Genomic DNA, 144,179 nt, shown 5'->3' with positions numbered 1-144,179 from the left:
GACATTGCTGTTCAGACAATGTCCTGACTGTTGCAGTCATTTTAAGTTTTTTTTTCCTGTATTTTTTTAAGTTTTAAAGAAGATCATGTCATATTATGTAGGTTCCGTTTTCAAACTTCCTGAAGACTTTTTTCCACCCTTTAAATTCCAAAATGATTCTGTGGTTTTTAAAGGCTCTTTTTTTTTTTTTTCCCCCCAAGAGACACAGCCACATTGTAGCCTTTCTTCTGAGGTATTTGCAGCCAAACGCTAAAATAACCGATATGCCTAGCAGCAAAATCTAACGTCTGCCCCTGAGGGCATAGAGCACAGATGTGGCTTCTTTTGGGGACACAAAGAGTTTCTTATCCAGGACATCAAACAGCTGGCTTCACTCTATGCTGCTCATGCTTCAGTGCAGCAGGACTGGCTTTAACAGTTGCTCCAGATAGCATGGCTCAGGCAAAATCCTATTTATTTGACGACAGTGGTGCCGTTAGTAATCCCCAAATAATCCAAACCTGACCAAACACTCGGGTGTTAAAACTGTGCCTTTTCTCTAGGCATAGTTTCAACACCCGAGGCTTTCCTGTGCTGTGTGTTGCTGTCCTGTTTCCTTGGGACACTCACTTCTACTCTGGGAGAGTGCTCGTGGGACTGCGGCATCTTTGACTCAGTCTCTTTAAAGCACAGAGGATGAAAAGCAAAGCTGTGTGTATCTGCGGATATTCTCCATTGCCAGACACATATTTTCCATCACCAAATACGCCATGGACAGAGTCCTGCTGCTTTAAGGGTTTTGAAAGTCATTCAGACAAATTCACTGGGAGACCATTCAGGAAAAATGTGGCTGTATGTTTGTCTTGTCATATTTTCCCTGAAGTCACCACTGTCAACTATAATACTGGGCTAGATGGTCATCGTGTAGTCATTTTTATGTTGTTTTGTACAAATAAATACAACACTCGTGTTTGTCCTCTCTGGCTCCAGCCCACAGTGCACAAGATGAGCGCAAGAGTGGGATGAGAGAGGGCCAGTCCAATGCCATCCCTGAAGTTAGGGGAGGCAAATGTGTAAGAACACAATGAGCACAAAAGCAGATGTACAGGATCAGGCCAACGGTCCACATAGACCATTGCCAGCAGTGACCATTCAGAATACGTGAGCCTTCTCCCAGGATGCCCTGCCAGGGATCTGAGCTTGGCAGTCAGGGAAAAGTATTGCCAATGACATGCCCAGCAGGAGCCCATCCTGGGTCCTGGTGTTTGCTAAGTCATGCTGAAGTCTGCTGCAGCATCCTTGTGTTGTCACCCAAACTGATGTAGCCAGAGGCTTGGACACATCAGTCCATGCTGCAGCCTCCTGCTTCCTTTGCAATGGAGATAGAGGTGGTGAGACTGAGGTACACACAAATACTCATGGGAAGGGCTCAGCTTGGCGGGGAAGCAGGTTATTTCTGCCCTGTGTCTTTGGCTTGGTCTGAGCAGCTTGGAAAGTGAGGACGAACAGAACAGCTCTGGACATAGCTGGTGGCTGTTCTGAATCCTGTTTCTTCTGCACCAGGTCCCAGCCGCTCAGTGGGAAGCGCTTAACTATCAGCAAGGAAACCATGCAAAAATTCATGGGCACTTGCAGTATGTCGAGCAATTGGTGATGAGGCTGTTGTATCCACATTGGGCACTGGAGTTGATAAATCAGGAGGGCTGAGAGGGCTCAGGACAGGGCGCAGGTTTCCCTCTGAAGAGGTGCTTCCATCACCTCTGAGCCCAGGCCCAGAAACAGTGGGAGCATCAGGGAGAGGGGCTCCAACCTGCATCCATGAGCAGAACAGCATCTCCTTAGCGGGGACAGAAGGGCAGCAGGTGCTGCTGACCCATGGCCAGACCTGGTCAATAAACCTGTCCAGAGCAGCACCAGCCCTGGAAGAAAAGCCAGGAGACTTCCTGCCCTGAAAATCTGATATCAGCCAAAATCTCCTGTCCGAATCCAAACGCTAAGCACGATTTCCCCACATGGACCTGCCTGCTTTTATCCCACAACTCCAAATTTCCTCTTATTAAAAAAAAATAAAAATTAAAAAATTGTCCCTTTGCATAAGAGCATTATTTCTACCTTTTATGAGACGGGTGGAAGTTTTCACAGAGAAATAACTCTGGACGGAGTTATTAAAAGATTAAAAAACACACCCATAAAAAAATTAAATCCAGGCTGAAAAAACAAATATCCTTACCAGAAGTCAGGGGCGTTTTTCATAACTTCTTGCTTATGCTATGAAGTCTGATTTTTTTTTTTTCTTTTTTAAAGGGATGAGGTAGACTCAATTACTTTGCTGAGATTAGTATGACCTGCTGATAAACCAGATTAAAAGCCTCCTGCTGTAACATTGTATGGTGCTGTGAGAATCTCTCTAGCTCTGTAATCTCGTTGATTCCTGTACCGATGGGAGAGGCATTGCCTTGCTTGTGTTTTTGATGGGCTTGTGCCTTATTCTCATGATAGCTCATAATTCATGCTCTGTGTGGGTGTGAGCACATGTTATCAGGGGCATGGCAGGTCCCTGGGGCTCGTGACTCATGGTGCCACTGCATCACAGCCCCACTTGCAATGGGCAGGTGATCACCTTGTCCTGGAAAGAAAAGGTGGTGGGGTTACAAGTGGCTCTGTTGAAATCTGGCCAAAGAACTGAGATTTCAGGGCAGGAAAACCGAAAACCATGGGAAAAAAAAAAGTTAAAACGCGAAAAACCTCTTAAAGACTATAGAAGAGCTGTGATTTCAAGTAAATCTCAGTGGAAACTGAGAATCTGTAAGAGGATGAAGGATTTTAGATGACCTGTGTTTGGGCTGGTGCAAAATTTGCCGTGCTGAGACCCGCTGTAAACAGCATCAAGACCAACGTGCTGCAACAGTGCTGGCTTCGACTTGCTCCTGTAGGATGGGATAAATGCTTCTTTTTAAAGGAAAAAGTGAACGTACAGCATCAGGCAGGGAAAGCAGATGTATTCATACAGTTACTAATGTTTGCTTGAGCCGGCAGATGCTAGGCATGTCTCAAATACCTTTACTGTTTCTTTTTTACTTTTTTTTTTTTTTTTTGAGTTGCTGAGTCTCATGGAGCTGAAGTCATTCTCAGAGGTGACTTCAGGACACTCAAATCACCTCGAAGCTCTGCTGGACTTTCGCCTTATGTCTATACCAGGTGTTTTGCAGCACAGTTTGCTTTATGCATACTTCTGTCTCTTGAAATACCTGGCACCAAAACAAAGCGCGGTCTCCCACTTTCTCTCCTTTGGGCATGAAAACCATACTGATTCCTTCTAGCAGGCATGCTGCAGCTCAGGTCCAAATATGGATTTAGAGGAAACTCAACATCCTTGCTCTAAAAAAAGCCAAAAAGCCCTCCCCGCCTCCCCCATAATTACAGTTTGACATAATGAGTGAGTGGTATTTATTAATTTCAGCTCTCAGAGCTGATGTCACAGCAGAGTCGGGGTCCGGGAAATCTCTGAGTCACATGGAGATGCAAAGCCAGGAAATATAAGCAGAAGAAAAAGAAGTAAATAGTAAGGTGAAAGAGGCTGGGAGCTGGTGGCAGCTTCCTGAAAGAAGCCATGAGAACCCGGTCGGTGCAAAGAGCTAACCTTGACCTTGGGTTAAATGTCAATATTCAGCTTGGTTGACAAATGAAGGCAGAACGCCTCCCTGTTGTGATCGCCCGGTTATCTAAAAGAGGAAGGAGGCGACAGGCTCGAATATGACCCAGGGTCCTGGAATGCAAACTGTCCTCTTCCTTCACGGCTTCAGCTAATTGAGAAAGCAACCAGTGCCTCCACGGGGGAGGGGAGACTGTGTCCCATTTCCATCTCCACTCAGTTTCCTACCAGATCCAGTCTTGCAACATATGGATTAGGATCGGAGGATGCTGAGGGCTTTGATCTCCCTGTGAATTCAAAGGCTGCGGGCTTGGGTTGGGAGGGTGCTCTCGGCATAAAGAAGAGCTTCAGATAGCCACAAGCTCCCTGTGGATCCTGACTGAATTCAGCAAATGCCTGAAGGTGAAAAAAAGTTTGGAAACATCATTTTTTGAAAAGCTAAGATTCAGGCATTATTAAGTAGTTGCTGCCTGCTAAAATTCATGCAATTTTTAATTTTTCTTCCTAATTTTTAACCATGGTATTGGTGGGAGGTTTTTCATCACTAGCTAAGTAGAAGAATGGGGAAAATCTTTTGGGGGAGAAGAGAAACCAAGGACCTACAAGACCCCACTGCTCTGCATTGAGTATAAATTCAGGCTGAGCTGCTTGTGCTCCAGGTGGCTTGGTGGGGTGTCTGAAGCCACATGGGGCTAAGGCAGACCATGACTTCTGAAAAAGTAGACACTGCCCCTCCTCAAAACCAAACCAACAACAAAACCTCAAGCTTGTTTTTTTCTTTTGTTTTTTTTTAATTTTTTTCCTGCTATTTTAAATTCCAGGTTTTCCTGATGAGATCATCATCAGTGATGCAGACAAGCAGAGGACTGGGTAAACAGAGAAGATTTCTCCTCTCCTGCATCGGCGAAGAGAAAATGTCTGCCTGATCATTTCAAGTGAAGTTGGCATGGTTTTGCCTGATGTGCTGAAGACATTCAAGTTTCACTTCACTGTGGGAACTTTGCCTGTGGTCTGAGTGTGCTGTCGCTTGCAACATCACGTATTTTTTGATACAAAGCTTTTGCTTGCCTGCGATGAAGTGTCACAAAATTTAATTTGTTTTTTTTTTTCTTCTGCAGCTGCAGCCCTGACTGGAGAAGCGGAGGGTGTGAGCACTGGGGGACCAGGACTTTGGTTTCAACACTGGATGTGCCTGGCTGGGGAGCAGAAAGGACACATTCTCACCTTTCTCTCTCAACTCCTTGTATGTGGGAGCACATTGCAGCCAGCAGCAGGGAGGAAGCTGCTGGTTTAGGTTTCCTTTCAGGTGCACCCTTTTGCAGCATGACTCATTTTGTGTTCATCTTTGCCACATACATGATTTTTTTTAACCTCTCTTTGGTCTGAAATAAAAACCCTCTTTAGCCTTGAAGAACATCTTTTGCCCCTGAGGGATGTGTATGTGAAACAAAGAGAGATGGTGGGGAGGTACGTGAGCCAATTTAAGAGGAATGTCCCGATGCCAGAAATGTCCTGTGCCAGAAATCATGAACCTTTTCTCCAGTTTTCCCAAAATCATTGAGAGAGGCTTTTCATAATCTTCAGACTCTGAGAAATCCCAGACTTAGTGATGTGGTTTGGTGAGAATCTCGGCTGCATTTCTTCTAAACTGAACTTTCTGGTGGGTAAAGTACAACTTTACCGAGATGCCTAGTGATGACATCTGTCCTATTGAAATTATTAGTGTTATTTTACAGAGCCCAAAAGTAAGCAGTTACTTCTAAAGACAGGAGTGGCCTTAGGAGAGGTGTGGTGCCCATGCCAAAGACCCTAGGATCACATCCACAGCAGCATCTGGGCCCTGGTGATGCTGTGGACATGTGCTCCTCACTGCAAGGCGAAGCAGGCCAGCGAAGAGGTCATGCTGAGGACAATAATGCTCTGTCCTCTCTTACTTTTGGCTTCAGACCCCACCAGCATTTCCTAAAATTAGGTGTTTATGCTGTTCCTTGGATGAAGTCACCAAACATTTTTTGCCTTCCAGAAACAGAGGTGCCCTGACTGTTGCTTTAGCAGTGCAGGGCTTGGAGAAATGGGAGATCTTCAGCTTGAGGAATACAGGCTTATCTCTGCCCTCTCTTCCCCCTTCTCACTGGAGAAAGCACAGCCCAGTGGGCTAGGGCTGTGGGACCCTCTCTGACCTCTTAGTGAAGCTGTGGGACCTGATGTCAATTGCAAAACCTGCCCAAGAAGCTGAGGAAACACTTGGTTAATGTCCTGCGGACTCCACAGAGCCACAGCTACTCCAAGCCAGCGGTGCCTAAGCCGTGTACTAAATCCTTATTTCCAGTCAGTGTGGTTATGCCTAAACTGCACGTCACCTAGGCTGAAGGCATGATCCATGCCGCAAATGCCAGGCAGAGCCACAGACAGATTTGGCAATGAATTGCAGGATTACAAAATGCAGACACTGGAATTTTGGTGCATCAGTAGCATGGTATCTTCTATGGCCACTGGCAGTCACAGGACTGGGGACCTCATGGCACAGGGACCGCTTCACTGTTTGACATCCCACTGGACAGGTAAGAACAAACCTTCATCCCAGAGCAATCACAGCCCCAAGCACAAGAGACAAAAATGTGCCCAAAGATGCAGAGGGACCCAGAAGCCTGGATGTAATTGGGTTTAGGTGGTCTGGAGCTGCAGTCGCTGTTATCAGGCCATGCTGTCCCCTTTTCTCCTGCTGCCCTTCCTCCTATCATGCCTGGCTTCTTCTCCCATTGACTCCTACAGCTGCACAGTCTAGACAACTTACCCTTTCACGAGGTTTAAAGCGAGTGGATACAGCTGCATCTCACATGCGCTGCATCTCACATGCCTTTCTGTTCATCTCATGCATTTACATTGTATCATAGGTCCTTCTTGCCTTTTGTTCTTGTTTTGCTCTTCTGAACTCTTTCTGACCTCTTACGAGGCTTATCGCTGCCTCATGCCACTTCTGATACGCTCTGGGAAGCCTGTTTCTCTAACAGCTGACTCTGGATACGACAGTGAAGGTTGGCAGAGTATCTTGTAAGCGCATGTGGAAAAAAACCCCTTTGAATAAAATAAGGAAAATTCAGGTGTTTGCAATTTCCTTTTCTGGCTAACTCTGAAGGAATCTTTGGCTTGTTTTGAAGGACCATGAAAACCAGGAGAAGTGCTGGTTCTCTGTAGTTCACCGTATTTGATATAATGACAGTAATTTTAAAATCACTCCCAAAGGGCTTTGCTCCCCAAAAGGCTGGGATCAAAGCCTTTTGCAGAGTAATTCCTTCGAGACTCAGATTAACGCTATCTACAAGATGATTAATGATTAAGGGACAAGTTTAGCATTAAGCTCTGTGGTTCATTAATGCCACATGACTTGAGGTCGCTCCAATAGTCTGGTCACCCTGCAGTCCCAGTCTTATCTTTCATTGCCATAGCACAGCTGAAAAAACCAAAACCCATGGGAGATAGCAGCATTTCTGGTTGCTCTCTCTAGGAGAGAGCCAAACACGTGGCACACCATCTATTGCTATATGGTGGAAAGGTGAAAGCTGATCACAGCTGGTCATCTGCCCTCCTAAAAGGATCAGTCACCCACAAGGGGCTTTGCAGTGGTTTTATTTAGCCCACAGGACATGTGTATTTCTCAACATATGAATCTGAAGTAAAACCAGCACCCGTAAAAGTGTGCTTTGTGCAAAAACAGAGGAAGAAAAAGCACTGAAGGCTGGACTTCCCTCCAGCCCCACCAGCTCTTCACATCTTGAAGTGGTGGTACATCATCCACTGATCTTCTGCACTGATCCACATGTAATTCCTGTTGAACTTTTCCCCCTTGTTTTTTTTCAGTTATGGGATGTGTCAGCTACCTAAATCCAGTGTCTGTTTTAAGGAAGTGTTTGAGTGAAGACATGCCAGGAAGGGAACAGGGTGACCTGAGGGAGGAATTGGAATGAGGATGGAGGTATGCAGTGGCTTTATTCTTGAGGGAAAGGCTGTGGGGATGGGAAAGGGTAAGAAATCAGAGTGGATGTGTAATCCTGCCATGACTGGAATGGAAGGATGAGAAATGTGAACTTGATGTAGAAGGTAAGTGGGAGCCAAAAAGTCAGAAAAAAGTGGGTATTATCTGCTGTGTTTTGAGTGGAGAAGTATGGGGGAACAGGCAGGAAAAGCAGTGGGAGCTCACATTTCTTTTAGTTCTGATGTCTAGGACCTAAGTGTCTGCTATAGAGCTACTTGCATATTTTGGGGTGTGTTTCTGATCTTTTATAGATATTTGCTCCAAAATGGGATGAATTGTGTCCTGAAAGAGCCTATTTTCTCCATTGGTTTCCAAAGGGGTATAGACAGTATTTCAGGTCTCATACCTACAGTCTATGGTGGGATTCAACTCCAGAGTCAGAGACCTCCCTTTTCATACTTAGAACATTGGTGTCCTCATGTGATTCTGATGTCTGAGCTCCTAAATACTCATTGGAGATCTAGGGCAGCTTTCTGCCTAGATGTAGATGCCTGCTGCCACTTTATTCACTGTGATATCTCCTGTCTGGTCTTCAGTAGCCAGGTGGGGGTCAGCCTCTTCTCCCAAGTAACAAGTGACAGGATGAGAGGAAATAGCCTCAGGTTGCACCAGGGGAGGTTTGGGTTGGCTGTTAGGAAAGATTTCTTTTTCATTGGAACAGGCTGCCCAGGGAGGTGCTGGAGTCACCAACCCTGGAGTTATTTAAAAGACGTGTAGATGTGACACTTAGGGACATGGTTTAGTGGTGGACTTAGCAGTGTTCGGTTTATGGTTGGACTCGGTTATCTTAAAGGCCTTGTCCAACCTAAATGATTCTATGCTTCTATGATTCTATGTCCTCTGTGGTCTTGTGCCATACCTGTCGGTTTGGGGCAAATGTCTTTGATACCCTTGGGTGCTGCAATTATTTCTAGACCCAAATGTTTAAGCAACTCTATCCTGCCCTTCGTATATGCAATGGGATCCAGAAAGCTAATCCCACTCATGAATATCTAGGGTCACTTGAGCTGTACCCTGTGTGGCTTCCCTCCTTCTTCAGCTGCTCCTGGCCTCCCACAGGTGCTATGTCACATCTGAAAGTCCTTTGCAGATATTTCAGGCACCCAAGGGTGTCTCAAATGGCCCTAGATGCTTCTATATTGTTGAAACAACCGAATCGAGCTCCTGCATTTGGCCACAGCCAACTCTGCAAGGCAGAGTTGACCGTAAGTGGGAATTTTATGTCTACTTGGAACAGCTGATTAGTGGGATCTGGATGTGCAAAGGTAGGAAGACTCAAGGCAGCAAGTGAATGTAACTATTGGAGAGAGCAGAAATGAAGGGCAGCAGGGAAGCGGTTTGGCAGTAAACCAAAGATATCTTTACACTTGTCCTGTGGTTCCTTCCTCATTTGACCTGTTTCCTGTTTCAAGCACTGGTGCTGGTAGCACTGTGGACCGTGCAGAAAACTGGGCAGTTTGGCCATACATTTTGTGCTGCAGTTGCGAGCTTCCTTCCTGCCAGTCTAAGAAAATGTGTAGAAAACACCATCAACACATGGACACCTTGCCCACTTATCAAAGAGTCATCCTCACTATTTAATGGTTTTGCAAAACTCTGGAGGGCTGCACTAAAGCGTAAGTTATAGACGTGATATTTAGAGACAGATACGTTATGCAATAGCTGTAGTTTGAAGGCTGTGAAATAGGGCCTGCTGGGCAGAAAAGTTGAAATCTCAGGCTTGGAGGACACAGAAATGTGAAGTAGAGATGAGTCTGGGTAAGTCTGCAGCTTGCAACACATCCCGCTCTGACTGGGAATTGAGCTTTTCCATCACTGAGAGGCTTTAGGTTTGGAGGTGGCAATTGTCTCACCCCACTTCAGGACCTTGATTCATGTGCTTAAACTCGCCCCAGGTGAAGACATCCACGAGTAGCTGGTGGATAATGACTTGGCAATTGGAGGGCAGACAGGTCATGTTGATTGACTCTGGGTACCTGCTTCTTCAAGGGTTTTCTATACTGTGAGGGTGGTGAGTGGAAATCTAAGGGCTGGATCCTCAGTGCTAACAAGGTGTAGGACCTTCATTAGAACTCAGTCACCCACGGGTCTTTATGGAGGCTTTTTCTAACTCACCTTCCCACAGGGAGAAGTGACTGCTCCAGCTAAAGCTGAGAGACTCTGTCAGAAGATTATTATGAACTTGCCCTGAAAGCCCCATGGACGGTGAGCAGATTAGAAACGCAGTGTGAAAAGTCAGCCTCTTCTCTGAATTGCTGTGCATGGGTCTTGAACATCAGCTTTGAAGAATGAGGATCCTGACCTCTCTCTCAAGCACCCCGTGAATTTAAAAAAAAGAAAGAAAGCTACAGCTGTAATTTAACAAAGTAAAACTCCCTTCCTCCTCGCTTTTTTTTCACTCCGAGTTAAATTGCTTTCCTTATTCATCTCAGTTTTCCCGGACATTTCAATGCAGCAGCCAAGAGTAATTTTTATATTGACCTGTTTCCACCGACGGTACCTTGCTGCCAGTAAAATCACAGCACATTCCCTTTGTTTTCAGACTCATAGACAATCACATTTATTTGTTCACTGCCCTTCAATAGCAGGCAGGCTCTAATGGATTTCTGTATGAGGACCGTACCCCCTACCCACTAATTGAAATTCAGTGCACAGAGTCACATCAGTGCAGTGTGGTGGTGGAGAATATCAATGCACAAAGCCAAGCCAGGAGGGGGAATGGGTAGAGAGAAGTTTCAAATTTTCAGAGCCTTGCAGCAAAAGCAGCTGGGACTTCTTTGTGCATTGAAGCAGTGTAACGTGGTCATGTGCTCCAAACCTCCCTCTGAAGGTCCCAAAAGATTAATAAGATGGACATCTGCCCTCCAGTAGGTTCAGGTAGGGACTTACATAAACTGGATGTTGGAAACTTCACTAATTTTCAACCTACAGTTACGGGAAAAAGAGCAGCCTTGAGCCAGCAGCTGGACTCTCCTAGCTTCTATGCTGGATGTGAGGTTCTGAGGCTGGGATGCACCATTTCACCTTGTGGTTAGAGCCCTGGGTCGATGGTGAAGAGAGCTGGGTTTTGTTCCCAGCTATGCCTTCTGGATGGCCACAGGCATCTCAGCTCACCTCTCTGTACCATACTTCTGTTACCGACGAGATAGCTCGTTTTCCTTTGAAAAGTCATTTGGGCTGCTGCTGAAAAGCAGTCACAAGAACAGATGAGCTCATTTTTTATTATTATTTTTATTTTTAATAACAAGACTCAATATAAGAAAGAAATTAAATATTTTGAAGACCCAACAGGGAAGGGTATACTGGATGGCTGGGATTTAGCTCAGAGATGAGGGACATGATTCAGTTTCCCAGCACAGGTACTTGGTGCCGTACATGAGGCCCTACAGTACCTCCCAGCATTCATCTGCCACTGCAAAAGGAATTAAGTTTCCTGAAGGTCTTATGTCTTACCTATTTATGCTGCTTAGATGTTTCAGGTAAGCCAGAGCATCTCAACTGGCTCAAAGTACCTGCAAGTGGGCACTTCGGTAGAGCCCTTGGTCTCTGCTGACTGTCACAGCAGGTCAAATGTCCACCTCACAGGGACATACCTGCACACAGAGAAGAATCTTTTGCTTCAACAGAGGTGTCTGTTGTCACTTGAGATGTTCCAACACGGGGCAGGCAGATACAAGAGACGTTTATGAGAGATCCGTGCCCTTGGAGAGCAGCAGCTGGAGACCTGTTTGGAAACTGTGGGGTGAAGAAAATGATGCACAATGTTTAGTCAATTGAGTCTTGTCCCTGTGTCCTTTTAGGCAGTCATACTTACACCCTGCTGCTCTGGTGCCCTAGAAAACAGACACCTATTTTAAAATCATCTCTAAAAGCACAAACTTGTCTGCAGTTTAGGGGCTGTGACGGGCATGGAGTCAAGACCCTACTGTGCTGTGAGCATCCCTTAGGAGACCAGGCCAACTGGATGACCTTAGTGCATCTTGCCTTGAAAGCTTGACTTTAAGACATGGGTTCTCCTGGGTCAGGTAGCCAAGCCACTGGCTTCTGTAATCAAACCTCCTGTCACCAAGCTCCAGTTCAGGAGAAACTGGGTTTCTGCCCTTCTGAACTAGAAAGGCTGAGCTTAGGGAGATCTTCCTGTAGGTTTTGGGGTAAATTGCATCATCTCACTGAACCTCAGAAGGTGATGACAAGATTTCACTCTTTCCACCTCTTGTCTACTAGGAGAGAAAACTCCTCAATAAGAGGAGCTAATCTCTCATACGGACGGTTCAGGCTGCACTTAGCATAGCATTCTTGTATACTCTGAAGTCAACTCTGCTTGTACACACAAGGCAACCTTGCTGTTACTAAAAAAGAATATTTTTTAACAGCTTTGTTTATTTTTGTCCTGGGAGAAGGGTCTGCCTCTTACAGTATTTGCAGACAGCCCTTGCTAAAAGGAGATCTGATCTCAGGCATGGTCTCCAACCAGAACTATAATTCCAGCGGTGATAACAATAATAAACATGGCAATAACCATGCCCAAATATAGCACTTGGCACTGTTTTTCCTGTTCAAACATCAGTTCCTACGACTGTCATTCTTTGCACACTTCCAAATGCTGGCATTTAGAAATGGCAGCCGCTTCCAACAAGGCCTTTTGTCCAGAAGATATTATTTCCAGTAGACTGCACTGCAAAATGCGATGTTGCACTTCATCCCTCCAAGGTAGAGATGGGGACAGCGTGTGACTCATGCCTCTCATATGATCCTGAAAAGAGAATGCATCACTGGTGCAGGCTTCAGCTGTGCACACTAAATTCAACTTACACTTTCCCCCTTTGTACAAAAAGAAATGCACTCCCATTATTTCCTCTTTTGGCTATAGAAGTTCTTCCGAGATCTTTTTTCCCCATTTTTCTTGCAGTCCTTCCCTCAGACTTGCTTCATCTCTTGCACCCACCAGGACAGGAGCCAGCCTCTACAAAACCTGGGAGAAGTGTGTTTCTTGTGAAAGATGTGGCTTGCTCAGTTCCTGGAAGGTGCTGAGACTGCTGGATGTAGGGCTGCGTTACAGCTAGTTGAAACAAGAACTGTGGACCCGGACAAATGTCATTGTTTTCTTCCCAAATAATTCAAAACCAGATTGAACTATTAACATTTCCAGAATAGCTATCCATCCCCTAAAACATATCTCTGGAAAGACCTCATTTTGGTATTTCTAGTCCAAAGGAAATATTTTAAAATTCCTGAATTTAATAAATTTTCTCTTCGGTTAGAGTTGGGTTGTTTTGGTTGGATTTTTTTTTTTTTTTTTTTTTAGGGGGGGATATTTTTTTTTCCATAACAATTAACTTGAATCTTTCTGAGCTGTCAGAGACCATCTGTGTTTAGGTTTAATTGTATCAGGCTCTCATCTACCCCTGGCCAGGCACTTCATTCACATCTTTCACTGCATGAACATGGGCATGGTGGGAGTCAAGGTCTAGGGGTGTACCATGGAAAATGTTGTCCATACTGTGTTGCCTCACAGCTGAATAAAAAGATCCAAGACAGTGGAAGGCACTTTTATGAAGTCCCTGTGTAATGAAAACAGGCAGAGCATAAGGTCAGCATGACCCAGGCAAAATGCTTCCTTTCTGCTGAAGAAAACAAAACAAATGGATGCTGGTGAACTTCAGCAGAAATGAAGTTGTTTGTTTTCATTTTCCCCAAGGGAAAAGCGTAAAACTCCACGTGTGCATGGGCTTTCAAATTCATAGGCAAACTACAGGAACTGTCAGTTATACAGAAACTGCATTTTCCATGAAGAGAGTGCACAGAACTGGGTAGACAATCCTCAGGCTGATGGAGTGATGGGATTGCTCAGACATGCTTGATTTCATGAGCATTCAAGAGAAATGAATGAAAATTACAAAGAAATTTCAGGTAAACCTCTTTGTTCAGCAAGAAGAGCAGATTCTCAGCTTCACTCAACCTAGAAAGCAGTAAGAGGAAATGAGACAACATCAATAAACCTCCTAGATGAACAGGAATGTGGGGCACTGAGGACAGCATGAAGAGGGAGAGGACTCTCCAGGAGGCTGAAGGAAGAAATGGGAGGGCATGAACCCAGAGGCAACAATTTTATCACTGAATTGGTTCAGATAGGATTTACCAGAGAGGTGGAAAGGGGTGGGCAATGCTAAGGATGCTTTCATGTCTTCTTCCTCACCGTGCTGTAACTGTCTACCCTGGAGACACACTCGCACAGCCCTCTCACAAATCTAGAAGGCCTTCCTAAAGAGTGCAACAGCAACCCTCTTCAGCCCTGTGGTAACCAGCATCACCCAGCCCTGCCCAGGTGTGCTCAGCAGCTGTTTGCTGGGAAGCATCCCATCGGGTTCTAGGCCTGGGTTGACTGCTGTTGAGATAAGCCCACATCTCAGGCTAGATCTATACACCCCGTACCCAAGACAGGAGCTGCCTCAGCCAGACTTGGAGAAATACCCAGAAGAAGTTGTGCCTGGAAAAGCCCTCCTGCAGCCTGGAGTCACCCGCTGTGGGCTGGGTGGAGGCAACTCATGTCCTTCCAGGGCTCACAGCCATGAATCCCTTTTGGTGTTACACCACTGGAATGCCTTGACTTTGCTGCAAGGCAGAAGGCAAGATAATACTTTATCCTTTAAAGGCAAGAAATAACACTTTTGCCACATCCAATGCAGTTATGACTGCCAGGATTCATAGCCTCCCTTATCAATCTGAGCATTTCCCAGTGCCTAAAACCAATGGTCAGGTTCTGGGTACAATGCTGTGATTACAATCGCCCTGTCTCCTACTTAGATCAAGGAAAGACAATGGTTTCTTTTTTATCATTGTAATTGATATCCTGGATGACAGTGGAATGGGTCAGGTGCGGACACGTGTTTGCACATCAGCACTGAAAGACAGACCTATCGATTAACAGGTGACTGTGGAAGGTGTGGGCTGCATGCCCCCCCGCTTTGGAGTGCTGTTTTTTTAAATAATCACAGACAGCTTTGCAAGCCAGAGAGGAGCACCGTGATAACCTAATCTGGCCTTCACGCCTATCAGAAGCCAAATGATTTCACCCTGTATTTTCAGTACCACAGCAAGGTCTTTGGGTCAGCTCTCCTTTGGGTTGCAGTTGAACCTATACCGTAGAAGAGGAAAGCCCCTCTCTTCCCAGGCGCGGAGGGATCAGGGAAGAGATTTGAAAGCAGTACCTGGTCCCTAACCTGGTATGTTCCCCTTCCCAGGAGGTGAGAAGGTATTCTGGACTATAAAAACTGTTTTGAAATAGGAAGCAAAGGGACAGAGGTCTGCTTTTCCTTCTCTTGTAATCCTACTGCATCCAAGTGGTTCATGTCCCTACCCAATACAAGGGATCTCCACTGAAAAGCCAATGCTGACCGCACCTGCCCTGTTGGTTGCACTCGTGGGAAGGCTATGTCCTTATGTGCTGTCCTTGGTGAGGGAGGCCAAGGGATGGTGAGCAGCTGGCTGCAGGCAGGGCCGCACTGGACCTGCCTTCTGAAATCTGTGGAGCTGGGGGAATCCAGCAGGGCAGCGTCTGAAACCCAGCTCTCCAGCTCCCAGCCTGTGTTTCCTTCCAACTGTCCAGTGTTCCCAGCAAACACTTGACCTTCCTGCAATCCCCACAAACCCACACACTTCTGGAACATGACATGTGAAACTGGAGGGACAACCTTTAAATGACTTGTCTTCCTCAGATGCCAGTGTTTAGGCAGCTAAATTGTGCTCTTGAAGTTAATTGTTCAAATGTCACATCCAAGCTACCCACTGACAGTTCCCCTCAGTCCCTGGAGAATCTCAAGCACTTGAAAGTGTGATTCATTTGCCCTGTTTAGGTTAAATAACCCACAAACAGGACATGGCTGGTTTTCTGCATTGACAAAGGAAACAACTACCTCAGATGCTGATAGATCCGTCTGTGAGTTGCTGAGTCTCATCCTTAAATCAAGCTGGATGTTTTCCTACAAAGTGGTCCAGCTCAATCAAGACAGCAGGGCTGAGTCACCGCCAGCCTGATGAGATGGTCACAATGACACCCGACGGGCTCCAACCTTTGCATCTGAGAATAATCACTGCCGAGTGGCAAAACCACTGTCTTAATGAGATTCAGAGTGGTTTGCTTGTCTCGGATCCTAAAGGCCAGCTGCCATTGTGCATTACATCCACCCTGAGTTGAAGCTGGACTGGGGAGTTGCAGGGCTGGGTGATACACACCAACAGTGGCAAGATCTCCTCCTCATTTGTACCTGCTATGTCAGACAGTAACTGTACATATTACATACAGGGAGGGGGGGAAACCCTCCCATTCTAAGATTTTTACCTCTTGGGTTTTTTTTTGTTTTGTTTTTGTTTTGTGTATGTGGTTATTTTATTCCTGCTGTCAGCTTTTCTACACTGGGAAATTTCTTCAGAAAACCTCTTCTTGTCTTATATGTGCTGTGGGGTGTTTGGTGATGCTGTGTCCATAATCATGAACAGTGCAGGCTCCAGCAAATGCTGCTGGATTTAGCTGCCCCTTCGGTAATATCCTGGATCTGACAGCACCTGATGTTATATACTTCTGTGTAAGATCAAACAAAAACCTTTCATCTCTTTTGCCCACTTAGCCCTTTCTGCCCCCTTTCCCTGGCCACTCTATTAAAGGTTCAGGTCCCATATAAGCAGATCAACTGTGTTGCTTTTCATTGTCCCAATAAAATACAACACTTGAAATTATCCCAGCTCTAAACTTGTTTATCACTTCTGCAGGCATGTTTCCAGTTTCCACAGGCTACGATTCCCACATGTTTTGTTGTACAATTTTTTTCTTTTTTTTTTTCTTTTCTCCGCCCCCGCCCCCCTCCCCCAACACACACACAACCTTATGAGGTGGGAATGGTTATTCCTCTGCAAAAGAAGCCACTGTCAGGAAGAGCAATATCTGAAAGCTCAGAGATATTCAGGTGAATTGCTTCTCTGGATTTTAGCAAGGAAATCTGGAAGCTACTCCTGGTAGCTGCGAGTGCTGGATGACTGGTTTGCTGACACTCAAAAAAAAAATCTCTGTTAGAGCAAGATGGACAGCTGTTACAACGACAGGAGAGAAGACAATGATAGTAAAAATGATATCTGAAGAGGCAGAAAAGGGAAATGAAGCTTTTTCCTGCTAATTTTATTTTGGAGGCTGCTACAGCTCCACTTCAAATTAAATTTAACCTTTACTTTCAGAGACAGCTGAGGAAATCCATTCTCAGTTGAAAAACAGGCGGTTGCTCTCTGAGACAGACTTCCCCTTTGGGGCTGCCAAATCTCAACGCAACTCTCAGCACTGTCCTCACTTAACCTCTCCCAGAGCCAAAAAATATCCAAATAACTGGCTGCTTCATGCCCTGGCCATTAACTTGGCCAACACCGATCAAGCAAATTAGTTCCAGTAAATTTAAACGGAACCCTCTTGTGGCTGTCAGACAGCTAGTTAAGTCTTCCAGTCTACTGGAAAGAAAGTGGAAAAGGTAAATAAGTCAAATCAAAAGTCCTTTCCAACCATGTGAGTGCAGCTGTCCTGGTAGCCCCCTGCAGTGTGGAGGTGGAGGTCCTACAAGCAGGGGGACAGGGGGGACCTTGTTGCCTTGGAGGAACATTGCAGCAGTATGTTCCCACCACGCTGACCCTGCCTGTGCCAAGATGTCCCAAGACACACCTGGATTTCCATGCTGTACCCAGGAACTCTCTCCTGAAGTGCTGTAGCTGAATTCACAATCATTGGTGAATTAACACAGAGAAGAAGGCCTTTTCTCCCATCGTATCAAGGATGGGGAGGGAAGGAGCTACAGATTTATATCTGATGTAAGGTGGCTCCTTCTGAAGAAGAGCAGGCTGGGCTCATCTATGGCATTTTAACAGAATTCCTAACTATCCCTTGGGGCACAGGGCCTCATGAAAGCAAATAGCCCAGCTGCTTGGTGGCGGCTGATGGGACAAGGCAAGAGGGTCTGTCTTACTGTGGGAGACTCGGTGTCTGGTGGTTCAATGCCGCTGAAGGTACGGTATGAAAGGCAGGCAGCCTGGCAGCCTAGCCCCACACTGCGATCCCAACATCAGGCAGAAGCAGATTCGCTCCCTGATTTCAAGTACACTGTTTGCAGACAGGCTTCTTCATATCCCTTCAACCTAAAAAAGGGATAAGAGGATAACTTTCCTTGGAAGCACTTTGCGACCTGCTGACTAACAGGGCTGTGTGTAAGCTGACCTAAGGCTTCTTAATCATTGCAGTTATCAATGTTAATACATGTGCGATCACGACATGAGGCTTTCAGAAAATTGTGTCAATGTGTGACATCTCTTTGGTAGATACAAGTGTTAAAAAACATTTGTGTTGTATCTACATGTTGCGCACAGAGTGGGAAGATGAATGCAGGAATCCCCAAAGGGCTTATAGGCAAGTGCTAGGGCAAATCCCAGTTAGCCCTCATCTGCTTGATATAAATAAAGAAAATCTCCTGAAAAACGCATAGAGGTACACAGACACATCCATATACACACACACACATATACAGCCCCCCAATATATATGTGTGTGTGTATAAATATGATAGGGTATGGGTAAATATGGTAATATATTAAACTTTTAACCTATCTATAAGGTCAGATTCATCTTTTCAGCCCTGGTGCAGTGAACTTAGCTTCAGTGCACTGGATTCCTAAAGAAACTTGCATTTTGTGTAAGCACCTCCTGCAGACTGATGTCTGGTGTGACCCCAGGCAGCATTCAGCACACACATCTCATCGAGCCTTTTTAAGGAAGAGGAGGCACTGCACCGCGACTTAAAATGAGGACCAGCTGTGGAGAAACACTGGTTCTACATTTTTCAGCAGATACTGCAAAATCGACAGCTTCCTCAGCAGGAGGTGGACAGTGAGTACAGAATGGCATGTGTGTGCTTTTTGTGGTCCTGGGGCAGAAAGAGCTCTTTTAGACATATTAAAGTGGGAGAGGTAAGGTATAACTGACACAAATAAGGTGGGAGAACTTTCTCAGGCCTTTGGCACTGCTCTGGGGAAAGGCCACATACAGCCTGGGTTTGGGATCTTCACAAGGACTACATTACCACAATGGCTGAGGAAAATAGGCACTGTTGTCACCAAGGAGAATGGATATATTGTCATTGGTGGCCCAGCTCCTCCAACACCTCACCTCAAGCTGTGATTGTAATGGCCAACTCCAGCGCACTTCTCCCTTGGCTTTGCTTGGTGTGCTGTCTGCTCGGATGTCACTGCCTGCCCCTGGGACAGAAACTCTGGCAGGGTTGGGCAAGTTTCTGCACCAATCCAACACCCCTTAGTGAAACAAAGCTGTGCAACAGCACTGTGTCATCTGCAACAGATGGGCACAAACACGTTATTGCTCCTAGTGTAGGTCCAGCTCCCTCCCAAGGATGCTCTGTGGGAGTGTCAGGCTGTTTGGGATGTTACCTTCTGTCCATTCATCTGCTGATCTAGCACTGACTGAGTTACCCCAGTTCAGAATAAACTGCGTTGTGCTTTGTCCTCTGGAGAGCCAAGATTGGCACCCATAGAACTGTGGGAGAAGTTAAAGCTCCAAGCAGATGGTCTTCAAGGCTAAAGGTAGCTCTGCCTCTTCCCTCAGTTCTCTTCTGATTTGATTTCCTACTGTTTTCTCCAATCCTTCTAACTCATTGATGCCATCACCTACAGCTGGAGCCACCCTGGCTCACAGTTTTTGGAGCTATCATGGCTTGGAGGAAAGAAGCAACATGAGTTGTCTTCATGTTCTCCAAGATGCTGTGTGTCTTGGGTAAGGCATAAGACTTCAGGGCCAAGGACATGTCCTAATCACCAGGGCAGGGGGTTCTGGGACAGCTTCTCAGCAACTTGGGGAGTGGGGAAATTGCCACATGAACATGCCACTTTTTAAAAGGATGCTGTATAAACTTAATGTGGGAATCAGATTATGGGGTGACTGTGGAATGGACCCTGGAAGTCCTTTCTAGAGACATGTTTCTGGAGACATTGAATTTAGGGGGTTAACTGAGTGAAGGCAGGAACTGAGTGTGTGTAAATCAGGAAAACTGGTTATTTGGGCATGCTGGGGCCATACTGCGGCCTGAACGGGTTAAATCTGTCCAGCAGGAATTAGCGGTTACTGGATGTCTTTGCTTCTGTTTCCCAGCTGCTTTCATAAAGGGTTTGTTGCTGTCTGAGTCTGCCCCAGCCCGACTGTCTGCAGCAAAGTCAACACCCCGAGTGGGCTCTGGCCAAAGTGTCCCTGCTGAGGGGAGTGACAGGCGCTGTGGTACCTGCCCTGGGCAATGCGGGGTGAAATCCTCTCCTGCCTTTGCACCCCAGCTCCAGACTCTGACAAGTAACCTGAAGTCACATAGCTGTGCTAAAGTCCTTTGACAGGGTCAGGCTGCAATGGTAGATTTTTTTAATGAATGTGGGTGCTTTGAATGATCTTGCAATGTTTTGCTAATTTTATTCCCCTTCTTGCTGCCTGATAACATGAAAAAAGGGATGGATCATGTATTGTTGCCTAAATATGAATAAAACCACTGCAAATTTCACAAGATGTACATAACATAATCAGACTCAAAGGGTCCTTTCTAGCAGATGCCTGAAGCCAAAAGCAGCTAAAAATTTTTAGCAGCATCTGATTTATGGTCTGACTTGACAAGTATTCATATGGGTGTGAAAAAGCTTCTGAAGATGTGCCACAGAGCATTGAATCCCTTGTCATCTTCCTCACTGCTTGCTCCGTCTCAAATTAGATTTGGTATTTCAAGTGGTTTCAGCTTCAGGCTGATTTTTCTTGCCTCAGTTAAAACTCAGATTTCAAGCTGAAGATGTTTCACCCATGGGAGGCTGGCACCTGTTATCTAAGGGTCCAGCAACACTGACCATGATTGAGTTTGGACCTAACTGTACACTGGAATAAATCAGCATTATTGATTGAGAGGATTTTTGCTGGGCTGTTTTACACCAGACCAGTTTTACTCTCAGCAGGATTAATAACTGGCAATTTTCTAATAAGCCCATAAAATTCTGCCTTGGTATAATATGAGATCTTTGCCCTTTGCTTCCTTTAAAACCTTCTGTATGTCTGTGACTCCAAATGCCAGGGGCAACAGAACACAATCTTAGTTTTAATTGCCTAATAAGCATGCAGAAGCCATGCAAAAGGCTGGGTGCAGAGCACAGGCACCCGAAGACAGGGGAAGAGGCAAAGGCAAAGGAAATGTATGGTTATATAGCAATATGGAAGAAAGTAATGCAAAGACATTTCATGCACACACAAGGCATCTTTGCTACCGCAAGTAATATCCAAAAGGATGTCAATTATTTCTGAGTATTTTCTGGAGTGTTTTTTGTTTGGTTTGGTTTGGGTTTTGTTTTCCGTTTTTTGCCTGAGACAATGAGCGTTTCACTATTTCATTATGTTTTGAAACAAATATGGAGCAAGGCAGTGCTCACAGTCTCTCATGCACTCGTATGTTTCTCTAACAGTAATAACAGTGGCTGAAACTGTTTCCCTAAGAAAAACACAGGAAACTTGGGTAGCAGGTGGAGATAAAAGAAAAGCAGAATTCTTGCTTGATGGCTTGTTTTCCTTGCATGACTAACAGTGTCTGCGCATAGATTGTTTTTCTATAGAGCTGGGGGAATGTCTTAAAGCCAAACGTCTTTGAAAGACCCAGTTCTCTTGTTTGTGTAGGTAAATAATAATAATGTTGCCATGGTTTTATCTAGTGTTTTCATCCCTTGATCTCAAAGATCTTTACAAAGCAAGGGAAGGCCAAGGTGAGGAACCAGGTCTGCATTTTGCAGATGGGGAAACAGAGGCACAGAGAAGTAAAATGTCTTCTCAAGTTCATCCTGAAGGTCCCCTGCAGCTGAGGAAACATCAGCCTTGTTCCTGTACTACCTGCTCTGGCCATGCTGCTTCTAGCAAAGACATGTTTTTTCAAAGCACCAGAAGAGCGTGAGTTATCCAGACCCCTCTGACCTGACTGAACTGGTGTTTTTAATCTCACTTCCAGCCTAAATGAGTTTGTTTAGAGAAGTAGAAATTTTGTGCCTACTCTAGGCAAGAGTGCCTGAAGGAGCGCAGACCCAATGGAAAACATAGACTCATTTGATACTTTCATCTTAAATGTTGTTAGTGGCACACACATTTTACCAGAAATGTCTAATGAAAATTTTCAGATAGACGACTGCCGTGAGTTTGTGACAGCTCACACAGAGTTGGTTTTGGAAACACATACAAGCAACAAGCCAAGACAGACAGTCTGCAAGAGGGAAGGCCAGGAGTGGGTCACTGGGACACCGGGTGCTAGAGCTGGAGCACAAAATCAATCGATGAATGACTTCTCAGGACTTGCAGGAGTGTGTGGATACAGACTCTTTTTTTTATCCACTGCTGTCCATGTCCTACCAGGGAACACCAAAACAATAAAAAAAAAACCAATCCTCTGAGCACACAAACCTTCACAGAAGCCATTGCCACCTATTTTTGTCTCTGTTTAGTTGTATTATGACATGGTCTGAATTTCCTGAGACACACCAGCTTTGTTTGAGTTTTTCTCCAGCCAGAGTTACCAATCCCCTTTGTGGTTTGGGATAGGAAGTGTTTAAAATGGGCAAGGTCAAATCTCTGTGGAACGTCCGCTGGCTTCGGAAACCAGACTTTCCCAAATGCACCTGTTGGATGCAGGAAACAAGGGGATCAGTAATAACAAGAGGAATAAGGGACAGAAGAGCAGCCAGCATATGCATTGTGCAGTTTTCTCTGTTGACATTTGCTCCTACACCTGCTGAATCAGCATTTTTCTCCTGCCAGCATATAAAGAAGAGACTAAAGAGGCTGGTAACATTGGCCAAATCAGCCTATTCCACTGTTCTGGAACTCCTTGGATCAAGTAGAAAGCCTTTGTCAATCTCAGGGCACAAAGCCCAGGCAGTCCTCCTGGGGTGCCTAGCTATTGGCAAAATGCTTTCCAAGCATGCAGGGCTAAGCCCTCTAAGTCCCTCAAGAAGGGGCGTCAAGCCAGAATTTAACAGAAGCTGCCATAGCCTCATGGCAGTAAAGGTTGCATCTCAATACAAAAGAGAAAAGCAGAGGCGTAAGAGAAAAGGGTGTTTCTAGGCAAGAGAGGTCTTGGAGGAAAAGTTCCTTCTAACTTCACCCTGAAGTAAAATGCACCAACTTGCAGAACTGAGACTTCTTGGTTCCCTGCCACCGAGGGCTGGAAACAGCTTGTTTTCTCTGAGTTCAGATGTTAAGTAGACCTGGACCTGCTCAATGCTTGCACATGAAGACTTCACAAGCTTAACTGAGAAAGTCAGGATCAGACATTAGACTCCAGAAAATGCTGAGCTGAATAAACAGAACCCACCCAATAACAACAACAACAACAATGTTTTTTTAAGCAGCTTTGAGCTCTAAGCGGGGAAATGAGGAGAACTTTGCCATGCTGACTCACAGGGTGCAAGGTGCGTGTTGTTGACTTTGCTCTTGGTTTGCAGGGATTTCCCTTCGATCAGCGAAGGAGCAGCTGGGCCTGAGCAAAAAGGAAAACCAGATACTTTTGTCACATGCCGGTGGTAAAGACAGGCTTCACAATGAGCTACTTGCTTCTTGCACTGAACAAGGAACTTCAGTCAGAGAGAAAACAATATCACCTGAAAAACTGTTTCCTCTGTCGGCAGAGGCTATCAAGGGTCAGGCTGGATGGGAAATGCCTGGACAGAATTACTTGTAACTCCAAAATCTTAGATCAAATGTTTCTAGACCATGGTGACCTTGAGGTGCTGGAGGATGAAAAGGGACGTGGATTTATTATAACCTCTGTGTGACATACGGTCTTGCCATATGCCACTAAATTCCCAGAGGTTTTCGAAGTGCGTGGCATTGATTCTCATGCCTCAGAGCAGAGGGAAAACTCAGCAGACTGATGTTGCTAAGCAGGAACACAAGAAATGATGGAGTTCTTTCTATTTTGGGGGTGAGAAAAGTAATTTCAGGAGACAGGAAGCTGTGTGAGCTGCCCTATAAAAGCCCCTGGAAAAGCTGACTTTGCAAAAAATGTGAGCAGCCGTGGGCACACAAGAAGGGAAGCTGCTCTCTGCTGTCTTACTCCCAGCTCGCCCCCAACCCCCCACTTCCCCATGGAGTCAGGGAGCCATGTGGCCCCCAACATAGTTTTCCTGGCTCCTTTGTAACCTACACGGTGGGCAAGAACTGGTGCCTGCCTAAGTAGCCTTTCCATGGATGTGTCATCAGGACTCTACATTAGCCAAAGCTTCTCCCCTTGTAAAACTTCCCCCTGTTTAATTGATGACACACCGTTAGCTGAACCTGTTTAGGCCTCTTTATGTTTCTGCAAAACTGGTAACACTAAACAGGGCTTAACGTTCCCAGTAAGAGGCCAATTCCTCCTCCCTCCCTGGATTCTTTTGGAGTAGGGGATATATCCGTGTGTGTATCAACTGCAGTTCATGACCGATCTGCAGTTGATTCAGCCCATTGCTCAGGCTCCAGGGCTGATGTGTTTGGCAGCCTCTTGAACTTGCTCCTTCACCAAGAGGGCACAGAGGATGTGTCGGGGCTGGGGGGAGCTTTCACATGCTCCAGGCCCTCCAGGCTCCACGAAAGCAGCACTGCATTCTGTCACAGCCAATTTGTGGGACACCTCATCAAGAGGCAGACAGCAGACAGCCACCCACAGGCTGTTTCCAGCGATGGTTTTGAATAGCTGAGGGCTCAAGAGAAGTGGGCAGACACCTTTTTATAGTTGAGAGATAATCTCCTGGCTGGAAGTAATGAGCAAGTCAATCTTTTGGAGCAGATCTTAAGAGCAAAGCTCTATGGCTCAGTAATGACCTCCAGTGGTAGCCTCATGGGGTCTTCTACTGTTCATGGTCCAGCCTAAGCCCTCAAAAGCCATAACACAGTCAAGTCTTAGCCCGGTGGAGAAACTGGGTGCCCTGATATCCTGGTCATGGATGTGTGTGTCGCTGTGCTACAGTGAACTTTGTGGGTGGCTGGCAGATCCATTTCTTTGGAGAGGCCTGGTCCGTGTCAAGGGACAGAGAGGTCACCTCCTGGTGTTTGTGCTCCTGGGGTTCAGCTGGGGCCCTACGGACGTGTTTGCTCGTGCCCCCATCTAGTGGCTGTCCCCAAGCCTGCAACATGTCCCCTCTTCCTCTGGTGCCATTCAGCTCAGTGGGGAGGACTTTGACTCTGCTGTTGATGTTTGTGGGGTGCTACCTGGCTTGGGACTGTGCCCTTTTGCAACTAGGGTTTGTGGCACAATCCGTCATGGTAAATCACTCGTGGACAACATTGCCAGGGGCCAGAGAATCAAAATCTGGTAACAGTCACGCCAGTGTGATAGGACTGTGTTTCTTACTCCTGTCCAGGTTCCCAACACATGATCTGACACTGAGGTATGTGTCCTTGCATGAAGTCCATCACCTCTGCTAAAGCTGCAAAGAGGGGGAAGAACATGTTGGTGATGATAAATCAGGTTTTCCCTCACTCTCATGCTTATGGCTTCCTTTTGCAATGTGATTACAAAAAAAAAATAATAAAAAAATTCCCCCAAAACCACCACCAGCAACTGAAAAAGGATGATGGTTTCAGGTGTAAGTTGCTTCCCCAGGCATGAGATGAGCTTTCAGGCAGAGATGACATTGTCTGAAGTGAAAGTGGAAGCTGCGTGTAAACATTTGGCTGTTCTATTAAAGGCTGGGAAACAAGACAATGTGATTTCAATGCTGCATGTAACTGGAATACCCCAATGAACCTGCACTACTTATCAGCTCTGATGGTAATATAAAGGGCTCTAGGTATTTTTACAGCTCCTGTTACAGCATTATCTCAGCTCTGCACAACCTTTATTGTATCTCCTCCACAATTCTTCAGGAAAGACGTCAGTTATTTCTGTTCGACTGCTGGGAAAATTGAAGTGTACAGAGAGACATACTGAAGGTCCCAGAGGAAATAACCAGCAAAGAAAGTAGGGAGTTAAACTTAGCCCTCTGCTTGCCACTGAGCTGCCCTATCTGAGATAAATCTTAAACAAAAGCCACAATACTTCTTGAATTCAAGAAGACACAAATGTCACCACAGGACTCCAGGAAGCATCCCCAGCACTGCTCAAATGCTTCCTGGAAGCTGAGGGTAACTGTGGGAGCAAAGCACTGTGACTGGTGTTCAGTGGGTTAAGAAGCACCACCCAGCACTCTGAAGATGCCTGTTGCACTGGTTGGAAATCACTTCCCCAAAAGCTGGTGGTAGCCACTAGGAAGCAAGAAGTCCCCTCTGAGCATTACCTGAACTGAGCTGTTCCAGGCAGATTTCCTCAAGCAGTTACAGAAATGGCTTCTTATAGTGACTCAAACCCACTGGAGAAAGACATATATGGAAGGAAAAATGTTACTTTGCCATCTCCCCTATTCTCATTCCCTCACCACCCCAATGTGGCCAAGCTGGACTTCCCATGCTATAGCAAGAGCAGGTTCCTAAAGATCTAAATTTTGCTTAGTGGGTAGATATCCATTCGGTGTATCCCTAGGGCTTTCTACTTGCTTTTGCCTAGCATGCCTTGGCTACTCTTGCAGGCATCAAATGATTTTCAACAGAAAATCCATTATCTTTCTGATATAGGCCTGCTTGTGTTACCAAGCATAATCCCTTGTGAAGACCACTTGTCAGGACACACTGACAGGAGACCGACAGCCCTGTAGTCAAACATGGTGGTAGGGCCAAGGCTCAGGAGCTGAAGATGGGGTTGATATTCCCCTTGAATTTTGGTCTAACAGCTGGCAGTAAACCGAAACATCAATGATCAGTGGTCATCTGTGGTTTCCCAAAGCATTGCTTTTAGCTCCCTGATGCATTCTTTTAGGCTGGTTTGAAGAAATGGGCTAGGCCCTCCAGAATTTTCTCCAATAGGTCCTCTGCTTTGTCTGTGTAGAGGTTGGTGGACTTTCTGTATCAAGATGGCTCCATGCAGTGCCTAGCACACATCACGACATAGTACAGGAATGGGCATGGTACGGAGGGCTAAAGGGCTGTCTGAGTACCCCGTCCTCTCTCTCTCAAGTACCAATGATCAATCACTCCCTATTCATGTCTTTCAGGCCACTGATGATCTAGATATCTTAATTCCACTTGCAACACCCCATTTCTAGATTATATGCTTAATTTCTTGACATGCATGGTCAGATCCATAATTCAGCCCTCCTTATTGTTCTCCTCTCTATCTCTTCCAGTTTTGATTGTCTTTTTTTGAGAACAAGAGTTTGCACTCCATATTCAAGATGTGGAGAAGGACCTGGATGTCTATGGTACTCTAGCCTTTCTGGTTACATGCTGACTTTCATTCCTGTTCTTCCAGCGTCCTTCTTCACTACCCACCTTGAGTTCTCCACAGCCTGCTCCCCCACCTCTCTGGGGTCTCATGTGGGGGAAAGGAGAGGTCGGTACACTCCTCAGGCTTTTTCCTCCCCGAAAGAACAGCAGCACTGGGTAAAGTCTCCCAGAGTTAAGCCATCCAGTCAACACCTTTCTGGGGCCATGGTGGGGAGCAGCATGACCCTGTGAATTTGTTTCACTGTCTTCTCAACCAAAGGCCACTGACTAGGGAGCTGTCTTGCTAAAACCTGTCCATTTCAAAGAGTAATAAGACCTCTTGGATGCAGGCTGGTTTACAGTCAGGCTGGAAGAAAGAAGAAGGATTGCTTTCCAAGCCGTGTAGTGATCCCAGATTTGATAAACCCACTCTTTTCCTTTCCTCTCTTTCTCTCACCTCCCAGGGGTGCAACTCAAGTATTTATGAATGCAAATGGTTCTTGGGTCAAAAGCAGGTCAGAAAATGCTGTACAAGCAGGATAACATGTCCTCTGTTTCACCAGGGCACATATTGCAACACAAACAAAAGAGCTGCCCATGCCCCTTAAGGGCTCTGTTCTCATCCTCCCTCCTCCTCTGACTCAAGCTGTGTCCTGCCCCGTGGAGAGTTTGGCTTTCTGAAGTCATGAAGGCTGAAACGATCAATATCAGCCTGATCTGCTGAGCAGCCCTGGGTCTGCATTTCTAAAAATGGATAGGATTATATAATTTTTTGAGGGGTGGTGGTGTGGGTAGTAAAAGGAGGAAAAACACCGTCAAAAGCTAAGGCTGTGCTCATCAGCCACTGCTCGCAGCAAAGGCAGAGAGGTTTCTCAGGGAATACACAGACTTGAGCCCTCTGTGATAACATGTACTTAGTGCCAATGGCTTTTAGAAGAGAAAATATGACCCTCAGCTTCCCAAGGCACAGCGCCTTGTGCAGTGTGGGCCAGGCCGAGATCTTGCTTTGGCTTCTCATTCACCTGCCTAAAAGGCTCTTGAAGTCACTGGGATTGTTTTGACGCTTGTTTCCTGCCTTTGTCAACTGAGTGTAGAGGACCAAGGTCTGCTGCTCCCTTTTCCATCTCTCTTGGTTGCTGCAGAAATCCTGATGATTAAATGAGGTCCCTCTGCTGTGTAAATGGTGCTGTGGGCTCTAAAAGACACACTGGCTCAGCTTTTGTTGAAGTGTGAACCCAGAGAAAGCCCTCCAGATCCATGCCAGCATCCTGGCCTTCATAGCACATCCCAAGCACATCCCTGCATCATTTCATGTTTCTGCCTGCCTGGGTATCTAACTAACTAATCAGTCCTCATGACAGTCCTGTGCTGCATCTGTTCCAGGTCAGGGGGAGAGAAAAGCTGATTTCCATCATCACCTGGAAAGTCAATGGCAAAGGGGGAGACAGATCCACCCTCCTCAGCTGGCAGGCATCCAGCCCTCTCCCGTCTGTCTGTGGTGCCTTCAGAGATCCCTTGATGCTCATAACAAGGTCATTTATGAATGCTCGTTATGCTCAGCCTTCTGCACAGACGCTCCAGGAAATACAAGTGGACTCTGAGCATGATCGTAGTATATTTATACATTAGTTATTCTTTTAACCTTGGTCACCAGCAGTGTCCTGATCTGTAAGTGCTGTTCCTATTTATATATTGCCTGTCATGCTAAGCGGTGTTGTACTGACCCAGCTGCCCTCCTTACTGGAGATAATCATTAGATAATCTAACTTATCTTGCTTCCTGCTTTTAAGACTCAGAAACATATTTAAACACTGCCAGCTGGAAGGGCAGAGTTAGCTGTCATACTTACTGATGCTTTAAGAATCAGTTTGTAGGTAACCCAGGAAATCCAAATCTAGTTTGTAGGTAACCCAAGAAATCCAAATCCTTCCTTCCCTGTTTGTTTTCTGCTGAGAAATAGCTGACACAGGTCACGCTGCTTCGTGAACAAAGGAGGCCACACTTAGTGGAGAAGAAAGATGACTCCTGAGATTGTAAAGTCAACTCTGGACCAAATTCAACTCGATGTCAGTGGAAAAGCATTTCCAGCCTGGACTGCATGTGACAGTGCCCTGCACTGAAGTGACCCATGTGTAAATGAGCCTGGAATTGCACTGGACACTTAGGAAAAGGTGATAGGGAAATAACACGGAAAACCTTGTGGAACTGATTGAAATCATCCTCTTCAGAGGTGAGGTCAGCAGGGCAAAGTCACCTTCCACAACAAGCAGTTGCTCCTGTCACTTTTGTTTCATTCACAGTTCTTCCTTCCTTCCCCTGCAAAACATTGACCCATCCTTGAAGAACAGCTCATCCTGTGCTTGGGGAAGGAAGGCAGTTTAGGGCAGACAAAGATGAAGACCTAGTCCTGGTGTGTGAGAAGGCCACAATACAGTTCCCCAAACATCAATCATCTGTTAACTTCCAATACTTGACCATTACAACCTGAAAGTTCACTTATCAGATGGAAAACGTAAGAATGCAATCCATACCTAGCTATGCAGGCACAGATTAACTTTACTTAGAGCACTCTAGGCCTTTATAAAGAAAAAGATAGCTGAATGCAATTCAGTGGATGTATTTCTATTAAAACTCATGTGCCTGCAACTGTCTGGGTTAGAACACACACAGGCTGGCTGTAATTCCACCCCAAATGAGGTCATTTGAAATGGTACAACAAACATTACTAATGCTGCTGCATCATGCTGGGCTGTCAGATAGATCCCAGGGCTTTAATGCAATGCTATATATATATTTATACAATTGCCCATACTTCTTTAATTAGGAGATGCAAATGCTAGTCAGAGACAAAGCAGAAAATGCCAACAAAGGCAGATCATGCTTCCGTTCACATTGAGGCGTTTGCTGCTGACAAGATACAGCTGCATCAGCTGTTTCTTTCGGCATTGTATTTGGCTCTGTTAAATCCTATTGATGAACAGTAAATTGTCTGGAGTGGTGTCATTTTCAGGGGAGGCAGAGGGGTAAGGTTGGAGGGTTGGGGTTGTACCTATGCTACCAGCTCTGTGGGGGGCTGTACTTAAGCTATGAGACCCCACTGCCTGGACTGGAAAACAATCTCAGACAGAGGTTGGGAAAAGCTGCCCGGCATGGAGCAACATAGACGTGGCTGTCCCTTTATGGTGTGAGTGAAAAGTTCCTGGTCCTGCAGCTGGGGGTAGATAAGGGCATGAGGGGGTTGAACATACTGTCCTTTCCAAAGCACAGCATGGACATGCAGGACAGGGCTACAACAAGCAGCCTGGATGAAATGTGCTTCAGAGCAGCTGATGCTGATCTCCCTGTCTTCTCTTGGCTGGGTGTGCGCTGTCATCTGCAGCATGTAATGGTGGGAAATGTCCAAAGTTTGGATAGGGAGGGGTTAATATTTTCACTGCTTGCTGTGAAAGTGGGAAAGAAAGGAAGAACTGAACTGCAGCACCTTGGCAGGACATCCAGGCACCTGCCTGCAGGCAGGCTCCACCTTGATCCTGATGCTGAACATCTCTGAGCCTGAAGACAATTGGGAGCCACCACAGCTCTCCTGGCAAAATTCCTGGCGCAGAGACAATTAGGCTAGCAGTGCTTGTGTTGGCCTAGTTTGTATTATTGTAAAGAGGTGACAGAATTACCTCAGCACCTATAAAGCCTTTGTCAGCATACGCTGCCTCTACAGGTCTTTGTTTCCTGGGCAGGTGGGAGGTGAGGGTGAAGTAATGGGTGGGCAGCAGCCCTTGCTCTTGGTCCTTCACTGCACAGTGGCCATCTGGGTCCCTTTCTGCAGCCCCTTGCTGTGGTACAGACCATCACACATCATGCCCGCCTCCACAGCAGGTTGCGTCTATCCCAGTCTGTACTGGGAGGCATCGCTCTCCCAGCAATGGCAGTGTCCTCTGGTGTAGCCAGATCCTGCCGGCACAGTGCCCAGATGTGCAACAGTGGCTTGATGGGCAAGATAGAGACTGATGTAAGACAACCTGATGAACCTTTACAACATTTGTGGTGCTCCCATTTACCATAGCTTTCCCCAGAAAACTGTCCTCATGCCACAAGGGGCAGAGAGGCCGAGGAGTGGAGGAGCAGATGGCAGGGACTGATTGCAAGGCCATGTATGTGCTTCAGAATATGGAAGTACACTATAGGGGAAAAAACGCATGGAAACAACCTGAAAGCTCAGCTGCATCTAATTTCACCCTGAATAAAAAAGAAAACCATTGCCTTTCACAGTTCTCATTTGGTTCTGAAGTAGGATCTGGAATGAGACTTTCACAATTAAAAATATTATCCCTCCGTCCTTTTCCTAGAAGGCTAACCTGTCTCACAGCTGTAGGATGCTCATATTCTGTATGGCACAGTTCAAACCAGAAAGACTAAATAGTTATGATCCTATGTTCTCAGGGCTGTGTCTTTGTGGTAGTTAAAATAAATGTTGCTGACTAGCTGCAGAAGTGCTTCTTTTACCAAAACCAGAGTGCAAAGCATGGCTGCAGGACAGTGATATGTCAACCAGAAGTCTAATGTAGGCAAGCCCCTGGTGTGGAGGCTGAAACTAGAATTCAATCCCGGTTGAATTTCCAGCCAGCCTGAGATTTTTCACTCCTTTATTTTTGTTGTCAAATGTGTAAACCATGAAGTTAATAAGCTTGCTTCCCCAGTCTCAGAGAACTTGGTGTTACTCTCTTGAAACAGTCAGATCCTGAAGTGTTCATTTGTACTAAACCCCGAGTTAGTTTTACTTTGAAGCCATAGTGCTGGGATAACGTTTGGTACCCAAGAGGAGATACGTGCTTCTGCCAGATTTGAAGTTCATCAGAACTGCTACAATACGGATTTAGAACTGAATGAAACTTTATGGAAGATTTTGTTATATTTAGCTTTGGCAAACCATTCTGTTTTGAGCTGCCTCCTATTCCCCAAAGAATCCTGAAAGTAAAAGAGAAAATTGTTTCCAAATAAGAATAATTATAGCTTGCATAACACAGTCACGCATTCAGTTACAAAGTCAAAGAAACCAATCAGGGCATCTCGCTTGTACAAACAACGTCTTAAATTGCAGGGAGGAATGTTTCATGATACCCCAAATTTCACAAAACATCCGGCTTCACTTTGTTCTAAGTTTGAAAGTTCAAAAGATTCACAAAACCTAAACAGTTCTCATACTTTGCCCCACTCCCTCTTGCCAAAGACCTGCCCTGAAAGTGAGTTCTGAAAGTTTTTGGGTAGAGAAAATACAGATAAAAACAGCTGAGTTTTGTCCTTGCATATATCTGTGCTTGCTCCAAAGTCTTGAGTAAGTAAATAATTTTGCTCTTTCTCTACACTTGTTTCTTTCCTCTCTTTATTTATCACATCTTTTTTAGGCTGCACATGCTTTGGAGTATGGGTGTCTGTGCTTCAAGCTTTTGTTTTTTTCTGAATACCATCTAGGGAGACAGGGATCTCCAATTCTCTTGGTGCAACCGCAATACCCTCAATAAACAAATAATAACCAATTCAGGGGTAGTTGGTTCTTTAGGGCAGGACAGTATAATACAGCCCATCCTAAATAACTCTGTCTAGACACGTTTTGGGAATAAGGCCTAATATGATAATTCTGGGGAATTTTCTTTCTCAAAGCAAAGGTTTGCAAGCAACACCCTCCTACTCCAAAGCGTATCTGCCAACACCCCAGGACACTGCAGTGCAGTGGCAATTATTGAAAAGACAGAATAGACTTGCAGTAGTGCCAGCAAATTCCATCGTGTTGAGAAGGAGGGGTATAGCAGTCTTGGTAAGAGCCAGATCCCAACAAGCAGAACGACTGCTTTTCAATAGCTGGCACCCATGGACTGGTGCACTGTTACGCTACCACTTGCATATACTAAAACCCAGCTGCCTGCAAAGATTTTTCTAATGGTGGAGATCAGAGGTCCTTGCCTGAAGTTTTTGCAGTCGGGCAGGCCAGGACCTCTGGGCAGCATGTGCAGTGAGGATAAAATGCATTGCAAGTCCTTCTCCTTCAGATCCAAGGTATGGTGTGATGTGACAATAGATTTGACAGCAGTTGCTGCAGTTATCCACAATCTGGGATACCTGGAGGACCTCATCCTCATCCTCATTGCCTATTTAGAAAACAAGTCACCATTTCCAAATAACTGAGAGTCCCTGGAGAAAACTGTAGTTTCACCTCTCCGGACTTTGCCTCCACTAATTTTCAAGTAGGAGAATATTAAGATATTTTCTCAGGTGCTGCCATTTCAAGCTGCTGGGCTCTTGCACAGTCACATTGGAATCCTGTAACACAGCCTACCATAAAAGATAATCTAATCTGGTTTAAAAACAACTTCTATTTTTGCAGTGGTGATGAACCCACCTGTTGTGTTCACAGGACCTGAGTGACCTGCAGGTCCCAGGGCTATTTTCAAGGTAGAAGAAATTTTCATTTACCTTTTTTTTGCTTCCTTTCTATGAAGGTGAGAGAATGCAGGGGTCTTGATCACGCTGTTCTTTCCACCTTGGAAAGCCAACACAGGGATCAGATGCATCTTACTGACACAGACACCCAGTGTAGGCATCTGGCCAGAGGTTTCTCCACGTGATTTGGGAGCCCAATGGAGATTTAGTTAAAACAGCTAACAGAATCTAGGCAGGGATCCAGCTAGTCAGGTATAAGTGTCTGGTACAGAGGGCGTTATGTCACTCTCCACACTACTGAGCGCATTGACTAGAAGTTTGATTCAGTTTTCCAAATTCAGATGTGTAGCGAATAAGTTGTGTACTGGAAGTGTGGCTTCACTGGCTGGGGAGGGGACCTAACCCTGGTGTTTTTTATGGAGAAGACATCTGTGAGTGGCTGATTTGATGGTCTTCATCACAGTGAGAAGGGCAACAGCTCGATCTCTACAGAGCAAACAGTCTCTACTGCATTACTTTGACAAACATACAGAAGGACAGGTGCTTGTCCTGCTCTTCACATTATGACAGCAAGAGGTTCATCTTCATTCTGAGTCATTCACTGCTGGTCCGATGTTTCTGTGTGCTACTTTAGATAATTAGGAATAAACAACTGCAATTTTCTTGCCTGTTCCCTCTTCCTTCAAATACAAGAACAACATGTGTTTGGGACATCTCCAGGGAATATTTTCAACAGACAAAGTGAGACTGAGCAGAGAACTCTTCACTGCTAGCGTTATTTTCAGATAGTTTTGTGAATTCTTGCATTTCGTGTTTATTTTCAGAGGAAGATGTTAAGGCACTGACCTGTTCCAACATGAGTAAGACCCAGGACCTGTAGACACAGGAGACAGTGTTCAGTACCCTTCACGATTTGCCCTGAAGCCCTGGTCGCCACCAACACACCTTTGCTGCTGGCTGGGCCATGGGGCTCCTATGTGTCCAGGCAGCTTCAGTGTGTCACTGAGAACACGAGAACACGGCCTGGGCAACTGGAAGACCAAGACTGTGGAGAATGCAGCCCATCCCTACAGCATCAACACAGCCAGGGATCTTTCCCAGACCTTCCCATAACCATCTTGAACTACTTGCAGTCCTTCCCAGCCAGGGGGAGCTTTGTGGGCACAAGCTGGATAGTTGGGGAAAAACAAAAGGGAGAATGACTGCTTGGAAGGGAACACCTTGCTGGGCCACCAGCCACATTTTTAGCTCCTGTATTTACAATCTGTCCCAAAACTGAAGTCAAGCCAACAGTGTGAATCCTACAGAAATCTCTCCTAACAGGGAGACTATTGGTGAAGACCATCTAAGGGCAGGGGGAAGCCCCTGCTACAGCCAGGAATGCCAATAAGAGGTAATGTGGGACAAGCCCTTGTCAGTCATTTTCCATCAGCATTTTCTTCACTGGAAGCATTTTACACTGAAGGTTTTCTTAATTGCAGTGCACTCTGGGTTTGAAGCCAAACACAGAAATTTATTTTGCTTTGGGGCCATGGCTCAGCTTAAGAATAAATTGCCTTTGGGTGGACACAGGAAGGGAGCAGGGTACATTTCATCCTCTGGAGTTACCCCTCGGCTTCTAGTTCAGACTCAGGCAAGAACAATAAACAAGACCAAGTGCCGGTGCCCCTCCTGCCTGAATTCTCATGGCACGTGTTGCTCTCACGCGGCTCCTACCTGAGACCGGAGAGCTTTGGAGTGAGTTACAATAACTTTAGTCAGTGCCTCCCTTCTGCCCTGCACCGCTTGATCTTATCTGACTGGGAGAACGATGGAAAATTTTTTCTTGCGGAAGGGAAAACATCAGAGATGTTATGAAATCTATTCCTGGCACTTCCTTCATCTGCGGTGGCTGGAATGATTTAAAAACACAAAGTGGCTTCCTTCTCTTACCTGGCCCCTTTCTTCACAAGGGTAAACCTTGCTGGAGGGGATTGAAAAGCCTCCGAGCTGGAAATGCCTGAGTGTCTTGCAGACTCATGGCTCCTTCAGAATTGTCTCTGTGCTTGGGCCCTGGCCCTACACATCTGTCAACAGGGCAGAACACATGTCTGCCAGCTCTTCCCACCAGCGCAGTGAAGATCACTTCCCTCTGCCTGGCCCCAACTTGTTTCAGGTCAAATTAAAAACTACATGAGTCTGATGCTGCCTTTTTAATGTATTGTTTATTGTGTGTTGATTACCAGGAAGCCATCACTTTGCCTCTGCTTTCTTGGCAGGGCATAAGGAAAGAGAGGGAGGAATACACTGGAGAGGGCAATCTGCTCTGCAAGCATCTCTATCCATAAAAATTAGGAGCATCTTAGATATGCAAGGTGAATCAGAGACTAAGGCAACAGTTGCGATTAATGTCACCGGAAATTTAACTTTTTTCCTGGACTTTGTGAGGCCAGTGACACTGACACATTCATAGGCACAGCCTTATTTTTGAAGCAGGTCAAAATCCCGGATTTTGCCAGCTCCACCCCCAGTTTCTGGCTGTCAGGATGCTAGACAGCTGAGGTGAGTCCTTCCACCCCAATAGCTTCAGGATGCTGCAGACTGTTTAAAATGAACTTGTCAGGGAGGCGAAGGCTGCAAAAGTACTCATTCCAAGGAGTTTAATGAAAATAGGTAGCCAGAATGAAGACAGAGAACATAATAATGTCCCTGTTGAGGGAAGTACAGTGGAGCGAGCTCAGTCCTTACAAGGCACTAAAGAATTTCAATTAAAACCTGAGGTAAAGGAAAAGCCCTGCTGGAGCTCACAGACACTGAAAGTCCAACCATGAGCTTCAGAACAACAAATCCAGGCAAGTTCTGCCATCCAGGAACAGCTTGTTTAGCCCTGATTAGAATAAAATGGATTTAGAAATAATAAATAAACTTTCCTTCCTACCCCACCCAGCTTAGGATCTGCTAGAGGCTGAGATGGTCTTACCTGTTCACAGATGCTTTTCACAATAACCTAAAGGCTTTGGGCTGCAGCTGCTCAGTCTTGTGGAAACATTGCTGGTGCATTTGTGATGATAAACACGGTATTATTAAAATGGTTTTCTGATATTTGCCTACCCATAAATAATAATAAGGTGCTGTGCTTACACGGTGATTCATTTTTAGACCACTTCAAGGAAGTAATATTCAAAATTATGGGTTCTGCCATTGTGGGGACATGAAGAAGTCTCTCTCTGTTCTTGTTTTGGAGATAATGCATGAAAACTTGGTAGGAGCAGGACTGGAAGGTCCTTGGAGAATGCTGAAAGAATTTATGGAGTCCTGAAGATGAAACATGATCATATTCCAGAGGAGCTTTTAACTCGTATAAACTAAAAAGATCTGCAGGACTTCACCAGTTGCACAGAAAAGTAGAAGTGAAACAGCTCAGGGTCCGTGGCAGGAGGAAGAGGGTCTTCCAGATCTGAACACTGAAGCTGCAGGCAAATTTAACAGGCAAATTATACAAGGAACCCCTGGAACTTAATGAAGAGCTTCAGCTCTCCCATTGAACAGGAGAGAGTAAAACAACTCTTGGAGAAGACTAGTGGTCTCAGGGCTGGATGCCGCCAGGCTATGGAGAGCTGTACGCATTTGTGTGCAGCTGCTAGTCTCCGTGTTACGGCAGGTGGTGGGAAAGGGGGTCACAGCTCCCTTAGTAAATGTCTGGTAAATAAAGTCCTTGGAGAACTGGGTAATGCTCCAAGTCCTCGCGTTTATTTCATTCTTTCCACAGCTGCTTTTTCATCTCCTTTGTCCACCTAGTCCTGTTCGGGATGTTGTTGCCAGGAGAAGTGACCAGCACACCCATCAAACCTCTTCTCTGGTTTCCTTCCCCCTGTCTGGAAAGGGACATTACTGAGGATGTAGCTCCATCTACTGCCATAAAGCGAAATGTCGGTTCTCCACCAACATCTGTCTTGGACCCTTTTGCTGATGCATTAAACAAATTGAACTCAGCATAAAAATGACTCACTCACCCTTTTTTTCTTTAAAAAAAAAAAAAAAGCAAAAACAAAACCAAAAAGACCCAGAAATTAAACCGATAAGGAGACAATTATAATTTCTGGACATTCAAAATTCCAGTGGAAAAAAAAATCTAGAAAAATAAAAAATAACAATACACAAAATGTTTCGTGCTCAGATCTCAAATCCATCCTAGAAAAACTATTTTACCTGCCATAATTATCCAGGATTGAAGAAAGTTCTGGAAAATCTGGCCCAAAACATTGTAGCTTATTCTTACAGTAAAAATTTAAGGTACATGGTTTGGTCACAGTCCATGGGATGGGTTAGCCTTCAGTGTGTTAGTTCTCACCCGGGTTCTGTTACTAATATAAAATATTGTTTTGGTTTTCCTTGTAGCCAATATGGAGAGGGCAAGAACTCCAGAAGGCATTTTTTCCTCCGCTTAGATGCCTGGCTCAGGGTTTCATGACTGTCCCTCTCTCTCTAGAGACACAGTGGGTGGAAGCAGGAGCAAGATATATCCAGAGATGGAAAGAAAACCTTTCCTTTTTAACTGTAATAGTGGAAACAACTCGTACAAGACAGTGCCATTGGAAAGAAAATGCAGATTGGGTCTCTTCCCCTTAAACGTACAGTCTTTTGGACCTGTGTATGAGGAAAAAGCTCCTGGCTGAGCCAAGTAGAGCTATATGGGTCTGGAGAAGGGCAAAAGCCATAGGTCATGAGCAATGGGGCACGGCTGGTGGGTAGAGTATGCTGGATAGACATTGTCACAGCACTAACCTTGCTTGAAAGCCAGTTGAATCTCTAAAGGGCCCAAATCCCCTGTGATCTGTCCCTGGCAGCACCATGCTGACCTGCATGAGTTCTCCATCACTTGAAGTCCTCCAGAAAAGGACCAGCAGACACGGACCATTTGCAGGACTTGCAGGGTGAAGATCTTTAGCATTGTTTTCATTGGTGTTTTTTTTTTTGTTGTTTGTTTTGTTTTGAGCTTTTTTCCTTCAGATCGGAGAATCATTCTAATCTTTATCAAGGACTAATTAATATCAGTAATATTATTAAGGATGCAAAGCCAGTGAGAACAGAGGAGTTTCCAACAGTCCAGGAGAAAAATCTTGCCCAAGGGTATAACTCAGGAGATTTTGCTTCTAACACTAAAACAGGTTCTTGGCTGGTTTAAAACAACTAGCTGATGTTTGTTTGCCTGACCCCTCGTTTCTAAGCTCTTTTCTGCTCTAGCAAAGGTGTTGCTATACCCCAATAGTGGTTTCACATCCCACTAGGAGCAACTACCAGGAGATGCAAGGCAAGCTTTCAAAAAGAGTTATACAGAGGTAGGACAAGGAGTATATGATCCAGGTATGGTTGTGAGAAGTCCTTCTGAGAGTAAAAGGCACCTAGAAAATGTTAAAGACTTGCTGAAAATCTAAGCCTTTATCCTGCAGCCTCTGAAATATTCAGAAAAAGGTGACCACAGATTTCAGCATCACTGAGACTCCTGAGGGACACATGCTTTGGTCCCGTTTGAATTCAGCGGTGGTCACTGGTAATACTTGTATGGCTTACAACAAAAGCAGAAGCCAGTCTAATTTTGCAGAATCCAGGGACAGTGCATTGGTCACCAGAGACAATGACAGCCTTTCTATTGACTTCACTGGGCTCAGGGTACGGCTGTGAAAGCTGGTCTTGTGTTGCACAGAACGGGAAGGGCTTTGGGACTGCATAGCTCCAGGGATTAGTAATAAACAAAGAGCCTTTAACTTCTAGGTCACTGCTCCGAACCCCTGCCAAGCTTCTGGTGAGTGAATGCTATTGCCATTTGTACAGAGACAGCTGATGAATGAGTTTGACAGTTCTTGGCGTGGTCCAGGACAGAAAATGTCCATATCATTGCTGAGTCTTCCATGCCTTCCTTTAAGACTCATGGGGCCTTGTGAGATCATATTGCTGATGGCAGTATTCCCAGATGTATGGTACCTGCTGGCAAGGAGCACAGCAGTGCTTCACCTTTGAGGAAAGATTCCTCAACTCATTTGGCTGGCCGTTGATGTGGCCAGGACAAAGTATTCCTGCTTAGCACCTGTACCAAAGGTTTCAGCTCATGATAAAGCAGACTAAATGAGCAGCTGTAAGGATCTGAATTTCTGACCGATCCATGCTGGCAGCTGAGCGTCCTCTTGGGCAATCGCTGTTGCTGGCTGTCTGTAAACCAACAGGTCTTGTTCAGTCTGAGCTCTAGGTACATCCTTGCAGGGCCAGGTGAGTCCTGGCTCCCTAGGATGCTAGGGAGCAGGCCAGCTCTATAGCTGATGGTCTTTGAGTTGGTATCCATTTTTCCCTGCTCAGGCATGTTGTAAGCTTCCGTACTTTAGCCCTATTTCAAAGGATCATTGGATAATTCCTTTGGGTTTGTAGCCCTATAATTGGATTATTTGTGCTCATAGTCTGCTCTCCTCTTTGCTGGAAAGGGTTGGACATGGTGGTAGGACATGAAGCGCAATTGTGGTATTGAAAGGAATCACTTCCAGGCTCTTTGTCCGCTAGGGAATTGCTTTTTGGCAACTGGAAGTTCAAATGTGTACTTTTGCGAACTCTTTTGCACTGGTTTCAAGCCCATTCAGGATTTGCCCTTGCTAGTATCATCTGATCTGTGGCACTAAGGTGCATGAGACTGGGCATGCACAGAAAGAGGCATGACTATCACAGCTTGGGACTCAAACACACCGTTTTTTTTATATGCAACACTATATTGCTTGAGGGTCTTACCCTTCAGCATCAGCTTGCCAGCAATGACAGGACCTGACCCAAAATGCCATGATCTGGGAGACTTCCAAACATATTAAGGTCCTGCCTATCTGTCCCTGGCAAGCAAAGTGGTACCAGTAGGTAACCCAGAAAAGCAGATGCTCCCTCATTCACCAGAAGTTCTCAGACTTGGTGTGATTTGTACCCCAGCAGCTTTCCTTGGTCTACTCTTTCCTTTCTAAAAGCTGGTCACCTGATTAACAATTTTTAATAAAAATCCAGAGCTTAGGATGAGTGAGCTGTGTGGGTCTGCTTGTGAAGGGCTTTTCTCACCGCATACCCACTCAAGCTATATTAATTTCAAAAGAATAGGATGTCACAGAAAGAGGGACAGAAAGGAGGATGCTTGTGTGACAGTGGAAAAGTATCAGGTAATTGCAAGCAGCCTTTTCAGGAGGGGCAGGTCTCTCCAAACAAAGGAATCATGTAGACAAACCAGCACAAAATATATTGGCTGTTACCAAAAGTCAAAATAATTGCAGGGAAAGGGTAGTTAAGTAGTTATATAAAGAAAGATGCAGATTTGACCATAGTATTCAATGTTTACCCACTGAGTTGGTGCACATCTGAGCCATGCTCAATTTTCTACTGCTTGGTTTATTTAGCTCCAACCACTCAGCTATTAACTTGATCACTGTCAAATTGCAAGCAATTCTCAGAGCCTAGCTTAAAATTACAGGCACTTCCAGGGGAGGACTGACTTCTAGTAATGTGTGCCTGTGCCTTGTAGGAGGGAATCTGGAGTGGAGACTTCTAGGAATGGCATCAAACCAGTTTGTGGTGGCTGAGAGAAGGTTGGTTTGGTTCAGGTTGCTGTGCAATGTCAACAACAGCTTGCTGGTCTGCCTTGTGTCACTGACTCCTACATGGACTGCAATTCACATGCTACCAGGATGGCAATTCAAGGTACCTCCGCTGATCCAATGGCATGGTCATGTGAGAGGGTAACCATTCAGGTTTTGATGGGGAAAAAACCCCAACCACTTGAGAAAATGTTAAGGCCACATCTCTGTAAGCCACAGCCCCCAGTCCTGCCCCCATGAATATAGGAAAGACACGTGTGGATAATCTATTCTGCACTTGGAAGCCAAGAAATTAGGAGTGGGAAAGGATTAATGCAGTGCTAGTGACTGAGAGCCTCAGAATCCAGAAACACAGACTAGCTCTCCTCTCCACCCCATGAAAAGGGCATCTGCATTATGGTTTTTTCAAGTGTGTCTCCTCCACAAGGAGAAATCTCCCTTTAGCCTCATTTCCTTTGGAAAGAGGCTTATGCAATGCTGTGTATCCCACCAAGAACTGAACCAGCTGGCTGGTTTTAATCACAGTCAGCAGAGAGGGGGATGTCTTCCAGGAACTTACATGCCCATGGATTTTGCAAGCAGGTGGCTGGGTGGAAAGAAAAGTCTCTAAAGTCTTGGACAAGGCCCCGATGAGGGGAAGGCAAAGTCCCCGGGCACAGAGAAGCCCCATGCAAAAGTAACGGACACATTTGTGTGGTTCATTAATGTCTCAGTCACGTGCCCACAGGGTTTAGCCACAGAAGTTGGGCAAGGAAGGTTTTTGAGTCTATAAGGAACTGGATTCCTTATTTTCGTTAAAATTTGTTGGTCTGGTACATCTTTTTCCTAGTGAGTCTCACATAATCACACGACTCTGGGAGCAATGAGTTGCTATCTGCTCCATCTCCTTGGTAGGTAACATCTCTTTTCCTGTGTTCTTTTTGATGTTGGCTCAGCTTTGTCCGGTGGCTCAAGTCTCATACACATCAGTCACTAGCTTTTCCTTAGAGAGGAGCAAAGAGCTTGCCTGGGAATTTGCATTGCATCCACAGTGGGTTGAGAAGTCTTTCCCAAACGCTGACTGCGGTGGGAACACTGCAGACGCAGCAGATCTGAATTTGGTTACAGTATAATCCTGGACAGTGCATTTTTTGTTGCTAGTTTTTGCTCAGCTCGTACTGCATTTGCCATCTGGCACTTTCTGTCTGGACTAATGAGGATTTTTACAGAATCATAGAATTGCTTAGGTTGGAAAGGTGATTTGAGTCCAACCGTTAACCTAGCACTCCCAAGTCCACCACTAAACTACATCCCTAAGTCCCACATCTATACCTCCAGGGATGGTGACTCCACCACCTCCCTGGGCAGCCTGTTCCAACGCTCGGCCACCCTTTCCGTGAAGACATTTTTCCTAATATCCAATCTAGACTTCCCCCGGCACAACGTGAGGCCGGTTCCCGTGTCCTGGCGCTTGTTCCCTGGGAGCAGAGACCGACCCCCCCTGCCTACAGCCCCTGCCGGGCAGCTGTAGGGAGCCACCAGGTGCCCCTGAGCCCCCCCTCTGCAGGCTGACCCCCCCAGCTCCCCCCGCCGCCCCCCCCCAGCCCCTGCCCCAGCCCCTGCCCCAGCCCCTGCCCGGCTCTGGACACGCTCCAGCCCCTCTGCGTCCCCCCTGCCCTGAGGGGCCCGACCCTGAGCCCAGGCCCCGAGGGGCGGCCGCACCGGTGCCCAGCACAGGGGGACGGGCACTGCCCCGGCCCTGCCGGCCACAGCGCTTCTGACAGCGGCCAGGGCGCTGCTGGCCCCCTTGGCCACCTGGGCACGCTGGGGGCTCCTGCCCAGCGGCTGTGCCCAGCCCCCCCGGCCCTTTCCCCCGGGCAGTTCCCAGCCCCCTGCCCCCAGCCCCGCTGCCCCTCACACACTTGGCCTCGGCCCCTCGGCCCGGCCTGCCCAGCCCCCTCAGAGCCCCCTGCCCCCGGCACATCGGCGCCCCCCGGCCGGGTGTCACCCGCAGGCGGGCTGAGGGCGCGCTCCATCCCCTCGCCCCGAGCGCCGTGCGGGTACCCGGCAGGGCTGGCCCCAGCCCTGGTCCCTGGGGAACGGCCCCTGTGCCCGGCCGCCAGCGGGATGTCACTCCGGTCCCCACCACGCGCTGGGCCCGGCCGTCCAGCAGCTTTTACCCGGGGAACAGCACGTCCACGCCAGGAGCAGCCGGCTTCTCCAGGAGAGCGCTGGGGGAACGGTCTCACAGGCTCCGCTAAGGTCGGGGGAGCAGCACCCACAGCCTTTCCCCCATCCCGTGCGTGGGTCACCCGGGCACGGAAGGAGACCCGGTTCGCCCAGCAGGACCCACCTTGCACAGCCCCGCGCTGGCTGGGCCCCATCCCCCGGCTGTCCTGCCCGTGCCACGTGCCGGCGCTCAGGCCGACCGGCTCCATCACCTTCCCCGGCACCGGGGTCGGGCTGCCGGGCCCCTGGTTCCCGGGATCCTCCCTGCGGCCCTTCCTGCAGACGGGTGTCACACTGGGTGACCTCCAGTCAGCGGGGCCCGCCCCGGTCAGCCGGGGCTGCTGGTAAGTGATGGGCAGTGGCTCGGTGAGCGCTGCCGCCATCTCCCTCAGCACCCTTGGGTGGATCACATCCAGCCCCATAGACCTGCCCCTTCTTCCAAAGGTCATAAACTCTCCTTTTTCTCATGAGTTCCAGCCAAAGCTCTCTGTTCAGCCAGGCCGGTCCTCCCCACCAGTTCATCTTTCAGCACATGGGGACAGCCTGCTCTGTGCCTTTAAGATTGCCTTCTTGGAGAACGTCCAGCCTTCCTGGTCCCCTTGGCCCTTCAGGGCTGCCTCCCAAGGGACTCTGCCAGCCAGGCTCCTCAACAGGCCAAAGTCTGCCCTCGGGAAGCCCAGGGGAGCAGTTCTGCTGGCCCCCCTCCTTACTTCTCTGAGAATCAAAAACTATTATTTCATGATTACTACACCCAAAACAGCCTCCAGCCTTCACATCACCCACCAGCCCTTCCCTGTTCACAAACAACAGGTCCAGCAGGTGCCTCCCCTCACCGGTTCCCTCACCAGCTGTGTCAGGAAGGTCTCTTCCATGCACTCCAGGAACCTCCTGAGCTCTTTCCTCTCCGCTGTGTTGTACTTCCAGTGGACAATGGGTAAGTTGAAATCCCCCATGAGAACAAGGGCCAGCGATTGTGACGCTTCTCCCAGCTGTTTATAGAACCTTTTGCCTGCCTCTTCATCCTGGTTGGGTGGCCTATAACAGACTCCAAGCATGATCTCTGCCTTCTTGGCCTTCCCCCTGATTCTTACCCACAGACACTCAACCCCGTTGTCACCATCGTTAGGCTCTAGACCAGCAAAACCCTCCGTAACACACAGGGCTACCCCACCGCCTCGCCTTCCTTGTCCACCCCTTCTGAAGAGTTTACAACCATCCATTGCAACACTCCAGCTGTCCCAGTCATCCCACCACATTTCTGTGATAGCAACTATGTCACAGCTTTCCTGCTGCACAAAGGCTTCCAGCTCCTGCTACTTGTTGCCCATGCTGTGTGCACTGGTGTGATACACTTCAGTTGGGCTATTGATCCTGCCACCTATTTTTGGGGGGAGAAGCCCTAATTCCTACGTTCTCAGGTGCTTCCCTAGTTTCCAACACAGCAATAACCCTTGTGTGTTTGCTCCTGCATGGATCTCCATCCCTTACCTCCACTGAGATGGCAGACTGAAGGACCTTGCGAGCACACCATCCCTCAAACATTGGTGTGCTGCCTCCAGGCTTATCTCTGGTGACCCTGGGTTTACGCCTTTCCCCTTCAAATCTAGTTTAAAGCTCTTTCAGTTTTGCTGGACATTGTGGCACTGACCCAGCTCATCTAGGCAAGGGATGGTAGGCATCATCTCCTATGGAGACTCATCTCAGGAGATAATTGCAGTGGTCATTGTCCCCTAGTGAATTTTCTTCCCTGGATGAGAGTGAAGGTGAGTCCTTGAGAAATACATCGTGGCGTCTTTGCTTGCAGGTCTTATTCAACACAAGTTTAACACTGCTTGTTTGAGCCAGCCTGCCAGAGAGATGTTTTAGCTTGTCCTTCTCAGTATCCCAGAGACATCTTGGCAAGCTTCATCAACAGCGATCCAAAGTGGGCTTGTTTTAAACACCTAATAAGTAGAAACCGTGTAAAGCTACATGCAAGGCTAGCTGTCTGTGGATAGCAGCACCATCTTGTGTTCACTTCTGGAGAAGGGACAGAGACTGTTTTAATTGCTGAACAGGCTAGAGATACTTAATCTCTTTGACAGCTCTCCTGAGAAAATCATAATTATTTACAAACTCTGTATTGACACAAGGCAGAGGCATAAAGTCTAGGTCGGTCTCCAAGCCTCCATCACACCCAGGGTCTTCAGCTAGCACTTTCGTTTGCACATCAGAATTGTACCACTCATATCCCGGGAGGTGCTTTAGTTTCATGCTCATTCCTATCACATATGCTCCAGCAAGTGACTAGCACCACCCTTTAAATTCAGGCTTCTGAAATTTTTTCCCATCTGGTAAAGTTTCAATGCATAGTAACTTTGGATTGTCTAGTCTGATGGACTGTATCTGCACTAGATTATTATGTTATTAAATCCAACCAGAAATTCCCTCCCAGGAACAGCTCTTGGAACAATTAAAGACAGTTTCAGCATCCTTGAAAAGAGACTTTGTACAAAAAAGCTTTTACCCCAGGCCATTGATATGGTGCCAATGAGGTTATTTAATGACTCCTATTATTTCACATTTGCATATTTTAATAGATATCCCAAGTCTCTTCCCTCAAGTTTGTAACCTCTGTGTATCTCCTCCTTCCAGGTTCCCCATAGGTAGGATCAAGTCTCACTTCTTTGCAGAACAGCACCAAGACACATCAGCTTTGATGTACCATATCACATTGTAGGTATCTCTAGATGATGATGGAAGGGTGACAGGGAAGGGAGGGACTGAGATGTGTGCAGGAAAACAGGAGTACACAAGGAAGCAGCAGAGAGCAGGTACCTCCCCCAGGTGTGAGATTTCACCTATCTGGTCAAAGAGGTTCTTAATATTACCTAAGTGTTTTGATCACTAGGCTGTCAGAGAAAAGGACTTAGGGGAAATGGTGGTAGGAAAGATGGATCCACCTTAATCACAAAGGAAGTGCATAATTTTTGGGGTGCCTGGAAAAAGTCTGCAGCAAAAGCTCTTTTGGGTATGTCCACCTAACGTACTGTCTGATGGTGTTAAGCGATAGGACCATGGAACAGCTCTGCACCAGCTGGGCAGGGCTCACTAGAAGTTCCTGAGCCTTTAGAGGCCTCTGCTCTTTCTCTGCACCTTCCCAGTCTCAACCTGGTGCTGGGGCTCTGTTTTCCCATCCCCTGGCCTCGCAGACCAGTATCTTCTGCTTTGGAAAAGTACCTCCATGAGAAAGCCAAGTATGTACCTTGTATCCAAGTATCTGGCCAGAAAAGTGGGGTACTGCCAGATTCAATCTTGACCAGGGAACCTAGATTTTTCAAAAAAGTGCTCCTAGCAATTTTTGTACATATTATAATTATAATACATACATCATAATTTCTACCATGCTGTCACCCAGGTGACTGGTTTTTGATGTAGAACTGCACTAGACTTTTGCAAGAGAAACTGGGGGACATTTGGCCAGATTTGATGCAATGACAGATTTGCTTCTGGTTACAAAATAAGTATGTTGTAATTGTTATTTGTGAAAACGGTGAGATTGGACACCACAGTTTTGAAACAGTGATAAGATGTACTGTTACTTCATTTGCTATGTGATTGTGTTTTGAGGCATAACTAGAAATTCCCACTGTGGACCAGGTTCCCCTGGACATACCTACACCAGTATAGATATACATTTCATGTATAGCTATGTAGATAGAAACTAGTCAAGTGTGCTGGGAACCTTGTCAGCCACTGTCCATGTTTGTGAAATGTTAGAACACTCCTTGGCACAAATTTGGCCTATTTTTACTAAAATTTGCCCTGAAACCATTCCCACATTTGGCAATTAGTCCAGTCCAGTCCAGTCCAGGGACCATTCCCAGTTGACAGTTTGCTCACAGCTTTGCTTTGGTGGCTGGCAGGTCAGTAGTACAGAGCAAAGCTATGACATGCAGGGTGGTCCCAGTACACCAGGAGTACACAGGGAGCATCCCCTGGCATACTTGGATTGTTAGTGTGATGTTTTTAATCCCAATGCACTGGAAAGATGGGAAGTTTTATAATCCTGATGGAAAACAGGAGAGGAGAGGTTGATAAAGGAACATGGAAAATACAAAAAGTAACAGCTCCATCCTCATTTCTTTGCAAAATTTCAGGCTTTCTAACCTGTCTCATTTTTTGTCCAGAAATCTTATCTTATGAAAAACCTCTGATAAATTGATCCATTCTCCTAATCAGCCTTTTCTGGTGTGATCTGGCTTCACCACCACATCTGCAGGCAGTTTTGTTCACTACAGCCAGGCAGAGTCTCGCCCTGCCTGCAGGCACACTGCAACAGGACGGTGCTGGAAAACTGTGCGCCTCTGCAGAGCTCCCCCCTGCAGAGCTCTCCCAGCAAGTGGCGAGGCAAAAACTCCCCCCTCTGATGAGCCAGAAGGAGATCTTGCACTGATGTTACCAGCTGTGTTGCCCACCAGGCCATGCCAGCATGGGAGATGATAATGCAGCCGGAAAGCGTTTCTAAAAGCTCTTTCATTCCCAGCCATGTGGTCTGGGCACTGGGTTGGAATGATGCTCAATTATTTCTAACATAGGGACAGGGCAGGTTGCACTTACACCTCTTAAAAAAAGAAATAATCTCTTTGATAGTTTTGCTCCAGCTGAGATTTTTCTAACCAGCTTTTCTGGAGACCTGCCACCGAATTCCTGGGACAGAGTTAGCAACTGTTACTGGACGGGTTTGGGCTTAATGAAGGACTTCTGGGGTGGATGCTGGGGTTGAACAGATACATCCATGAGGACAATCTATCAATCTGCAGCAAGGAGATAATTTCCATTGATGAAAGTGTTTGATATCACAGGGGCCTCAAGAAGAGGGATAAAGGGGTTTGGAAAGACATTGAGGGTAAGGCTACATGAACTGGGGAGGACGAGTAGAAAGGGGACAGGATGCTGGGAGACAAGAGTACATGTGACCACCTAATGCTGACAGGGGCTGGGACCCCTCTTAGGGAAGTATAGCAAAATCTGAAGGTTTTTCTTTCAACCTGCCTCATGTCCTGAATTTATCATGAGTCTTACCACTGGCTTTGCTGCAGCCAGGCTTTCCTAGTCATTTTGAGTATGCAGGGCAGAGATGACAGCCTTTTCCCGTGCTGTGACTCCTGGTGTCATGCTCACCTGTGACATTAGCAGCTAGGGAAAAGGAGGAAGAGGCAGTGTTTTATGGTCCGGGAGTGTGTGGTGTTATTAGATAGCGTTGTAATATAAATAAATTGTAGTATTCTCCAGCCATGCAGCACAGAGGAGGCCTGGAGGGAGGGGGAAGGTCAATTGTGGCCCTCCTTTATCAGAATGCATCATCATGTAATAGCTCAAAGGGGTGAGAGCACCCTGTTATCCTGCTCTGAGCAGGAAGGGTGGCAGCCTTCCCCCTCTCCGAGCTCAGAAGGGACCTGGGAGGATGCATGATACCCACACTACGGGTCTGAGATGCAATCACCTTTGCTCACCCAGCTTCAGGCTTCTCTGCAGGGAATAAAGTTAAGGTTGGCAATTATTGGTGTGGCCTCCCAGCAGCAGGAAATTAGTTGTGACTGCCAGCTCATTTTATTTAAACCAACAAACAGGTGTCAGATGAAAATGACTTTCTTTCATGCCCAACTTCAACTGGATTCAGCATCTGTACAAGTGAAGTGGATGTATGTAACAGACACAGACACCTCCTGTACTCAGGAATCATGGTTCCAGTTGTAAAAATACTCCAGATTTACTACATCATAGCAATTACTGTCAAATAACTACCATGGATATTCACTCTAATTTCAAGACAAACTCACAATTAATATTATTTTGTATTTACCTTCCATGCGTATTTTAGCAAATGAGTTTGCTGGCAGAAAACTTCACTTAAATAACAAATTAAAGCAACTTGTTAGGAAAGCAGATTTGGAATTTGCAAACACCAGATAGGGTGTGCTGGAAATATGCTCTAAGTGTAACAGTCACCCAGGCAGGCACAATGAAAAATGCTGTGACGTACCTCAGTTGGGCTTACAGTCTTACAAGTATGGCCAGCCAGCAAATGCAAATCAGTAGGCTTGGTCACCCAGCACAACAAAATACCCTCTTAACTTCCTCATTTTCTCAGAAAAAAAAAAAAATTGCTAAAAAAGCTTTAGCAGAAGGTCGTGAAGTTAGAGCTATTTCCAACCAAATGATATTAGACTGTAATTCACAGGAGCTACACCTACAGTCAGCCCGAGTTTGTGACAGTCAGAAAATGTTGCTTGTGGAAGAACTACAAACGACTCAAGGGAATTAGGCAATAACTGACTGTCGGCTGGGATCCCAGCTTGAAGAAAAATCCCCATCCGCTGATTCTAAGAACACAGGAAAACAGGGAAAGAAGCCATTTGAGTCTTGTTCTCTGTCACATGTTCTCTGTGTAGTTAGTGCTCTCCTCCGCTTTAGAGCACTTTGGTAAGGACCAGCTTCTTTCAGAAGAGCTCTCCTCTTCGCCTTTCAGTATTCTGTGAGCCCTTGAGGCTCTCATTGGACAAAAGCAGAGATATGGAGTAATCTGGCAAAATCTGGCAATACAAATATGCTTATTGACTTGCCAGCCCATATTTGCTAACTGTTCAGTTGGCTGCTGCAAAGCAAAACTTGCAATAGCTGAGCTCTTGCTGCTGTTGTCATGAGTGGGCACATTTCGTCACATCTGTGTGGCTATGTCCATGCTATGAAATTAAGCAGAAATTAACCTTCCTGGGCATGGGACTGCAATGGCTCAGTTACTAGAATGATTTTTTTTTTTTTCAAATTTATTTAAACCTTTACTGCCTGGCCTTCTTCCAGACAACTTCCATCATCTAAAACTTAGCACAGGTCAAAAGGCAATTCAAAAGTCAGTTTTGATGGGACCTTTCTTGAGGGTGAAAGAATTGAGTTTGATGGAGATGAACGGATTGTGGCATGGGACCTCAGGACCACAGGAAGGACCCTGACCATGATGGCTTTCCTTGTAGGCACCCTTTTTTCCTGTCTACTAATTTTGTTTTAAATAGGTCTAGAAGTTGAATGGAGCACAGAGAAAGCGATGAAGAGTGAAGAAATAAGAGAATAGGTTTCTATGTCTTATTTAGCTAGAAAAGGAGGAGGAAAATGAAGACTGAAATTTTCCCTTTACTCAAATGGGTTTCAATAGGGCACCTGGAGTGCTAACTTCATCGGCACATTGCATTCTATGAAGTCTGCTGAACTTCTTTGCAAAACCATCCTGTTGAATCTGAGGAGTCCTTAAGTCTGGCCTATGTCCTAACTTCAGCTCAGGTGCCTGAAATATAATTACCTTTTTCTTTTGACCGTACAGGATGGCAGAGTCCATTAGACTTGTGTTTTAGATGGCTGTAATCACTTACCAGTGATTTCACACTGGAAGTATAGTAGTCATGTTGATAGACTTAGATCACAGTGTCTGACTTTAGGAGATAGGTGATTATCCAAGTGATTGAAGTTAGTCTTGGGATCAGAGTGCTGTCCTGAATTGGAGTCATAGTCCCTCCAAATTATCACAGCTGTAAGTCACATGCCTAGCTGGGATTTTCCTATTCCTCTCTGTCTTGCATGGAAGCTGCTATGGGTTGTGCTAGGAGGAGTGAAAGCAATAATTTGTTAGATTTTTGTCTCACAGATTTGTTCTGATAAAGAAGAAAAGCTGTTCTTGAAATAAACTGAAAATAGAAAAAATAAACAACAACCAGCCAACACTCCAACCCCTTTGTGACTCAGAGAGCAGCAACCTTGAGGGAGAGGACGTGATTTGTTTCCTTGGGGAGGTGTCACAGCAGTGCAAAGTAAAAGGTGACAAATTGAGGTGACAAATGCTCTTCTATAGGCGCACCCATTGAACCACCAGGATCTGCTGGACTTGGCTTGTCTCCTCACATAATTTTAAGACATGTATTGCCTTCTCATCAAAGGACTCTAACTGGACATCCCAACTTTATGCACTAGTTGTAACCACACAAATGACCAAGGAGCTCCTTCTTCCCCAAATAGATGGTTATGTCAAACCCTCTGGGTTTGGAGAGGTGTGATCACAGTGGTGTTATACTGGAATTAGTCTAATTTGACATCATGGGCAAAGATCACCTACCACACCTGTCCTGGCCACTCTCTGCTGGCCACTTCTTTCCTTTCTCAGGAAGACAGACACAGCAGTGTTTTGAGGAGAATATGATGACAGTGGATGGGTATTGCTGGAGCTGTCCTTTCCTATGCAAAGGGGTTAAGGAGGGAGCTACTTAGAGCCAGTACAATAGCACTGAATATGGTTGAGATCAGTCTCCTTGAAGGCTTTCTCTGAAATTGTACTGGAAATGGATAAATTTTGAGCTAGCTCTGCCTTGGAGAGCCTTCTTTCATGCCATCATTTGGTTTTGAACTTGTCGGTTCTTTTTGAATCTGACTCAACTGTACACAAGGGTGTTCTACTTGCAATGGTTTTTGTGTTTTTCTGTTTCAGAGAAAAAATACCTATGAACTATGAAAAAAAAAATGCTGATGCCATTGCCATGTGAATAAGCAGTTGTAGTTACAAGGAAGAGGAGTTCTGAGAAGGGAGGACATACATTTCTGTGGCACACAAGAACTATGAAGTTCGTAAGAAGTTACCTGCAAGACAAGACTTCAGAACTGCAGGAACCTTCCCCTGTCTGCAAACTCAGACTGACAATGAGCAAATCTCTGCAAATTTTAGCTTGTTTCATACTTCTTCTGATTTCATCTGTTCTCCATCTGAGGAGAACAACTTCAGGAGGGCAAAATCCATAGGTGAAAGTACACCTCTACCAAGCCCCAAATCACTATCCACCAGAACACTACAGGGAAGTTTACAGTGGACTTGAGTCTTGGGTTTCGGTTTACCTCTGTGCTCAGGCAGGGCTGCAAATAAACCGAAGAGTTTTTAATAGCTGAACTGGGGGAGTTAATTATATAAAGATGTAGCAGATAGTTATTCCTGTAAATAGAGTGTTCCCTTTAACCAGAAGAGATGTTAGCTCTATGTTTTTATTTGCTGTAAATAGGACTGCCTAGAAGTGAAGTGTGTTATGGACCCAGAATCAGTGAATGAAAGGAAGATTTGCAGTGAGACTATCACCCAAACAGGGTAAAAAAGTGCAAATGAAGACAGCTGTGGAAAAGAACAGGCTACAAAGATCAACTATGAGATAGCTGCACAAAGCACTCCTTAACTGTGACTGACAAGTTGGTGAAAATGAAAAGTCTGTGCACAGACAATTCTTGAACAGAGGATGCTGTGAGAAGATGCTTTTTTTCTCCCCAATATTTCAATGTTTTAGCTGGCCTCAGAGCCCCAGCAATTACATGATGGACATACAGCTCTGGAACTTCTGTCCTTGCATACATTAGTTACCATGTATGGACAAGAGAAAAACATTATTTCTTAAGTTCCAGTTATGTCTGGAGAGCCCATCCAAGACTGTTCTGAGTTTGTATAGGTGTAAAGACATGGACAGATTAGATCTGTGCCAGAGAGCTTAGGGTAATTAAATATCATCTAAGGTATCTTCAGGTTTCCAGCTTCCACATAAAAGAAAATAAGCATCTCAATATTCTGGAAACACAAGGCAGTGAGTTACAGTCTGATGCCTAAATTCTACCTAATTACTTGAAACTAGTGTTTCTGACTGGATGGCATCTCTGAAGGCTTTGAAGCATTGCTGGGAAACACTACACACATGGGTTGAAGAGGACTGAGGCTTTCTAATCCTGTCTCGAGTGACTTTGATCCTGCTTTTACTTTGGGGCCTGGATATCTAGAGGATTCAGTGATGGGTTTTGTGGGTCACAGGCTCTTCCATTGTCTAAACATTGCTGGAAACACATCTGCAACAAGCCAGCCATGCATGGGGAAGGCGAGAGACACATGAGAAGGGGTGCGGTTCACAAGAAGTGAGAGGGCATTTTGAGGTCTCATGTATGTTTCCTTGGTTGGGTTGAAATCTGGCTTTGCTCTCTTGTGCATCCATGAACTGTCCATCATGCTGCTTTTCCACCACTGCACATGCTTTTTGCTAGTCTTTGATTTTCTCTGCATCTTCAGAATTTGTTTACAGACATCCACATTTAATGAGATTAAAAGAAAATACTGAATAACTCATTGAAATGAAGAATTGAACTGCAGTGACCTTTATGTTAATAAAAGTGCCCCTTTCCTCTGTGCAAACACTTTAGCAAAGCAGGGAATTCACTGCATCTGTTGAATTCACAAGTGGCTTTTTTTGTTTCTGTTTGTTTTGTTTTAAATAACTGCCTAATAGCTGGAACCAGCATTGTGTTCCTCCTGCTGACTCACTGGTTTCCAAAAGCTCTGCAACGAGTGTGACATCTTTAAACACCACAGAATATACTGTTTCCTTTCAGCCAGGCATAATCTGCAATGATTCAACTCATGTAAAAGAACCATGTGGGTTGAAGTATCCCAACTAAATACGTCACCCTCCATACCTCCAGCCTCTGTGCCTTGCACTCTATGTGATGTGCCATCCAAATACTATTTACTATTGCAATCTGCAAAAGCACTTCACCTTTGTTTCAAAAATTACGCCATGAATGTGGAATTTGGCTGAGGAAAAATAGTCTGTGTTCATTAAAGTGAATAATTCCAGATCTTGCCTCTACTAGAATATGAAGTTTATTGACACTATTAAGTAGTTCTATAGGATACCCTGTATAGGGTAGCACATTGCTTGGAGTTATAAAAGAGTGTAAGGCCAAAAATCCATACACAAAAAAGTGCTTAAACTACTACCTGGTAAAAACTATCCAGATATGAATGTTGTGCAATTACGAAAATTCAGAAAGAGTAGAGGTTAATTTGGCCATTTCCTAAGTAATTTAGGGCAAGCCTTTCCACTGTGGTCACCATCAGTTCCTTGTCTGTAAAATGAGGACAGTGCCACATCATTTTTTGAGCAAGCTCTTCAGGAAGGAAGTAATTTGTCATCCGTGCATCTAAGGAATTGAACACAAGAGGGCTTTTCTTGTGGGTGAGATTTCTAGATAGAGCTGCAAAATAAATAATCTGTGAGCGTTCTTGTGTTTATGTGCAAAACCTTTTTAGTTGCTTTTTTGAGACTGTTTGATTGTTTACTTGTAAGAATGTCTGCAGAAAGTTAAGTTGTCAGGAGAATTGGTGAGAATAAATATTCATGAGAATACTCTCGTTGCAAATGCTTTTGTGGCCATCTGTAAAAGCTTTTTTATTATTCAAACAATGCTGAGCTTTTTACAGATAATTTGCCAACAAAAAGAAAAAAAGGAAAGGCTTCCCCCCCCCTTTTTTTTATTTTATTTTTTTTAAGAGACAGCTGACGCTCTAGTGGCACAGTCATCATCGCTGGGGTGTTATTTAATACCCATGTGGCACAAATAGCCAGGAAGGAGTAATGAGAACACTACTGTCCTGATATCAGAAAGACAAAATTGTGTACTATTTTGAATAAAGAACAAATTAGTAAAACTACCACCGGTTTGTGAGTAATTAAGGAAAACAAACAAAAGATTCTCAGTTTATCAAATAACTTGTTTATAGCAGCAATTGCCTTTAACGTTGGTATGATGCCGTGCTGTTGTTACACAGGATCCTTCTGCTCAAAAGGCAAATTCCTCATTGTGGGAATTTCCTTCTTTTTTTGATGTGAATCAGGAGTAACACAACTTAAATAATTTTTCATTTGTTGTTTTTTTCATCTAATATTTGTGGTTTTCATCACCATTTTAGCAGAGCATCTCTAAAGTGTTATGGCTTTATACTTACCACACTTCCTTTTTAAAGACAACTTGTCACCTCTTTTTTATAGGAAAGGAAATGTGCAGAGCTAATATTTGCCCTTTACTAAGATCACCCTGGAAAACTCTAGCAAATCTGGGAAATAGAATTTTACCCAAATCCCTCCTATATTGCCATTGCCAAAACCCCATCTTTTCTGTTATCATTCTAATCTGCCTTTATGTTTAGTGCTGAAACGGAGGAAAAATTGAGAGGATCCCTCTGTTCTTAGACTTTTCCCTTGTGCAAGCACTTCTCACCATGGTTGGAGAGGTGTTTGTGCACCGTGAGGGCTATGGATTTGACCTAGCTATGAGTTTTCTCAATTTTTTTTTTCCTATTCCACAAGTGTTTCACTAAAAATGACTAAAACATTTGGAGGGCTGTTGAACTCCATGCTATCCTTCAGCAGAGAGTTCCGCCAGTTAGTTGTTCCTTGTGTGCAAAGTTATTTCAAATTTTTTAATTGATTATTCTGATAGGATTGTATAGGAATTTTTGCTTCACATTCAGGAGTTTAGGCAACAACTGCACTGATCTGTATTCCAGCCTGTCCATATCTCAGATTCCTAGGTTGTGGCTTCTGCTGAAAGTCCTGGGGCCAGATATTTACCTCTGCATTGGAAAGATAAATCTGCTTGAAAAGACGGTGTTTGGGATCTCTTACTTTCTCTTTAAATGGGGATTTTCAGAAGCACATCAAATTCATAAGAAATTTCAGCTGAAAACATCTTGACAGAATCTGTTTATGGTATTTCATCTTCTCTGAAACCAGTCATTGAAAACTTCCAAAATGTCATAGGAACAAAGGAGAGAGTTTCCTCCTAGTTCATTGCATCAGGGTAGGAAGAAAGCAGGGAGCTACTTTGTGATGCCCAGGCTCACGTTGTGGATGAAAATCAGGGCTCAGGACAAATGGCTCAGATCGTTCAGCAATTAGGGGAGCCCTGTACACTTGGAATCCCTGCTCTGTTGATGCAATTGTCTCTGGGGACATGAAGGCAGTAGGATCCCAGAGTATTTTTTTCTGCAGCAGCAGTGATGAACACTTGAGGGAAGCAATGTCCTTCTGGAGGGGGTATCTCCAGCATATGGGGGGGGGGGGGGGGGGAAGGGCCACCCTTGCCATCCGTGAGGGTGCATCTGCATGGGTGCACGTCCTTGTGTGCCTGCTTAAGTGTCTGCAAAAGCAGCTGCTGAACCGCCTCTTGGTTGCTGGTTGAGCGGGAGCCAAACCAGGTTAATGTGAAAGCAACAGGAAATTGGTCCCCGGGAAATTCTGTCTTCTCCCAAACTAGTTTGTAAGATCCTTTTTTTTTGTAAAAATACCCTGTTCCCTAGCTTGAGCTCTCATTATCACTCTGAACACCTCATGGACTGACTCAGTCTCTGCTGCAGACTTTGTCCTGATTCTGATTGATCAGCATAGACATAAATCAGGAAAGCACTGCATTTACACCAGTGTTAACAGCAGCCCAAGCTCAAAATTATTTTTCTTTCTTCACATCTCTTTGTTGTCCAACTTTCAAATTTTGATCTATCTTTCTACTTAATGTGACCATTCAGAGTTATGAGTATCCAGAGCAGCCAGGTACTGTGTGGTCAGTGGATGGAGGGACAGATGGATTATGAGCATGGACTTCACAACGCTCTCAGTTCAGAAGGACTTTACACATATCAAACCTGAACCAAAATAACAAGGATACATTTCATCCATGGCTTTATACCATGCCCTGCCTTAGACCCCAATTTGAATGTCACATACAACAGAGTGAATTTGGGCCCAAACTCTGAATTTATGATGAAAAATAAATTTCCCGCTGTACTCTGAACAAAACTGGCTTGCACTCTGCAGCTTCTGTCCTGCTGCTCTCTCTCCCTCATCAATTCTCTTTTCTCTTTCACACATCAGCTGCAAACATCTCATTTGGCTGGGGTGTTGAAGGCAGGCTCATCTCTAGTAGTTCCAGACTGTTAATTCAATCAGCTCTTAGATCAGCATGAACATAAGTAAGTGAAAAAGGCTCTTGAATTTCATCACCTTGTTAAAAACTCAGGTAGATTTCTGGAAGGATTATTTGATTTGCTTCACCAGGTTTCATAAAGGTTTGTACACAGCATTTAAACTATTATTATTTACTTTTAACAAGCTATTTAAGTCCTACTCTCAACTGCATAATCAATACTGCTCTCCCATCTGTTCAGAGATCCTGACATCAGCAAATTTCAATTCTCTGCTGACTGAGTCAAAAGGAAGGAATAATTTTAACACAGTGAATGAATGATAGTAAAGGAGCCTGAGAGAGACTGATATGAACTAAATCTCCATGTCCAAAGATAGCCAGGCATTCAGGAATTGTGGATCCAAGCCCTAAACTTGCTGAGGATTTTGCTGAGAGCATTGAAGTGCGATGCTATGTCTGGGAATAGATTAAAGTGATTTCTATTCCTGACAAGAAGAGTATTTTGATAGCTATTAAAGCTGCTTGAATGCATTTTCTTTCGAATTAATTTATTGAGACTTCTGGAGGTTTTTTGACTTTGCCCTGGAGCAGACCGAGGCTTCACCTGGGCATTTCCAGCCCCTCCACTGCATGGCTGGCACAAAGTGACTTCTGAAATCATTTTGGCTAGATTTATTCACCCTTCTGTGAGAGGAGGATGAACATCTGCTTGTGCAGAGGGATGCAGAAGCACAGATAGATGATACAAAGGGAAGAAGTCTCAGTCCATTGCTGCCCTGCCATTGTCAAGGCCCCAGGAGATACCTGAAACGATGGGCACCAAAGGATTCTGGCTTAATTTACGGTGGTGTAAATCTACAATACTAACACTGAAGTTTTTGGATGAGATCCCTTTCAGGGTGGGCTGATTTCTCCTTATTCAGAGATTGCAGGCCTAGGAAGTGAGGGATTGGGGTAATACCTTCTGCCTGTTGGTATTATCACCAGAAACATAGCCAGAGACACCACAGAGACCACAGCAGCTGGGTTTACTTCACAGCATTTTTGGTGCTTGCTATCTAGCTAATAAATACTTAGCACTCTACGGGGAGGCTTAGTCATCTTCACAGACCATAGTCCATGCAGCAACTCTGCTGTCTCCACAGCTTACAGTTTAATTAGTGCAGGTTGTGATCTTGTTCTGATCTCATCTGGAAGGGGACTCATCTCTCCTATCTTGAAGTGACTTGACATTAGGCCCCTACATGGGACACAGTTTTCCTGGTCCTGTGACAGCCCAGGGAGACGTCATCAAAACAGCTGATGACATTTAGAGTATGAATTATGCAGGTATCTACTTAAAGGTGAATTGACTTGTGCTATAAGTTTCTCTGACACTAATATTTAGCCTTTAGTGACTGCAGATGGAGCTGAGGTTGTACGTGTTCAGGTACAAACATCTATATTATATACTTCAGTACATATATAAATCACAGGCCTGATTTCTTCATTTTACCTGTACTGCAAATGTGTTATGGACACAGACATTATTTCCTAAGCCTTGGTGTTTGAAAGGCTTTTAGCACCTATTACAGGCATTTGGAGAGTGTTTCATTCAATTTGTTTATTGATCCCCCATTTGGGATGGGATAAACCTCCCTCTACGTGTGCCTCTGCTGACCATGGGGGGAACCTACCTACCTTGCTAGACTAGACCCTAACATCCCAATAGATAAGTCAGATGAGAGAAATGCAGCTTGTGCTGTCATGGAAAATGGATTCCAAGGACCTAACATTCAACTCAGGTCTACAGACCCTGAATAAAAGAGATTCTCACCATATTAAGCAAGGTTTGCATTACCTGCAGAGCCAAACTCAAGACCACTTTCCAGACTGCTCTTTCACCATTCTGTTTGAGTGTCTGGTCAAGGTCACTGTGTAGCAGCAGTCTCAATTGAAGAAGCACGAGATTAATCCAAAATCTCTACTCAAAGGAACAGGCAGATGTTTGGGTCTGATTTCCTGGTGTAAATCAGGCATCATACCAGGGACGCTAGGAGTTATACCTGTGGTAAGACATGGCAGAAAGCTGCGTCCATCTGAGTGCTTAGTTATTTCTTCCAAAACTGAAGTTTCACCACTATTCGGTGTCAGTGTTTGCTTAAGCACTGACAGCAAGGAAGAAATGTATATTTCAGAGAGCTATACCATAGCAATCAGACTTTATTATTTCTTTATACCAAGAACAAATGCATCTTTTCTCTCATAGTGGTCCTTTGCAGCCCCAGCCTGTACCTTGAACTTTGCCAGTCACTTTCTCAGCTGTGTCTAGACCCAAAATTTTGGCAGACTTTGGGTGCAGGAGATCTTCTCCCATATGCTCTTGTGCTGATAAAGAACCACATCACAGTTCCCAAGAGGTCCATTGACGACTCTCCGTTTGGAATATGGGAAGCTCTTCAAGGTGGTTGCTGCTGCTGAAAATAGTGGCTTGAGCCGAGACAGCTGTCTCCCTTTAGTGGTTAGCCCACGTAACTGTGTGAAAGTGTTGCTGCTTTTCAGACAAGGCATTTAATTGGAATCTTAAGGCAATGGCTCATTTTAGCAGGTTCAAGCCCTGCTTTTGGTGCAAAGATGGCTGTTTTTCCCCCAAACGTGCTGTGGTCTTTTGTGGAGACTTTCTACTTATTCCTTTCTTTTCAGTCCACCCAAAGAAAGAGAAGCAAGTGTATGATTTGGTGTGGAAACAGCCCAGCCCAAACAAACAGCTAACGTTCCTCTTCCCATCTGAATTTCAGTGTTACCAGACCTCCTGAAGAATTAAAACGCATTATTAAGTTTTAACATCATCTTTTCCAAAAAAGGTCGTTTTGTGTCACTGCTGACTCCTACTTCACTATCTCAGAAACACCACTGTGGTCTGGGATTTATTGTCCTTATGATAACAGCATGCTCCATTTTCCCTGTTTTGTAAGTTTTTTTACTCTTTTCATTATGTCTGGTATGTCCAGAAGTGAGTTGATTTGCTGTGTGGATTATTGTTTCTTTTGAATGAGGGTTGCTATTTTGTCCCTTTTTCTTCACTACTTTGGCCCCATGACATTTTTTTGGGGGGGGAAGGAGGGAAGCAATGAGAGGTTATATCTTGAAGAATTTCACCCTGGTGGAAAATACCAATGATTTAAAATAAATATACTCTCTGAGATATCACATTACCCTGCCGAGCTCATGTACAGCAGAGATAAAATGGCTTTTTTAGAACGGATTTTTCCTTCTCTACCAGCTGAGTGGAATATCAAAGTACACAATTTAAAGTAACTGTTATGAAAAAGGTTATACACAATGCTATCACCAGAAAGAAGCTGAAAATTAAATGGAGCTGATTACCAGAGAACTCATTTCCTTTGCTACTGGGAGTCTAACAACAACAATAAAAAAGAGTTTAGAAGTGAAAGCTGAGATTCTTCCTTTGATGTCTTATTATTTTCTGTTTATGTTCTTTTAAAATAAAGGGCCACAACATAAATTAAGTCTGAGGTTTAATTTTTGTCTCTATTCAAACAGCATGTTTTTCTCTAGGTGATTATTAAAATAATGATTCTCCTCTCCAGCTCCTGTATACTGGCAGGTTTCTATTTAGGCAGTGGAGCAGCATGGACTGGTGATAGCTGGGTCCCAGACAGACAGAATCCAGTTGCTTCTGGGAACAGAGACTAAGAGGTTTTTAATTAAACACGTGAAAATGTAGAATGACAAAGAGCCTGTGCCCTTAGGCATTCCCATAGGTTCATCTTAACTGAGTAGTTCCTATGATACTCAAGTTATTTAGTCAAGCTTTCAATCCGCTTGAACTTTGGAGGCAACATCATTGCTTTGATGAGAAATCTCAGGCTAAGTGACTGACCGTACTCTGGGGTGCTACATATCAGTTACACTGGGGTTCTGGATGGCTTTACAGACCGGTGCATTGCTCTACCCACAGTCACACTTGGGTGCAGTTCCAGGTTGAGCTGCAGTGAAGCTGGAGAGCCCAAGAACACCCACCATGTTAGCACAGACCCAGGCTCTTTTCAGGCAAGGCACCCACAGGCAGAGTCTTGCTCGATCCCAAGCCACCACTGGCTGTCCCAGGAGCTTGCCAAATACTCCTAAAAGGGCTTCAGCTTCTTTATGGCAATGGACTGTGGGAAATGTTAGTGGCTTAGAAGCTGGAGCTTTCTAAGCTGAGCTGCAGGCAGACTACAGCCGGGCTATATCCAGCCACACAGAGATGTGCAGGAGCTTCTTGTTTTGAAGTGATTATGACCTATATCACAAGCCCAGATTTCAACTGAAGTGCAGAACAGAAGAAAGCAAATGTCACTCCCATCTTCAAGGAGGGCAAGAAGGAGGCTGAGGGTCTACAGGCTGGTAAGCCTCAACTCTGTCTCTGAGAAGCTGATGGAGAAAATCCTCTGGGTAACAATTTCCAAACTTGTTACGGACAAGAAGGTGATCAGGAGTAGTCAGCATGGATTTATAAAAGGGTAATCATGTCTGACCAACCTGCATGAAAGCCTTCTACCATGAAATTATTAGCTTGGTGAAAGAGGGGAGAGCAGTTGCTGCTGCTTATCTTGAGTTTAGCAAAGCTTTCAATACAGTTCATAACAGTTTTATAGACAACAGATAAAGCCTGGATTAGCCAGGTGGATGGTGAAATGGATCAACCCCTTGACTGTTCCTAGCTCTAGTTACCAAACCAGGGTGACACAACAGAGACCTAAGTACCATGACACCCATAGCACAGTCATTCGGCACCAGTATTGGGAGAACCAAGCCTCATTCACAGCCAGCTGAGGCATTTGTATGTTCTCCTTATCTATACAATGGCACTACTATATTTACCTGAGAGTAAGGCCCCAATGAAGCCCAAGGTGATGCACAAATACACACAGGGCAGCGCTTGCCAACTTTTCTAGAAAGTGGAGGGAGAGAAAGTTCAGTGGACAACTCTGGTTACCTGTCTTAGAACGGGATGAATCATATTTTCAGAAACTTCCCACTGATAACAGAAGAAATGTAGATGATTAAATTGTAATGAACTTTAAAGATTACATACTTTTAGGCAGCTCTGGTTAGTTGAGCTTGATTTCCATTCCATAAGCCCCTGTTCTGAACAACCTCCAGCAAGAGTATGAACTATGTCCATTCAGGGGAAGAAAAGTCAAAGCCTAACAAGAATAGCTTGCACCAGGCCACAGGAGATATATATAGCAAAACTCAGAAATCAGTATAGGTTTACAAAGACTCAGTAGCACCTTAATCACAGGATTGTCTTTCCCCTAAGACCTGTTTCTCTGCAAAGTTGTGTTGAATATTGTTAGTGCAATTTTGTTCCAGGTTAACTCCACTGAGACACCAGCTAGGCCTTGTTGACCTTTTGAGGAAATCTCAAAAGGTGTTAAGGATTTGCTGTGAGCTTCTACACCATTTTCATGGAGATGGGCAAAGATTTCTGGCAGAGCTTTGCTTTGAATTTTTGACTCACCAGATCCTCAGATTCAAAATGAAACTGAAAGTCCTTGCGAGGACTGAAAGCAAAGACAGCTCTCAAAGGACCATAAATACTGAGTTCAGTGCCTCTCTGGTTATCAATGCCTTAGTATGGAGAAGGGAAGATGCTTATCAATGGGAATGGGAATGCAGTGTCTTCTGGTCCACCCTAATGAGGATGTACCGGGAGAACTGAGAATTTCCTTCAGGAAGTTTCTTTAGCAACTACAGAAAACATGCTGATGACTAATTTTTAATGTCTCTTCTTTCAAGGCTCTTCCTTGACAGAGTCAAATTATGATGACATTGCCAGGCTCTAGTTCAGGCTGTTCCAGTAGCTCAGTGCCAGCAAACGTCCTACAAGCAGCTATCGCATGCACGTAGATCCAGCCTGCCTACCATAGGGCTCATGCTGTTCACTGCTGGCACCCAGAGATTTCCTCCAGCTGGGAGGCTGGTGAGCATCATGGCAAAGGCTATTTGTTTCTGGTGCTTTTCAGGACAGGAGTCAAGGAAACGGTGTTTTTGCAACCCTGTGGCAAAAGCAAAAAAAACCCAAACCAACCCAAAACGATCATATGTGTTGAGCTGTGACGTGTTGTCCCCACCACAAGGAGTGCTGGGTTGAGTGCAGGTGTCTGCTGTAGGGTGAACTCAATCACCAGGCTTGATTCAGCTGCTTACACAGAGGTGTCCACTGCTGTTGGAAGTGCTCTGGGGTAATAGGGCTGTGGGACATGCCACAGGTTGTAGGAGAGACCCAAGTTCAGTGCAATTCCTCCAGGATACCCCAAGGTGTCTCAGTGATGCTAGAAGACTAAAGGTGAGTGGTTACGCTGCATTCCTATGCCATAGAGAGCTGAATTCAGTAATTTGAATTGGGACCTGAATCCAGATTCAGGACAGAAATACTTGGATTTCTGGGGGAGGTGTCAGGGTAGCAGTGGCTCTCTGTGTTACCTGGTAGGCCAGATTAGAGCCACTTATGTGTTCTAGTTTCAGGCTGTACCATCCTCTGAAATCTCCGAAAATTTTCCCTGCTTCAGCTACACAAACAACCCTAGGATGGTGCTGGTAGCTTTGAAGAAAAACAGCAGAGTATAACTGAAACCACTGAATGAAGGGAAGTGTTGCATAAGATTATACCAACCTGTATCCTTCCTTTCTTCCCTGCTTTCCTTTTCTGTTCTTGTTTCATCTTCCACAACTCGATGATGTTTTTTCTTCGCTTCACTTCCCTTTTGTTTTTCAATCTTCATATCCTTATGTATGTAAATAGTAAGGTAATACAAAGGATAAAGGGCTCTGTCACACCTGTTACCAGTGGAATGGACCCCATCATGTCAGGCACAGTTACTGAGCTGTACAGGAGCACTGGTTTGCAACCAGTGCCAGTTATGGAAGAGCCAGAAATACATTAATTCCCCTATTTCACTAGCTCTGCATGCGCTGTCTTGGATGCTGTGATACAGCAAAGACTAAACTTTTTTGTAAGCAAGGTAAAAAATCTTCCTGTGGTCTGCCCTGAGATCTCCACTGGCTTCACAACATCACAAGACATGCTTTGGGCCATGTATTGATTATGATTTTAGCTGCTGTAGGTAATATGCTAGCTAAGCTGGCATCTCTTGGAGCGAGAGTGTTTACGTCTCACCTGTGATCTCTCACCTGGGTTTTAAGTGCCTGAAGTACAAATACAATAGTAAGCAGAGGAGCATACCTACTTGCAGTACCTACTATTTGGAGCTGTACTATGGCAGACAGGGACTTTTGGTGATACCTCTCCACTGCAAGATGTCTCTGGTAACCACTGGGCAAAGTTGCCTTTCCTTTCTGCATGTGCAGCAAAGAGCATGGTGGGGTGCAGGATGGAGCTTGGTCTTACCTGTGCAAGGCAATCGCACCCCTGGGCTGCACACTGAGGAGACATGAGACCAACCAACCTGGAGGTCTTTGCAGGAAGGCTGAAATCAGAGCTGTCACTCACTGGTGACTCCCACTTGTCCTGATCTGTTCATCAGCCTGAGGCTTGGTTTGCTCAATGCCAACAAGTAGGAAATTCTGCATCTGCCAAATGAAGCGGCAAGACTGGGGAAGGAGAAGTTGGGTGGTGAAAGTCCCAAACCCTGAGTTGAAATGGGTGGTGCTAGAGGTCAGACCATGATGTTTGCAGGTGCCATGCTCCTATAGCACTGCTGTGATCCTGTGGGGCTCCAGAACAGAACTGGGCCTTCAGCAAATGAATAACTAAACCTGGCAAGCCCATCTACTATACCATAAAATTAACATTTTTATGCAGGATGGGAAAGAAAAAAAGAAAAAAAAAAAAAAAAAAAAAAAAGAAGAAAAGACAAGATGGGTATGGAGGTACCTTAGCCAAAGCAAAGGAGCATCTCTGCGAGTACCTGGGCTCCTGCTCATTTCTGTGCGGGCGTTTGGCATCCAGCCCTCACTGGCTCCTATCTCTCAGTCGCTGCCACCACAGGAAAATGCTTGCTGCTTGCCACGTCACTCTTTGCACACCACAGGCACAGCTGGGAGGGTTTTCAGGCTGTGGCACCAGCGAGACACAGCACGCACATTCATGACGGCTCATACACACCTCTCCCTCCCCCCCATCCTCTATGAGTTAATTTGTTTTTTAAGCTGAAGACACCTGCAGAGAGAAGCAAGCACTTCTTGTGGTTTGCATCAAAAGCCCTATAGTAAGCCTAACACCATGTCTGCTCTAGCAGTTACTCAAACACGCTCCTTTACAAGTGACTTGCCTGCTTTAGCTGTATGGGACCACAGCTGGAGTGCAGAGAGTCCTCCCTCTGGTCAGAGAGGCGTTAAACCCTGTTGTTCTTCAGTTAGGTAACCACAAGAGGTGATTCAGCACCCTCCTTCCTTAGTCTACGCTCTTGGGTGTCCCTACATTGGTGTCAAGCACAAACCACTGTGCCATTGCAAAGAAAACATCTCTAACAGTCATTTAGAGTGGTTTACTGCCGATCTTCAAATGCTTAGAAATGCAATCTGTAGGCTGGATCAGGCCATCCAGACCCTATCTATAGCATGTGGGCAGTCAGGCCATCCCAGGACTTGGCTGATCCAGCCTCTTCCAGGTGTCAAAGGAAGATGGTCTGAATCACCCTCTGATAGTACCCACCTCCGCACATCTGGCTTTGCAACCCCTTTGAGATACCAGACCCCATTTACAGCCACGTCACCTCTGGCAGTGAAAAGGAACGTGTTACTGTCTTGGATACCTTTGCACAATGCCAAATCCTTGGTTTAGACACTGATCTGCAGAGTAGTTACAGTTGTTCAAACACTTGCTGATCCTGGGTATTTATGGCTTGAAATTCCCCTGGGGAACATTCCTTAGAAAGCACAGAGCAATTTTAATGGCTTTTCTAAGCACCTCTGTTTTTTCTCCCTATTTAATCACTTCAGAGTTTCCAATTGTACACAATATTTTATTAAACTGTACAAACAGCACTGGCATTAAAAAAAATAATGTTAACCGTTCTAATTAAACATGATGACCAGCTGCACAAACTGTGAGCACAGATGCCCCCTGCATTTCATACAGCACAAACAAGGATTTCATGAGTCACTGGGCTGCAACCTTTCTCAGGACACTTTGCTTTTCTTGTCGATGTTAGGCACTTCTGCTCTTGGTCCTGCAGGATTCGGTGCCTGCAGTCACTGCCAACGATATCCCAGCTGTGCCTGCAAGGCTGCACTCCTCCAGCAGAGACAGAAGGGAACCTCTGAAAGGAATCTGATTTTGGGGTGACTCACCTTCTAGAGCTTCTCTTCTCTGTGGACTGAAGGGGTTGATGCAACAAAGCTCCAAATGTATACACTTCAGTTACAGCCTAACACCAACTTGGGTGACTGCCTAAATCTAAGGTGTTACAGAATCCTGTTTGGGTTTTGACTTAATTTTGACCCAGTATTTAACTGGTATCTCGGTGACAAGCAGTAACTGGGCAGTTCTACATCTCCCCACCCTCAGAAAACAGTGCGTCTTTGTTTAAACTGTGATGAAAGGATCATAGAAAATACTTTTTTCAAACCCATCTACATTTCCACAGACTGCAAAGGGATAGAACACACAGCAAAATGTCACAGATGGTGAAGGAGAGGACCACCCTCATCTGATGTGCTGTGCTGCCCTGTGACTGTTGGGTGCAGCTTGTTGACCGATGTCTACCATGCGTGCCAAAGAGCTGGGTCATAATTTAGAGCAATAGGAAGTCTATAAGCCTTTGCAAGGACTGATTACTACCCTGCAAGTAAAGTATGCCACTGCTGTGACTGGAAGGCCTGCGTCACGACACTTAAACGATGGCTTGAGGAAACCTCTTCCACCTTTCTCATGTGTTTTTAGGATAAAACTCTAGAAAGCCCAGTCCAGATTTTGCTTTGAATATGGCACGTGTGAGGACAGTTAACGCTTTAGAACAGGGGTTCTTGAGGCTTTCTGTTGGGCTGCAACTCCCCATCCTTCCTGCTCGAGTACTAAGTGTAAACCACTGGTTTTCTGTCTTGATCTTGACACCTGTCATGGCAACAATCCTCCTTTGGGGTGGAGTCCTCATCTCCATTCCCTCTGATTGAGATGCATGTACGTTGGAATGGACACCTGCAAAGCCTCTTTGTCCCAGCAGAGCAAAATTGAATTCTAACACCTGTGAACATTATTTTTAAAGTGTGTAGGGAGTAAAATTGCTTCTTCAAATCTGCACACATGCACGATTCTGCACATGTACAAGTGGAGCTTACCAAAGCATCCAGCCTGAAGTCTTCCTAGATACTCTCAGGCCCTGAGCAAACCACTTTTCTTTGGAAGAAGGTGGGCCTAGTTGAGAATTGCAGAAATGGGCACTAACATCACCAGAAACTCAAATACACCTGTTTTTTCTTACAGAGAAACCCACTGGCTGTGCGTACAAGTAGTGGGGAACGGGTTTTGGCACCTCCTCATTTTCAGATGCTCTCAACTTCAAGAACATTGGGAAAAGAGAGAAGAGAGACCAAACGATACCATAAAGAAACTTCATCATTAATGAAGAATGGCTGGCATCTGCTACAGACTGGAATAAGCTGGAAGCTTCCAGGCACAGTACAAACTTTCACTGAGGTGTTTTCTCGATGGTTCATGATAAAAATAACAATGCACAGTCTTCAGCTGACAAAGTGTTACTTAAACCATTACAGAGAATTTCTTCAGTAAGGCAGATCTCAGGAAAATATTTTCTCCATTTTAGGGTTCACAAAAGAAAAGTTGCTGAACATATTTTGGTCCATGCTGTTAATCAGTGCTCTGTCAGCACAGGACAGTCTGGGTTTTTCATTTAGAAATTCCTTGTCAAAGTTGCTACAGTCACTTGGAGATTTCTTCAAAAAAAGAAAAAAAATATTGGTGTCAAACCATTAATATTCAGATCTTCATTACAACGGTACTGGTCTTATCAGGCTGCTTCCTATGGGCTCAGCTCAACTAATTGGGAGCAAGCTCAGCTCAGCCAGGGAAATTTCAATGCATTTGCTCTTGGCCTTTTGCAGAATGATTAGTTACTCCAGCCCAAATGATGTACAGTAACATGTCAAACAGCAGTAAACTTCCATCTGAGCTCTTAATATCCAGCAGCCAGTGCTAATCAATTGCTTATTACCACCCTATTGAAGTAAAAATGGGAATTAATATTATATAGGAGGCACTGATCCTGTGATCCATGAATTCTGCCAGGCAAGGATATTACAGCTTTGTAACATGGCAGACCGGACCCCACAATTTAATAACACTCGTGAAGGACAGTAAAATGAAAGTATGATGAACTTACCAACTAAATCAAATTATATTATTGTTATTAATAGGAATTTAATAATTTAATAGGTCTGTTATTAGCCAACTGACTTAGCCAACCATCTGGTTACCTGAACTTTTCCTTCTTGACCTTCTGCAGTGCAATGAAAGATAAACCCTACAGAATGGGCTGTACTTACGTGGTTAAGGAAAGGTGTTTTAGGTGGCATCCAGACCTCTGCTATGGTAACTGAGAAGGTGATGAGTAATCTATGGTTTCTCAGGTGTGGGCATGCCATACCTTGGCTTATAGCCATCACAAAGTAGTCGTGATGATCAGCTCAGGCAGTCCAGCCAATAGAGTGATATAGCCAATAGACTTAATATATATTAATTCACAATTATCTTTCCAACAACTGTAAAGTGAGTGAGGCTGTGATAGATCCAAATTGTAGGTGGTTTTAGCTGCCTGTATCGGATGTACACAACATACCAGACATCTTGTTAACAATTTAATCTGCATTTGGACTTGTAAGTGAGAGTCAACACTTTGCATTCTGACTGCCCAAGACCAAGTTCCTCCATCTACTTTTAAACAGAGATACTGCACGTGCAGAGCAACTCCAGAAGATAACCCTGAACGTTTAAGGGCATTTTGAAAGTCTTCTCTTACTGCCTAAAACTGTCAGTTCCAGTATGAAGCAGACATTTATCCACCTTTAACATGCTGACTCTGTGAATCTAAACAGGATTTGAGGTCTCTGACATTGAAGACACATGTCTAAAGATTTTAGACACTGCCCCTAAATCGATGGGTTTATAACATTACTGTGGATCTTGGCTTTGGTTTATTGCGAATGCGTGCTGGAGGGTTTAGATATTTTAGAAATGAATGATTCAGGGAAGAAAGACATGAGATGGGTGGAATTGAAAGAAAGTGCATCCTTACCACTCTTGGTTTGAAAGGAGGCTCCATCCTTCTTTCCTCTAAAGCTTCCCAGTTTATTTCCCGGAAAAAGGCATGCTGGCGGATGTTCCCTCTTGCTCCTAGTCTCCTCTCAGGTTCTCTCACAAAAAGCTTGAATATTGGAGAAAGAGAAACGCCTTAGCCTTTTGTCAGTAACAGTGTATTCATGAGGACAGTCCTACCAGATAGGGTCTTAAACATTTAACTCAAACATGGTTGGTGAGGGTGTGAAGACTCTTCTACCATAATAAATTTCTGATTGGGGAACCAGTTTGGATTCTTAGCTTAACATGCCAAAACTGAGAGACCTTGGTCATATTTTGCCTTTGCAGGAGAGAGAGGACAATTTGCTACAGGGGCAACAACATAACATGTCTGAGCATGCAAATACAGGTGAAACATCTGGATTGCACTTGTGAGCTTTTTTCTGGACAATTTTTTTGTAATCAGAAAATATAAGCAAGATTTGTGAAAACACTAGGCTAGCCTGCTATACCTCTGGACACTTGGAGTGTCAGTATTTGACCCTTTATAATTAATAGAGAAAAAACAGTCACCTCAGGTGCAAATCATCTGACCTCCTTTACACACTTAAAGATGAGATAAAGGAGTGCTTGCTTCTTTCCACTGTTGAGCTCAGATACTGACAACAATCTACTTTGCCAAAAGACTCCCCATTCATATAGCTTGTGTTTGCTGCACATGGCAGGCTACAAGTCCTGTGGATGACTAATTGTGCTGAAGATGGGGGAAAAGCTAGAAGTGGGGGCATTTATTTTCCCCATTGGCTACATGCAGGTCTAAGCCCACTCTTCATGTATGTACATCTTATGTAGTGTAAACACAGCCCGTTTTGTCATACATGTTTTTTGTGGCGATGCAGGAGCCATTTGGCTCTGGAAGCAGCTGAAATGTTTCTGGGGGAGAGTTTCAGGAACACTGAACGCTTCAGAGCTCCTCTCAGCATTCACGAGCAGGATGCATTGCTGAAGTATTGCTGTAATGATGGGTGTGGATAGTTTAAAATTCATCTTTACATCTGCAGTAAAGTATCTGGAACCTCCAGGCCAGCTGGCCCATAGAGCACCAGATCCTAGGTCCCTCTAAAGTCAATGGGGAGATAGAGTGGCAACATGTGATAGCAGGCAACCTGAATACAGCTGATATGTCCTACTGCAGAGGTAAGGGCAAATTTTCAAAATCACTTTACTGTTGGAGGTCATCTCAAAACGGACTTGGGTTACATATAGTAGAAGTTTCTTGCTACTCTGTTCAGCCAACAGTAGCATAAGATAGATACCACTCAGCAAAGAACAAATAAAAATATCTAATGCCAAAAGTGACAGCAAAAGAATCTGATGTATAGACCACTGAGGGCCTGGTTGAAAAAAATCCAGGCATTGGGTTTTAGTGAACACTGCAGGAAAATCTGGTGTCCTACAGATTACTGATTACACAGCAAAGCAGCATCCAAAGGTTACATTCTGTGCTGATAATACAGGCATTAGGCAGGCTGCAGTATGTAATTACCCAGAGTCAGTGGCAATGACAATAGCCCGTAAAGTAGAAATTCTTTTTTTTTTTTCCCCTAAGCAAGGAAGGTGTTTTTGTTGGTATAAAGATGATTGCTACCTCTAATTCTGACACAAGCACAGGTAGTTTGTGCAGAAAGATGGCAGTGTATGTCCCAGAAATAGATGTTCAAGATCTCAGTCAGCTATGGTACATCTTCCTGAACAACTGCTTTTGATAGTTTTCATCATTACCATTTTATAGTGATACCTAAACATCTGAGCTCCACTGCACAGATGCTAAAAATAATCTTCTGTTCTCCATGTTTTTGTAGTGGAATGCTGTTATGTTGTGCTGTCACTTTGTAAATGCAAAAGTCAAGGTAGGGACTGTAGGTCAAATACGACTAAAATCTTGTGATGAACAAGTTACCTCACATCAGCTAAGGCACTATAAGCCTCTGTATATGCTTTCTCACCATGCTCCATCTCAAGTTAAAATGCCTCAGCTTAGGTCATGTTCAATGTCAGACCAAAGCCGAGATGAAGGGAGGTAACTTGTTAGACTAGCTGTTTTCACAACAGTCTCAAAACTATTATGCTGCAACAAGGCTTTTACCACCCTATACCAGGTTAGCTTCAGTAAGTAGTTCCTGTGCCTTGCCGGGGCACAGCCACCAATCCCCCACCAGGTTTCGAAGGTTCATCTACTGCCCGTGCTGTTTCTTCAGCCTCTTCAGGCCAGTCCCTCTGCTGCATCCTTCTCCTTGTCTCTCCTCCACCCAAGACACTCTCTCTCCTCCCTCTGCTTCTTCCAGGTCTCTCTTCATTGACTGCTCCCCTCTCATACCCCTTAGAGCTATTTAACTACTTAGCAGGAACCAGCCACAGCTGCACCTTACCTACATCAGCCAGCCCACTGCCCATGAAGCCAGCCCACAGCTGTATATTGTCAATGTTAATTAACCCAGCCTCATTCCTCTACAAGTTGTGACTACACTGCATCTTTATCTTACAACTCTAGAATAATTCTCATCCCAAGCCAAAAAGGCTACCACGCTAAACAGCATAGGGCTGAGAGCAGGCAATGAAAAAAGTCAGCAGAAGGGACTCTAAAAGACAAGGAGTATGCCTGTTAGAGGGAAACAGAAAAGTTCTCCACTCAGAAAGGATACTATGCATTGCTATGCAGGAGGTTCAAAGGGCCAAAAATCCAGATGACATGGTGCTACTACCTTGAGTAGCTCCACCACTTCAGGCCACAGCTTAGGCTTTGTTTTCATGCTCTTTAGCACAGTGCAAAGATGCAAAATATTCTCTACTGAAAATCAAGCTGAACACCAAAGCCATCTACCCTAGATGTCCTCGTATCTCTGAGGCACAAGAAGTGCTTCAAAGCTATAATTATCAAAGAAGTCGCTGTAACCCTTAGTTCGAAGCCTGGCAGAACATCTCTTCCAGGAGTTAACATGCCCTGCACCTTAAGGAATGCTCTGCGCTCAACTGATCTCTGCTGGTATCTGATACCCTGTGATCCTACTTACTGGATGTGAGGAGCCATCATCACAACTCAGGAGAAGGAAGACACAAAGATGGCCTTATGACAGGTCAGATGTGCTTTGAGGTCCACAGACAAGGAAGGGACTCTCTGGTCCTATCACACTAAATTTGTTTCTCTGAACAACAGCTGAAGATGCATAAATCAAAAATCACAGTTCTGGCAAAAAGACTTTCATTCGATGTGTAGTAATTCTTACCTTCACCAAAATGTCCTTTGCATCCTTGTCAAGCCAGCGAGGGTAGAATGGGTTATCCATACGGATAGACTGGAAAAGCTCCTCCTCATCTTGGCCATGGAAAGGAGATTGGCCAATAAGCATCTCGTACAGGAGGACACCAAAGGACCACCAGTCAACAGAGGTGTTGTACTTCTGCCCCAGCAATATCTGCCCAAAGAGGAGTGACAAAGACAGATGCAAAATGTCTATCATGAGTATTTCAACCTCAGAAGGGTGGGCAGCCCCTGAATTTTCAGTAGCTCCCCTTTGCACTGAGTGGGGTGGCAGAGGTGCTTCCCTCTGCCTGCAGCATGAGCCAGAGCATCTGCCAGTGGGTCGACGAGGTCCAAGTCACAGCCCCACCTGGGTGCCAAAACAGTCCTTCGCACTGCACATAACAGGTTGCATATAACTCTTAAGTTACTTGAACAATTCCTTGGCTACCAGAGAGATCTCAAACATAAAAAGTGACACAAGTCATCTCTTGCCTGGTCTCCAAGTTATCCCAAGGGTTCAAATCAGGTCTGTGAAGTCCAAGAAGACAAATGGCTAGACATTAGCATTTTGGGACTGATTTAACTCACACAAGCTATATTTTAAAATTACAAAAGTGGCAGTGTAAGGGTACTTTAGGACTATCAGTCAGTAGAAATGGTGTGGATCTATCCCAGCAAAACCTGCTCCAGGAAAAAGATGAGAAAGCAATTACTGATCTGTCCTTTTGAGACCAACTGAGTTACAGGTGGAGCGATGGGAATTTGTCCTCGGTCAGTCCACTGGCTTGTGCCTTTCTGTGTCAGCTATAAAGTGAAGACTACATCCAGACATCAAGTGTGTGGGGGCCAGGGGGCGTGAGCTAGAGTGATAACCTCCCCTAAGAAGGGAGGTGGCATTTCCTTCCCCAACAAACTTGGCCAGACACCACCAAGTTCTCAAACTTCCCCTCTGGGGAAGAAAAATTAATCTCACCTGCCTTTAACTATCTGTTACGGAGCTACCTAGGGCTGAACCAGTTATCATTAGCTCATTTTGTAGTTAAGAAAGAGAATTAGTCCAATTTTAGACATCCAGCTAAATATTCACCTGCTGCAAAATACAGCCCCCCATTTGTCTCCTTTGGTTATCAAGAAGCCTAGACAACTTGCTGATGTACAGATATTTATATTGTGGATGCCTAAAGGTACTTGCAATGACTATGATGTGTAGGATCCTTATTATTTTAGAGCTGGAGAGGGCAATAGTTCATATTAAGGCACAGTCCTTAGTCTTGAGGCCACAGCTTGGTTACAATGTGATCGCCTATGCTAGAGCTACGGTGTAGGCATCAGTGACAAGTCCTGGCTTAATGCCAGTGAAAACAGCTATCCAGATCAGTACATATGAAACTGCTGATAGCTGAAAAAGTATGACTTAGAGAGGCGATCTTTAGTGCTAGCTCTGAGGTATAGTAGAAATGGGTGAGTAATTTCTTGACTGTTTTCATACTTCATCTTCACCTTGATGCAGGTGGCCAAGGGGGCCAGCAGCGCCCTGGCCGCTGTCAGAAGCGCTGTGGCCGGCAGGGCCGGGGCAGTGCCCGTCCCCCTGTGCTGGGCACCGGTGCGGCCGCCCCTCGGGGCCTGGGCTCAGGGTCGGGCCCCTCAGGGCAGGGGGGACGCAGAGGGGCTGGAGCGTGTCCAGAGCCAGGCAGGGGCTGGGGCAGGGGCTGGGGGGGGGCGGCGGGGGGAGCTGGGGGGGTCAGCCTGCAGAGGGGGGGCTCAGGGGCACCTGGTGGCTCCCTACAGCTGCCCGGCAGGGGCTGTAGGCAGGGGGGGTCGGTCTCTGCTCCCAGGGAACAAGCGCCAGGACACAGGGAACCGGCCTCAAGTTGGACCAGGGCAGGTTTAGATGGGATATTGCATCTAGTGTTAGGACAAGGGGGAATGGCTTTAAACTGAAAGAGGGTAGATTTAGACTAGATATTAGGAAGAAATTCTTCCCTGTGAGGGCGGTGAGGCACTGGCAGAGGCTGCCCAGAGCAGCTGTGGCTGCCCCATCCCTGGCAGGGCTCAAGACCCGACTGGAACCTGGGCTGGTGGAAGGTGTCCCTGCCCGTGGCAGGGGGGTGGGACTAGATGATTTTTAAGGTCCTTCCCAACCCAAACCATTCTGTGATTCTATGATTAGGAGAAATTTCTTCACTGAAAGGGTTATCAAACATTGGAACAGGCTGCCCAGGGAAGTGGTTGAGTCACCATCCCTGGAGGTGTTTAAAAAACGTGTAGACGTGGCACTTAGGGATGTGGTTTAGTCATGGACTTGGCAGCCTCAATGATCTTAAAGGTCTTTTCCAACCTAAATGATTCTACGGTTCTATGATGTATTGCTTGTAAATTGCCACTTGGACTCAGATTAATTTTATTCCCTAAAAGTTATGTGTTTTATTAATTTAGTTATCCAGAATCTCTCTGTAGTCAATGGTGAGAAAACGGTGATTTAACTGACTTACACGCCTAAGATGGGAAGGGATGACTTGTCTTCTGGGATGCTTGTCCTTCTACAACAGTATAAAGTGCCACCTAATCCTTCATTTTTAGATTAATTTTCTCACATTAGGTGAGAAGTATCCCCCTCTGATGTACCTGTGGCATCTAGCAAAGCAGCACTTTAATGTCAGAATTCTAAACCCAAGCTTCTGTAGAGTTCTCACGACTAAGACATCTGTCTCTGAAAATGCCAGAAAAGGAGATGCAAAAAGGACAAAAAAGCTGTTTGAATGTAAGATGCAATACATGCAAGATGTTTCACTCAGAGCCAAAAAAAGGAATCAGCAAGACTCCCTAATATATTTCTTCTGGATCACTTATAAAGACAATAATCCCAACCTTTCCATCTGAAAAGACACATTATTTTTATAAGGCTTTACCTTTTTAAGTATAAAATGCCTGGAAATTGAAATTAAATGTTTTATGACAATCAAAGAAAAGATTTATTAGCTTTGCAATTCTCTGGAAAAAATAAACTCAGCAATTTCATTTCAGGTAAAATCTTTTTTTTTTTATCTTGCCAAATATTTTTTGAAATAAAAAACCTGCTTGTCTATTGACCCAAAGCCCCCTTATTTGCATGGCTGTAGCCAAGGTGCTGGGTCTGTAACAAATTACAGTCCTAGCAGGTGCATTGAAACACTGACAAAAAGTCCAGTGCTCCTGCCTCTGGCGAGAGACATGATCCATAAACTCTAGCAGTGGTTTCAATTTAGAGGTAAAATGGTTTATATGCACTCGTTGAATCTCTAAAATAAATGATGGTGCAGAAATAAAACTCTGAACTATTTTAGTCTTTCTCTTTTATATGAAGTAAAATCATAGATAATGGATTATCACTTGGTGCTCTTTTTTTTTTGATCAGAAAACAGCTTTTTTATTTTTAATAAAAGCATATTGAAGTGGAATAAAAGACAATTGCAGCTTGATGGCAGAGCACACTTACACCTGATTTTAGGCAATACAAATCCAATTGATTTGAAGAGACCAGCCCTTGTGTCAGCTGTGGTGTAATCTAGACCAGAATTGAGCCCTTGGTACACAGTAAAAGATCAATGAATTATAGTGGAGGGGAAAAACCCAAAAGCTTTAAAAGCTGTTTGGAAAGTACCAATATCCATCATGAAAACACTAAAATCAGGAAATGGGATCTTGAAGGGCAAATAAATGGATTTCAGTGTGATGTTGGACATGATGCATGGATGACTCGTAGGTTCTTCTCTGAGCTGAAAAATGTTTTATTTGGCCCCAATTTGTCACCTAATTAGTCAAAGCCTCTCCATAGCAGCATTGATCATTTTGTGAAGTCACCTGGTTAAGGGAGCTTTCTCTTTTCTGGAGAGATCTAGTCCAAAATATCTAAATTTACTAGGGGAAAAAAAAAAAAAAAAGGAAAAAAAAGAACAAGTTTCTGTCTGGGGAAAACTGGAAAGAAGTAAGGGGAAGGGCAAAGGATCTCGCTATGGGCAAACTGGAGGCTGGTGCCTGTGACCACACAGATTTATTGCATGGACACATGGAGGCCAGGTTCCTTCAGCTTTTTGCCACCAAGTATCAGTAGATTCCAGCTGCAGAAGGAGAAGAGGAGCTGCTGGTATGTTTTCGCATGGAGCCCGGAGCTTGTCTCCATGCAAGCCCCAGCCTTCCTGAGTCAAGGGGACAGAGCAGAACCTTAACACAAGCTACAAGCCCCTGCCTTGCCCTTGGTAGCTCAGGCACAGCCTGGCTCTGATACAAGTCCATCATCTCTAGTTTTAGAGCCTCCTTCACCAGAGGGCAATTTGTGGAGGCATGTCTTCCAGGGATGGATTGATGCAGTGACATGAGGTGCTCTGGCACTGTGCCCAGCCAAAGAAGAGAAGCAGGTAGTCCAGAGCCTGGAGTCAGGAGGTTGGGTCCCAGCTGTCTTCCAGACAGCAACACCTTTCCTCTGACTGCTGGCATTTAGAAAGGAAAAGTCAGGATGCACGACCACTCTCATGTTTATGTGTCCAGGCATCTCCATCCCTTTTACAAGCAGCTTTCGGTTGTTTTTTTAACTAGACAGACATTCAAACCTGTGCTCAGTTTTAAGGTTATGCCTTTGACGGCAGAGCCCTTTCAGAGCACAGAGTGCCTTACTCATCTCGGGATGGGGGGGATGGTTGGGATGCAGACTGTGTTTGCAGCCAGCTAAGAACCTGTCTGAGTAAGAGAGAAGTACAAGCTTGTGGGTGCCATCTCCATTAAAGCACATTCTCAGAGGGAATGTGAACCCCAATCTCTGCTTTATCATGGACCCAGCATCTTTATCTAAAAGGTGGTTAATCAATGAGGAGGGAAAATCAGCTTCAGGTGGGCATTTTGACCCACCTTTCTCTATTTTTTCTCTTAGTTTTTGATGAATATCATCCTTTAGAAGTGCCCATAGGTCCCTACCAGCTAACAAGGAGCTTGTACATCCGCGGAAGCCTACTGTTAACTAGCCAGGGAACATGTTTCCCATTCCTCATACTGTTTCTATCCCTGAATTGCAGAACCTACCTCTTGGAGCTTCTTCTTCCATGGCACAAACTGGATTTCCATTAAGCATTCTGTTTCTTAGTTAAGACAAGCACCACTTGCTTCCCAGGCCCATTTGCACAAAAAATGAACTAGACACAAAAATATACAATGCCAGACAGCAATGCACACTCTGAGTCAAACTGAAATCCAGTTTATAGCCTGCAACTTGCTCTAAAGCAGGTTATTATTCCTTGCACCCTCCACCAGTGACTGACAGTCATGTCTTAAGACACTTTATTTGTCCCACAGCAGCTTGCTGACCTCCCTGGACCCCACACCTACCTCAGGAGCGATGTAGTCAGGAGTCCCACAGAAAGTACTTGTCTTTGCATCTCCAAACATGTTCTCCTTGCACATCCCAAAGTCAGCAATTTTGATGTGCCCCTCATTGTCCAAAAGGACGTTGTCTAGCTTCAAGTCTCTGTGGAGGAAGAGAAGGAAACTCTTTTAAACTGTTACAGAACCACACAAGTTAATTCAGCAGTTACGCTTACTTGCTATCTGCCTCTAAGTAGCACCTATACGTTGCAATTAGAAATGAAGGCTGTGGGCCAAATGAGGAGCTGCTCTCCTGGGCTTTAATATCACTCTTCCTCATTCCTCCTGTCCCAGCACTGATTCATTTGCTAGAGAAGACTTTAACCAAGTCATCTTCTAAAAGCTGCCTCATTGGAGAATGCAGAACAGTGAAGCTAAAAAGGGCTGTGCACCAGTTGGTGCTTCTGCCCTAACAACCTGGAGATGGTGAGCAAGAAGCGATCAGCTAATGTTTACTTTCTCCTTCCCTGGGAGTCTCAGTACTCTCTCTGAAGCTGCTGCCAGATCTCTCTCCCAGTGCAAGCTCTACAAATGTTGGAAGAAGTAAGGGCCTGCAACCTCTGAATGGCTTGCAAAGGGTCAGAATAATCCCAGACCTCAGCAGAACACCCACCACCTTTTCACTGCTGGACTGCACTATCTGAGCCCTGGGGATTTACAAAGCCCTTCACACATAGCTGCCAAGCTGTTGTCAGAGGTTTCAGGCTCTGAGCTACTGTAGGAAGCAAAGAACCCAGTGAGAGAAAAAAAAATGCACAGAGGATGAAATAAAAGCGAGTGAGCTGATGAATCATGGCCATTCAGAATGAACAAAGAGGTCCTCATGTGGGAATAACCTCTGAAAGGTGAGAAAAACATGTAAAGAAAGAAAGAAAGGAAGGCTGTCGTGACTTCTGTGTTATATTTTTTATATCTTACCTAAAAGTTTTGTTTTTCTTTGAAATAATGACTCAGGGAGATATTTGGATCAGTGATGCTGCACTTCACCTGGGATGTAAGTACAATCTGGGTTACCTGGTCTCAGAGCACCCAGGTTCCTGCACTGCCTATCCTGTACTATAAATCACTGCTCCTTCTCAGGGCTCCCAAAGCACCCAGACACAACATTTACCTGTGCTCACAGCTGAGGATATAGCTCGTCTTTTCCAGCCTCTGCCTACACACATATTCTCATCTCAGGCAAGAGTCCTAACCATGAGGCTACTATATAGCTACCCTCCCTGTGACAACTGTTTTACAATGTGCTTTTTTCAGCAATGACTTTGAATCCCTCAAAGAAGGTAATTTCTAATGCATGATACTCCTGAGATGATTGTCTACAATTGCAGGAGAGATGTCTGCCCAGCCTCTCGCTGTGCAAAGCTCCTCATCTTGCTTCGGCCGGGTGCTGGTCAGGGTGGGGGACCTCGTAGTGCCTACACACTAAATTGTTGTCAGGGGGAATTGTTCACTGCTGCTAGAATATGACCCAAGAAAAAGTGGGAGTCATCAATCAAAAAGAAATATAGAGACAGCCAGGACATGTGCCTTCCAAGTGGCAGACATTTATGTTGTCACAATTTCCAGCTGGAATGACTTATTTTAGTTACACCACGGAGATCAATCTCTGGCTGTCAGCACTGCTTTTATTCATCTGGTAGATCGAAGTAAAACAAAAAACCCATCACCTACAGTTCGCTTTCATTATTTTGATGAGTCTCAAACTCATTAGCTCCAGGGGTTGGAGTTTCTGCCAAAAATGCCTCAGCTCATTCATTAAAATTTAAGCCAACATTTCCAAACGTGGGTGCATGAGACGGAACAGCTGGATTCATTATTCTTATTACATCACAAATCATGTAGTTTCAAAAATGATTTTTTTCACTTTCCTAAAGTGCTTAAGTTGGCTCTGACTGAGATACTGATGGCTGTGTGTTCTCAACTGACCTTGTTGTCAGTCTTCCATGAAAAAAGGAAAAAAGAGTAGAATTGGTTAAACCTTTTCTCTCAAAGCTTGATACCCAAAGCAATGCAGTAGGGACTCCTGGGAATGAGCTATTTCCTCCTATCACCGTGTTACCCAATAACTAGCTATCCCAATTTGCCCACATTTCCCAAGGCTCCAGACTCTAAACGTCTCTCCTTTCACAATGAAATGGGTCCCAAACCATGACGCACCACTGATGTAGCAATTTAAAATAAAAATGTGAATTATAAACAAAATGTCAGCATTAACAGTCCTGCCATGAACTCACAATGTCCTGCAGATATTTTTAATCAACTTTTCTGAGAAGTCTGAGTAAAAATGACAGACATGGCTAAGTGATTTGGGCACTTAAGAAAATGTTTCCCTTCAGTCATCCAGAACAATAATTAGAGCCAGAAACTCACTGAGACTCCAGAGATCATCTTAGCTTAATGCCATTGACATTGATCTCATGTTCACGCAATCACCATCATCAGTCAATAAAGACTATAAATGGCTCCCACATGAGTACTAATAATGAGTAATAACGCAAGTTCAGATGAATCAAAGCTTGTGTTTTAATGGGAGAGTATTATAAGCAAGCCATTCTCTTTTAGCATTTGTTCTAATGTTCACACTGCATGACAAACATTGAAATAAGCTCATCGTTGTTTCAGCAAACAACACTGCTTTGGCGAGCTCTCTCATTTGTTTGTAACAAGCTATTTGCTTCCTGTTTTTACAGAAAGCTGCAATGTAGTAACTAACTTTTGCCATGAAGATGAGCTGGACTAGAAGTCCCCAGAAATTCGGTTCCTCTTTTCAGCCATGGGAAAGCAGGCTGTGGGTTGGTTTCTGCAGCCCTTCTTGCCTCTGTCCTTTTATATGGGCCTGAAGCACACCCCTTGTGCATTAGATCAAAGCATCTGTGCATAACTTTGAGGGTCCTGCGGAAATCAAGCAGAAGCTGGAACAGGCAATTTTGCAGTGGAGGACTTCTCCTTGGGATTTGATAGATTGATGCATTGTGAGTTCATACCAGTAACTTTGGGACAGGGCTCCTGCCTGAGGGCAGCTGCCTGCAATGTCCCATCTCATTCCCATTGGGTCCCTGCAGACCTGCTGGTAGAAATGGGCACTTCTCATACACACTCTAACACAGGTTTGATGAACCTGAAAAAGCCCCCTCCTCTCTGCTTACTACAAGCAGAGCTTGAGCAGCTAGTTCAGATTCATGGTGGTAGGTGAGATGAATCCCATCTCCTCATGGAACTGTGTACAGCAGACCTGTTAATAACCCCAAAATGAAGGTATATCACTGTTGCCCTGCTGTTGTTACTTGAACTGAGCTCGTTACCACTGTCCCAGGGTAACCAGCACAGCAGATACACCAAATTTCTCATGGCTAGCTTGACTTTACCTTTATACACGGAAAGCTTAAACTGGGTGCTTATGCTGGGTGCTATATGAATGACTCGGTGTAAATGCATTGAAGGACAAGAAGTTTTAATGTTAACTGAAATAGGACTGGATTCTCAAAAAGGGCTCAAACCGGCCTTTTCTGCACTATCTTTTCAAAATAAAACAGCCAGTCTCTGTAAAAAGGCAATCTGCATAGAAATGCAATACCACTGGCAACAGTCTCTCAGTTACCATTAGAGTGCTTGCAGGGAAAGCTGAAATGGTTTAGCATACTAGACACTAAAGAATAAAATTACCTGTATATTATGCCCTTGGAATGGAGGAATTGAAGCCCGCATATGATTTCAGCAGCATAAAACCTAAGTGACAGAAAGCACATGTTAGAACTGATGCTTCTCCACAGGCGTTTCCAACTAGATCCCAAAAGATGGAAATTTTGTCTCCACAAAGCCAAAATGTCATGAAGTTCCCAGAAGGCTTGAAGTGTCTCCTGAAGGCTTGGGGTAACGGGGTTTTACAGGTAATTGCTGGATGATGTGAGATCCCCAAAAGCACGCCACACAGCTAGCAGCCCAACTCCCACTGAAACCACTTTGCAAAATGATAGAGATCTGGAGCCTACTCACTTCCAGGAATTTGGAAGCCCCACGGCATGGCTAGCTGCATTTTTTTGATATGTAACTGACTATGAGGACATGTCCTTCAGTGCCCAAGCATGTCTCCAGATCAGCTGTGGACCAAAAAACCACCACCCAGCTCCTACTGCCCACCCTGCCTCGCCTCAAGGTATGATCCTTGTCACAAGGAAGGCAGACCAGGTAGGGCCTGTGCCTCTCCCTTATTTACGTGTTTAAAATAATGAGTTACAGCGATGCACCAGACTGCAAACTGCAAATCACAGTTAATGCCTCAGGCCTCAGAAAAGCAGCTATAATTTGCCACATTCAGCAGCTGCTGCACAAACAGCAGAGCGGTCCCAGCAATGGGACAGGCAGGTGGGTGTCTGGGTTTGGGGACCACCACCGGTCCCTTTGGCTTGTCAAACAGACCTCTTTCTTCACTGCTCACATTTAGGACTTGCTTTGGAAATTTTATCCAAGACAGGAACTAGCTAGCAGCTTGGTCTGTTTGAGTTTGAGATCTTTGTTCTCAACACATATCTGCCTAAAGGACAGCACCACGTGCTGCTGCGAAGGGGCAGTGCAAGGCTGCAGCACCAGTGCACAGCGCAAGTGCTCTCCCAGAAGGGAACATAACCGTGGGATCGTATGCCCCTCCAGGGCTGTACAGCTCTGCTCCCTCAGTCTTCAATGCATTGGCCCTTAATTTTGAACATTCAAATGCTTCGGAAAAAATCATCAAACTAAACACTGATTTAAACAAAGGTCTGTTTTCCTTTTTTAATTATTAAATAAAAATTAATTCCTATAGTGGTTTCAATATTGGCTTTCAAAACACTTTTTGCTTGTAGAAGGATTAAAAGCACCTTTCATTTATTCTAATTCTTCTATTTACTTTAATCAAAGCTAAATAAATTTTTAATTCTCAGTTGGCGTATTAATTTTTTGTTTAAATTTACCTTTTGCACTTTCAATAGGTTTTTATCTCTCCCCTCCCCAAACCTTAAAGGGGAAAAGGGAAAATTCTATTACTTCTAACAAACAACAGCTTCACCTTTTACCACTGAACTGGCAACCTCAGCTTAAGCAGGTCCTGCAGCTTGGCTACAGGCCACCCAGTGTTGTAAAGAACAAGAAATTTGGTTCCACAGACGGCTGAAAATGCATCTGGGGGATTTCTTTGACAGTGGTAAATCTGGGCTGGAGTTTAGATCCCCACCATGTCATGACTGGGGCCTCCAATTATGGGATGAGCAAGAACTCAACGAGGGCAACAAAGCAACCCCAGGGCTGCCGTAATTCACAGCAGACACCTGTAGCTTGCTTTAAAATGACCCTCATCCACTGGCATTTTTAAAAAGAAAAAAAGATCTTAGGATGCTTGAGGCTGTTTATAGACAGTGGAGGCACTTCCAGAGGCAAGGTCTCCGCTGGATTGCACGGTCCCTCTGTAGCCCCTTTCTGCCAGAAGGACCACAGTCCTGGGAAGGGGACTAATCCTACCAGCAGGGCAGGCTAAGGGACAGCTTCTATCCAGCTCAGTTCTCGCCTCTGAACAAATGTTTGTGAGACTGTGCTGAGGTCAGCGCAAAATACGGGAGTCAGGTCACAGGCTAGAAGGCGGTCCCTGGTTTCGGGCTAAAGGATAAGCCTGCAGGCAGATGCAATGCTGACGAGGGTGTAACAAGCAGCGTCTGTAACGCTTCCAGACAGAAATAGCTTCCTTGGTTGACCAAGAATGTAAAGCAAGGTCACGTCTGACTGAAATTAGCTGTGTGGATGGGCTCTAAAAAGCCTTCTGTGGGAGGGGAAAGAGGACAGGGAGAGGAAGTGACTGGATCTAAGTGCATCACTGAGTCGAGGTGATGACCTGCATGCCTGTTGTGTTCAGTTTGGAGAAAGCTGGGACAGAGGGTGATTCTTCTTCAAGCACAAGCACTATCCCCACTTTGCAGTTGGGTAAGGTGCAGAGAGGTCAAATAATTTGCCCAGGGTTTCCTCTACAGGACAGTAGCAGAGCTGGGAATAAAATCAAGATCCCTGGTGACTGCAGCTGCTGCCTTTGCTTCTCCCATGTGTGCAACCTGCAAGCCAAAAGGTAATGATAACATCTTACGTTGCTCTGGGAAGGTCAAACTTATGGCAGCTCTGGATATGGAACATGAGGTCTCCTCCATTGAGGTATTCCATCACAAAAAAGAGGTTTTCCTAGAGAATGAGACAAGATGACAATAAGGGGTGGGGAAGCGTGAAATAAAATTAAAAATGACACACACACACACCACCACCCACCACCCCCCCAAGGCACTTGAAAAGAGGAAGGAAAAGATTTCTGCAAGGGTTTTGGAAAGAAAGCAGTTTCTTTTTCAGATTCCTCCTTTCTCCTCTTTGTTCCCTAAGCTCATACTCGCCCTCCCTGCTCTGACTTGTATGAACAGCATTAACAAACATTGCGAATCCACTTGATTATCAGCTGGTGCCATTGATTTTTAGCAGCAGAGCTCAAGGCTCACTAGAAGGGGCTGAGTAACTCTACAACAGAAGGACAAGCTTCCTGGGCGATGAGTGGAACAGGCAGAAGTAAATCCCAGGTCTCCTCTGGTCTCCAGCCCAGTGCATTATCCATCCAGCGGACAGGTCTCAATCTGGTTTTACCTGCATATCAGCACATCTTTTGTGGAGGCATGTGGGCCTGACTTTTTCAAGTTATCAGAGATACTGGCCAGATGCAGCAATCTGTTTTAAGCACATGCTCAATTTTAAGTCTGAAAGCTGCTCTATTAAACAAGGCATGGTGCAACTTGCTAGTGGGAAGATTCATGAATCAGTTGTATTTCCGGATGCCCATTGAGTGCTTGCATGTCAGAGAAGCCTGGAAAAAGATCCAGTCCTTGTCCCCAGCTTCATGTAACCATCAGCCATTTGACCAGGGCAGTGGAAAACTCTCCTCCCGGTCCACAGAAATGACAGAGAATCTTTGTAAGAATAAAGAGCAGAACCCATCACCGAGGTTTCCTTTCCAGTCTTTGATGTACGCCATGCTGATCCCCTTGCTGCCTCATCAGCCATAACTTCACTAGCAGGCCCCTGCAAAGCTGGACGCTGACTCAGACCAATCCCTTCCACACTGAATTGCACCCACAAAGCAGGAGGGGCATCTTTTTCTGCATATCTGTGCAATGAGTTACGCTCCCAGTTTAAACTTCTGTTTCTGGAATCTCAGATTTTGTGCATAAATGCATGAAAAAAATAAAATGGATGCAGTATTTTTTTTTGCTCAAAAGCCTCTCTGTTCTGTATGCATCTGAAGTTAGTCATCTCCAGGCTATGCTAAAGTTTACAACTGTCTTCCGTTTGTTGCCTATTGCCCATAACATTTTTTTTTTTGGGGGGGGGAGGGGGGGGGTAATAAGAGTTCTTTTCACTTACATTTTTAACAGTCAAGGGAAGATTTTTATCCATAAGATCTAATGTAAGCATCTCTGGCAGCAAGCCAAGAGCTGGCTATTTAAAAAAACAACAGTGTTTGTTCCTTTCAGATAACAGCTGTCTGCTCTAATTTGTGCAATTTCTTTAGCTAGATCCTTTTAATTACAGTACTCTTCTTTAAATGGACGCCTGGCTGGAAACCCCACCTGTCATCCAACAAGCACAGGGCCAGATATGGCCTCCCAGGGAAAGAATACAAATTTTGCCAATAAACCAAATGGGTGCAGGTTTTCAGCTTGAAGGTCTTGCATCTGTAGAGGTCTGTGCACATCAATCAGTTTAAGCAAGTAAGAAGGCCAAATGGAGATCGGCAATTTACTATTGAGATGCATAAATCTTGGAAGCGATGTGAGCTCAGGAGCCCATTCAGGAAAACACTTGAACAGTTGCTCTTTGTGAAGGTACACAGGGAGGTGATGAGGTTTAGACAACAACAGACCAGCAGCCACATGTTTCACACTGGGACAGAAGAAACCTCATAGGTCTTCAAATGGGCCATATTCAGCTTCAGTGGACTGAGAGAGAGAAAACCCTTGGGTTTCCCTGGGAAGTCCACTGACTGAAGCTACACTTCATCACACATCTTTAAGTGTAACTTGAAGTCTGTGTTTTTTCAGCAGAATAAGCAGTTGTACTGTCCTTGTTCATGGATTTAAGCAACCATCCAATGCAGCTATTTAATTGAACTGAGGACTTTAACTTGAAACTGCGGACTTTGGCAGCATCCTTCTGCCATTTGAGGAAAGAAGAGGTGGACAACCTCAGATGAATTGCAATCCAAAGACCATTACAGGAACTCCCTTTCTCAACTGTGTAAAGCTATGAAGCTGAACACTACAAACTTGGCTAAGGCACGATTAATACTGAATTTCATGGTCTACCAGATGCTATAGAGTGGTACGTAAACACTATTGAAAAAAATGATGGCATCACTCCGACTTTTCTGCTCCAGGACTTGGAAGTTCCCCTTGCTTCTTACAAAGGTCAGTTGTCTGGAATGGCCCATGCAGAAAAATTGCTTGAGATCAGCCCTAAGTAGTTCGTTATGAGTAGCAAGATATAATCAAACAGTGCAAGCTGCAAGAAATGACTGGGGATGGCTTCCTAAACCTGAGATCTACAGAGCTGTAGAACACATTAAAAATGGGAAGTGACAAAACCCATACGTGAAACCACCAAAAATTCAACAGTGTCCTAGAGGTTCAAAGGTTAGAATGGCACAGAGGACTTGTTTGCAGACAGGCTCCAACCTACACGTCCTTCTCATCTGATGGCTCCTGTCTGCTGCTGCCAGGCTCTGAAGTCTCTCAGCACCTGGAGCAGGGGAGAGTTGGTTAATGATTTCTCAAGATGTGGAGGCTGGGATGGCATGCTTTTGTCATGCTCTTTTTTCCCCTGCAACGGTCCTAGCTCAGGGATGTTAAGCAAACAAACAGCAATGCTGTTCCTCAATGGTGAGCCCTATAAAGCTCTGAAGAAGGCTTGGGAAGAGCCCCTCACCCTCACCCTACCTGTCTGCCTTGCAGACAGATGACAGATGACTTGCTGACTGCCTGTGAGAGCATCCTGGAGTAGCAAATGATCAAGCCAAACTTCTGGTCACAGTTCCAGAGTCACACGACAGAGCAGAACAGGCCTCATGGCAGAGCCTGGGGCCATCATTTACAACCACAGAGCCCAAGGAGAACTGTAAAAGCATTTCCCACACACAGCAATGGACACTGCCCCAGGACAGCTGGCACTAGTTGTCTTGAGGACATCCATATATCAGCCATTCCCTACTTCCAGATCATCTTCCAGTGGCCTTCTCCACTGCAGCAGAGGGAGCATGGCAAACCCCTCTGTGGGAGGATGAAGCACTGCTCCTACAGCAGACAGAACCATACAACATGACGTTGCATAATATATGGTTAGATACACACAGGTGTGCATCCTGCACACAAAATAACCCAGCACCCTAGCTGAGTCAATCCTGCCAGGTGCTGAAAAGACTTGATTACTGCAGGAACTCAATTTTTTGCCCCATCAGGCCCTCAGTGCCTGTGCTGAGCTGAGCTCCTCTCTGCAGAGCCACCTGCTCCCTCTGCCTCTCCAGGACATGGCAGGGATGGAGTTAAACCAACCTGCTTCTGATCTGCATGCAACTGCTGTGAGAATGAATAGTCACTATCAGAGATGCTTTCAACTTCAGAAACAATGAGTATAAAGCAGGCAGCATTTAAATTGATCTTTTGAAGGTACATCCTATAACAGGCTCTTAAAATCCTCAAACCAGCTGGAAGCCCTCCAGAGCACTTTTCTGCAAAGATTTTCAGATTTTGTTTTCTTTGCATTTGAAAGCACTTGCATACATACAAATACATGATTTAACAACATTTACTGAAGAGCAAAAATTCTTCTTCCCAGGGCTTCCAGGAGGATGAATACTGGAATAATTAATGCTGCAGGACAATGTGGCTTTACCCTTGTTTAGAGCAGTTACTCTTAGCAAATGACTCCACAAGGCTCCTTGGTGCAGATTAAGTGCCCTAACCCTACTGCATGCCCACTGAATTAAGTTGGCCCTTGCCAAGAGAAAGATTTGACACCATGCAACTCCTGCATCTGATTCTTGTCTCACATTTTCAGGCAACACAGCTCAGCCCAGTCTGGGTGCTCATCCACGTTTCGGATCTATTTTATTTCACAGGATTGATGGAAGCCAAAGGGCTCTCAGCATCACAGCATCCCATCCACTGGGAAAGCAAGCAATGCACGCACTCCTCACCATGCCTATTCCCATGAGGAACTAATGCTGAACCACTCCTTGTTAGTAGGTGACCATAGGAAGTAATATTTGCACCAATATTATTGCTATTTGCATGATCTGGGGATGAGTAAAATCAATTTGTTACAGATTAAAGCAACGTAAGGTTTAATTTTGTTCTCTGGTTTAAAGGGGTTTTTTTTTCCCTCTTGTGTAATATCAGCCTGTCTTCTGGAGATGGCAGCATTTCTTACAGCTGTCGAATAATTCAGTCCAGTCCCTGATCTGACAATTTATTTTTTGTTTTAATCTTTGCACTGTCAGCATTTATGACTGCATGTTAAACTGTTCATTTGGGATGCTTAGCTTTGTATGCCCATCTTCTTGGTACAAGGCATATGAATATATTTATATACACATATAAAAATAAATATGTATACCTAAAGGTGCAGGCACAGCTGGCAATAGCTCCTTTCACTTGAATTCTGAGATCCAGGACCCTTCCTCACAGCTCAGAACAGGCAGAATACATCACTCACAGAGGTAAACTGAGTCACTCTCAGCCCTGTCTTGCAAGAGAAAGTGACTTTCCTATTGGTATTGGGTGGGATCTCAGAAAGAGACTAATTTTCTTAGGGCTAGAAAAAAGTTTCTTTGATGATTGAGGGGTAAAAAAAATCACCACACCAAAAACTAAATAAAAAGTAGTCAAATGTATGAAATATAAATATTTATCAGATGAAAAATAGGGGGAAAAAAAGTAATGTTTTTGTTTTAAGAAGTCAACTTTCTTTCAGGATGAAGAGCAGCTACACTGCAGGCTTTTAGAAATGTCAGGCAAAGCTGAATGCATTTTAGGATGATTTTCCTCAGAGCTGGACAACAGGAGGGCAATGAGGATGTGTGCGTTAAATATGCTGATCATCTATTACTTAAAAAAAACATGCTTGTGAGCTGCTCCCCTCTTTTCCTTGCCTATACACTCCACCTGTTCACACCGCATGGATTGACACCATGTAGAAGTGTCTTGTAAAGACTCTATTTTTTATGTTATAATTACAGCTGCTCACACCTTCTCTGGCAGAACCTTGTTGAAACCCCAAAGCTCTGCTGAGGCACTGCTATATCTACAGAACCACATTGGAATTTTGACCAGGATTGAATGAGACCTTGCCAGTTTTCCTGCCTGCTGGTTGCAAAAGACAAAATCCTCAAAGACTCCTTAAACTTCCCAATTCTTCCCCAACTTTCCCATCAGCTGGTTCAACATATCAGATGTTTCCAAGCTGAGGTAGCTCCACCAAAATACTAGGAGGATGGAGACCTAGAAACCTTGTAGCTTGAAGATATGTCTCCCAAATGGCTGAACACCAAGGCATGGATGGTTTGTACAAGGGAAAAAGATGGTTTGTCCAAGGGGAAAATCACTGCATTGCCCTGTACCCTCTTCTTTAGCCTTCCTTCCTGGTCAATGCCAAAACCAGGATGCTGGCTAGAAAGGCATCTGGTCTGGCCTCACAGGACACGTCATATTGGGAGCAGCACATGGTATTTTGTTTAGTGCATCCAGTGGTTCAGCAATGCTGGAAGTCAAGGCTCGCAACCTCACCACCCTGCCGGATGACTTCTGCAATGCATCAGCATCCTGCAGCCGTGCTGTGGTCAGAGAGGATCCTGCATTGCCTGGGAAGGGTATGTGAGCCTGATCCAGGGCAGCTCAGAAGGTCCGTGGCACAACCAGGCAGTGGAATTGAACATTAAACAGGTATGAAAAGCACATGTGCCAACCCATGCACTTTGATTCAGGTCAAATAATTCAGCCCTGTTCCTCTAACACCAAGACAAAGATAAAAGAAAACTGAAATTGCCCTCGGAAAATTTAGCAGAAATTGTGGTTTCCTCTGAGGAGAGATTTTAATGAGAAATTTCCTGAAACTATTAATGGAAAACACTTCAGAGCCTAAGAATTTTCAAATTAGGATCACACTCCTTATTTACAATCCTTTCCTCCTTCCTGTCAATGTAAGAGATGTTAAAGTCAGTACTAAGCATATTAAAACAACAGAGCAAGTGAAAATGGTTCACCACCAGGACTTGGAAAAGATGTAATACATTAGTAAAGCAGTAAAGAAATGTTTCTGTAAACTTACTTCTAAATTGCAATAAAGATAACTTCTCTTTTGGGTTGAATAGTCTTTTGTGTTGCTATTTTGTGCTACAAGCCAAAATGCCTCAAGACTTAATTTGCATTTAGGAAAAGGGTGTGAATAAAAACTTGGTCAATGCAGTAAAGAAACAGTTAGAAACAGAAGTGACTTTTAAAAAGAGAAAGCCTACTTTTATCGCAGAAGGTCAGTGAAATGCAAAAAGAAGAACAAAATATAAGCACTGTGATGCTAGTCACTGTTTTGGCAATAACTAATTTTGGGATTTCACAGAATTATAAACATGTTTTTCCTCCTCTTTAACATAACAGTGTCCCTTTAAATCTAATACAACAGAATAGCTCTCTGAGCTTGTTGCTAAAATTCACACCATATAATTATGTCAGCTGAATATCTGGATACAAAGATTACTGCAGTAAAATAAAACAGTCAAGTTCAAAAACAGATTGGGAAAAAAACCACAAACCACCCACCCATGCATTTGAATTTATTCCTATGTAGCAAAACATGACAAGTATTTTGAGTTTCAAAAGAACTGATCATTCAGCCTCCACAGGAATAAAAAGGAGCATTAGGTGCCTGGTGCCTACAAAAACCTGTCTGAAGGGCTGTCAGGCTTTATATAGTTGAGCACTCACTGATTACCTGGGTTGAGGCCGGGAAGAAACTCACCCCAGAGCTCAAAGAACTGTCAACAGATTATACGACTTTTTTTTCCCTTCTGAGACATGGGGACTACTGAGGTTCTTGTTTCAGTGTAGGAATAATTCCTGGTTTTAGTGTCCTTTGCAGAAGGACTCAGTACCTGAAGCGGCTCAGAAATATTGCAAGCCAAAGCGTTAGGGATTCAGACAGGCATTGACACATGCATTCCTGTTTGACACTGCTTATCTATCCAGAGGAACCTTAAAAAAAAAAAGTAAATCAATTTTTCAATTGAAAATTCAAGTTTTCAATATTAAAGTCCAGAGAGGGACTCTACACAGCAGTGTCCTGGCTTCTAAAAAGATTGCTCTGAAAGGTATTACAATGGAACCATGCTGTCCTTTGAGCCGTGAAAGACTGTCCGTGGCTTGTCACAGCTCTCCTACTCTGAATGACTTTCACGCATTGAGCAATCACCACTTGGCTTGCAAAGGTCAGAGCAGAAAACCATAAGCTAGAAATCAATCACAGCCCAGAGCGCCTTTGGCTCGGGCAGCCACATTCCAGCTTCTCTGTCTGTGGACTTGAGGGCAAAATGGAGAGATGAAATAACTTTAAAGTGGCAATGATGACTTGGGATGAGATGGAGGGAGATTCTTTCTGTACGCCAAGAGGACAGTAGTGTGATACTGCCCATAAGACAGTGTAGGAAAAGATAACTTGGGTGTTTGAGCCTGGCCCCCAAGGATTTGTCAGGCACTCATTGCTTTTCCATCCTGCAGGTTTTCCTTGCCTCAGCCACAGCTGGAAGCACAGTCGTCCCCGTCCCCCATCTCCCCCCACAAACGATCAGTAAATCCTGTCTGGCTCCTGGCATGACTCCATTTGGTCTCTCATCTTTTTGCTGTGGCCTCATGAGGGAAGCAGGCACTTGCACACACGTGCTGCCTGAAACCAGAGCAGCAGACTGCTGCTGCTGTGTCCATCCTGAACCTGACCTCCAGCTCCCAGACTAGGCTTGGACCAGGCTGGACCACAGACAACACAGTTCTGCTCCTGCATGCTAGTCAGCCGCTGGCATCAGTCAGCACCCCCTTGGGCACCTGGAGCTTCAGGCGGCACAAGCAGCTCTCCCTGCGGTACAATCTCCCTTGTAGAGCTGTGACTGTTGTGAACATTTTGTCTTTTTAATTAAGTCTGGATTTTCTTTGCTTTTGGAGTTGGGTCATTTGTTTTTTCCTCCAAAATCTAGCTCCCCCCTCCAGGGAATTAATTCCTTTCCTCACCAGGCAAGGATCCATAGGATCCATTCCCAGGACATGTTGTCTTCACTGATGGTCCCAAAGGGGTTATTAAACATGAATGCCTGAGCATTCACATCACGTCACATCACCTATGGCAGTTCCCAGCCATTCCCTGTTATAATCTGCCTTTGAACAGGTGCCGCATCCCATGGGCGACTGGGATATACTGCAGAGGTTATATTTGTTCCTCCTGACCCTGCAGGAGCAGCGAGCCTCTCGCTGAGCAGGTCCCAACCTCACACTGTGCAGTGCTCTGTGTCACTGCATCCTGCGGCTGAGCAGGGGCTGGGAGCATCCTAACAAAGCCCTGGACAAGCAGCCTTGAGAGTGGTGTTGCTCTGAATTTGAGCTCAGGGACAGCAAGCATCTCTCAGGAGTGGTTTGAGTAGGTTGGACAGATGAGTCAATCTCTCACATTTATTTCCATTAATTTTTTTCTATGCCTTTTATGTGCTTTAGTGTTAAGATGGTTGGTTGTGGCTGCAGAAAAGGCTATGGAAAGCTGAATTGGTGGTTTGTTGCCACATAGGGCCATGAAGGTTCATACATTACTTAAACATCACTTCAATTTTGGTTTGGAGTCCTAAGCAGGATTTCAGCTTGTGCTACCCCTCTGAACTGCAGCCTTCACCACCAGTGGTCCTGCACAAATTAGGAAGAGTCTGATGCAATTTAGCAGTAACTGGGGGAAAAGGAGATTTCCAAAGTGAACGACAACATGTTTATTCTCCATAACCAGAGTTTCTTGAGTTAACTCAGATCCAGGCTGGTTGCTGCAGCATGCTGCTGTGTGGTACAAGAGGTTCAGGCAACACCATTGTGGGCACATCTGCACCCTGGCTGCTGACATGGCCTTCGCACATCCTCGGCCTAGGGTACCAGGATGCAGATTTTAACAGGGAGTTTCTGCATAGCCACCTCAATCAGTCTTGGACGCCATAATCCTCAAATGCCCCACAGGTTAATGTGGGGAAGGCAGGTGAAATTTCTGAAGCCACTTCCCAAGTGGTTAACATGAAGATCCCTTCCCTTAGCACCACTTCATGTCCAAGCTATTCCCTAACATCTAGCAGACTTAAGCACTTCACCAAGTACCTATATTTCAGCAAAGCATCCTCAGATCATGAAGGAAGGTGAGTGGTCCTTGTCTTACCTTGGTCTGGAACGTACAGAAGACATGAGTCAGGAAAGGGTGCTCCCAAGCTAAGGAGAGGACCCTCTTCTCTACCATCGTACATTCCACGTCATCATCCATCAGCACCACATCCTTCTTCAGGGCTTTCACAGCAAAATACTGGTCTGTGCTCTTCAGCTCAGCAAGGAACACCTAGGGTGGAAACAGCTGCTCAGAAAGAGCAATGCTCTTCTCAGAGCGGGCACCATAGCCCTGTGAGGACAGGAGCTGAGCTTGGACGAATTCACCAGGGCAGGCCTTAAAACAGTCGACGGTTATGGCCCAGTTCTTCCATTAAGACTTTGTAGACTTTGAGTTTGTTCCCCACACCCACAATAGCTTTATAAAGCTGAACCCTAGGGAAGGATGAGAAGGTCTTGGTGATTCCAAGAGTAGGGGTTACACGCCTGTGTGGGCAGGGCATGTCAGAGCGCCAAATGATTCTGGTAACAGAAACCATCCTCATGCAAATGCTCATGAGTTATGTTTCCTGTTTTCTGACTTCAAATAACAAAACATAGAATATTGCTTTGTCAACGTGTGACATGCAAATGCCCTGCACCAGAACTTCAGCAGGTGCAGACTGATGTCCACCAGTAGCGAGATTGTTCTATATCAGATGTGAGTTTCTCCTCTTCCTCCCAGTTAGTAGGAGGCCTGAGCAAACAGCCTGGGTCCCCTGTACTTCTGCAGGGCTTCTCTGAGAATAGCAAAACACACCCCAGAGGAGTCAGGACCTCTATCTATTTCTATAGGCAGGGAAAATGAGACACAGGGCAGCAGAGAAGGGTTTTCTACAGACCACAGAGCAAAGAAGTCTCCACTGGAAGGCAATGCCAGTCCTGATCTTTATGTTAACAACCTGTTGACACTGTTTTCCACAGACTGAATGAGTACATAAGATTCATCAAAGAGGTCTTTGAAGTTCTCCACCAGACACTATTTACTGAGTAAGCTCTGACATGTTTTAGCCCTGACAAAGAGTTTATTTACCCTTTTGGCTACTGCTGCATTTCACTTTGTAGCACTAGACAGACAGTAGAGCCTAGAGCCTCCCTCTGTCTTTGCAGTGAATGACCAGAAATGCTAACAGTGCTGATGCTGCAGGCACCCTTTTTGCCCCCGTTTTTGTGCGGGGCACTGCTCTCCTGGGGAAACTAGGGAACGCAGTACATTTGTGACTTGTGCTGTGGCTTCCAAGGTGCAGGTAGGCAAAGCTAGACCTTGTGCAGAGGGGTCTTCCTCACAGGTCTTGCCCTCAACCTCCCTGGTCCATGTAGAGCTGGAGAGACCCCTCAGGCATTGAGATCTGCACACCCTGTCCCCTCTATGGGGAAGTGAATCTTGCTCCAAGCAAATAAGGGCACCAGGAGCAACACCTACACAGGAAACTTGTGGGTGAGGTTTGTTGCAGAAGGGCATGAAATAGCCCATCCTCTCCACACCCACATGGTGCACTGCAGAGAGATGCAGACACTTACAGGCTTGGCGAGCCCATGTTAACAGCGGGGGCTAAAGCAAGGTACATAATTTGCTTCAGTGGAGGTATTAAAGACTTGACTAGACAAAGACCTCAGCAACCTCATCTGATGAGACCTGTTTTGAGCAGCAGGTTGGATTAGATGATGTCCAGAGGTCCCTTTCTTCCAACATAAATGTTTCTATGACATCTGTGCTCTGGAGTCCAGATTAGTTTGGGCTGTGAATTTTGGGGTATTCTGGCTTAGCTCTGAGATGCCTCAGTTCTGTTTCCCATGCAAACTGTAGACATGCCAAGTATTTTCAATTATGGAAAGGCAACACAGCACATATTTCAACAGTTTTAAGAACTGGCTGCAGCAATTGCTCCAGCTCACTTAGCAGGCAAAAAGCAGCCCTTCTTTAAAGCACAATTTTCACCTCAGAAGACATGGGATCAAAGCAATGTGATACATAATAATGCTCATTCTCCTTATTGGCTGTGAAAATACAATGGTGCATTCCTTAGATATTGCTTCATGCAGCTTTACGCTGGCACTGAACAACACGAGTCCCCTTCCAGGGGACATCTGCAAGAAGGAGGAACAATCTACAATTCATCAAGATTAATGAATCCTGTGAAAACAGGTGGTTCTTGTTTCAAAAGCACAAATTCTTGGCTGTTGCAAAATTTGCTTTACGCTCCAGTAAAGATCGGATCTGGGAAAGAGCAGTTAGCATTCCCAGCTGGGGACCTGCTGCTCTGGAGAGGAGAGGTGATCCACATTTGACTTTTCAGCTAATTTTTCTGCCTTCCTCCAAACTTGCTCAGCTAAGCCGGCAGGAGTAGCTGCAGGAGGGAGGACAGCACAGAAATCTCTCCCACCAGCTCCCTGTGGATGCCCCATCAGCCTGTCATGGGCACTCATGAGACAGCAACTAACGGGACAGAGGGAAGGGCAAGGAAGACCTTTGTCTTAGTCAAGGAGAAGACTGGGTTCAAGACTCAGCCATGCCAGAGCAAGGGTTCTTTGAAGACTTGGAGATGTTTTTTCTAAGTGGCCTTCAAACCCCATGCTATTTAGTGCCATAAAAAGCAATATGCAGATGTCTGCAGTGTGTCTCCATCCCCAATGCTTACCTTGCCAAAACTGCCCTTCCCCAGCATCTTGTGCAGGACAAAATCTTCAATGGTTAGTTTTAGCTGCACTTGGTGCTCTTGCTGCTCCTGGGGCTGTTCTCCCAAGTCTGACTCTATCAGAGACTCCCCCTTCACTGTGCCCTCCACTGGAGTCTCCCAGGAGATGCCCTGTGGCTCTGCAATACAAATCAAAGCATTCAAATAAACCCCTGGAAATTAGAAGACCCCCAGAACACTTACATGTATTGTTTTTAGAGTTTTAAAAAGGTATTTCAAATAAATGGAAATCTGGTGATCACATCTACTAAGTAGATCGGCTCTGTTTCCACATTGCTCTCTCTCTGGAGGAAATTTTACTCCAGTGTAACTCCCCCTTCTTCAGTGGCATTGCTCCCACTTTACAAAGTCCTTCATCTGTCTTTCTGGTTTATGGCAGCAAAACATGACCAAACTCTTCATTTCCAGCTGCCTGTGTCCTTCAGTCCTTCTTGCTGGTTGCCGCTATGATGTGGTCCCATTTTATTCAAGGTCTTTTCAACACCCTTGGCAAAGCTAGATGAAAAGATGGGACAGCATCTTCATATTGAGTCCTTGCTCTGGATGTGAAGCTCTGATCAATTTTTCCAGCTGTCTTGGAGTAGAATTACTCAGAGTTTCTTCAATACTCCATTCACTTGGATGTATGTGAACTTCTAAGAGATCCTGTCCCTTACTGGATTTATCCCTTGCACCCAAGTGCACGTTGCTGTACCGTTCTAAATTGCTGAACGGCAAGAACGCTACTCAGCACACAAACAGACCCGCATGTAAACCAGATGTGAAACCAGCTGGGGCTTTACTGATTCACATCAGCACAGCCAGTTCTACTTGTAGAAAGAAAATAAGCCCAGATGGGGACATCATTTATTTCCCCTTGGGGGCCAAAGGGCACTGTCCCCTTTAGTTCAGATGGTACCAATACCAGCCTCTGAGGCTCAGTAGCCTGGTGCTGCACAGTATCAAACCCAGAGTACACGTATAATGCTCTGCAGTCCTTTAACCAGTGCCTTCTGACATTTTGCTCTAGGTCCAGTTTCCAGGATATTATCTCCACACAGGGCAGTATTAATTGCTGTGGATGATGGTGGGGTTTGAGTTCTCAGCTTGACCTTTGGTTAGGGTCAGAGCTGAGGACCCACTGTCCCAGTCCTCGCTAGGTTAAAATATTGATTCACTTGTACTCTTCTTTTTCCCTCCCCTTTCTGGTAGATGTATTTTAAAGCTTGTGGCAGGCAGAAAAACATTGTGTCAGTGCCATTGCAGGTCTAGTGTAGTCACAGTACAGCATTTGGAGGGGCACCATGAACTGTGAAGCTGGAAGGGTCCTGAAATGACCTTTTACGTGGGCCACATGAGTCTAATGAAAGATGATGACATTTTTGCTCCTAATATCCAGAGTTCTGTGACTCAAGAACAAAGCAGACAAACAAGGGATCTCCCCAGGAGACTGTCATTTTTGGTTTAGACCACTCAGCCCCCAGTAGCTTTGTCCAAGCTCTGTTAATCAACGCTTTTCATTCACCCTCCTAAACATGAGTTGATCTCTTATTCACCCTCCTCAACATCTTACACCTAGATCAGCTTCTGGGTGAATGAAGTGGGGATCTGTCAATGGTTTTCAAAGGTACTGGATGTCAACCCCACCCAAAAATGTGAAATCAGAAAGAGAATTGGTAATGGCGAGCAGGACTCCCAATCTCCTGTTTAGAGTTTGGTTTCTCTTTAAAGTTCTCAGATCTTACAGTCTATGAGTCCCAAGAAGGGCAAAAACACATTATTGCCAGTGGAGGTATGAGGTGTGTTCAACTGCTGGCTCAGAAAGAGAATTTAGAGGTTAACTGGAAGAGTGGTAGTTGGTGTCTCATGTCACCAGAAGTTGGGATGGCATGGGGGAAGTGCAGGTTTATAGAGAAGGAAGCAGGATGGGATCCAGGGTATCTGCCATGCCCAAGTGATGTGGCTGGGAAGAGCTGTTGATACAACTCAGGGGCGAAGAGAAAGGGCATGTGTTGCTCTAGGCCGGATAGATGCGTGAAAAATTTACTGGCTAATGAATTCCCCACCCTTGTCACCTCCACCTAACCATGCACGAAACAAAAAATTAACAAAGCCTGCTGCCCCATATCACTAGGGGAAACTACCTTTTTTTCCTGCTGTAGATGCTGGCAATGCCTGAAGTGGTGTTACATCCTTCACAGGAACTGGGAAACCAATTTCAAGAGGTCCATCCCTGGAGATCTGTTCAGTGTCACGCTGACAGCGAGCCTGGATTACAGAAAACAGCAAAGGACTTCTAAGCCAAATGTCATGTTCTGAGATTATAGACATTGTAGCTTCTTGACTGTGAATGTCACAGAAATCAAGACCTAGAAGAGGTTTTTACTTATGAGAAGAGCATCTTTGTACCCAGCATTTAGGGGTTTGGTAACTTGGAGGAACTTACAGCCTTCTGTTAAATGCATGTGGGTGTTAACAGGTCTTTGTGCTGTCAATATAGAGATCCCTTGTTGTTGCAGCACTCTCCAAACTAGCCGGCTGCAACAAGGTCTTTTACCATCGCATACCAACATACTCTTCATACCAGTCCCTCTGCTGCCTTCTCCTAGTCTCTCCTTTTCCAGGGCATGTGTTCTCTCTCTTCTCTTTGCTTCTTCCTCTCCCTCCTTCTTCCTCAGCTGCCCCCGCTTCACTGGCTGCCCAACCCCTTACCAGAACCAGCCACAGCTGCACCTTATCTATACTGGCCAACCCACTGCCCCTGAAGCCAGCCCACAGCTGGATATTATCAATGATAATTAACCCAGCTTTGTTCTTCTACACACTGTTTTGCACAGGGGTCTGAGTCCTTGGCTATCTGCACAAAGGGAATTTAAATTAACAACTTCCTTCCTAACAGTCTTCTTTGAAGAGAAACTTGGAACTTGCTGTAGCCTCATCCCTGTTTAGTGTCTGGATGTTACTCTGAAGAACTCCTTGCACCAGGATGTTGCAGAAGGTAAGAGTTTGTCTGGATTCAAGGGTGATGAGACAAAAGCATGAAAGATGAATCCTGTGAGGTCTACTAAACATTAAGTCTCCACCTATGGCTCAAGAAGTTCCCAAAGCCTAGATTTCTGGAGACTAGAAGAGTATATTGGGGAAAGTATCTGTTGTTTGCCCTCTTCACCTCTAAAAGGTGGCAGTGCAAGGAGCTTTAGAGACACAGCAGGTAGGAAATTGAGAAGCAAGAGCAGAAAAAACTCTTATTTGGAGGTTTGGCAGCACTACCTATCACATAAGTGAGGAGCATGCAGAGCTAAACCTGGTAGATAGCACTTCAGGAAGGTATACATGGAAAAACACCTGCTGTATGGATGAAGATGTTGCCTTGGGATACTGAGTAACCTAAACATGGTGGACTAGGTACCTATGGATTTTGTGCCTCCAGTTACTCAAGAACTGAGAGGCATCCTAACAATCCTGATTTTGAACAAGGATCTCTAAATTGTTTTATGGTTTTGGGCTTGGGACAAGCTATTTTTCCTTCTTTTAATTCAATTTTCTGCGTTCGTACAGTGTTGTTCATATGACAGTAGTATCTAGGTCCTCCCAGCAAGACTCGGGTCTCTTCATGAGAGTCCCTGCTCTGGGGAGTTTCATTCCAAATAGATCAGAGAGTCACAGGACAAAGTGCTAAGTCACAAGTGCAGAGCAAGGTAGTGACAGCAGAAGGATCTAAATCAAGTTTCTCTTACGCTGCCTTGGACCCTGTTACACAACCTCAGTTACAAAACTGATGTAGCTACAGCTGCACCACATCACAGCACGAGTCCATCCAGGTCACGTCATGTCTACAACGGTGGTCAAGCAGACACCAGATAAAGATATAAGAAGAGTGCAGGCATGGAAAGTCACCTCCTCAGAATATTCTCCCTATCTCTGGAAATGTGCAGCTCAGAGATTTCCTGATTCAAAGGCAGTGCTTTTCTATTAAGAGTTAATCATTCTATTATTCCTGAATAGATTTCTCTTCTATGAACACTGGAGAATGTCACTCTCTTGAACCCATGAAAACTTTTGGCCTCCTCAAAGTGCTGAGATGAGTTTAACTACCTATATTTATATTCCTATTTTTTACTTTCAATTGCTACCCACAGTGCTCCACTCAATGCCCTTATGTTTCTTGCACTGAAACAAACATTGAACAATTGATCCTACTCTCTCTAGGTCACTCAAGGCTTAAAGTATTTACCTGCTGGGTGCTCTCTATCATTGCCAGAGCTTCAGCCATTAGTTTCTGGTTAACTCCACAAAGGTTTGCTACTTTTGTCTGGCACTTGTGATGGACGTTCATGCCACACGCTGAAAGAGAGAACAAGGGCTGTCAGGACAACAAAGGATAGCTAGGCTGTAAAGGGTTTGACATCAGGTTGGGCAGGAACATGTGCTGCTGTTGGCCAAGGGCAGAGATCAGTCACCAGCTCAAAGCCTGGGCACTGTTTATTTCTCATGAGATGGCACTTGGGTCATTTTATGGTTCTTTACAGAGATGAAGTTTTTTTATATCTTCTTCTGGGCAAAAGGTTGTATTTCTACATCCACCAGCCTTTGCAGCTACAAGCTACCAAAACTTTACAGTCTGTTAGCTCAGATATAAACTGTAATCACAGAACAGGATCTCCCTGTTGGTATAGGACTATGAAGATAGTGATGTGTCATGGGTCTGTCTGATAGTGGAAACGGAGCATGTGAGTGATTTTGGAAGATGAACAGCATCACTGAGATGTTCTTTGCCTCTTTGGGAAGTGACTCTTCAGCCTCGTAGACCACACACCTTTCTGTATACTGACACTTGTCATCCTCCTTAAGAATGAGGATGGACCTCTTGACCACTCCTTCACCACCCCAGATGCCATCTCACACAGGTCTTGTAAAGAAGTGCGATAAATGAGATTTGGCTTTTGGGATTGCAACCCTTTAAAGACAACGGCCCACTCCCATGCTCAGCTTGTGTCACATACATCAGGGACTCACCATCACACTTCAGTCCTTGCCGTGCAAGGCCCCAGAGGAGGGTGCCACAGTGCTCACAGAAAGTCGGGCTCTTGTAGTTGTAGACTTTGAAGCGGTGAGGCATGTCGATCTTGAACCGTTCTTTATGGAACTGCAAAAAAAAAAAGCTGTGTTGGTCATTCACTCCTCCCCACCTCAGCTCCGCATGGAAAACAAAACTCTTATCACAGAAGATGGGATGTTTGCTGCCTTTTGATCCTTGGCTATGACCATCAAGAAGAAATTATGCATAACTATCATTCCGATGTACAAAGCCAAATTTTGAGACATAATAACCGCAATTCAGCGGGAACTGGGATAACAGGTAAACTACATCCCTGGGCTGTATTTTTCTGACCAGAGAGCTGTTTGCATCTCATCTGTGCACCCAGAGTCCCTTAATGCTCAATGGAAAAACAGTGGTAGTTCTAAAAATTATTCATCCCATCCTGAAAGGGATGCCTACATTTGTTGCCATGAATCATTCCTTGGAAGAGCCTATTTTTCTTTTAGTACATGGGGAGTCAAAGGTGATGACAAAATTGGATACATCTACCCTGGAGATATCAGAAGACAAAAGAGATGAATCTCATCTCTGAAGAAGAACAGGAGCCAGGGTGGGACTGGAAGCAAACAGGAGCTGTGGACACCATCAAGGAAAAAGGAATAGTCCTATCAAGAGTTTAAGTTCCACTTTTGCCTACCAAAAAAGAAGGTTTATAATAAACTGCTGTGAGAAAAAGAAAACAAATAACAGTGGAGATGCTAGATCTTCCACTGCTTGGAAATCTCAGATAATACAGAGTAGGATGTTAAAGCACCGCTCTGGAAACTGTGTGATGTCCTGCCTAGCATCAGATAGTGAAGAATTTCCTCCAGTAAATCTCTACCTAATGTCCACACATGCTTCATACATTAGAAAAATGTCAGTCCTGATTCAGCAACCGCTTATTCAGCAGCTGCATTTGAGTAAATCACAAGTAGGAGGTAATGAAACCGCTTGGAACACAAAAAACAAAGTGCACAGATCAGATCACACAGCCTTTAGTTCAGTAGCACCTTCTGCTTCATCAGAAGTTGTTCTACAGCGATGCAGAAGAGATCTGGATGACACTCAAGTTTTTTTAAAAGCAGCTGAATAATAATACATACCATTGTTTCTCTGCTATTGATTGCCGATCCTGTACACTTGGCTATTACTTTATCAATGCACTTCTTATGAATGGCAGCGTTACATTCTGAAAGAGCAAGTGTGTCATGGTGTTAACAAAAAAATCCACTTGGGAAAGTAAATAATGATAGTAACAAAATCAAAAAAGTTTCTTACGTCTGCATTGATAGCCTTGTTTATTCAGGCCCCTGAAATACAGAAATGGTTAATTCTGCATTGTCTGAAAGCCTTGACAGAAGAAAGGACAGCAACATTTATGAAAGAAACAGAATAAAACAGCTTTGCTTTTTTATCAGTGTTTATCGAGCGTCTCTAAATTAAATATCTTCATTCAATCTAATTGCAGAGTGGTCCTCTGTGGTTTTCACAGCCTTTCCAGCACATATTCATATTGTGAATTTCACAATAGCCAAATAGCAAACTGGGCTGATGAGAAACGCCTGTGCATTTGGCCAAAACAAAAAATATTTATAAGAAAGTAAAAAAATTAAGGGAATTTTCACAGCTGGAATCAAAACTGTGGCTCACATCCTTGAAGTGATGCAATAACTCGGCATGTAAGACGTCAAGGGTCTCATCCTGCTGCCTTACTGACAGCAGTAGCATAGATATTCACCTATCTATCTATAGAACCATAGAAACTTTTAGGTGGGGAAAGACCTTCAAGACCATCAAGTCCCACTGTAAACCTAACACTGCCAAGCCCACCACTCAGCTGTGTCCCTAAGCACCATGTTTACAGAAGAACTGCTCCCTAGAGTTAAAAGGAGGAAAAAGCAGATCTGTTTTCATTTACCATACAAACTCATGACAGACAGAGCAGAAGGTGGGTTGTGGAAAGAACGTGGCCGTGAACTCATGACACTTGACATTATGGATTTTGGCCTGTTTGATGGCCCCCCTGCGCTGATGCAAGGAGAAGAAGCCTTCATTCTCACAGTCAGCCAGGTCCTTTGCATCTGGGGGAAAGGGAACAGAAGATGTATTAGGGTACTCTGTCCGGATCAGGCACCTTGAGAAAATGCAGCTTCCAAAATACTAAGTGACTGAAGCTAATGATTCACTCATTTGTATTAATATTTTTAAGAAATACCATTTCTGAAACCCACACAAGACTTGTTTCGACATTTTTTTATCTACCATTCCTACAAGGACAATAAACTTTAAACTTGGGACTCTGAGCTCCCTTGAATATTCATAATGCTCCCTTTGAAATGTAGACCAGAAATTTCCCAAGGAGAGATACTCTGCAGTTAAACATAAAATTCTGACTTTTTATAGCACTGAAGATCCATGCCCTAAAAAAGATGAAATTACATAAAAGTTACTAATTATCTATATATGCACACAAACACACACGTGTGTGTGTATATGTATGTAGGTATTTAACAGAGTCCTTTATGTGTGCATGTATATGTGAGTAAGCACATATGTATGTTCCTAGGATGGTCTTATTTTTCCAAGCCAACAATTGCTTTGCTGTTTGCTGTGTCCATGCCATTATTCACAGTTCACATTCAAACTTTTTGGAACAGCAAATAAACCAATTTTGACTACACATGTGCACTTACGTATGGACCTGTGTCTACAAATCTAGATATGCATGTAATATCTCACTCTGTTTTCCTTTCCTCATGCATTACACAAGTTACATGGGTATTGTGTGGAAACTGGCCCCCTGTGTGATATGATGTTGATCTTGGTATTTGTAATAAAAACACAACTTGCATTTTCTATGCTTTGGCCTCTCTGATGTCTTATAACATACAAGGAGGCAACAATAGACTATTCTATAGTAAACATAGGAATGGATGGAGAAAATATAAGTATGGACATGTTATTAGCTGCTTTCAGTACTTTTATGCTTCTGTAAATGGAAGGTCCTTCTAGATAACTGCACCTTATAGCTTCATCCCGCACCTGAGGGTGCGAGAATTTCAGCATCAGACTGAAAAATAAGACTGAGCATTTGGAATGCAACCCAGTTTCTTCAACAAAGCAAAATGCATTTCACATAGCCATCAAACTCTGCAGGTGGGATTTAATTTCCAGTGGAGACACATAAGTGACAGTGTGTCCCCTGACCAGGGTGACTAAGTTGCTGCCACCTCCCTGGAGGTCTAGCTGGGGCAGACAATGGAGCCTAGGGAATGACTCAGCTGACCTTGCAGCAGAAACCTGCATTTGATCAGCTGGATCACTCTGTAGGCTATTTTCCTGTTTTGCTTAGATTGCTCTTGGTCTTAAAAGCCTAACTAACAAGTATACTTAGGTGCTGTCAACCACAAATTGTACCCCAGCCTTTACATCAGCACTACAATGCACACCACAGCACTTACATATGTACATACAAGTAGGATGATTTCAGGGCGAGCTGGCTCCTTATATCTGTTGTCTTGACTCATGTAATGAGAAAATCTACCACTTTAGTGGTAAAATGGACAAAACTCTGCCTTGAAAATCACAAAGGAACTGTAAATCTTCACCCCCACCATATAATAAAAATTGCTTCTCTGGAGTGTTCCTTCCAAACCCTTATGATAGTTCCTATGAATAAATCAGTAACAGCACAGGTAACTGCTTGAAGTGAAGCCACCGTATCTGCCCCACATACCCAGAAATCACGTCTATCAATTAACAAACAAAATCACTTGCCACTGATTTCCAGGAAGTATCTTGCATTCATCAGCATTCGCCCTTGAGGTTTCAGTTCTAGCTGGTTGAGATAAGTGAAAAACAAGAAAAAAAGACCAATGCCATCATTAAACAGCCATTCAAAGAAACAAAGTTCGTTTCAGATGACTCAAGCTATCCCCTTTTCCCAGTGGGAACTGATGAACGCCAATGAATGTTAACTTTTGGGTTGCTCCTACCTGTGTGGGCAACAAGGCAGGGCAGGAGCAGCTACTGAAAGAAGAGGTTAGATCACCTCTTAGCAAACATTTGGAGTGGCATGGTAGCAGGAATAAATGTGACTAAACCACAGCAGCTGTAGGTAGGATTTTAGACACCAGCACTACCTATACAGAAAACATGTTCCCAGTGGATCCTGCAAAGGGGGAAGCAGGAGCACTTTAAAAAAAAAAAAAAAAGCTAACTTTAGCCAAGTACTTAAAAGATGCTGAAATCTTTTAGACACTTGGTCCTGGAAGTCTAACTGCCATTACAGTAAATGTGAGTGATGCTACCAGCTTACTCAGACATTTTTTGGGCCTTCCCACTGGACATGGCAATTCACAACTCACTGAACCTCTGTCCATAGGTGCCTTTGTAGATCTGGATCCACATACTTAGGCACAAGAGGACCTACATTTAAGGATTTCTTCAGCCTGAGAGCTACAACAGTGCCTTCCCATCCACCCCCAGCACAGCCCGAGCAAGGTTACCTCGCTGCCTTCCTGGTGAAAGTGTCCTGTGAGAAAAAAACGCTATTCTCTCTCCTCACGCCCCTTGCAGGAGGTGCTATCCAGGACCACCCTCCCCAGGCTGTAACTTGTGTTGGGGGAGTGAGTGCAGAGGAGACCTCAGGAGCTGCTGCCAGGCTGGGACACAGCAGGACCAGGGTCTCCCAACTCCACTTGACCTCAGGGCTGTTACCTTTGCTGCTCGTCACCTACGACCCCCCTTCCTCCTCACCAGGCTTCTGCCTCTCATGGCTCTGAAGCCTGAGGATGGAGCCATGCTGAGCAGAGACTTCTGGTTCTCAAATCTAGCTCTAAGCACCTCCGTTCCTCCAAGTTACATGTTAAATGTGCAAACCTCTACTAAATCTCACTCTTAGGTCTTGTGACCAAGGCATTTTTGACTTCTCTACTCTCTGTTTAACCCAAGCAGCTTAGCCTGAGAACTGGCAAGAGATATAAACCAGAAAAAATATCCAGGAAATCAGTTTCTCTCCAAATGTTTTTCCACCTGATGGTTATCCATGGCATGGCTGCTGAATACTACATGTTAAAGACTATTATCAAGAACTTTCTTACTTGGACTACCAGGGAACACAACCTTACACTTAGCATCCTTATGAAGACTGTTACTTCAAATTTACTCCACTACAACTCCAGAGATTTTAAAGGAGTTCCTCCAACTTAACTCCGATGTTAGGCAGCTGTAAATCAGTTACTTGACATTAGATTAAATTTTTAAAGCTGTTTCCCTAGAGCACATAAAATAATTCACATTTATCCACTCATTTGTCCCCACTGCGTTTCCTAATCAAAGATGAGTGTGTGGGCATGGCTCACCTCAACCAGAACCCTTGCTAACAGAGGGCATGTTTCAATTTAACAGCAGCAGATAATGTAAATGTGCCACTTTTTTTTTTTTTCCTGACATGTGTGGAAGTCTTTAAGTCATACCCAAGTAGACTCAAAACATTATTCCTTGGATGGCAGCCAGCTCCTACTGCCCTGCTAGTTACCATCACAGCCTGACATGGACACAAGCCATTCTCCCACCCCACAGCAGCTCCCCACCGTACCCGACAAGAGGAGATAATGACGCTCACCCACATCTCCGTCTTCCCGTTGCTCTTTTTGCACCTCTCCGCCAGCACCTTGAGTTCCACTGTGGTCTCTGAAACCATTTCAGCACTCTTGTCCTTGACAATGATGTGCATGACCCTGCCGTTGTTGATATGGGCATCAAAAGTGCTGTTCCAGGGTGGGTACATGGTGGGCTTCTTCTGCACGTACACTTGGCCATTTTCTGTCAACAAGAAGGCGTCTGGATTAAGGGGACTTGCTTCTCATCTGCACTAAGGTCACCACTCTACAGTCCCCGAGACAGATCTGTGTTATTTACTCACTTTAATGTCTCTCTCTTGGACCATGTTAGAGTGTCATAGGAGGTTGCTATGTGAAGTGAAACCTAGGATAGGATTTGCCTCACTTCACTTTAGGGGTCTGCGATGTGTATGTCCATATCTGAGCTGTCTGAACATTGGCTCCATTCAGAGTCAGTGAAAAGAGTATCATCAGTATAAATCAATGGAGTTAGGGTGCGTTCATTTGACCAAATACAGACATCTACCTTAGAAAAGATAATTTCCATCTTTGACTCCATTAACTCTATGAGGTAGACCTTGAATGTGGACTCTGACACCACAGATACGCACTTCTAATCAGGTGAATTTCATCACAGATACCCAGCTACGTGTCATCATCTTTCCCATGCCAAATGAGGACAGGTTTGCTTTAGTGCCCCAAAAGCTGGGTGCACTTTGTGGTTAGGGTTCCGCTGGAGTGCATGTCCAGTCAGTTGCTACATCTCAGCTAGCTCAGGGATGTTAATACATGAACTATCTTGCAGACCTGCAACCACATCCACAGTGACAGAGCAACAACAGAGCAAATCTTTCCTGCTCTTCTTCCTCATGCATTAATTCCTCTTCTTTCACAGCAGACACATCTCAAAATGGTGATGGGTAAAAAAAGGGCATGTCTGAGGCTTAGTGTTAGCTTGCAGAGAGTTTTCTGTAGTTAGTTCTCTCTGAAAAAAAGTCTCAGCCAGTTTTATTTATTTCATACAGCCCACGTTATTTCATAGAGCCCTGTAAAAGGCTTAGACTCTCACTCAAGGTAAATTCTATTTCACAGTTACCCTCTGCAAATTTTCAACCCATCAAACACCAAAGCTGGAGGAATAAGAGAATGAAAAGCAGTAATGTGAGCAGCAGACCTGCAGCTCCTGTCTCCCAAAGACTCTGCTCCTACTTCTAATGATCCGAGCCTTTCCCTCATCCCACCCAGCTGGAAAAGCACATGCACTTGATAGCCTGGAACATGACACTTGTTGGAGAAAATCTTGGGATGGAAGGACTAATTCAGGTTTTTTCCCTCAGGTGAGTTTTGATTTACATAGGCAGGAACTCCAGGATTTCTGAGGCTTGTACCACACTTTCAGGATGGATTAAAACTGGTAAAGCAGCTCCAAAGATTTTGGAGGCAGGAGAGAAGGAGAAAAAAAAAAGTGATTCCTGATTGTGTAATATCCACTTCAGGAAATGAGAGGATGTTTACTGGGGAAAGAACAAATATCAGGGCTGTGAGATTATAAGAAAAATCTTCCTCCACCAGCCTGTACGCTGAAGAAATGACTGCCAGAGCCACTATATAAACTATACTCACTGAATAGATTTAGGTTGAGAAAGTAGTTTCCTAAGGAGCGGCATGCAGGATCCTGCAATCAGTACTGACCTGCTGAAATTTCACTCCGTGACCCAACCGCTGGCTCTCGCAAAGAAGTTTTGCATTTGGTTCAATCACATAAACTTGATTTAAGCCGTGGGATGCTCTTGCTGTCAGCACTGTTCTGCATGGCAAAACTGAGCGGACATCACCCCTGCAGCATAAAACCACTTCTCAACCTTGTCCTGCCTGGCATGACAAGTGGTTCTGCAGGTAGATTTTAGGTTCAAATTCAGTTTCCTCAAAGTTTAGATAGAGCATCTCAACCTAAGACGCACCCATCTCTATCAGTTAGGCGCGGCTGACATTTCACATATGCAGATTTAGGCAATCATATACCGAACCCATTGTCTGCAGGCTTCATTCATTCCCATCAAGCCTGCAAATACATATTCAATGTATTCTTTCAACAAAAGCAGTCAACATCAGACATAAAAATGAAACATAAACCTCCCAGCATCACTGAGAACAGAAACCCCAGTAAGGACCATTATTCCTTTGCTACACCAGTGAAACTCTACTTATGTGAAACACAGCACTTGCAAAACAAGTGCTTTTGTTTGCACTGCATTCCAAAACATGAGGCTTAAATAAACAAACCCTGGAATGTGAATGAACTGGCCAATATATGGGATCAGACAGTTACCCCTGGCGCATCCCCGCTGACGTCTGTGGAATTCTGCCAGGGATTAATCTAACCCTGGGTTCCTGAAAAATAAAATAGCATCTGTCTTTCTCCGGCAGCAGCTTCCACTGTAGCTGGGAGCACTTTTCCTGGAGGCTTGCTGAGTTCAAACATGGAGCAGGATATTTCACGAAGCAAATGTCACCAAGACAGGTGGTAAAATGGCACTGGGCCAGGTGGCTTGTGAAGGCAGAAGCTACTTTTAAAGGGCAGATTTTTTTATACCTCAGAGGCACCTATGGTTTCTGAAATGTTTTGTCATCAGTAATAAATTGCTACAACACTTCGAACTGTACAGTTCTGTGGGGTTGTTTAGTTTTTTAAAAGGTTGTATCATAAAATACCAGGGTCCCTTTTACAAAATAACCAAGTGGAAAAAGCAAAAAGGCTTCCCAGAATCTTTCCTGAGCTTCTAAAATTCTGAAATTTCCTGAGAATTCTGAAATTCAAGGGTGGTCTTGCGACTTCCTTGCGTCCCCAGATGATGTGCATTACTCCCAGACCCCTGGGGACCTCTGTCCCAATGACTTATTCATCACAGCTGGTCGACAAGGGACAGACTCTGGCATGAACCCAAAGTCAGAGTCAAACTCTGGTTTTTTGGGCACCAAACACATTTGTCATCTACCACTGCTCTGTTTGCAAAAAAAACCCCACAACAACCAACCAAAATCCAAACAGAACAAAAACCCCCTCACTCTTTGCTAATACTAAATATGGTATAGATCTGGTCCATAATAGGACATTGCAAAACTCAGAGCAGAGTCATCTACCAAACCAGTTCCAGCACAGGGCTTGCGGGGATTTGGGACTGGATATATCCTGGATTCAGCTCTGGGTTTAGGCATGTCCTGCCCTGCATTCTGCGCTCACCACTATACAGCAACTATTTGTCCTGAAGAAATCTGAATGGTCATGTGTCAGCACATGAGGCAGGGAGTCATCTCTTACCAGCAGTGCAGCTGATCCACTCCTACTCCTTGGACATGCCACTTTAGCCAAAATTTGCATATCAGGGTACCAATATATATTTTTTTGTAATCCCATTATCATTGAGTAGCTAGTGCTTTGTGAAACCAGGGAGCTGGGGAGCAAACTATGATCAAAATAATCACAAAGCAGGGATGCAGCTATTTCAAATACATTCAGCTAATATTTGTCCTAAGACCTTTTTGTCTTCCCTATGCCTGTTTGAGCATGATAGCTCCTTGCGATGGTCATGCTGAGAGCATTTCTGGCATTTAGAGTCAGGCTCATCTCACTGAGCATCAGATGTGTAGCTCTGACTGGACTGTCTAAACTGCCCTTGGAGTCAACGGAGACCACCGGGCTTTTCTCGGGTGTAATTCATCAGACCCATTATGGATGTCTTCCTCAAGATGAGATGAATCCCACCACATACATCCATCAGAACCATTATGGATGTCTTCCTCGAGGTGAATCCCACCATGGAAATCCCTGTTTGTTCTCCTGGGATATAATGCAAGGGTAGCTGACTTGCTCAGATATCAATATCCTTGCAGAAGACTGGATTCGTAGGGGAGATGGATCCCACCGTGGCCTCACCTTGACTGAGTCACCTTAAGGTAAAGTTAGCCATCAACACATTTAAACACCCTCCACTGGCACTGGATTAACATCTCCCAAGGGTGGTTTCAACCCACCCTAAGAGGGGTGTCTGAGGTGAACCAGTCTCAGGAGGTTCCTGCTGTTTCCACCGACAGGACGAGGAGCTCCCCTGGCCGCTCCACCATGCCCGCAGCAATAGCTAGTCAAGTGCAATTACACCCCCGCAAACAAAAACCTTCTAACAGTAGGATGTCATTTCTCCTATACTCAGTCCTCAGTAATGGAGAAAAATTCTCCCAAACACACTTTTTTATTTCTTGTTGTAAAGGTATTATAATTATTACTGACTCCCAGGAGCACAAAAATTATATCCCTTTGTACTTCTGTGTTAGTCAGAAGCCAGAAAATGCTTTCAGCCCGGTGTAAGATAAATAAATATAGGTCTGTTCTGACCAAATTGATTTTATTCACTTTTGAACTGACAGAGACTTCAATTTGAGTTATGGCTTTCAGAGGCCACATTAAAGCCAAGCCCTGTGCAGAGCTGAAATGGGACATATTTTCAGCAAAAAGTGAGATCTTAGGGATATCTTGTCATGTAGCATTTTCTTTCCTTTTGAATTTACCAGTCACTGCATCTTCCATAATAAAGTATCATTTAAGCCAAGGTAAAGTTCAACGTGATAAATGTTGACTCTTAAAAACCAAGCAAACAAACAAAAAACCCCCGTGAAATACAGACTTCTTTTAAAATTCTAAAATTTCTTTTTTCAAACTACTTTAACATCTTCCATTTAGAGTCATGAGGATTCTCAAGCTATAAAAAGTGATTTTTGAGTTAATTTTTTAAGAATCACAGCAGTCAAGTTAGGAATTTATCAAAAATTTAAGATAACTAACAGCCAATATGAGGAATTCCCTAACACCGAAGTTCTTGATCTTCGTGACCGTTGAAAAGCAGAACTGGAGAACTTGCCATCCTCTCACTGGGACTATTTTCATGCACAGGACATATAAGAAACTACTTCCCAATGAGCACTCATCAGCGTTGTTCTATCAGGAAAAGTGCGCAACAATCCATATACCCAGACACAGAAAGCAGCTTAGCAGAAGGTTTCACTTTCAGACATTTCACATAGCACAGCAATTACGCAGAGTAATTAACTCTCTGCAAACACTGGGGCTGTTAGAGAGCTATGTTTTTTAAACGATGGAAGTTGCTGGACCTGTCAGTTCTTCAGAAAAATGTGATAAAGAAAGACAGCCCTCCCAGGATATTTCTAGGACACCCAGATTTCATCTGCCTGGAGTCCTGCTGACAAACCAGCAACTGCTTTTAGGAAAGTGAAACCGAATACAGCTCAGCTCATCTGCTCTGCCACATGCTGGGACCTGGAATTCAGCTGATAATAACCTCAAATTGAAGGCACAGATTTGTTTGACACCATCTTCAAAGCAAATTGTCTTGCAGGTCATGCCAAACCCAAACTTGCACCGCACTGAGACACAAAAAAGCACTTTGCAAACCCTTGTAAAGGTTTATTGGTGTGCTCGATACACACCAGGAACGACACAGTAAAGGCATACACACGTCTTATAAAAGTTTACACATGTATTTAACAGCTCCCCACTTACCTGACTCCACGGCTTCTTTAACCATCACAGCACAGTACGGGTTAATCACCTCCCCCTGGGATGGCAGGTAAGGGCCACTGTCATAGTTGGATAAACCAATACGCAGAAAGGGAGACATGACAAGTCCTGCGTCAAACAAAAGACAGGCGATACTTGGGAAGAGTCTAAAAATTCCCTCGGTTTTAACCAGCCTCTTATCTCCGTGGGCCAGGGGCACGCCGGCCGTTAGCTGTCCATCCGACTGGAGACTCTCCGGCTTCCTCCACTGCCTAGTGAGATGACAGACTGACCCAGTGCCACTTAACGTGCGTAAGGTAGCGTAACCCAGCTGTCCACTTAACTCGTCATGTAGCTGAGCTCACCGTGGGGCTGGAAAGACCCACAACAGCAGTTTTGGGTACTGGTGACGTGACACCAGCTGTCAGGAACAAGAATGAGAATACGCAGCAGTCAAATCGGGACCTTCTCAGATAGGATAACCTCTGCCATAACTTATATTGAGTCACGCGTTCAAGATCCCAAATGCGATGAGAATAGAAAGGGTTTTGGGAACACAAGGTTGTTGGAAGCCTGCAAGCTGAACATGAAACTGTGAAATAACTGTGTACTATTTATATACAGCATGGAAATGATCTTGGGTGTTCCACTGCCTGGATGCTGACCCATATTCACCAGTGAAGCTATAAAGAGAAAATTCAGCTCGTATGAACCACCCTGTGTAGACAGTAAAGCAAGGAGAAAACAAAAGGGATCTCAGGATAATTTTAAGCAGCTGAAAACAGAAACATATAAAATCAAGATGCCAGAAAATAGAACAAAGCCTTTAGGTTCGTCTTCTCTGTAGGCTTTCAGAGTTCCAGAGAAAAGGCTTAATGAAACCAGAAATTATTAACTGGTGCCCATCATTGTGCCATCTGGGCCCAAGGACTGGGATTTACCCCCCAACTTTTGTGTCAACTTCTAAGCTTGTCATTCCTGGCTCCCCTTCTAGTCAAAGGGGAGCAAGAGGCGCTCTGAACTCGGCTGCTGATGTCTATGTCTTGGACCACCCCAGTTAAAAGGCATGAGCTCTATCACCAGCTGTTACCTGCCTAATATATTGACAGCAATATATTGTTTAACTACAAAAGCAAAAAGTTGAATGATTTGTGGTGTGGGATGCAGCCCAAGCCCCTTCTCCTTTTTACACATAAAATGCTCTATCCCAAGAGCAGCTTCTCTAGCCTCACACAGAAGAAGATCCAGATTCTTTGCTGGGAATGGGGTTTTCTTACCTGTAAATGGTATTTTCCTGACAGACAAGTTCAGTCTCTGGCAAGAGGGGCTTCTCTTCTCATCACAGTTGTGGACAACATGGAAAGGGTTCTCTCAGCTGAAAGAATGAGGATAACTGCACCTCTGGCCGGGCTGATTTTAAAACTTGGACTCTCTGTTCAAGAAGACAGGAGGCAAGACCATCAGGGAGAGAGGAAAACTTGAGAAACAAAGACACAGCCCTTTGCTTGAGCATCTTCTTTCTTACCCAGCAGTGTGGAGTGGTGAGTTTCCATCAGCCCCCTGTGCAAAAGTCTAGGGCGGCTGTAAAACTCAGGACAACTTTCTGTTAGCGCGTGGCCAGGTCACAGCAAGTTGTTGTTTTGCTTCTGTCCTGGATATGGTGAGATCTTCTCCTTCTTTCTGTTTTATGAAATTAAGAGAAACAGCTACAGTTAGCACTGGGACTGAAACAGCAAATGTTCTGGCCCAAATATTCACAAGTACTGAGCACTCACACTGCAACACTTTCTTGACACTTTGGCAAACAGATGGCCCATGCAGCCAACTGCAGCTATTCCCTGAGAGAGATTTCAGTAGGGGAGGCTTCCCAGGAGGTTTTCCTAAATTTGTGACCCTACATAAGGACAGTCTATACAATGGACAGCATAAGAAGACTCTCCTTCCCATTTGAGCTCCTGGGTAGCCTAGCTAACAGCTGGGATGAGCTGTCAGGAAAACAACAAAGAATCATAAACCCTCTTGGATACTGCACTTAGAAGAAAACCATTGAGTTTCTGGGGAAGACAGAATAGGATAGGAAGAGAGAAAAAAATCCTGTGACATGTCTACCGTGTATCCCTAGGAATGCACAGATCATTGGGCCACCAGCAGCATCAGACCTCCTCTGAAGACTGTCCAAGGACATCTGCAAGTGGCACTGCCCTCAGCTGGGAAAACTTCAGGGCATCTGCAGTTTTACAGAAGCTAGTGGGGAAAGCAAAGCACCACCTGGGGCTGCATGCAGATTAGGATGATCCTGTTCTCTTCTGAATGAGAGCAGCATCTCTCTGAAGGATTTTTCAGAAATACATTAGCCACAAGCCTGATGAACTTGCTGTGGAAAGCCACTTGCATTTAGATATTGAAGCATAGGTACCTCTGTAAGGAGGGGCATTTGTGGCACTGCACAACAGTACAGTGAATGGTTTATGTGTGGTCCATGGAAAAAAAAGGTTAAAATTTCTGGCTGGACTGACAGAAGCAGAGAAAGCTGATCAAATTAAGTAGGCAAAAAATCTCTTTAAGATGAAGAAATATATGTATATGTATTTCCCCCACTGTTTGATCAACTATTTCAAAAAATAAGAAGCTTGCCTTATCGAAAGACTAAGGGTCTCCGGCAGCAGAAGGGAAATCCAAGTAGTTGCATGTTCTGTCTGCATAATGGAGCATCAGTGTGGAAAGCTAACAAGAGCCAAAGACTATGACCAACAGTCAAAACACCTGCATCGTGCTTCTGTGTCAACGGAGATGTATTCTCTTCGCCTCTACCATGCTACACTAATAGTTCTGGTGACTGCTGGGCAAGAGAAAATTAAGTATCCTCTTCCAAATCCCCAATTCCCACACCTTTGGCTTTAAGAAGCTATTTTTCCATGGGTAGGAGCAGGAGGAAATTCAGGGAGGGCTGTAAGCACTCCCTTACCAGGACTTTCAAAACTAACCTTTAAAAACTCAGAGTGCTAGCCAGAATTACTAGTCAACATGTTGAACATCTAAGAACATGAGTGTTGCTAAAGGAAACCAAAGGTTTTTTAATGGCTCCTCAGCACTAAAATGTAGTAATACTATTGGCTCAAGTATGAAAGAAACAAAATTAGGGTTAAAACTTTGAGCCTGGCATTTATCATTTCAGTGAAACCAATGTTGTTACAACACAGTCAAAACTGTGAAAGCATCTTGTCCTGCTAAATACTCACATCACTGCTCCAAAAATCAGTGGCTGGGTGTGCTACAAGACAGCTCTTCAGGTCTGTGGATCTGTACCCTAAACAGTGACATTTAAAACTTTATTCCTAGCCTTAAATGCTGGACAACCCCTCCCTCCCCGCCAGTGCAATACTTCATTTTAGCTCTGTGCAATCAAGCACTTCACGGACTTGTTTCCCAGAGGGGTTGTGGAATTGCCATCCTTGGAGATATTCAAAAGCCGTCCAGACATGGTCCTGGGCAACCAGCTCCAGGTGGCTCTGCTTGAGCAGGAGAGTTTGACAAGATGACTTCCAGAAGTCACTTCCAACCTCAACCAGCTGGTGATTCTGTGAAAACATGGATGGGACAGGTCTCACCTAACCCTAGATGTCTATAGCATCTGCATCTCCATGTGAGGCAGTTACCTGGGCTCCTGAGAGAGGAACAGAGAGAAACTGGCCCTCTCAGATCATGAGCTGGACCCATTTTAGACCCCTCTGTTAGCATGTGATGAACCTGCTTCTCTCCTTGGAGATCCAAGGGGAGTGCCTGGAGATGATCTGTTCAACCGCAGCACCTCCACTGTAGTGATCTGGTTTTGATCAGATACCTCAAGCCATTAAATTTAAAAGAATTTCCTGCATTGTAGCAGATCTAAAAGACTTACACTGGGACTTCATGTAAACCAGTCTACTGTGTGAGATGTTCTGCAGCCACCAGCAAACAGGCAAGAATTTTCTACTCAGCTGCAAAGCAACGTAGGTTTAGCACACCTGGTGCTAGCACTAGCAAATCAACAGCTGCCTGTACAAGCCTTGCAAGGGCTAGGTAAAAGCTAGCTAAAATCAGAGTTTACTGCTGTACCAGCCTCATGTGAGCACTCTGCCCTGGAGTGAATTTCTTCACCCTGTCCAATAAATCAAGGAAAATAACTGGTTTCCTGCTTCTCTCTCACTGTCTTTCCTGAAACCACTTTGGCTTTGGCCCAAACATCTGTTTTCCAGGTCATATCTCCAGCATTTGCTACTACAGGACTGCTACTTGGCTCTCATCCACAGCCGTAAACAATTAAGAAACAACACAACTCAGCTCCAGCATTGGCTCACTGTAATTGCAGCAGTTTAATTTAACACTAAGAGCAGCTGCAATGGATATGGACAATGTCTGCTTAATTTCCCAGCGGAAAGGATACTATAAGGTATCTGAAAACTAAGGATGAAATGCATCTTTCTCTAAAGGACCACCTGCAACTTCTCCTCCAATAAAACATGAAATACAGTGTCATTTGGGTTCACCAATACTGCACTCTGCTTCGCTGACACAGGGGAGCTTTGCCCACTCCGGAGAATAATGCAACATATGGAAATCATTCCCAGATGTTATTAGGAAGCAATAAACTCCTCAATATCCTTAATCAATTGTCGTTAAGGAGAGGGGAAGAAATGAGCTCCTGCTCTTAGTCAGCAGAAGAACCGTGCTGAGGATAGCTGCCTTTAGTGGGAGTTATGCTTTCGTGCTTTGCTGACTGAAAATGGATGCATGTATGATGCAGTAAAGATGGCAATTTACTGAATGAGGGCCAGCTGGGAGGGGAGAGGAAGTATTTCTAGAGTTGAGATGCTGCTTTCCTAATGTCATCAAACTCATTTTCTGGAGGTCAGAGGGAGTATTTCCAGCTCTTTCCCCTTTTTGACGCAAAACCGTGCATGCAAAATGAGTTCATAATCTGAGGATCAGCATCACTAAGAAGGAAAGGAAACAGGAGTTATAGCTGAAGGGTATGAACTTTCCTTCACTCCCTGAAAGGCATCTCCCAGCCAAAAAGGCAGGTCCTGACCTTGCAAAGATCTGTTTATATAGCTGGTGGAGACCTGTACATAAGCATAACTCAACACACCTCAGGGTCTCCCTGCAGATTTCAAGAGCAACGCTGAACACCAGCAGTGATGGCTGGAGTCCCTGTGCCTGCCCCCTGACTCCTCGTATCTCACAGACCATGCAGTAGGGAACAGGGATCTAAGTAACTCCCTTGAGTGACTTTCATTTCGGATGCCCAGGATCACATATTATTTCAATAGAGGTCAAACCAGCCTGTCCATAATGTTCAGAACCCCTCGGGGTGCCACCCAACATTTCTCACACTTTGCTTTTACAAGGAGACGGATCGGAGGAGGAGGAGGAAAAGGGGGTGAATTTGCATAGCCATTTATGTTTCCCTCCCTCATAGCCAGCCACCCATCTGCAGCATCTCACAAAGGTGGTGGAGGGAGAGGGTGCGGAAAGGCACGACCAGCAGCCTCTGATGGGATTGGTACGATACCAGACCCGTGCAACTCAAGAGCCTCCCAAAATTTCATGGAACAGCTTGATTCCAGAACATAGGGTGATGCTTTCCATGCAAACCCTTCCCCATCGCTTGCAGGCACAGAGGACCCAAGCAAAGCATTTCTTCTGCCACATAGAAATGATGCTTGCAGGCTTTGCTGGGGCCAATGGCAAGCATGGGAATGGGCATTTCTCTGGGGCATCTTGTGATGCTGTTTAGAGCAAGCTGCATGTATCGGTAACAGGACCTGGTCTCCTATATATAGCCCACAAACATAGCTGTTTGGACTCTGCTGAGTTCATGTGGTTTCCTCCTGTTTCATTTATTGTGCACAAGCCAAGACCAGAGCCTCAGCTCTATTTTCAGATCTTATATGTGATTTAGCTACAGTGGAGTTAACTCAGGCAAACAGATTTACAGCTGTGAAAGGGCTGGTATTCATCCCACTGGGGGAATTGCAGAAAATTGCTGCTGGGCATGCCAGTGCTCATTGCATACACTCACAGACTCTTGGATGGAATCTACAACCATTCAAGCATATACGTGTGTATCTGGGTCTTAAAAACAGGGGATTTGTACTTTGCTGTCCTTAGGTCTCCGCATAACAATCGCTTTAACCTGACCTAAATGCAGGCTACTTCCAAAGACACGGTTCAGCTTTCCAACCCATCCCACACTGCAGGTTCCCAACCTCTTCCAGCACAGCCTGGCACCTGTGTAGGGTCTGGGATTGGGGAGCAGATTTCTTTGAAAGCAACTCCTTTTCTTAACTTGACAAGTGAGTTTACAGTTGCATCCGTTCCCTGATCTGACTGACCCAGCACAGATACAGGGTCCTGCACTAAGCAGGAATGATGGCGTGGGGGATGGTATGCAGCAACTGCATTTTGCTTGGGATAACGAGACTGGGAAATCATAGCCTTGCTGACGGCAAAGAGATTAAGGGTGGATTCACATGAATATATGCAGACAACTGCAGCGCACATATGGACTATCACTCCAGCTCCCATCATATCCAGTGAAGTACTTGTGGGAGTGCATCCTCCCATCCTAAAGAAGACATTTAAACCAGGTTGAGACAATCCTACCCTGGAATTGCTATTTTCCCACCCCGATTACATCTACCCCAAAGATGGCCAAGATCAGTCCCACCACTGATGTTCTGACGCCCAGTGAGAAGGACCCAGACTGTAGAGTGGGATCCACGAGCAGATGCATTCATGCCTAACAGTTACGATAGCTCAGAAAGATAGCAAAATACAGCTGGGTGGGGACCCCAGAGGTCCTGCCTGGCCAGAGCCAAAACCATTTGCTCTAAAAGTCACTCTAGAAATCGAAAAAGCAGCCAGGAACACTCCTCAGCCCTTCTTAATTTGCTCATATAGAAGGAGCCAAAGTCTTATATCAAAAGGAGAATCTGTTTCAGATATGCCCTTTGTTTTCCAGTAGACAACATGAATTTACGTTCCTCTGGAAAAGCAAGACTTTAAAAGCTACAACCCTTGTTATTTGTGCAAAGAGAAGCAGAGCAGACCCACCAGATCTCTATTTGGAATAAACCCCTCCAGGTCCTGTCCCTGAAGCTAGGTCACAACATGGGGTTTGCTCATGTTTAATGAACTTTTGTCATGCATGGTCTTGAAACAAAGCAAGCTTGCACCCTCACCTGTCCCATTGGAAAGATGCACAACTATTCAGCTTACTCTCCCTTGTAAACATATTCTTTTTTTGTGCACTTTTGGGGATCCAGATTATTAAAAGCAACTTGTCAGTTTTCTTTTATTTTTCTGGAAAGCTTCTGGTTCATTTAATTTCCTGTATCACTCCATTTCCGCAACACTTGGGCCACACAAACTCAGAAGAAATGTTTTCAAAATAATTATGCCCACTGCACGTACTTACAATTTTTAATACTAACTTCTCTTTTCAGGTTTTAGTTGTCTTCTGACTAACAAAGGCCAAACTTAAAGCGACAGCACCTGTTTTTTCAAGCACTACACACAAAATTATTTCAAAGAGCTTTTCAACGTAACGAAGGAAACAAAAATATCTTGAAGTGAGATGTAACTACAATATCTCCTTTCCTTTGGCCTCTTGTTCGTTAGCGCAGCAGTTCCTGTATTTCTGTAAGATTTTGGCACTGGTTCACAGACTTCTTGCTATAGTCTTTTTGTTTGGTTTTGGTCGTCTTTTTATTTTATTTTTTTAATGACACAGGTGGAGCATGCCTCAAATACTTCACTGTCTTGTATAAGGATGGTCGTTAATGTACGGAACCTCCTGCCAGTGCCAGCATCCACACCTATATTTTATTTTCTTTCCCTTAAAAAAACCCAGGAAGATTCCCAAGGAGTGGGGCAGGGCCATAATGGGACATGTTAACATCCTTCCTTCTGCAGGCACAGTTTCATGCTTATGGTTAACAGTGTTCAGCAGTAAAGGTATTTAATGGCTTTAATCCCAAAATCTGCTGAAGGTATTTGGACCTGAATCCTGGAAATGTTGGGCTGGAAAAGAGCATTTTGCTTATTCCTCTGCTCCTGGCAGACTATGTCTACATCATCCTTGATGTATCTGCCTAGCCATCTGTCAGGAATGAAGCTTCTTGTGTGTTCGGTGTTGCCACATATTCCTCAAAAACGAGGCCAAATTTGTCACAGAGGAGCCTCAGACTGTCACCAAAGTCCACACTGGATATCCACACCTTACTTCTGTGTGACACAAAAGACTCTGGAAATCTATTTTAGCAAACTGATTTTGATCTAGGCTTGTCCTGTGTTTCTCCAGAGCCCACGCTACTATTTCAGGAGAATTAGTGTTTTCTCCCCACTCTGCAGCACTGGATGTTTCCTATCAGGCTCAGCAGACAGGAACTGCAAAGAGATGCCCGACTGCTGGATAAATGCATTTTAGGCATGCCAACAGCAGGAGCCCGGCTCTGGTCCCCAGCCACCTTCTCCTTGCCTTGCAGTCCTCCCAGTAAGTCTGCAGGAATCCACCCCCATGAGCACCTGGCTCAGCTCACACTTTGCAGTGAACAGCACCACAGATATTTCAGATAATTCAACCTTCTCCACACCCTTGCAGCTTCACGTTTATTCTGCTAAATACCTTAAAAGCAGAAATACTTCTTGTGCACAGCAGAAGCTGGCAGAGCTGCAGTTTCCGCCTTCATTCTCTGCTCCATCAGTCTTTGCTGCCGTGGCTTCACCAACACCACCACTAAATTTTTGTTTGTTCATTTGCTTTTGTTTCCATCAATCTCAGGGCTCCCTTCTCGCCAACACCATCACAACACCATCCTCTGTGTCTTTCCCACTCCCAGTGCCTCTGGACTCCAGCCACCTCCTTAAACAAACTCTATCATTCCCTCTTCCTCAGTCATACTAGAGCTCAATTTAAAACTACACTTCTATTTAAATAAAGAAGCTCTGGCTCCAGTTAGGCCAAAAGCCCCCTTCCCACTTACAGTTTGGTGTCCTGTTCTCAGAGCCTCAGGTGGGGTCCTGAGAGACCTTCCAGTTCTATCCCTTTGTATCTTACCACTTCACTTACCATGTAGCCTCCATCAGCTCTATGAGAGGTCATTTGTCCACCAGTTTCTTTCTGTGCTTCTGCCCTTAGTTATCTCCCTGACTGGGCGGTGGGTGGCAGATATAGGACACACAGTGGGTGGAAGAATAAAATACAAAACACAAATAAAATTTACTGTAGCCCAAAGTGCTGAGAATCAGATTTTTTGATTTTTTGTTGTTGTTGTTTTGGTTTCATTTGGTGTTCTTCTTTCATATCACCTTCTGGCTGCTGAAGAAAACTGTCACAACACTCTCCAAACTAGCCAGCTGCAACAAGGTCTTTTACTATCTCATACCAACATACTCTTCATGCCAGTCCCTCTGCTGCCTTCTCCTAGTCGCTCCTCATCCAGGAAACATGCTCTCTCTCTCTTCTTCCTCGGCTGCTCTCTCTTCATTGGCTCTCAACCACTTAACAGAACCAGCCACACCTGCACCTTATCTACATCAGCCAGCCCACCGCCCCTGAAGCCAGCCCACAGCTGTAAATTATCAATGCTAATTAACCCAGCTTCGTTCCTCTACAGAAAACCTCTATGGGTTCGTCTTCACACTGCATGAAAAGCTAAGTCATGATCATACAGGCAACGCTCTCTTCTCCTCAATACTCAGTGTTTTCCCTACTATTTAGCCTTGGCTTACACTGTTCCCTGAGCCCAGGAGGTAGCACAGAGCCTCACATAAGGCAAATGAATGTTCAGTCCATCGGACACTAGCTATCTCAATAGGACTGTAGCTCACAGTCCCTAGGAACCACGCAAGGTTCTCCTCAGCATCACCCTCCCAGCTGGGCTGCGCAATGCCAAGCATGAGGAAGATGTGCTGCCCCTCCTGCACACGCCACCGGCCAGAGAAAAGCTCAGTGACATGCTCCAATATCCAGGTGCAATGGTGCTGGTAGTCTCAGTGCACTCACTAAATCCCAAGCAGGGACTAGCTCAAAAGCTGTGTCCCTGCTGTATGATAGTGTGAGTCACAGCCATAGCAGCGTCTGTGAAGATGCACCAGATCATTGTTTATTTAAGACAAATGAGGCCCCGTTTGCTATGATCAGAAAAGGAAGGGGTGACCATAGAAATCAAGGCAGTGCTTTGCTCTAGAGATGGCAAAGGTTATATCCAGTTACCACCCCTTCCTCACCACTCCCCAAAGGAAGAAAGTATCTCTTCCTGAGGTGATGACATAGCTGTTGTCTAATGCAGAACTGCAGAGCCAGAGGGGCTGTGCAAGTGGAAATGTACCGTGAAGAGGCATATTGTTGGCTACCAGGACTTCAGCAAGCACACAGGGCAGTCCCTGAAAGGCCTGAGTTCAGAGGCTGACATCAGCACTGTGGTCCAAAGCTCGCTCAACTAACAACCCATCCCCCTTGTCTACCACACCACTGCCCCCTGCTCACCCCTCACCCACCACCGCGGCTTCACTCAGCACAATTAACAAGAGAGGTCCATGAGCATATGCGGCTGTAGCTCCTGATGCTTCCGCTGCCAGGGTCCTCTGCCCAAAAGGGATCACAGTCCCCAGAGACCGCCCTATGGCAACTTCTCCCACAGGGATATGGGCCCATCTACTGATCCTGACACATGGGGGTTCCCCTTCCCTTGCCTCTCTGCCCAAACCAACCAATACACAGCTAAGGTTCCTGACACCTAACTTCAGAAATCCACTCTGCAACCTACACCGTATACAACTGCATACGGACTGTTCACCCCAAGCCCCCTTCATAAACATCAGAAAGAAGGAGATTTGCTGGGCGTTTGATGTCCATTCCCTCCGTGTGGCTGACAGAAATGGTGCCCTCAGACGCCTCTTTCCCCCCACCGCCAACAGAGCCCCAGCAGCTAGTTCAGCTGGAGTTGTTTGGCATTCAGGCTTCTGAGACAAGAGGGGACGGCTCCTAGCTGTGCTGTCTCACCTGGCAGCAGTTAAGCAAATTCAGAGATCAGCTTACAGGTCTTCATCTGCCTCAAGAACCAAATGAACCAACACATGTGTTACAGAGAGAGACCAATAAGCTGAGTACGCAAGGATGGTCTACAGCTTTGCATAAGCACTCTGAACCAAAACTCACTGAAACCTTTATTTTACTTTCTATGGGGTTTGAATCTGGTCAATAAATAAGGCAGAAGGGCACTGCTAATAACTAGGAACTAGAAAAACTGACATAAGCAGTGTAACTGAATTCTCTAATGATGAGATTTGGTAAAAGCACCATTCTTCCCGCTTTCACTAGAAAACACATTGCAGAGAACCACCTTGCTTTGATGGCTGGGGGCAGGGGGAAACAGAACTGTTTTCAGGAGACCTTCTCTACCTTATTTGCTCAAATGTTTTAATAATAATATCTATAGTTGCTCTGACAAACACCCTCCCCTTGTACATGGGGGAGGAGGGGACAGGGGAGGTGAAAATGAAAGCTGGAGGATGCACATTCTTTACTATTTCACCAATGGTATAAATCAAAACATAAATAGCAAGTGTTACTGCAGGGGTGGGAGGGGAAAACCTGGGTAAATTCAGCTCTTAACATGTGCACGGCCCTTGAAGACAAATAACGGTGACTCCCACATCAGCATTTGTCTCTCTGGTTTCCGTGGATAAGTAGGGTACGACCTTGTCTAAATCCCATCCACAAGCCAGAACAAATCTCTATAAGCCTCAGCTGCTCTTTCTGTTCTCAACATATCAGACCCAAAATGCCTCCTCTTTCATCGGGCAGATTCTTCCCCCACTGCAGCTATCCCTGACTTGCACTGCTGATTTACATCGGAAGAGGAGCAGGCTCATCAGCTCATAGAAACTCCTCAGCAAAATCAAATGACCACATCAAAAACCTCCTCAGAAGAAAAGGCTTGGATCCAGCTGAAAAATTAATCACGTGCATGTTTAGTTGTGAAGCAAAATAGAAGGTAAGTTTCTGCTCCCAGTGCACTTGCAGAAGTCTGGAGCAAGGTTCATGGGGATTTTTGATGCTAGGTGACCCCAAAGCTAGGCCTCTTTGCTAATGTGACAGCCATTCTGTTGCTAGCTGTGGTGGCCCTGAGCATCTCTGTAGATTGTTATCTGCTATTTGCAACATCACGGGGTCATTAAAAGACCAAGCTGAATTAGGACTTCACTTTTGCCAAGGCAAAGCTGCAACAAGGCTACACGTTCCAGGAAAGTTACTCTAGCCTTATGTGTGTGTTTGCAGATAGTCCTGCTGCCACCAGCATTTCTCTCTTTTTTTTTTCTTTCTTTCTTTTTAAATTAAAATATAAAATTAAGGGCTTACACCTGGGTAATTTATTTAGGTTACAGGTTAAATTTGGCATCTCAGAGAGAGACATTTAGCTCACAGTGAGGCTACTGCTGCTGTGTGTTTGGTCCCAAGGACAGAGCTGGGTCCGAAGTGTTGAGTTACTGCATCAATGAGGACAGGCAGGGACAAAGTATACAACAAACCCCCCAAACCCCTTACTGTTAGTCCAAAATTAGGAGTTCATTTGTTAGAGGGGTTCTTCTCCCACAAAACCCTAGAATAACTTCCCATAACAATGAGTCAGACAAAGCCCTTACAGCCAGTCTGCTTTGGGAATACATCCTCTTTCACCCTTGATCCCTGCGGCCCCGAGATGAGCTACATGAAATCCACACTCTCAGCAAACGTGTGCATTTACAGTGGTGCCACAGCCCTTCTGCTTATCGGGATGGACTGGATTTATTTGCTTTTCCAGAAAACACACGGTGCAATGACACAGGAGGGAGGAATTGCACCTCCTGGCCTGGGTAGGTGGCTGCTCTGCAATGAAACATCCAGGTGTGATGACAGAAGAGGAATCTGCCTTTGATTAGAGCTGTTGTTCAGGTTCTAACTTGTCTGTTGTACTGTTCCTGGGTCTTTCAAATGCCTCACATTTAATCAAGGTATGACACAGCAGAGTCCAGAGGAGTCTATGGCCTCAAAGATGACTTTTTAGGGCTGTGATTTAGCTCACAACTCTTGGCCCAGCCATAGTGGTGAGGAGCGGGTGACCATGGAGAGCCATTTCTCCTCACCTTCTCTGCTGAAGTCCCAAACTTGCTATATGCAGCGTGCAAGGCCAATTCATTAGGTTCATTATCCTTTTCTGGCTACATCCCTTCCTAAGGGCAAGGGCTTACCTCCTTTCTGTCCTCTGATGGTTACGAAGGTCCTGCTAAAGCCAAACGAGGCAGCCTGACCTTGTGAAGTGATGCCAGCACTGTTGGGATCATCAGTGTGTGGCCATGCATGTCCCACATTGAGTGGATATAGATATAGAAGATACCTTCTCTGGTCCCAAAAGCAAAAGTACCTCCATCTTTTAGGTATATCTCTCTTCCTTGAAAGATCCTTGTCTGTTCTGCCTACGGGGAATGGTCCCTACCACATCCTATCACCCAAAGCCACCTGCCATGGCCCTGCTCAAATGCGCCACAGCCAGCCCTGGGTCTGTGCTGACAGTTACACCATCTTGCTGACTACAGCACAGTGCTCAGCCCTGTTATTTTATTAACACAACCAGTAACTCCAGACACACAGTAATGACCAGGATATGCTTCTTCTCAGGACCATGTTCAGTGGCTCACACTAGCTACCAGGTAGAGCTGTGCATCCTGCCCAACAGGAAGGAGCGGGCAGCAGGTCCCAATCCTTTGCTTAACACCAAAGATGGTCCAGCAAGGAAAATAAATATCACTGGGGGAATGTGATCTAGACATCATTTATCTAGTTTGGACTGGGACTTGATTCGTGCTACATAAGATGAATATTTGGGTTCACCAAGTTCACTTGGATCTCTAGAGACTTTCACCTTTCACCCTGAAAGCACACAGTGGCTCCCCATTGCTCACAAGGTCAGAGTTTGAGGAACAGGCAAGCTTGCATTATTGCAGAGTCTGAGTGGGTCCACCCTGGTTCTGTACGGCCTCCATTCCTTGACGAAGCAATAGGCAGAAAGGTTTTATGCCTCATAGACCACCCAACAGGAGGTAATTAGCTCATTCTGTCCCAGGCACTTCTTCTGCAGGGTTATCTTGCTTTCTTACACGGAACGAGGATGCTCTTGCCTTAGCTGTTCTGGCAAGGTGTGTAAGCGTGAATCCTCATACCCAGGAATGACGCTAACAAAGCCAAGGAAAGAGCCAAATCTTAAACTGAAGAGCACTTCTGTACAATGTGCCAGACCTCAGCGCAGGTGAATCTCTAGCTTCTGCAGTAGGGAGGAATGTACTAGCCGCCCCCAGCCCCACACCCACCTTTCACTATATACCTATCCATCTTCTACCCACCTCATTGTACCCAGCACCTCCTTCTTAGGCTGTTGGTCTACACAGGGATTTTCCTGCCCCAGATTGCTGTCGTGATGAGGCTGAGGTTTACCCTACCTCCTCCACTCAATGATCCACTTCTGCAGGCACGCCTGCATCTTCTCCTATGTTACCACCAGTGCCTGGAATGACCTTTTCAAACCAGTTTCAAACATGATTTCCCTGTCTTTCTAAATTATAAAACCCTCCATGAGCAGTAGGTGGTGAGCTGGTGGGTTTTGTTGCCATAAAAAATTCTGTCAAACACATTTGATACAGAACCACTTTTTCAACTTAAAAGAATTAAATATTTTCTGAAGAAAAGCGATGGTTTTTGCTCTAGGAACACGAGGTGCAAAATCTGAAATGTTTTGATTCAGCCAACCTATCATAATGCCTCATGGAAACTACAGATAAGGTTCCCTCATATCGTCATTCTTTCTGTCAACCAGGTTTATCCACAGGACCACCACATCTTCCATGAACGCTGCTCCCAGTAACACTGAGAACGGAGCCAACACCTTTCTGTCACACCTAAAGAGGTCACGGTGCACCATGGAAGCTTCCGGAAAGCAACTGAATGGAAAAGCATGTACCATCTCTAACTAAATTCCTACAACACAGAATAACAGCATTCAGAATAAGAACATTTTTGTTATGGACCAAAATATTTCCATTAAAGAACCAGAAAGACCTGAATATTTTCTGTGTTTTCGAAAGGAAAACACTTTTATATCTCTTGTCCTCTAAAACCAACTGAATCTGTAACCCTGAAGCTTCCAGCTTAGACGCTGCTCTTCTAACACCTTACGGGAGCATGTCACTATGCCCATGAAGAGCTGCTGTCTTGCAACACACGAGGTTGCAAGACTTCCTCCTTCCTTCCATCTCCTTCTTTCACCATTTCTACTTCCATATGTACCATGCTTTTGCTACCTTTGCTATAACTCATTCTTACGTACATTGCAAACTCTTTAGGATCAACTTCTATTTTTATGTATTCATGCACTATCTCATCCTCAGCTCCTGGTCAGGGCAGTTGGAATTATGGAGACCATCCTCCTACTGTCATGTTTGCTGATAATTATAGCGTGCTTAGTACAGAAAGGTTTTTATTGCCAGCTTTGAATTCCTTTACATATCATGGAAGATGTTCCAGCCATCTCCTATAGGCACCTCTCTCTGATCTCACAACAAATTATTTCCTTTAAGTGCTAATGGTCTGGAAACCCTGGATGAAAACTGGATTTTTCATCATTGTAGGTGCCTTGTCTATGCTAGGAGATGATTTCAATGCAGCAATACTTTGATAAAATAATACATACTTCTCAGAAAAAAAAAAGACACTTCTTATAACTGCTTTTTCTGTTTTTCCTGTTTGTAGTCAGCGAGGATAAGATGCAGGGTGAGTTGCAAATAAAAAAATTATGCCATGAAAGATATAATTTCTCCATGAAGAGTCTCTTCTGCTCCTGGAGAAGTGATGTCACCTCCTGATGGAAAGGTAACACTGTTGGGTAAAGTTCACGGCCTGATTTCTGGATCCCCTGAGGCTGTTCACCGTTCTGCTGGCCAGGCGCCTCTTGTTGCCTGCAAGCCCCTCGCAGGCAGTTCACAGCTACTTTCTCCATAATCTTTGTGCAAAGCACAGAGGTTTTACCCCTGTTTTAGAGCCAAGCCCAGACTGACATGCAGATCAGGTCCTTGACAGCTTAGAGACAGAGCATCAAACATCTGTAGGTTAAAACTTTTGGCCACGGAGGAAAAGCATCACAGAGGACACAGCACAACGGGCTCCTGTGATGAGCTGAACCCAGCGGCCCCGCTCTCCCCATTGACCTGGCAGGGTGAGGATGCCCTAAAATGGTCTCAGCACTAAGACTCCCTTCACTTCCCCCATGAAATGGTGAGTTCAGCAGACGTAACAGAAATCACAGGAGCAGCAGAATCAGGCTGAGTAGGACACACAGATGGCCACAAGATTCGTAACGTCCCCGTTTCACTTGTTTATCAATTGGAAATTTTTTTGTCTTTTAGGGTTGGTGTTTCCTGTGCATCTGCTCTGACTGTATTGTTGTGTCTCCTGGAGATAAGTGGGACACTTGCACTTGACAGCGGTAAGGAAAAGGGAATACACTTCTTCTGAATGAATGCCAAGGAAATTAAAAGATGTAATAATAGAGGCAGTTGATTACTGAGAAGCAATCCAGCCCCAAACAGGTCAAATGTGATGTGGAAATGACCATTCACAAACCCCAGAAAAATACGGCATAGAGCTCTATCATCTGTAAATCTTAGGGTTCTTTACAGTTCAGATAAATATCAAGAAATTCACTTGAGAGATAACTGAACCCTACATCCACACTGCACACATGGCATCGTGGTGAGAAAGACAGTTACGTGAAAGCTGCACCATTTTCTTTTCATCCTGCTCCGGGTACATCCTACACAACCGTATGCTTCTTCCATTCAGCATTTCTGCCCCAAAGGAGCAGACACAGGCAAGTATTCTTACACATTGGTGGAAGTAAAAATATCCCACAACAGGATGGCACAACTCTGCCCCAGCAAGCTGCTCCAAAGCAACGGTGTTGCTACAAGGTATGATACAAACCAGAGGAATTATCTGTTGCTATAACAGCTGTGTGTAATTTGTAAAGCAGTCTGGGTTCATTTCACACACATCATCAGCATCAATAAACGTTTCTACTGCTAGATGTGATCTGGTTGGTAGTGACAAATTAAAAATCTCCAACAGGCCTGATAAATCACTAAATTAACACAAACAAGTAACGATACAAAAAGCACTTTGCAATTGGCTACAGGGAACGGTCTATAGTTCATGCTGCCTGTGCCAATGTTTTCCTTCCAGCCAGACCTACGACCAGGAGTCAGATGCTCCAGTTAGGATGCAAGTGCAGGCAAACAGAGAACACCACCACGGAATGGAAACAAACTGTCACAGCGAGCTCGCGGGCTAACACAGACTGCCTTCTGATGTCGAGCACGAACGTGAGCTGGTGGACAAGTCTGTGTGAGAGCAGGCAGAGAGCATGCAGAGAGCATATGAGTAACCCTGTGAGGGAACTGCGGACGCGGATGAAGCTGTAGGTACCTGTGATCAAGGCTCTGGTTAATCCTACAGACGATGGTGCACATACAGGTTTTGGATGTTCATACTACTGCATTTCTCTTCCTTTTCTGTTTTGAGAATCACTTGTTCGAAGCTCAGGCAAAGGACAACACTGCTTACACAGATTCTGGCTTCAGCAAAATGGGAAGCAAGAGCAGAATTTGCAGCCAAGTGTGTTAACTTCGATTGACAAACATATATGTAAACAGCCAAGAGCAGCTCCTGCAGGGCAGCTCTCCCAACAGTTAGTACTTTGCCTCCCTCCTAGGCTGCCACAGAGCTCTCCGCAATTAAACCCAGAGGGGAAGAAAAGAAACCAAAAAGTTGCTATCAGAATTTATATTCACCGTATCGCCCTCTTCAGAACAAAGGGGGAGGATATACAGAGACTAACCGGGAAAAGATGCCAAGGAGGAAAAAGAAAAACTTGCCATGCTGGGAAGCTAAGCTGCTGGGGCTCTCCTTCCTTCCATCCCTCCTTCCTCATCCCTCCTTCTAGGCCTTTCCTTTGAAACCCTCCACCTCTGACGTGATGGTGAGGCACACACCGCATCCGTGAGCAGCTCTGAGAGTCAACTGAGTGACTTTCTTTGAAAGGAAACAGACTTGAGGCAAGGGGAAAAAAAATTAGTTAGCTCCACCCTGGCAGTGTAATAACCCCCTGCTCATAGCTCTCCTAGCTGTGAAAAAAAAAAAAAAAAAAAAAAAAAAAAAGAAAAGTTTTACCCAGCGTAGCAGTGTGATTACAAAAAACAGCCTGGGCACAGGGGCGCTGCTGAGATGCAGGGTGGGGGGATCTGAATCTTGATGGGGCTTTGAAAAAAATCCCAAAGGACACGTAGAAGTGGGGAGAAAGTCTAACTAAACTCTGCTTTGCCTATGTCGCTGCAACTGTGGCATCGCCTTAAAGCAGCAAGTCTTTCAAGTCAAAAACTTCTGAGCATTACTTGCTTCATTCATCATGTGTCCTTGTAGAGGTTGGCCCAAAAGTCACGCAAGGAAAATGAGGGGTTCAGCATGGATTAGGGAGCTTTGGCAAGTGAAGGCTGGTGGACGTCAAAGTCTTATGTCCAGCCTAGACACCAAAAAAGAGACAGAGGCAACAACCCAGAGCCTACACTGGGATCCACATTCAAGTCTGATGTCAGGAAATCACCTCTAATGTCCAGGACATCAGTTGTCTCAGGAAGCTGCTTGATGCCTTCAGCTGAATCCAGCCCTGCTCCACCACAACCAGGTGGGACAGGAGCCTCCTGGGAGCAAGTGCTCCTTGTTGGTCCCTCACCTTGGCTCCTAAAGCACATTCCTCAGAAACTCAAAAATGCCTGGTAGCCTCAACTGGGATGTGGAGTCCTTTCTTCAATCAAAAAAAAGGATAAAAAAATATAAAAACCACAAGTCCAGGACCTGAAGGATTTGGCTGTTTAAAAATAGAAAAGTCAGAACCTTGCCCTATTCACTGCAAATAGTTTTCTCCTCACCTTGCCTTTTCTTTTTTTTTTTTTTAAATAGCAAGTTCAGTGAAACTTTATTTCTTCCTGCCCTAGTAACCCTACTAAATAATCTGCTATTAGCATCACTCAGTTGAGTGGCTTTCAACTGCTTAAGTAATTTTCTTCGCTACTGTTGTTTCATGGGTGGAAATTGAAAAAGCGAGCCCATAAAAAGCTTTCCGCCCCTGCAAAGTTATCACACCACTGGAGATGACACAGAAGTACTGCGGTGAAGTTAGTGAAGTTGCATCGCAGTTACAATTGCAAAGGATCCCATGACATCCAAGAGTTTAACTTCATTAGCATTCCATAAAATCCCCCAGGTCTGAGGCCGAGCGGCCAGGCTGGGTTTCGAGCCCTCTCCTTGGCAGTGCCACGCCACTGCGCAGGGGTAATGGGGACAGTCCCTCTCTCCTTACCGCTCAAACCTGCTTTCAAACTCATCACAGCGCCAGTGGGTAGAATATTACAAACTCGATTTGAAAACAATATACCCAGCCACTCACACCACATTGCCTCTACAGCTAGACTCCTCGCTGTCTGTTGCATTACATACTGATGTGACAAAGGAACACCTACAAAACATCACTGAACCTAGCAGGGGAAAGTATTTTCCCTTTCTATTTTCCCCAGTTTGTTTGCTGTGTTGAATAACACTTTGGCTGCAGTTGTTTTTGTTTTTCTTATTTTCCCCTCTCCTTTGTATTGCATGAAGGAGATTGCACATAGGAGAAAACACTTTTTTAAAGGTAGGAAAATGTGATTATGAAAGCACAAACACTTGCAAAAGACATCAGGTGTAGGTCCTGCGAGAAATTTAAACTCTTAATTAAGGGGGTGGGTGGGGGTGGTGGTGTGTGGGAAGCAAAAACCCAAAAGCTCTTTGGCTAAATGTCAAGTTGCCAGCCTTAATACCGGCAACAGCGCAAGCATCGATAGCTGAAGCCGAACGCCCCGAGCAGCGCCCAGGTACCGTGGAAACCTCCCAGCACCAGCAGCGCCCCGGACGCCCCCGCGCTGCCCCCGCACTCCCCTGCTCCGCAGGCGGTACCTGCTGCCCGCACGGCTCGGCGCAGCCCGGTGCACTCAAACCCGGCTCGGCTCGGCGCAGCCCGGTGCAGTTAAACTCGGCTCGGCTCGGCGCAGCCCGGCGTTCGGCTCGGCGCAGCCCAGTTCAGTTGAGTTCGGCGCGGCGCAGCCCAGCCCAGTTCAGTTGAGTTCGGCGCGGCGCGGCGCAGCCCGGTTCAGTTAAACCCGGCGCGGCTCGGCGCGGCGCAGCCCGGCCTTGGCACGGCGTGAGCCCCGCTCAGCCCGGCTCTGCCGAGGCCCCGCCCGGCTCAGCCCGGCCCGGCCGGGCGCAGCGCAGCGCTACCCGCCGCCCCCGCCCCGCGCCCGCCGGGCCCCCCGCTGGGGCTGCCCTCGCCGCCTCTTCCTCCCCCTCCCCCTCGCCCTCCTCCTCCTCGGCGCCACCCAGCGCCGCGTGTCCCCCCCTCCCCGGGCCCGCCGGCCGCCCCCCCCGTGGTTACCCCCGCAGTCCCCGGGGCTGGGGCCGGCTGGGCGGTGGGCATCGTGCCGGCCCTGCGAGCTGCCCCGCTCCGGGGCCGGGCGCGCCCGCTGCCCTCTGCAGGCAGGGAAGCCGCGGCTGCGGGGCAAGGCTCACCGAAAAACTAAGTAATTCGGACAACCCGATTTTTTTCAGGCTAGAGCTGCGGGGTGCGGGGAGGCTGGGGGGTGCGGGGGTTGCAGAGGGGAGCCAAAGAGGAAGCCTGTCCCCATTCATCACGTTACATTCTCGGCCATGGGTGTTTGAAATGTTTCCCTTCCAGCCAAGCCCAGTTCCGACCAGGTTATTGTATGAACAAAAGCCCGGTGGTACTTGTGCGGTGCCCCCCTTCAGGGCTTGAAGGTGTCAGAGGTGGGTTTTGCCTGGGACATCCCCCAGGAGGTCAGCTCTGCGGGTCCTGTGGCTTCCTCCTGTGCTGGAGGGTTCGTTGTGATGCTGGCGGCTGGAGACAGGTGGATCTGGAGGGGGAAACTGGCCTGGGAACCTGGGAGAGGAGCAACAAGAAGGAAAGGAGACCCCAGAAATGTGGGTGCCAACGGATTTAGGAGAGGACAGTGTGAAATGCCCCCATCCTGCGAAAGCACACCAGCCTTGTTGAGGCTGGTGGGCTTCACCCCTGCTCAGCAGTCAACCAAGTAGTCACAGCTGTACCTAGGACACCCACAGATGTCCCTCACACCCGTGACGTTCCCACAGGAGACACGAGGCCATGTTCAGGTACCTTCTGTGGGTCCTAAGGCCCTGGCGAAGAATCTCGGATGGTGTTTCCCTAAGAGGTCAACACACCATTAGAGGTGCAGAACATGCCATCTCCAGGCTCATAAAAGAGGTGTTTTATTTGAAATCATCCAAACGAGGTGTTTAGAAATTTTAGGACCTGTAAGTGCCTGCTTTGAACAGGCTGGGATGGGTCTTTGAATGCCATTGTAGTAATTTCACCCTTGTTGCTGATCCCTAAAGTGTAAAGTATGCGTTAAAATAAAGAAAAGGTAGGCAAAGCAAGGCAAAGGGAAAGTCTGCTGGGATTTTGGAAATCAAGGGAAATTAATTACTTTCAAAGAGTGGTTCTGTCCTGTTTTCTGTAACAATTTGAGCTGAGTATAACACCTATTCCTGTTACCAGCAGGAGAGAGAAGTTTCACGAAGCAGATGATTTTGCATTTTAATTGCTCACACACCATTAACTTACACATCCATCCTTCCTGTCTGCATCAGTCCATTACACTGGGGGTGAGAGGTGGGGTGGGGGCAGGAGATGTAGTGTTGATACTGCGAGCGTGCAGAACAGCTTCTTTCACCCCATGTGAAGGTGAGCTGTATATAATTAAAATCATGTATCCCCACCCCAGCCTTAAGTTTTCAGCTCTGCTGTTTGCTGTTGCTACAATTTGCACAGGAACGTGGTGGTTGGAGGACCATTGTATCCACCTGCACTTAGGATGAGCCTAAGCTTTGGGCGTCTTGGTGGCATATGCCCAGCTGCGATGCAGCCCCACGGTCCCTCCCGCATTCCCTGCCCCCACTGATATTGCCCCTTGCCCCACGGGCTCCCACCCTGGGGGACAGAGCACGACACAGCAGCCGGTTACATGAGGATCATTTTGCCTATAGGAAATTCTGCAGGTGTGCAAATATTCAGGCTCAGGATTAGTTTCTGTGTATCACAGAGAACAGCTCATCAGGCTGCTTAGCTCCAACACTGGGGCAGAAAAAAGTTTTCAACCTGTGTCTTCTCCCAGCAAAACATCTGGCTGTACAATGACAAGATCCCAGAGCAGGAGCAAGCTTTGGTAGGACATCTTGACATCTTCCGGCCCTTGCCCCAAGGAAAAACTAAAGGGCGCATTCACACATTTTGTCCCTCCAGACCTCAGGTGCCATCTTCGTGCCTGCCGGCTACATTCCCTTCATGTGTAACCTAAACCTCCCTTGCTACGATTTAAGCCCATTTCTTGCTACGGAATCTCATAGAATGGTTTGGGTGGGAAAGGATCTTTCAAAGTCACTTAGTCCAACACCCCTGCAAAGAACAGGGGCATCTTCAACCAGGTCCTACCCCCCAGAGACACGGGGAACAGATTTTCCCCTTCTTTTTCGCAGCAGCTTTTTGTACATTTCAAACCGACAGTGCTGTAGCCTGGGCAGCAGCTGCCATATTAATTACCCAGCTGTCACAGAGCTTCCACCGAAACACCCATTGACTGCCGTATGTTATTATTGTCATTTGACTTGTACAACTCATCAGGCATTGCCTTCTACAAGGCCACTCCTGTGGGTGTAGGTATCTGGAAACCAAAAGCCCTTAAAGCTGCATCTTTCTGGTGGAAAATGTCACCACAAGCCATCGTGTTTTCTTTCCTGTATTTGAAAACCACCCACTTTTTCAGTAAGAAAAAAAAAAAAAATCAAACTAATTGAGCGCTTTGCCTGGGCAATGGGCCTTTCTGAAGAGTTTCATTCTCAAAATATTTGGTCTTTGTTGTTTGGTTTTCAAGGATGATTATTTGCAGTTTGTTGTTAATTTAAAGGAGGTGTGGGGAAAAAATAACAAGGGAAAACATTTAATAACTGCTGCGAAAGAAGGTAAAATATTCCTCTTGCTTTGAATTAATTGAAACTCTATGAGTCAATGCACTTGAAAAATAAAGAAGTAAATATAGCAGGCTGGGTAATTTTCAATGTTAGAATAACACTAAAACAGAGCTTTTTATTTTTTTACCTCCCCAAAGGTTTTCATTTCTGCTCAAAGTGTGCGCTGCACGTTAACACGAGGTTCACATTTCAGTCTCTTCTAACAGTCATAAAAAAAAAGGTTTGGAAAGGACCAGAGGGTTCACTTCATCCCTCCTACAACACGGTGGGTCTGGCGCTCCCAAAGCACCCGTTCCCGAGGGAAGCCTGCCTGCCTGGCTGTCACACATGTCCAGCTCAGGAGCTCCCCGGCCTCCTCAGAAGAGGACAGGAAATGCAGCGAGAGAATCAAACCGCTTGCAAAACACTGTGTGACAGTGCATATCTGCCAGACTTCACCAGAAAAGGTTGAGTAACGATGGGAGAATCTTTCTACAGGGACCACTCTGATTTTACCTCCTTGGAACTTCTTGACTGGAGATAATGTATCATCTCTTTCAAGCTATAAAGAGAAATAAGTCAACTGTGATGCTGGTCTTACCACTGGTGTTTTTTGCAGTACCCTGCAAGAGTTTTTAGTCTCTTACCAAGGACCAAGAGAACATACGATGCAAAATATGTTCCTAGTTAATCAAGTCTGCTCAGCTGTGATTTTATAAAGGTTCACATTTCTTTTTCTCAGTCCCTATTCAGTCATTTTGGGTTCGATATTACAGTTCTTCAGCAGCCATGAACTGGTAGCATTCAAAATAATCAACTTAAGCAGATGCATAAAACAAATTTTAGGGCAAAGGCTGAGGGAGGCAAAGCCGCTGCTTGCCCTTCCCTGCTGGTTCTCATACTCTGCCTCTCCCCTGTCTGTGTCCTGCCTCCCCACCCCAGGTTACGGCTTCCTCACTTTGCTGACTCAACCGATCGCCTCACCGTGCTCTCAGCCAGAGCAGCAAAACAGTCTGGATTGAAGAAAAACAAGCAAAGCAAAATTGAAAAGGGAAAAAAAAAAAAAAAAAAAAAAGATTTGCCCTTGCCTGTAACAGGCATCATTTTTGCAGGGCATGGCCATGTGAAGAGCTGAGTGAACACAGCGGTGGTGACGAAGAGGTGAAGTGGGTGGTGGAGGAGTAGGAGCAGGTGAAAACCTCCCCAGCCAGCTTCATAGCCAAAAGGCTTATGGTGTGTGACCACTGCTCTAGTTGGCACTGCATGAGAGGTGTGCTGCTTTGAAACTGCTAGGAAAATACAAAGTCATTTGTGATTAGAAGCTCCTCTCCTGTCCTGGAGAATAGCCCCTCATTGCTCATGGGCAAGCAATACCCCTTCACTGACTTCTGCACCATCCCTAGTAAGTCTCCATGAAAAGGGGATCATGGAAAGCTGGCTGCAAGCTTGGCCTGTTCCTATGCCTGGACATTAGCTGTTGACCACCCTTGGAGAAAAATGGCCCAGTCTGGGGGTTGCAGGACTGCTGATGCACATACTCTTGCCTTTCTTAGCTCCTTTGATAAGATTAATTAATTGCATGGGGAAATCTGAAGCAAAATCAACAGTAGTCATCTTTGAAATCACAGCATCACAGAATGGTTGAGGTTGGAAGGGACTTCTGGAGGTCACCTTGTCCAGCCTCCTTGCTCAAGCAGGGCCACACAGAGCTGGTTTCCCACAACCATGTCCAGGCAGCTTTTGAATGTCTCCAAGGATGGAGACCCCACAATCTCTTTGGGCAACCAAATGACGTTAGGCTCTTCTTGTAATGTATTTATATATCCTCTGTATCTACTGCCTTCCCAGTTAAAAGCACTTTAGTTCAAGTTCAGTTAGAATTAGCAGAAGTCATTGGCCAGGGACGTCATAGAGGTTAAGAGATCAGCGGGATTCCAGGTAGGCTCGTATTTGTCTTTGTAACTTGCATTGGTATTCAGCACAGAAATTTGTACCCCTCTAGAGAGTACTCTGAAGACAAGGTGACTGGAAGGCTGATCAGTCATCTTCTGCTGCTGTGCTGACAATACAGGGCTTTTTGTTTTGAACATGAGATCTTTTTTCTAGTTTTAGATCTGGATGTCTGAGTTCTTAGCCTTGCTGCTGACAACTCACATCATGGTGCGCTCCCATCACTGATATCTGTACCGGGATTTAAGCTGCAGCATAGCTGAAATCTGTGTCATGGCTAGAAGATGCTTATGATGCTTTTCGAGGTTGCACAGATATTCTCCTTGGAGACATAGTTGCCTCCTTCAAACTAATGGGCTCCAGCACCCCAGATGGTGAGGGCTCTTGCATTTGATCTAGTGATCATGCATTCATAATGGGATTGAACCCTCCTCCCAGGAATATAGAATTTTATGATTTTTTTTTTAATTATCTGTGCGGTTTCAGCAGACAGACAGTCACAGATTCCTATTTTTCAAATAAATAGTTTGTCAGGATGAGCAATAGGACACCATGATGTTAATACAAATTTGGAACTTCAATGAATACTATCTCATGTAATGGTGAGGTGCTGAGAAGTTTTTCCTGGTAACTTTGATTCTGGGTTATACACTGCAGTAACACAAAGTAGTTTGTCACTAGTATTCAGAAGTGCTGAGCGTCCGACACAGAAACCGCTTGTGCTGGTGCAGTATGAAATCCTAAAAGGCACCAAGTCCTAGCAGCAAGTAGCCTCCCATTTGGAGGAGGCAAGTCCAACAGAACAGGCTGTCTAAGGCAGGACCAAGTTCTCTCACATCCAGCATGTGAGTACCTCCTAGTTTTTCATACATTTATCCTTATTGTGCCCTAAAAAGGAACAGCTTTCCCTCTTTCACAGAGAGGAGGCCGAAGCCCAGGAACACCGCAGGGCCATGTCTAACTCTTGGGTAACCAGTCACACCTCCCCACACTGTGAGTCTCCAGACATCTCATCTCAAGGTGTCCTTTGCTCTTGGAGCTGTCTGGAAGGCATGTGGTGAGAACTGACAGGTCAGGCCTGGCAGGGGAGAAGGTAGAGACTTGTCCCATTAGAGAGTCTTTCCTGAGGCATGGCATGAATCGATGCCAGAAGCAGCTCCAGGTGGAGAAGACTTCACCAAAGGAAGACCCGATTTAGCACAGGAAAGAGTCCAGGAGATGCGGTATCTGGTAGATGTGCACACAGCCACCAGTGGTCATGTAAGCACCAAGTGGACTCTTCCACCAAAGGCATACACAGATGCTCATTAGTGATCTTTACAGTCTCAGTAATGCATTTTCCAGGAAAGGCTTTGAGAGAAGTCATCCATGGTTTAGCAAACGGGGCTGTGAAACCCAGACATAGCTGGAAAGGTGTGGTGGGTTAAGCCTGCTAAACCCTGACTCAGCCCGCTCTGCCTCTCTCCCAACCCAGCACAGGGATGCTGAGCAGCCCCTTGCTCCACTGCCATCTCACTATTCTGATGTGTGCTGAGGCCATGCTGTCACCTTCTTGGTGCTGCAAAATGAACACCAATCTACCTCCTGTGCTTGGTGTGCACCAGTGCCACCTCCTAGCTGGGTGCAGCCAGCCAAATCCCAGCCCTTTCTGTACTTTCTGCCTCTCCTCTGTAACCGATCTATGAGCTGGCGTGAACAAAAGTTGACCTGTGAAGGTCTTTGTTTTGTTTCTCTGAATTCTCCCTGTGTTTCTCACGTGAGCTGGCCTGCTAATTATTTTGAATTGGCCTATTCACAAGAAACAAGGATGCCAGCAGACAGCGTTGCTTCCCAGTGAAATTTTGCTAATAATGAGTTATTTGGTTGGGTGCTGTGGTGTGCATGCTTCTGCTAAATTTCCCAGAAATCTGTCTTCTCTGCTGCAGAGTTAATGGAAGTTGGAGTGAGCAGAGGCTGCTGACGGTAACATTTCAGACAGGACTTTGTGGTGAATATTTTGGGTGAGGAGTGGGTTTGCTGGCTTGCTTTCTTTTAGTGGTTAAAGCGAAATGTCAAAACTTTTTCTTCTCAGTGCTATGAAAATATCTGATGCGAGTGCATTTACCATCAGCGGTGGCTGATGGAAACGTGTCAGGCTGTGGTTAAGGGAACCATTGTCACACCCTTTCTATTATGGCCACAAAATTCTCAAAATTATGATCTTCCACAGTAGCCTCTGTTCACCAGAGCATGCTGTGTGTCCAGGATTCTTTTTCCATCAATGACCTCAGCTTTGGGACAGCCCGCAAGGGTCATAATGGACTCACTTTTTAGCAACATGGAAGAGAACAAGATCAGATGGTGTTAAACGTGTCAGCTTCCCTCTGAAAACCAAGTGCCCTCAGGCCGGCACTGGCAGCCAGGGGAGCTGGCCCTCAGAGATAGATGCTACAGAGCTTTCAGCTAGGATCAGGAAGAGGTACTTGGAGCCATGCCCTGAGCAACTGCAACATTAGGAAGGTACCTGAAGATAAGGTGAGCAATGATCCTCCCTTTCTCTCACTGGCCACGGTCAATGAGTTATAACCCACCTGGGTACCCAAATGTCAGCAGCATTGCTACCAGGAGTAGAAATGAGATTTCAGCAAGGGAAGAAATAAAAGGGAGTTCCCCAGGCATTTCATGGCTGTGGCTTAGCTGTGCACTCGCTGTTCATTGGTACTTTCCTACTAATGACTGAAGACCACTCCACCAATGCCTTAGAAACATAACTTTGCTTTGTGTGATCCTCGTGTCCACTGTGGTCAAGGGGTCTGGCAGAGTAGACAGAGGCACCAAGGACTCCACAGTCCTGTTAGGAGACTGGAGGAGAAAAAAGAGAAAGAAATCAAGGACAGATTAGTGCTGTAGGTGACCTTCAGTACCCTGTCCGAGCCACGAAGTGTGGGAAGATGAGCGGGCTGTGACAGAGGGACAGGAAGAGCACACATGCAGCATGGTGGTGATTTGAGGCAGCACACAGCGAACACACTTGCTTTGGGTAGGTGTGAACCCAGAGGATGTTGCCTCACTTGGCTTGGTTTTGGGGATGCCAGTGCTGCTGCCTGCCTTGCAGTACAGTGTGAAAATACCTGAGCTCATTTGAAACAAGCTCTTGTAGCTATTTCAAGGAGTTGTTCTGTGACAGGTGTGGGGGGCTGGAGGGCTGATTGATCATATCAAGAAGTCAATATCTGTGCATTAGATCACAGTCATCTTTGCATATTGTCCTTGTCATTACAGCAATGAAAGTGCAGCTTTAGGATAACCTAACAACTGGCTGTGAGCCTCCTGGACCCCTGGCATGCAATAAAGCCTGGGCTGCTTAAAAGCTCCTCTTGTGGGGTGGTAAACAAATGAAAGCCATGGTACTGCTTCATGGTCTAGTCACGTCTCTGTTTAGAGAAGGTCAGGATCTGAAGGGTGAAAAGACCCCAGAGCATCCTTTCCCATAGGATATGTTCTAGCCATGCTCCTGGGGCCTTACACATTTACCCCAACCCCAACTGCCCAGTCCTGGAGTATTTGCTTATTAAAAGCAGGTCATCACAGTAGCAGGTCAAGCTATTTTGTCTCCGGTGCATTTGGTTTGAACCTTTTGCTTTCCAGACAATGATAAACGCAACTGTATAAGAATAATTCCTTTTACCTCCAGCTTCATTTGGTTTTTAGAGAGAGCTCTTAGAAAGGATTACATGGGTGGAAGCCTGCTCAGTAGTGCCTGCTAATGAGAGCAAAAACAAAAGATGGACAGGAAAAACAAAACTGCAATCGCTTTTCTGTTGTCTGATCCAAAGTGGTTTATCCTGTGATTTCTTCAGGATTTGTAAGAAAAAAGCTCAAACATACCCTGAAATTAAATGACTGTATTGTAGAAGGTCCCCTCACGCAAGAGGCAAGAGCATCACTCTAGTTGTACTTGAGCTTAAGTGGGACTTCGGTAATAAGCAGGCTTTGTGTTTTATCTTTCAGTACAGCCCTCCGGATTTGAACTTAATCTGGGTGTTATGTAAGGCATCAAGGTACTATAACACTAAATGCCTCAGAAGTAACAATTGAAATCAGCAATTCTTTTCATTTGTGCCTCCGGTGTGTACTCAAATGCTCTTGTAATTTCTGAGCACTCCTCTGTGCACAGTAGCATTAGTCACTAGTCCTTTTTCAGGTGAGGGAATCCAGGGCTCCATTTATTAGCAACAGAAGAGACTTAACTGACTTGGAGTCCCGGACCGAATAATGCTGAAGAACCAGAGGAATCGTGCAGTGACAAGAATCATTTTAAAAGGTCACAGCATATAACCCAGAAAGGAAAATCGGGTCCTACCCACCAACCCTAGGAAATGCAGGGGCTTGTTTAATATTCATTGTGGGCTTTCCCTAAAAGTCAGTGCATGTTTAAAAATGTCACTGCACATACTTTCAATTCATGTTATTTCTTAGGCCATTGCATGTTCAGTAATGGGGAATCCACTCTATATTGGAAGGTCATGCAGTACACAGGACCACGACTTTTTGTAATGCTGGTACACACTGAAGACTATGCATCTGGTTTTGTAATTTCATTCTAGTAGTCTTCATCTCTTCCCCCACCTCTTTTTTATTTGAATCTGCAAGCTCTTTGGAACACCAGTTGTCACTTCTACAGGTCTGGACACATTCTAGCATAATAGCTTTTCACCATGGCCCATATCAAGATGCTAGTGAAAAATGATTGCCAAATAATAGAAGGCAGTATGTAATCCCTTTAAGAATCATATCTTTGGCTTCTGAAATTCATCTAGAATTTCACTTCCATGAAGAACTGTCAGTCTAATTCAGATCCAACTTGTCAAGATGGTAAAGTCAAAGAGACAGCTCCTCGTAAATCTGCAAAATGTTCATTAGCTTGAGCAGGCTTGTGCTCATTTGAACCACAGTAGGCACACCTCCAATCATTTAAGAAGTCTGGATCAATAGAAATACTTGCATGATTTTAGTTCAGTGTCAGTGAAAGGGGTTATTTCTTCTGAGTCTCTGGGGACAGGAGAACATGCTTGTGGGGGAAAGCAAGGTGGTGCAATGGCTGGAACCCAGAGTTACACGGACTGCTCTGTGTTTGGGGTTTACATGAGATGCAACCTGAGAGTTTAGGTTAAGAGGGAAACACATGCTTTTTAATAGCCAAAAAACTTTGAGTAGTGTAATCATTCTGCATTAATCTAAAGACATACAAATCCATATTTGTACATAGAATCACAGAATTATTTAGGTTGGAAAAGACCTTTAAGATCATCGAGTCCAACTGTAAACCTGAGACTGCCAAGTCATATCCACATGCAACCAGCAGAAATGTTTAGATGGAGAGCTGTAGCAAGAATATCATCTACATAGGATATCAAAAGAGCCTGCGTAGGTGTATGACAGCCCCAGACACCCCAGGATATTGCCATAGGTGTCTGCCTCTGAGCCCAAGAAGAGGACCTCATCATCTGCAGCAGCAGGACAAACAGGAGGTGGCAGCAGCTTAGAGATATAAAAAGAGATGCCCAGATGACAAAGGAAAGCTGCAGTAACAGCACAGTCTTGTGTCCCATCTGCCTATGTGAGTATTTATACATGTGTATATTTGCATTCACCACCAGTCTCACCGTCAGTTTTGCAAATGTTCTTATTGCACTTGTCCAGATATTGGAAGAGAGGGGACATAACTTTGTAATACCAATGGCATAACTGAGCCAGGGAAGCTGTTTCAGGCTGTTATACTTGTACAGACATTTTATCCCTCTCTAATGTGAAATAAATGTGAAAGTGGACAGACAGACTCTTCTGTGCTTGAACCTTTAATCCTTGCTTCAGTGCCTCAGTACTGTGTCTGAGTCACCACCTCAGCTGAGAAAACTTAGGGACACAAGGGAAAATGAGGAAAATTGCAGAGATGGGCACAGGCATGTGCAGGTAGAGACAAATGTGGGAGAGCTTTCAGAAGGTGTGTGTCTGTATGTGGAGAGATAACCTGGCAGACGTGGAGCAGGAGGTGGAGAGGACTCAGAACTACAGCACCATCCCAGGCTGATGTTGCACAGCCTTTTGCTTGCCACTGGAACAGAGCTGACGCAATTGTGCTTTCATCATTCCTGCCAAGGACTGTGGGGCTGTGGAGGAGGTGGCTGCTCCTGTCCAACCTGCCCAAGTGTCCCCAGACATCACATCTTGTTCTCCAGGTTCCTTGCAGATGAGATGGCACTAGCTCTGCAGCTGCCCAAGCAGAGGGGTATCACCCATGTGCTGGAGAAGTTGTACCGCTAACTTACACTGCCAAGCCACTCACCAGCCACAGCCGGCAACCTAAGCTTTGAGCTATCACTGTTATTATTGCACAGGTCTGTTTGTCTGTTCCTCATCAGGCTGCTCTGCTAAGTCCATCAGCCCTTGTATCCATTGCTCAAATAACGTTCTCTCCCTCCCTGGGACCAGTTTGTTCGGTTTGGGTAGGGACTGGTTTTCTGTTTGTGCAATACTCTGCAGCATAAAGGGAGAAAGGGGAAGCGATCACTTGTGACCGGGCACTATAATAAGCA

General features: G+C 45.2%; 1 protein-coding gene across 1 annotated transcript; it reads right to left on the bottom strand.

The window, feature by feature from the left end:
• Window positions 1-66,736: 66,736 nt before the first annotated feature.
• PRKCQ (protein kinase C theta) lies at window positions 66,737-132,852 on the bottom strand. The gene is made up of 20 exons (XM_037390033.1): window positions 132,571-132,852; window positions 113,977-114,131; window positions 113,729-113,883; window positions 112,455-112,580; window positions 106,885-107,084; window positions 105,036-105,096; window positions 103,177-103,339; window positions 102,537-102,568; window positions 102,362-102,447; window positions 101,192-101,321; window positions 100,410-100,519; window positions 98,320-98,443; window positions 96,140-96,315; window positions 93,520-93,693; window positions 84,134-84,225; window positions 81,694-81,756; window positions 77,995-78,133; window positions 72,623-72,811; window positions 69,337-69,465; window positions 66,737-67,978 (listed from the first exon to the last, which is right to left on the bottom strand). The coding sequence occupies exons 4-20, from the start codon at window positions 112,570-112,572 to the stop codon at window positions 67,823-67,825; spliced, it is 2,142 nt and encodes a 713-aa protein (XP_037245930.1). The 5' UTR covers window positions 112,573-112,580; window positions 113,729-113,883; window positions 113,977-114,131; window positions 132,571-132,852; the 3' UTR covers window positions 66,737-67,822.
• Window positions 132,853-144,179: the final 11,327 nt, after the last annotated feature.

This window comes from Falco rusticolus, chromosome 5 (assembly GCF_015220075.1).
Source record: "Falco rusticolus isolate bFalRus1 chromosome 5, bFalRus1.pri, whole genome shotgun sequence".
In the NCBI taxonomy this organism is placed as follows: Eukaryota; Metazoa; Chordata; class Aves; order Falconiformes; family Falconidae; genus Falco; species Falco rusticolus.
The sequence above is the reverse complement of the archived record's forward strand: the minus strand, read 5'-3'. Positions and strand labels throughout refer to the sequence as shown.

What these genes read in the sequence shown, in the direction of transcription:
- PRKCQ (XM_037390033.1), bottom strand. Translation starts at nt 112,572, where the DNA reads ATGTCTCCCTTTCTGCGTATTGGTTTATCCAACTATGACAGTGGCCCT. An exon ending in ACGGGAAGACGGAGATGTGG is followed by an intron (nt 105,097 to 106,884) that starts GTGAGCGTCATT and finishes TATCTCAACCAG; the next exon opens with CTAGAACTGAAACCTCAAGG. An exon ending in ACAAGGCTATCAATGCAGAC is followed by an intron (nt 102,448 to 102,536) that starts GTAAGAAACTTT and finishes TTGCTCTTTCAG; the next exon opens with AATGTAACGCTGCCATTCAT.